The 144179-nt window shown below is 40.5% G+C and overlaps 5 protein-coding genes and 1 long non-coding RNA gene across 10 annotated transcripts in view; 4 read left to right on the top strand and 2 right to left on the bottom strand.

Moving 5' to 3' along the window:
• Positions 1-18900, top strand: part of Scgn (secretagogin, EF-hand calcium binding protein) — a 36792-nt gene extending 17892 nt beyond the window's left edge. Inside the window, exons 7-11 of the mRNA XM_005403346.1 lie at positions 6870-6925; positions 8711-8756; positions 8993-9052; positions 10483-10551; positions 18337-18900. Of these exons, the coding sequence (XP_005403403.1) occupies positions 6870-6925; positions 8711-8756; positions 8993-9052; positions 10483-10551; positions 18337-18465 (360 nt within the window). The 3' untranslated portion in view covers positions 18466-18900. The remainder of the gene's footprint in view (positions 1-6869; positions 6926-8710; positions 8757-8992; positions 9053-10482; positions 10552-18336) is intronic.
• An 8115-nt stretch (positions 18901-27015) lies between these two features.
• LOC106146526 lies at positions 27016-28061 on the top strand. The gene is made up of 3 exons (XR_001231005.1): positions 27016-27088; positions 27216-27381; positions 27883-28061. It is a non-coding gene; the product is annotated as an uncharacterized LOC106146526 (long non-coding RNA).
• Positions 28062-52623: 24562 nt separating this feature from the next.
• LOC102003136 (histone H2A type 1-A) lies at positions 52624-53110 on the bottom strand. Its single transcript, XM_005403345.2, has one exon. It carries the CDS (start codon positions 53082-53084, stop codon positions 52689-52691), a length of 396 nt encoding a protein of 131 aa, XP_005403402.1. The 5' UTR covers positions 53085-53110; the 3' UTR covers positions 52624-52688.
• Positions 53111-53303: 193 nt separating this feature from the next.
• Positions 53304-57085, top strand: LOC102030314 (histone H2B type 1-A). Its single transcript, XM_005403343.2, has 2 exons — positions 53304-53769; positions 55564-57085. Exons 1-2 carry the CDS (start codon positions 53390-53392, stop codon positions 55571-55573), a joined length of 390 nt encoding a protein of 129 aa, XP_005403400.1. The 5' UTR covers positions 53304-53389; the 3' UTR covers positions 55574-57085.
• An 8624-nt stretch (positions 57086-65709) lies between these two features.
• Slc17a4 (solute carrier family 17, member 4) lies at positions 65710-104591 on the top strand. Of its 2 annotated transcripts, none has more exons than XM_013503755.1 (12): positions 65710-65740; positions 89217-89340; positions 92241-92443; positions 92999-93232; positions 93319-93406; positions 93842-93928; positions 96141-96259; positions 96379-96540; positions 98518-98650; positions 98731-98878; positions 99711-99801; positions 101117-104591. In XM_013503755.1, the coding sequence occupies exons 1-12, from the start codon at positions 65723-65725 to the stop codon at positions 101255-101257; spliced, it is 1548 nt and encodes a 515-aa protein (XP_013359209.1). In that variant the 5' UTR covers positions 65710-65722; the 3' UTR covers positions 101258-104591. The 2 variants fall into 2 exon arrangements, with proteins under 2 accessions (XP_013359209.1, XP_005403399.1); XM_005403342.1 differs by lacking the exon at positions 65710-65740 and adding an exon at positions 83344-83423.
• Positions 104592-115342: 10751 nt separating this feature from the next.
• Positions 115343-142519, bottom strand: Slc17a1 (solute carrier family 17 (organic anion transporter), member 1). Of its 4 annotated transcripts, XM_005403339.1 has the most exons (13): positions 142400-142519; positions 139278-139351; positions 131153-131319; positions 129620-129853; positions 129449-129536; positions 129003-129089; positions 125668-125786; positions 125401-125565; positions 124242-124374; positions 124003-124150; positions 118344-118434; positions 116857-116993; positions 115343-116145 (listed from the first exon to the last, which is right to left on the bottom strand). In XM_005403339.1, exons 2-12 carry the CDS (start codon positions 139303-139305, stop codon positions 116859-116861), a joined length of 1395 nt encoding a protein of 464 aa, XP_005403396.1. In that variant the 5' UTR covers positions 139306-139351; positions 142400-142519; the 3' UTR covers positions 115343-116145; positions 116857-116858. The 4 variants fall into 4 exon arrangements, with proteins under 4 accessions (XP_005403396.1, XP_005403398.1, XP_013359211.1 ...); XM_005403341.2 differs by lacking the exon at positions 129620-129853; XM_013503757.1 differs by lacking the exons at positions 139278-139351; positions 142400-142519 and adding an exon at positions 131936-131972.
• Between the last annotated feature and the right edge of the window lie 1660 nt (positions 142520-144179).

The following is a 144179-nucleotide window of genomic DNA, read 5'->3' as shown; positions in this document are numbered from 1 at the left end:
AGCAGTATTAACCCACCAAGTTTCAGCAGGACACTATGAAGTGATTTCTCCTCTAAGAAATAATCTGAAGCACATTAAAAATCCACAAGTTACACACCAGCATGGTGCTAGTTTCTTTTCAGACATCATGCATGCATTTTTTCTCACTTTTCAAACTGCATGATGACATTGTTCATCAAGCACTTTTACTGCCTTATTCAGCAAATACTTTGATCTTTATAAACCAACCTTGGTTAGCAGAAGGCAGCCAGCCACCACATGAAGTTCTGTTGTTCAAGTGAAACAGCCTTGTGCTTAGCGCTCCACGTCACAGGACCTTCTGGAGGTGCACTCCTGTTTCACCTGGGTTTGCAAAGCACCTGCCACCCAACTATGGGTAAACTAACTGACACCTTTGTTAAAAGTATATGTATAACAGTGCCTGGCACAATTAGCTAATATCTTTTTCAAACAGTAAATGTAAACGGAAGTTTTTTAGCTCCCCCCCCAGCTGCTCTGGAGGTTTTGATCCAAAGACTGGGAGAGCGCCATGCAGCAGGAATAAATTACTCTGCATTGAACACGCCAGAACGTGTCTCACAAGAGGCTTGCTCCCTAATTCAACAGCTCTTGCAGGTCAACCCTCTGGATGCCTGGGTGCTGAGCATATTTTTAAATATCAATTTAGCAGAATATTAACACTGACTGTTACTATGTCAGTTTCATTCACTTATAAAGCATGCACTACACAGAACAAGTAGCTTTGCATTATGCATCTTTAGCTTATTTTCAGTATCTTCAGCAGCATTAAGCCCTTTGACTTTGAAGTAAGTCTTCTCCTTACCTCCTACTAATAATACTAAACTATTTTCTGATTGCTTAGTATATTGTAGGTATATTTTTTTCCCTTCTTTTCTTCATCTGGTTCTTGCTCATCCTTCAAGATTCAGTTAGATATTGTCTTGCCTTGAAAAGTTTCCAACACCTTCTCCCATAGTGAGTCCCAGGACCCCTTCTCCAGGTTCCTGTGGTGCCTGTCACCATCTTGATGCCATAGTCATTCATTTAACTCCTTCCCCCAAATATTCATTAAATACTTACCATGCCGCAGGCACTATTCAAGTCCCTGGAGATTCAACAGGGAGCAAAACTGGCAAAGGAGAGACTGACAGCACACAATACATGTAATCAATAATAAATGATGTTGCATGATAGAAAGTAAGAAGTGCTGTGGAGAAAATGGAGCTGTAGAGCCTGCTGGGGATGTCTGAGTTTCAGGGCAGCTGTGGTGGGGGCTGGGGAGAAGGTGTAGTTTCCAACAGGGTATGCCAGAAAGGCAAGAGGTGAGGAAGGACTAGGGTAGAGCTAGGCCAGAGGGTGGACACGTCTGAGAGATTTTGGAGCAGGGAGAACCAGTGCAGCTGGAGCAGAGTGAGCAAGGATGAGACAACCAGCATCCAGACCATGTAGGGCCTTCAGGCACTTGTGGGAACTTGCAGCTCAGTCTGGGTAAGATAGGGGTTGCTAGAGGATCTGAAGCAGAGGATCTCACCATCTGGCGGCTGTGTTGAGAAAAGCTTGGAGTGGAATGGACAAGGATGAAATCAAGAAGACCCATAAGGCGCCCTTGCTGCCACCCAGGTGAGAGAGGTTGGCAGAGGGACAGCCAGGTTGGGATAGAGAAATTTTTAGGAAGGAATCAACAGGATTTGCTGATACAACAGGTAAGCCTGGGATGGCACTGACACAATCTGTGTGGGTATGGTGCCGGGCCTTCGTGAGGCAAAGAGCATTTTCTCAAAGTATGCCTGACCAACAAATGGGCCAGGCACACAGTAGGCTATTTAATGCAAATTAACCTGAATTTTTCATTCTTGTCTAACACTGAGCTATGACTAAACCATGGCAGAACCTTTTCCTGAACCCCCGTTACAGCTCTTGCTCCCCTGGTTGGCCTGGTGGGTTGCAGATTGTACATCTCACCTTTTTAAACACACTTTCCCCAAGCAGCGCCTTAATTCTCAAATTCCTTTTTTCTTTTCCCTTAAAGCAGACTCTCCAAGGTAGAGCCGGAAAGGGTACCTGGCAGTGCTGGCTTGAGTCCACATGATATTCTACTTTCATGAAACAGCAGCCAGCACATATTCTACTACTGAGTACTTTAATCATAATAATTGTGCTCACTTTATACCAAGCCAATTTTGAAGCATTTTCAAACATCTCACTTGATTCATACCAAATCTCTCTACCAAATGAAACATCTGAGGATTATAGATCTTAACTGGTCAAATATGGCAAGGAGTGGAGTGGAAATTCACAACTGGATCTGCCTCTAAAGCCTATATTTTCAACTGCAGCATTTATGTCTACATGTTGGAATTTTGTAGTGTTACATAGAAATTTTTTCAAAGGGAGAGAGCAAGGCTATATGGATAGACCAAGCAGTGATGACAATCCTAGGATGAAAGTCGAGAATCAGGTAAGAATAAATCGAATGAGGGAACCTGGATTGTCTGAATATCTTTAAATGTAAGATGATAAATGAACCACAATGAGATTTATTACCCAGAAAAAAAAGATTTTTCTTAGCATGAAGCCTAATAATCCAAACAATTGACATCTTAGTAAACACCAAGCAAAAAACAAAGTAATGAAAGGCAACGGGAAATGAGAAGCAACACAGTTGTCCTGGAGAAGAGACGAACCACCGTTCAATCGAGGAAGGGAGGAGAGAGAGGTGGATGGAGCCTGCATACAACCCTAAAGGCTCTCATTCAGACAGCCTCTCATCAAAGGTGGGGAGCCGAGGAGGAGGCTGAGAGCTCAGAAAGTCAGTGCAGTCCCTGGCTCATAGGAACTGATGAGGGCTACATCAGCTTGGAACCTCGAGTTGGCAGAGCTGTTCTCTTCATAACTTCCAGGCTAAAATTGCCAGCTCACAGCATCTTATAGAAGGATGCCCAGAGCTCAAGAAAACCTGCAATGCCTAAGTCTGGATGACATATAGCTTAGATCCATTAATCTAGAGTTCTGAGACACACCTCAGGGGGATGAGGGAGATTTTGTCCACTGGCTGAAACATTACTATTATTCCATGCCTGTTTCATTGCTAAAACTGCACAGCTCTTCTGCTCATGTGTGCTGCAGTTAAATACTCATTTTGGTTTGAAATCACCCCCTAGCACTAGAGCCATAACTGATAAAACTCTCCTGGACTAGCCCCTTGTATCATCTTTATGCATTAAGGTAATTGCTAAGGAAGGCTGGTAAGTCTCTGCTCAAAGATCTGAGTTTGCTCAGAAGACAAAATGAGTTTGATGAGATTTTGACCAATTTTTTTCATTCTTCTCAAAGTTGTAGAGAAGGCCTTACTTTCCAATGAACAGATTTTAGAACAGAACTACTGATTTTTTAAAGGACTTCTTACGTTTTCCTAGAGACCTTTGAACGTATTAATTTTTAGAAATCACCTTCTTAAAAATGACTTGGGGGCTGGGAATTTAGCTCAGCGGCACAGTGCCTGCCCGGCAAGTGCAGGGTTGTGAGTTAGATCCCCAGACCGGGAAAAAAAAGAAAATGACTTGTGTACCCTGAACTCTAAGTGATTCACCATGGATGAAATCACATTACTGCTCCTTTAATGACTTTTTATTGAGCAAGGAACACAGTCGTGGTAACACAGCAGTAAAGCTTGGCTTCTAAGGTTTAGCATAAAATGCTTAAGAAATGGGACCTACTAAATGAATTCAAATTGACCTGAATAATGTTTGACACATTTGAAAACTGTCTGAAGCATGATTAACGAATGAGTCACGGCAAACAGTGAATCAGAGCGAGAAGCTGAGGTCTGCCCACCTTGTCTTATCCTGATTCCTAATCAATGTTCTGGAAAAGGAAGGAAATGAAACATTGTGATAGTGAAGGAGGATGTGCTGCCAGCAGTGGACAGGGGATGAGTAGCTGTCCGGATAGAACATTATTAGATAATGTTTAGTTTGGTAAATGTAAGCTAATATCACTAGGAGATGTTAAGTTCATGTACCAAACAATAGCACAGAACTTGAAATATCGTAAAGCAACAAATTAAAACCTGATGCTTTGGTGGACAAAGGGAATTATATGTGGTGAAGCTGGCCCCACCCGGTGCCCTGGTCTTGGCTCTTCTCCTTTATGCCTGGATTAAAGCAGCCAGCCTCTGGCTTGCTTCCTTCCCAACTCAAGACATGGACTTCTGAGGCAGGCCAGCCTGAGAAAGGTTGGGGCTTGGTCCTATGCTATCTTCTCTTCCCATGTCTACCTTTGCTCCTCTTGGGATCTAAACTGTCACTTGGTTTTAAGTACTAGCTAAAGACTGACAATGGTCTGTGTCCTTGGCTCAGACCATTTCTTTGGGCTCCTTGAGAGTGCTTGGATGTGTATCACCATGTCAAGATGTACAGTATCTCAAACTTAGCACATCCAAATTGAAATCCTGAACTTCAGTCACAAACCTGCTCCACTGGGGTGAACTTGATCTGCCAAATTTTTCAAGGCAAAAGTCTTGAAAGCACCTTTAATGCCTATTTCTCCATCACTCCATCTTTAATCAACCAATCCTCCTGGCTACTATATTAGTTGGTTTTCTGTTACTAAACAAAATATTGCCTTTTTAGTAAAAAATAGCAGCTAAGAATTCTTTCCAAGAATATTGTTAAATGAACAAAGCAAATTGCAAAACAGTGGATAGGTCATGGTCCTATTGGCAACAAATGGTAGGTAGTGTATGCATGCATACACTTTAGAAAGTTTTGGAAAGATACACAAGATTCTTTGAGTGGCCGCTACCTCTAGGATAGGTAAGGGAGGGACATTGTACTTTTCCTACTGCATATATGTATATTTTTCACTTCTGTTGTATGTCCTACTCTAATGATCAATTACCACTTGTTTAAGAACTTCACAAATTGCTTCTTCTATCACTAGAAATAGTTGTGTTTTGGGTCTGTTGTTTGAGAAACTATCAACTGAAGAGAAGTAACTACTAATCTAGTAATGAGTTTAGATACATTTACATTTCACAATACCTATTATGTCTGTCAAACTTTGAAAAGTTATGAAGAAACTTATTAACCAGTCCAAGGAGAGTGCTTGCTAACTCAATCCCTAAGATGTATCTTGCCTGAGAAGGAATTATCAGTCACAAAATTTTAAGTAGTTTGTCAGTAACATGTTGTACTCCATTTCTAGGCACACTGATAGCACTTTCATTAGTTAACATTCTCATTACTGGGACACAATACTTGACACTCACAATTTAAAATAGGAGAGGTTTCATTTAGCTCATGATTTCAGGGGATCCAGTCCATGGTCATCTGGTTCCAAGGCAGAAACACTGTGTTGGAAGGAGTGGTAGAATAAAGTTGCTTAGTTCATAGAGGATGGAATGAGGGCAGTGGAGCACCACCAGAGAGGAAGGGGCCAGGGACTAGACACAGACCCTAAGGCTATACCTTCATAACCTATCCAATCACATCCATAAGTGTGCTCCACCAGTCCCCTGGCAGCTCCCAAGCCAATCAAATTGATGCAGTAAAGCTGTCACAGCACCTACTTACAATTCCTATTGGAAAAAATGGGATCTGAGCATGAGCCTGGGAAAGCAGCAGTAGAGGAGACAATGGTGGGTGAGAGCCTCACCATCTTGCAGCGGCCACCCTACAGAAGGGAACCCCAGCCCCAATTGTCACAGCTCTCCAGGGATAAATTAGTGCCAAGAGGAGGGAAAACACTAAGGCTTATGTTTCTTTTAACCCGACAAATGTTGAGTGGCAAGCTGTTGTCTCAGTTACTTGGGGCATATCAGAGACAAAACAAAGATCCTGTCTAACACTTACCAGCATTTCATCTGCATCCTGTCTGTGACCCTGGACACATCGCCACACCTTTGTGCTCCTGTCCTCAGCTGCCCAGTGGGAGAAGAAGTAGGCCTGTTGGTAAGGTGCCTGGTGAACTGTAGGTGCCAATGGAACACCTGCCTCAAATCCCACGCAGGCAGTAGATGGGGCTGGGTGTAGTGTTTGTGTTCAAGGGACACAGTTGGACATGTAATATGTCCAAATGTCTAAAAATATAACCTGTGCCTTAAGAGATTTTATAATATACGTGTTTGGTGCCAGTGTTTGGGGAGAACAGGCTTTCAAACTCACTTCAAATATAAACTGATTTGGAGAGGGAAAAGCATAGAAGACTAGTGTATTTTTAAGGCAAAAATCTGTTAGATATATTTTCAGATCATTTTGCTGCCTTTTCCCTATGAAGCTTCCTTATATAGATATGTTTAGAGATATTCTGCAGTCTTAAAATGTTGTGACGTCACCCAATTCACTTACATTCCAACTCAGCTATGAAAATAAGTACATCTCCTTGATCGAGCCTAAAACAATCTGCTCTTCCCAATTTGTGCTTAGCACAGACATTTTTAACTTCGAGTATTGTCTTGTGTAAGCAATGTCTGATCTGATCATGTAATCAGGCTCTTTGCGCAATGCTAAGTTTTTTGGGAGGAGAAAGTGAGCTAAATGGGATGAGAAGCTCCAGATAGTAGCTACTTTGTTACTCTCAATCCCAGGGTGAAGACTACATGGAGTAGGTCCCAGCCAACTCTGGATTCTTATGTAACATGAGCAAGAAATGATCTTGTGCTGTGCTAAGCCATGGGATTTAGGGTGCTTTGTTATTATGACCATTCTAACACAGAAGCTAAGGTGCAATTCATTTTGTAGAAAGTACTAATTTCCAGTTAAGGCAAATGTGTAATTAGAAGGGTAAAAATAAAGAAGGGCTGTAATAACTTTCAGAATGAGTTTCTGTTATAAGTATTTCTTGCCACTGCTTTTCTTTCTGCATTTCAGATGAAAATCTTTGACAAAAATAAAGATGGTCGGTTGGATCTCAATGACCTGGCAAGGTGAGTGGCAAAGACATCATGGATCTGGAAACATCTTTCCAAGGGTTTGAGGAGAGAAAGGCATGTCTTTTCAAACCAGAGATCAGGTCTCCTCTGGAGTCCCAAAGACTAGGTGCATATTATCAAGTTAACTGCACTGGGTCTGAGTCTTTTGGGCTAACAGATTCCTTTGTGAGGATAATGAAAACTTTTGCTTCCCAAATACACAAAACACAAAATTTTCATAGTTTCATGGATGGGTCATAAGCAGATTCTGAACCTCCAACATCAGACATTCCTGGTCTCACATTAGGATTTCTGTGATAAAACACATTGTGACTCTATTGCTGGCTTCAGGAACATCAAGCAGTTAGTTCAGAACTGAGCCTGACTCCAGCTCAGTGCTCTCTGGCCTTTCAGCGCTGGAGAAGGCATCAAGTGCCAAAGAGCAGTGGAGAAGGAGGAGGAGAGGATAAGATCCAGTGAGGCCCAGTGTGCAAAAATGCTTCTGTGAGTCTGGTGTGAGATGTGATTGGATGTCACCTTGTGTATCAGTCCACTTTTTATTGCTATAATAAAATACCAAGAGTAGACTCCCTTATAAAGAAAAAAGAGCTATTTAGCTCACTGTTATGGAGGCTGGAAAACCAAACAGCATAGCAAAACAAGTACTGGCAAGGAACCCTTTGGCTGTATCACATCATGGATGAATCTCGGTGTCTGTGTGTCTCCTTCTCACTATAAACCCACTGGGATTCATCATGGGGCCTTATCAAGTCCAATCACTTACCAAAGCACTACCTCTAAACAGCACAACTGAATTAAGATTCCACCCCCTTAATTCTGTTAACCTAGGTTTTGAGATTAAATGCCTGCCTGAGGGCTGGGGATATAGGTCAGTGGCACAAGCGCCTGCTTAGCAAGCGGGAGGTTGTGAGTTCGATTCCTGGTACCAAAACAAACAAACAAACAAACAAAAAGTCCTGCCTGAGTTCAGGGGTGGATGAGCTGAGGGGCATCCTGATTTCAACCATAGCTGCATTCTTGTCAAGGCTGACTGGCCCCATACAACATGCCGAAAGGAAAAATTCTGAGCAGGTGTTCAAATTTGGAACCAATGGGTCCAAACTCCATGGATATAACTATAACCCTACGGGAGAGCAATTGTCAATCCAGGTGCCTCAGATCAGGCTAGGTTGCAATTGTGAATTGGATGGTGACAGGACTTGGGGTGGCAGCAGGTGTAGCTGAGGGAGGGGTATCTCAAGGACCAAGGGTATGTTTTCAATGACAAGGAGTTAATGTGACCACGTCACAGCAGGTGTAAGTTATGTCTGGTAGCAGATACTGTCTGCTCTGGCTGAGTGTTTTCTTGGCAGCTACCTATGCCAGGTTTTGAGGGGTATGTATGAAGACGGACACACCAGGAAGAATCACTCCTTATTAATGACCATGACATTGATGCTAGCACACAGATGGACTTCTAGCCATGCTTCCTAGGAGCTGTGAGGCACCTGGTGTGTCCTGCACAGCTACTTTTCCCAGGATTTGATCTTGGCCACTCTAATGATGAAGAGACCAGCTATAAAGAGATGAAAGTGCTTCTCCTAGAGGTGCTCTGTGAAAACCTTTCTCCATTAATCTGTTTTTATGCTGTAGGAGATCCTATATTTCAAGCAGCTATACTGTTCTCCAGGGTAATATGGAAGCTACCCATTCTTCCCACAGATGCTATGAATTTACTTGTAAGCAAGAGCTGATAGATTGTCATGTAGATTTTATTATTATTTTTTTTTTCCTATTTAGGATTTTGGCTCTTCAGGAAAACTTCCTTCTCCAGTTTAAAATGGATGTAAGTAGTGACATTCCTCTAGATGGGTTTATATCATTTTGGGTTTATTGAAGATTTGGGAAGGAGGAAAGAAAGGAAGATATCCATTGTCTTCCTCATAACTAATTTAGAGACCAACAAGGTTCAGAATGGAACCCGGGGGTCTTAAGGTTCATTGACTCTGTTTATAAAAGTTGCCCAAGCCCTTGGAAGAAGTGTACAGTGCAGGATTGACAGAACATGTTCTCCACACACAGGCCAGTTCTACTGAAGAAAGGAAGAGGGACTTTGAGAAGATCTTTGCCCACTATGATATTGTAAGTGTGTCTCTTTGTGCTTTGCTGGCTGCCATCACACAGGCAGCCTCCTTGTCATCCCACTCACAGGTGAAGAGCAATCTCACATAGGCGTTGCCAGGTCAAGCCACCCTCACCTTCTCTAGATAATTTCTGAGAACTAAGTGAAAATGAACAAAGAAAAATTTATATTAGAGAAAGAAAAAAGTCACAATAAAATTTTTTCTCCTTGTATTAAAACTAAGAAAAAATTTTTCCTTCTTATAGGACTGAAACCTATTTATAATAGTACTATGCTCAAAAACAAAAACAGAAAATCCCCAAATCCAACCCAAACAAACGGAGGCAAAGCCATACTTATTTGGCGTAATATTAAAAATATTTCTCTGTAGATCAGGTATTCAGTCATTCTTTAGGGGAGAGAAAATAATAATTGTAAAGCATCAAATATGACAGAGATTGCATTTCTTGAGAACAAGGTGATAAAAAAGAAAAGCCAAGCAGAAAGTTAGGAAAGATCCAAGAAACAGTTTCCTGAAGTTGATCAGTCTAAATATCTGTCCTATTCTGAACAGAGAAGGGTATCACCGGAGAAAGGCAGCACTGTGTATTGGCTCTGTGACCAACTCCCCAGCTGTGAATTATGGCTCACTAGCCAGGTGACCTGGGTAGGTCCCTACATCTCTGTAGTGTCCCTGTGCTTTGTTTTTCTTGTCTTTATCATTAGGCTGGGAAAGATAGCTATAATAGCTTCCTAATGGAATTGTGCCAAGAATTAAAGAACTCATGTTTATAAAATTGTACAAGTGCCTGGCCTTTAGTAAGTACTGTACAAGTGTTTGTAATATAAACTATGAGAACAGAAATTTTAAAATAATATGCTAAAGGTTCAATGTGAAGACAATAAATAAATTTAGAGAAGAAACTGCAATATTTTTGCATGTATTGAATGTTTTTAGACTTTTGTGTTTGAATGGATTATAAAATAGGCAGAAAAAAAATAAAGGGCCTTGTCTACAGACCCAATGATCATCCTAATATACTTCTGCAGTATAGTCTCTCAATTTAAAGTCTACTTTTAATAGTCACCAATCATTTATTAAGTCATAAAAAGAATTTACATATACTAATTTCTCCTTGAAAGGATCAAAATAATGCACGATTAACAACTTACCTTCATGGAAGAGTGATATGAGGGAAGGAAAGTCAGCCCTTGTCATATTAACTCTATTTTCAAGAGCCAAGGAGCTCATGACTGCTGTTTCTTGTTTGGTCACATGGAATTACCTACAATTAATTCTTTGAACTGGCGTAGAGCTTTTGCATTCTGCATGGAGGACCTGTGTTGCAGCGTGCCCTGTGTAAGTGAGCCTGCAGTTCTAAAAGAACACTGATTTGGTGGAGTTGCCTAGCAAAGGATATTCTGGTGATTGGATCTTTTTATCTTTCAGAGCAAAACCGGAGCCCTAGAAGGCCCAGAAGTGGATGGGTTTGTCAAAGACATGATGGAGCTGGTCCAGGTGATTTCTGGGGCTGAGTAGATTATTTCCACCATGGGCTGGGGTCCCTGTTTCAATGGATTCCATTTTTATTTGTGGGAACCAGTGAGGCTGCAGGTTAATGCCAGAGAAAAATGCTACAATGTGGTCTGTTTAAGACCTTTGAGATTCTGTGCAACCCAACAAATCTCCCTTGCTTTCCTAAGACAGTTTGAATTACACAGTCACCGGAGAAGCACATTGTCATCATTGAAAAGTCACTACCAAAATGGTGTGATGCCACTTTACATCTTATTGTTTTATTTTTCATCTCCAAAAAGTCCTTCTGATTTGGTTGTGGGAATAATTAAAATTTTAAATTTAATTTCATGTAACAAATCTCATATTTGAGGTTCTAATTTTTTTTCACTAGGGGCTTTCTTAACATCTCCCAGAGGATACTTAAAATGTTGCCATAGTTGGGGATGAAGCAATTTAAGTTATATTTATATCTCATGGCTGTTTTATGTTGGGGAGACTATATATTTCCTGAGATCCTCCAGAACTGTATGGACTGAGTGCACAATCTGGTTAGACAGATCATTTCCAACCTCTCCCTTGCCATGGGGTCTGTTTATACAATGAATTTAATACTTTGTACGGTTTTCTTGTGCCCTAGTCTGTCCAGACAACAACAAATTAGACTACCAGTTATGCACTGTTTTTGAGTTCCTGAATTTTATGCAAATCTGATGGAAACTCTGTAGTCATGCCACACAAAGAAAGTTCAGCTATCAATTTTTGCATAAATCTTCAGGATGGTTCATGTGCAGTGAATGAGTAGACACAAACAAAATTCTTTCTGAGGACTAATCAGGGTGATGGAACCATCTTCTGTGACTCTACCTTGTGCTATTTGCATCTTAACTGTACCCTTGATTTGGTTTTCTCACCTTCGTTTTTGCTTCTGTTGGAGATGCCGCAGCCTTTGGCAAAGCCAGAATAACTAATAGATATTTGTGTAGTGTTTCCTTTTCACTGATTGCTAATGAAAATCCCATTTTAGTCATTGTCTATTTAATGCCAGAATGACTTTTTAAAATAGGTACTAAGCAGTTATCTGTGGGGATATTAAAGATGCACGGCAGAAGGACTTGCTAAACTGCAGTTAATTTGTTTTTAATGCGATGAATGGGCTGGGGAGGCTGCTAAGAAGAGCTGCCTGGCCTCTGCCCAACAGAGCCAGGCCCCAGATGCTTTAGTGTAAGTCTGAGGCTTTCAGATGCTTGCAGGCCCCAGGCAGAGAGTCTCCCCCTGTGCCTCCTCAAGTTCTGCACACACACCTGAGCAGCCAGTGCAGACGCCCAGCCGGGTGAACAATCAGTTAATGGGTCCTCCTTCTTAGCTATTCCTTTTCTGCAGTTCCACCTTAAATCTGTGAAATTTTTCCCAACTTGAGATGTTGTTGTTCCTGACAAACTTTTCTGGCATCCCCCCTGCCAGGCTACGGGAGGCAGCTGGGCAGCTGACCAGCTGGACTCTGGCTGCATTGAAATCTGTCATAGACACAGAACTTGGAACAGAGGCTTCTAAAGGCTGTCATGGGATCCGTGTCTGATCCTTCTTTCCTTTATGACCCCATTGTTCTCTTTTGCTTTTCTTCCTTTTCCATGAAAAGAATGGATTGGAGACATTTTTGTAGATGAGAGAGAATAAAACAGAGGACATGGTTTTGGAGTTGACAGAACTGAAATTTAATTCCAGATCAAGTTCTTCAACCTCTCTGGACCTTGAATCCTTGCCCATAAAATGGGCACAGTGGTATGTGCTTCTCTAGGTCGTATGATGACTAGGATTAATAGACACAATCACAGTTACAGTACTGTTTCACAAAAAGAGTCTTTTTTATTGTATCAAACCAAAGTAGCTGTAATCTTTAAAGTCTATTTCTCAGCTTGAGAACAGTTTAGATTTGAGAGGGAGGAAGGAACCAGTAGCTCAGTGCACATCTCTGCCATTCTAGTGGCTAATCCTTTCTGAAATAATAATATAAAGAAAATATACTCAAAAGAGCTCCTAAGAGATGGACATGATTGTGCCAGATGGTGATGAACTTACCTACTTTAGAAGTCCTCATTTGAAAACATTTGCTTTCTTTTATGATTATAAAAGTAGTGCTGCGTGTTGCAGAGAAATATTGAAAATAAAGGAAGACAAGTCACAAAGGAGAATTTAGATTCAGAATCCAGGTTGTAGACTGACCACTCTGGATTCTAGGCTTGGATTTACCACCAAGAGGCACTGTGACCCTGGATGAGTCATTCGACATTTTCAAACTTCAGTTTCTTACTCTGGAGATGGGAGTTGTCATAAATCCCATTTCCGTTAAGGTGTCAGGATGATTTCAGGGTGAAATCTGCATACTTTCCTTAATATTGCTCCTCTTCACTAATGATTAGCCATAATAATAAGCTATTACCAAGAACTCAATAAATATTAGTGATTGTGACTGTATCACAAGTTAGTCTGTAAGCTAACATAGTTCCTTTACACTTTAGTGACCATGATTTCTGCCATTTCTGTATGACTTTTCCAAAAGAAAGCTTGGATATCTATATCCAGTATAATTTTGCTGGCTTCCCTTTTAAAAATCATCACTTTTGGATCTGGATAACCTTCATCATTTTCAACAATCCTGCCTTTCAGTTAGCACTGAGTTTGGCAAAAGTTTCCAAAGGTTGACAGGAGAACATGGAACTGAAATCCAAATCAGCGATGAGACCTTATTCAATCACACTACAGAGAAAGGAAACACTCTAGACCGCTCAAAGAGAACTGCTAGAAGCAGAGGTCAGCCTGGCTTTCTGACATGAGTCACGGCCATGGGAAATGAGGAGCACCTCACTGATGCCCCGGACTTCGGATTTCTGGGGGGCTGCAGGGAAAGCAAAAGGGGCCTCTGTCTGTGAGTCCCGGCCAGTCCAAGGCCTGAGTCAGACTGTGCTCAGTAAACAAAAGCAGTTTACGGGGCTCCCCAGATGATTTGCTGAACCAAAAGAAAATGTACATAGGAGTTGATGGTAACAGTTCTCCTCTGAAGTCAGACAGCTGAAGCTGCAAACCTGTACTGTGTCTTTTTTAACTTTTACTGGACCTTTCTTAGTGTTTCAGGTTTCTTGAAAAATTTTATCCTATAACTTGAAGGTGATAGTAAAGAGATGAACATAAGTTGAATCTGATGTTCTTAAGATTTTTTAAAATTTTCTTTTTATAAGAAAGGGCTATGAGACAAATAAACAACTAATGTCTAGGGCTGGGGATTTAGCTTAGCAGCACAGCACCTGCTTGGCAAGTGTGAGGTAGTGAGTTCAATTCCCGGTACCGGGAAAAAAACCAACAAAAAACAACTAATATCTAGAATTTATTTTAAAAACCAACCATCAGAGCATGCCATGGAGTCAGCAGGGAGCTGGCCCAATTTCTGAGTTTGTGGTCCTGGGTCAGGTTTCTTGATTGCAGTAATAACCCAGAAGGAAGCCTGTTTCCTACCTTTTAAATTCTTTAAACAGCCATGTTTTATGCATCAGTCAACTTTTCATTAATAAGATTATTTGCTTACCAAGACATCTTATTTCCCACCACGGGGAAATAGTACCTAAGTCTGTGCTCTGGTAGTCTGATGAAATTGCAAGTTATTACAGACATAATTTTTTTAAAAATCACTTTATTGAGATACAGTTGACATTCAAAAAGCTCTAGATATTGAATGCCTGGCGATAAGTACACATCACCATCAGGGATGCAAAGTTATCTTTCAGCTGCAAATTTTCCCCAGGCCTCTTACTTTTGGTTTCTGTTTTGCTTTTTCTTTTGTGGTAAGACCAGTTAACATAGCATCTACTCTATGTAAAATTTTAAAATTAGTAAAATTTTAAGACTACAATGCAGCATTGTATGATATTTTACATAAGTTTTTGTTTGTTTTGGTACTGGGGATTGAACCCAGGGTCTCTGCACTACGCTATATCTGCAGCCCTTTCTTTTTGGTTTTCATTTTGAGACATAGTCTTGCAAAATAGTTAAATTCACCTAAATTGCTGAATTTCAGGGTGGGCTGAAACTTGTAATTCTCCTGCCTCAGCCTCCGAGAGTGCTGGGATTACAGGTATAGGCTACCAAGTCCAGCTTGCACAAGCTTTTGAAGGGCTTTTGGCCCATTTAGCACAGCATAACAATGGACACAAGAATCCACAGCTGAAATTAGAAAGTATAAATGCAAGAAATTCAAGATCTCCCAGGGAGAACTGCAAACATTAGAAGTCAAATAAACATGCAGCCGGAGATGACCCAGATGTGTGACCTAGATAATGAGAGCGTCCCACCCCAGGCCTCCCTAAAGTTCTCTCTTCTTGATAGACACCATCTGCTTTCTCTGCTGTTGGCAGAAGGATGGCTGGCAGAAGGGGACAATAACTACCCCAGAGGCTCTGATCTAACACGTGCCCTCAAAGCCAGCCGTAGCACACATGTTGCTTTTTTCTTTTGTTTTTTTGAGACAGGGTCTCACTATGTAGCTCAGGCTGGCCTCCAATTTGTGGCAATCCTCCTGCCTCAGCCTCCTGAATGCTGGGATGATAGGTATGTGTCACCATGGCCAACTTACTTTTTAAATTTTAAAAATTACACATACATACATCATATAAAAATTATTCTCATCATAGAAAAAAGGAAAAAAGAAACAGGGAAATCCCTACAGTCCACCAGACTCACTGTGAAGTGATTTTTCTCTCATGCGCATTTTGTACCTGGCTGAGACTGTACCAAACTACCGTTTCCTAGTAGCAGCTGTACAGTGCCGGCCTCAAATCTCCCTGTGGACACATCGCCATGCAGGGCCAGTCACTGAGGCTGCTTCCTGTGTCTGACTGAAAATAGCATTGCGCGTAAATCTCTTTCTGTACTTGGCCTATCACTAAGTGAAGGGATTTGCACATGTTAAAATTCCCACCACCCAGATCTGAGCAAGCTTTGAAGAGGAGGTGTGTGACCAAGTCCCTCTTTGATCCTCTCCTCCACCCTGGCTTCTCCTCCCTTCACTACCCAGAAAGCTCCTGGCTTCATTTTGGCCCACGCTGGTTGATCAGGGTAGACAGCAGCCTGGGCTACACACTCGTGCTTCTCACCTTGATGCTGGTACTTAACATGCTGCTCTCCCTCAGGTGATAGATGGCTTCCCAGAAGGGACGGGTGGAAGGAGGGGGCCTTGAGGTCCCAAGTGCACCTCTAACGAGGCCCGTGGGTGCCTGGGCATGGGCAGCAGGTAGACAGCAGCACAGCTGTGGAGGGTCTTTCTAGAACTCCCCGGGAGAAGGTGCTGTTGCCTGTGCCACCGTGCTTCTGCACACTTCACAGCTCTCTGCACCTCCACTGCGTGAACAAAGATGCAGTGAAGGACTCCCATCTTGTTATTCTATGGCAGTGCAGGTGACAATCAGAAGAACCACGGGGCAGGCCTGGCCCTGGGGGATTTATAATCAGTGTTTCGGTTTTCCTTATCTGAGGAGAGCCAAGGCATGTGGGTAGGGGAGACTGATGATAAGAGGGCAGGGTCACTCATTAATGCCATGGACAGGGACGAGGCCCAGTTCCCAGGATGCAATGGGACGGATGAGCGGGTGTCAGTTATCCCAGATGTACCCCATCCTTCCCCGTTAGATGGATGAGAATGTAATTATTTGTGCATACGAGAGGCTACCATACAGTGTAGCCTGCCTGCCAGAATCTGTATCCTGGTCCTGGTATGGGACAGCTGTGTGCCAATGGGAAGTTGATTCCTTTTTCTGTGCTTTAGTTTACTCATCTATAAATTAAGGTTGAAAGTAGATAGAACCTTCTGTGGCTGCTCTAAAGATTAAGTTAATAGGTACAGAGCCTTTAGGTCAGGGCCCCACGCGCACTTATCTTGGGGGCTTGTTATTAAGACCAAAGCCCTAATGACTCAGTGATTCATTTAGCTTTGAGCGGTGGTGTTCAGTTTTCATAGTGAGTCACCCAGCATTAAAAACATAACATAAAGCCCAAAGGAACTTCCCTTCCATCCTGACTCCCTACCCTACCCTCACCTCTGCCATTTGTACTCCCAAAATGTTTCTTACTTATTTGAAAGTAATTACTTTGACAGCAAACAAAGCCTAGTATTCTTCAATTAAGGTAAAAAAAAAAAAAAAAGCTCAGAGTAGTTTGAATGAGGTACATACATTGGCAAATTGATTCATGCTACTGTGTAGATGTGACCACCACTGAGTCTCTTCTAAGAGAGTAAGGATTGACATCCCGGGAGGGGGGTGTACCCCTTACTGGAGAAAAGTTATAGCAGCAAGTTATCCAAACTGCCTCACCTTGCAACTTTTTAACAAATGAGCTCTTCACATAAGGTTGCAGAGTACAACTTGCTATTTTCAAGACCCCAGCCACATCTCCCTGGCCACGCTGCACCTGCCTGGTGTTGACACCTAGCACTCCATCCTTTGTGAGCTTAAGGATTAGAACCTGCTGGCAGTGTGTTACAGCTTGGCTCTGCAGCGTGATCATCCGGGAACCGTGCACAGAGGAGGGGAATGGACCAGCTCATCTTTTTGTCCAAACCCTTTCACCTCTGGATGTGTCCGGGAACCCTCCCCAATCTGGTGTGCCGTCTGCTCCCACTTTCGGCTGCTCTTGTTGGCAAAACCTATTATAAGGGACAGATTTGGTGTCCTTCATTTCCCAGTTGCAAATGCAAATTATCAGGTCTCAGTATGGCTGACTAATTGTGAAGTTTTTTTTTTTCTTCCCTCTACTGAGGATTTTTCAGAGGTTTCTTTGGAGGTGAGGGATCTATGGGAACTGGGCTGGGGTGTATGGAGCCCATCTCAGAGCCCCTGCACTAGACTCCTGCAGGCAGCTGTGTTCTGCCCACTCATAAAGCCGTGCCAGGCATCAAGGGCCTTGACAAGCTGACTGGCTGGGTTTTACTTTATAGTTTAGATCGACACCTGTAGCTGCAGGAGGCCAGCCTTCCTCCAGGTGGGAAACAGTGGAATGATCACTTAATTGGTGTCAGGAGTCTTGGAATAAAAAGTGCTGCCCCGTCTCTCCAGCTCGGCAGTTTGCTTAAGCTCTCCCTGGGCCTGGGTCCCAAGCTGTAAAAAGAGGTTTCATTATTTACCTCCCTGGGTTACTGGGAAGATTAAGTGAGAGCTCCCGGGGGGGGGGGGGGGGAGAACCAATTAGTTCAAGCCTTGCTAACTGTGACAGCCTTTATTTGGGCTTACTGTCTTTTCTAGCTCACATGCAACACAATTCCTTCTTAACTCCTAATGTTTCCCTTAGTATAAATCCTAGGTCCCTAACTCAGCAACACAACGTTTTAGTTAGATATTCATGCTGTACACCCCCTTTTAATTGGAGGCAAAGAAACACCCCGCAGGGAGTTAATGAATGAATGTATCTTCTTTCATTGATGCAGGCAAGGGAGACTTTGTATTGCTAGCATGGTTCTCTACTTGGAGAAAAATGTCTTTATTTTGGGCTAATAAGACAGGCAGTCTGTGAGAACTACAGGGAAGTGATATGGAAATACTGGTAGAAGTCTTTTTTTTTTTTTGCCTGAAGGGATAAGCTAAGAAATGAAGCTCTTGGCACAGGAGCTGCCCTTAGTAACATTGGGTGGGGAGGGGAGGTGGGATGGGTAACGACGAAGGTAGGGCACCCTATAAGTTTAGCGGGCAGTAAAGGGTGGGGCTGCCACTGCCTGACCTGCTGACAGGGTCCTGTTGTCATCTTCAGCCCAGCATCAGCGGAGTGGACCTTGACAAGTTCCGGGGGATCCTTCTGCGTCACTGCGATGTGAACAAGGATGGGAAAATTCAGAAGTCGGAGCTGGCTCTGTGTCTCGGGCTGAAAATCAGTCCCTGATCTTCACATGCTGTGCCACTTGCCCTTGCCTTGTCTCTGTGCTCTTGCTATTGGAATTGTTTCTGTGCTTTGTTGTTTGGGATCTGGTGGGCAAACTATCTCACTGTAGACTGGTGTTCTTGGGGGAGGCGAGGGACCCTAAAATCCTTTCCAATGGCAGGCGTGGTCCTGCCTCACTGAAACCCCCAAGCAGCGGCTGGCTGTGTCCTTCTCCCCTTGACCCTGGGCTTTCCTGTGCCCTGCACAGACTAAGTGACCTGTTAGAATGGCTCTGTTCTTCCCTTCCCACCAGGCAGCAGGGGCAGCTTGGTCCATCCATCCTCACTCTTCTCGTGGGCTTTCTGCTGAGTCCGAGTGGTATGTGGCATCTGTGGCAGTTCTGTAACTCCCGCAAGTAGATTGTTTTGTGAAAATAAATCTGCAGTTGAAAACAAAGATGTACTAGCAGTTTGCTTTTGTGATCTCTGAGATGTTCTCCCTGATGGTGTGAGAGAAAAACACGCTAACTTGGAGTGGGTAGAGGGTGAGAGTGAGGGGGCACTGTCCTTCAGGGCTCCTAAAGTAACCCAGGGGACAGGGTGGAGGTAGGAGTGGCCAGTGACCCTTTTTTATTGGTTGGGGAGAGCAGAACACTCATCATGGACCAGGTTTTGTTCTTAAGAGCATGGATAACAACCTGGCCAGGCAGCAAGGACTACGGAAGAAATGTGGGGAGAACATCACCCAGATAACCCAAAAATCTGCCCCCCACGCCACCCTTCCTCCTCTATCCACATCCTCTGGAGAATCTGGCAGCACTGAAGCTTCTCCTGAGCCTCCACACGCCTACCGTGGATGGCTCTGCATGCTCCTGGTCCGCTGAGCACCCCTGCTGACTTCTCCCCGGCGACTCTAACTTGGTCCCTGTGACCAGGAATTGCTTCCTCCTGTGGAAGAGGGCCTGGGAGATTGATGAGGAGTGGCCTCACTGCACTGTCCTGACACTTCATTCTCCATAAGTCCCTATCCTGTTTCAGACCATGCAGGAACATTACACTTCCGGAAGTATGCTAGATGATTCAGAAAAGTCATTGATTAGGAGCTGTTCCCAGCCCAGGGATTCCACCCTTCAAGGGGAACCCCTGATAGGCAACCCCTGAGCCTACTCTGACTCTCATCTGCTCCAAGCATTAAGTACTCGCTGTGAGCCAGGTATGTCTCAGCGCTTTCCATACCCTAAGCAGTTTACTCCTCAGCAAATCCTCATGATGTAGGTACTGTCATGACACCCATCCTCAGATGAAGAAACTGAGGTAGACAGAAGCTAAACACACCCATTATCATACCTCCCAGAAGTAGTGTCTGGGATTCCATGCTTCTGATGCCCACATTCATTATAGCCCGTTTTCCTGGACCTTTTCAGAAAACCTTAGTCCTCCTCACAGTCTGACTTCCTGTGGGATCCACGAAGCCCCTAGTAGAGCATTTCTCTGCATCTGTGTCTTCCATCCCAACCGCACTTCACAGGAAGCCACGAAGCAGACAAACACACAGCGGCCTCTCAGAGTGCCGCCTTCCTTCCAAGGAGCCATGTTCACTTTCAGAGTTGAAACTGGCTGACTCCACAGCAAAGTCCCCCATCTCCAGGATGTTACATTCCTCTGCAGAGCATTAACTCCTCCTCTTACTCAGTTTTGTTGTATAATAACAGAAGACCTTTTCTGTGGTTGGATTTATTTTGTTTTTATTGGAACACTCTGATTTTTGTGTTGAGAAATCCTACTCTATATATTACAAAGCATTCTCTCCTACTTCTTTCTTTTTAAACTTTTTAAAATTTGCCATTTTATCCATTTCATCTGTCTGCACGTCCATTCCTCACCTGCAAAGTAAGATCCCTGACACGCAGTGAAAAGAATGCTATATGCTGCGGCTGTGAGCACGCTTCTTGGCAACCACCATTCAAATGCACGGTAGCGTTGGATCAGTGAAAATATTTTCTTGACTTATTTTTCTTTGTGATATGAAATTACTCTTTTATTTACTCATAAAGACAGCAACAGTGTTCATGACCCAGGAGGATAATGGGCAAAACCTTCGATGATACTCACATCTTTCCATTCATTTATTACTCACAAAATCACCTGAAAATATATTTACATTTTTCTTTTTTTTTGGCCTTTTTTTTTTTTTGTCTTTTTGAGACAGTGTCTTGCTATGCAGATCAGACTGGCCTTGAGCTCACTTTGTAGTCCAGGCTGGTCTCGAACTCGCAATGATCCTCCTGCCTCAGCCTCCCGAGTGCTGTTATTACAGGCATACACCACCATGACTGGATACATTTTTCTTTTTAAATGAAAAATCAGTGACTATAAGAGGATATTTAATGATTATATTCACACTTTCAATGTTCACATTTAGACTTTTCATGTTTCAATAACTACTCGTTAGTCTTTCAGTTTTTGTTAATTACATTAAATCGATTATTAAATATTTTTATGTTAATGTATCTGGCATGATTCATCATATTCAATTTTTTAATGTGCATATTTAAAATTTTATCCATTAAATATTATTGTGCTAGTGTACAACTTAATTAAATAAACTCTGAATCACTTAAAATGAGATATGCATTGAGCAACTCATACTAACCCAAAACAACAAACCAGAGACCTATATCTAGGTCTCTCCCAGCGGGAGCAGCCTGATTTTTTGCATGAGGAAATAATGATGCTACTGAGGCAGAGCTGAGGTAATTGTTTTCACAGGAGCACCCTTTCTCAGGAATTGTAACTTGTACCTCACAGAATTCCTTTAATCACTGTATTCATTAATTTATTAGAGCTTTAAATGATAAATCCCATTTTTTATACTCCAGATTATGGAAAAGAAAACATTTCTTATTTATTCTCATGCCCACCATGATCCATGGCTTGCCCATCACCTGCTTATATATGACCAGGAAAACCCATGGTAGTGAAAATATGGTGCGTTACTCTCACTTCTACTTCATTACTTTGAATCATCAGGATCCTCACTGAGACCAGTCACTTTGCTGTGATGGGTGTCTGCACGGCAGGTGTTAGAAATCAACCACCTGTGTTCTTTTCTACCTCCTGTGGCTCATGAGGATCACAGGCTTTATCACATGTGTGACTTTTCCTATTTTCAAGATACTTACGTGTTTAATAAATGCAACATACTTGCGCTTTTCTGTGTGACTAGTATATAGCATGACAAATGTACAAGGCGCTGCCGCTGTGGTCTTACACACAGAAGTGTGCACAGCTCATTTCCGATGCCCACCCCCAGGAGAATCTTATTTTGTCCACTCCAGCCTCTTTCATGCAGAATGAGAGTGTTACAGCAATGTTAGTTCACTAGAGGCAAAGGAAATGAGTGGCACCCAGAGAAATGGAGGACACCAAACTTTATGACGCTCCCAGAAGAGTTCAGCACCCCAAGGTCTGAGCCCCAAGCCTGGGTTAGGTGAGCTGTTTTATAGGACTTGTGGCTGGTAAGGTATGCAAGCTAAGTTACAGAGGCAGAACAAAGGCAATTACTCAAAGGTGACAGGTTTACAACTTTACACATCTAGCTGGCCTCTGCCAGCTGGAGAGGGAGATAACAGGATATAGTGAAGCTGCTTGATGTTATCACACCAAGGTGCAGCCGGTACGGGAAAGGGAAGCAAGGAGTGGGGTGCAGTCAGGGAATGTTCTTCTTGAAGGTTAGTTTTCCCTAACAAGAGTAGATAGTAGACAGAGAACTTCAGGAGTGAAGAAGCCCATCTGCACTGGAGAGCACTGAGTCACAAAGCAGGGCAGATCCACAAGGGGAGACGAGAAGGGGAAAGGAAGTAACGCTGTGGGCTGGGACAAGAGGAGAGTGTGGGAAGGTCTGGAAAGAGGGGGGGAGAACCTAGGCAGCGATGTGTGAGAATTACAATGGGAGAACGATGAGGATGTGGGATTTTAAGAAAGTTCATTGAATTGTATTATTGATATCCCTCCTGTGATGTTTTGAAATACTTCAATACTAAGTTTTTTTCAGTTGTTAGATTTGAGTTCCCCCCATCACTGTGCAGGAGAGGCGAAGTTTCAGTGTGTAACTCTGGGTTGTACCTAGCAAGGCCACTTGATGCGTATAGGTTCTGCTTCTGTGAGGGGCTGGAAGTTGCCCACTGACAGACCCAGCAGTGTGGTGAAAGTGGCCTTGAACTTGAGGCCTGAAATCTTGAATGTGAGTCCCAGCGTAGGCCATTTTGTCTTGGACAAAGTCACTTGACCTTCCTGGGATTATATTTCTTCTGCATAAATGAATGGCTAGGCTTTTGATTTCTAAGGTTCCTTCCAACTCTGTCCACATTCTTGATTACAAATCATGCTGAAAGACTGATAATCTAATGAATCATCTTCAGGTGATCATACTGATACTGGAATCTGCTCTTGTTATCCTTTGAGAATTGTGCTCTCCTTCAGAGCAACAGATAATCTTTCTGAAATACAGGTCAGTAGGAAAGAGTTAAGGGTACATAGAAGATGCACTCTTGAGTTCCCGACATCGAGCAGCGTAAATGACTGCTACTTCTGGTTTCTGTGTGTTTTTTTGTTTCAGTTCTTTAGAAAAGGAACAAGAGTTTCAGATCGGAAGAAAACTATGGAAGACAGCATATTTCTCAATCACCTGATGGAGCAGAAATTGAGTAGAGAAATGTGGTCAGTCTGAATGGGCTGGCTACGTGGGAGACTCCTAGTACAAACCATCCTTGCTAAAGTACCTCATAAACCAGAGTGGCTCTGCTCCAAGCTATTACCCTCACCTGCAGGACCCCAGCTGGGAAATGGGTTATATCAACTAACACTGCCATATAACAACCCCAGGAGCGTAATGCTAAGTGTTGATTGCTCACATGTTCTTTGGGGGACAAAGGAGATCATTCTTGGGTGTTGGCTATGGTAAGTATTAGCTGTATCATGAGACAGTTCCATAAAGGTCTACTAGTGTTCTGAAGTTCTAAAGGAAAAGAGCCAGGAAATGCCTGTGTTTTAATTAAACTGTCCTCTAGAACATGAAAAAGTTAGGGTATGTAGAAAAATCCTTTATAGTTTTGAGTTTTTCTAAGGTAGAATTAGAACACAATTTTGTAGTTCCACTCACCAAAAAAAGTAAGGAAGAAAGACAATTACTTACTTGAGAACATGGAGACAGACTGTTTCAATATTTTTCCTGTTCTCTTTTGCTCCCTGTCTCTCACTTATGGTTGTTTGTACAACAACAAATTGTCATTAATGCAAACATTAGCAGAGCTGCTGGCAGCAACATCATGGAAAATCTGCTCTGATGGAAGAGGAAGTGAGTGTTTTCCTTCTGTATTTTAATTACAGAGATTATTATTTAAAATTACTTGCTAATAACTGTAACTCCAGACAAAGCTTTTATGAGCTGAAATGTCTCCTGAGGCCTGTGAGTACTTGGGCAAAATTAGGCTATTTAGATGAAACAAATGAATTCAGTGATAAACAGCGCTAGGGTACTTCAGGTCCTAAAGAACATGTAGTAGAAAAAAAGCCACTACAATGAGACCTCTCAGAACCTGGAATCAGAATACATGGTTACATTCTTGAGCTCTGTGCTGTATGCTTTCTCACATCTGTCTAGATTCATGCACAGGCTGTTTGAACATCAGTTTTCTCATCTATTAAATGGAAGTGATATTTCACCAATGGTCAGTAAGGAGATTGTGTGATTGGATGAGCTAATGTGTATGAAAATATTTTTCTAGATTGCAATGCTTATGCAAACAGTAGGTAGTGGAGGTAGTAGTAGGGGAAGGGAGAAGAGTAGTTTTGATTTTTCATCTTAAGTTCAGTACTAAAGCCTCAAACACTGTGATCCCTGGTGCCATTCCTGCTCCCCAAGCCCCTTAAGAATGCTCCCTGAAACAAGCCAGTCGTCCTTCATGGGTCTGTGCGCCAAACACCTATATTGCCAAGTCCTGACTTTATATACTTATTGTCACTCAGGATTGCTTGCTTGCATTTAATTCATTTCTCTTTTAACCCCGGCCCTCATTTTTAAATTTGAAAGAATAGAAAATCTTTCCAGCTTCCCTGCTAGGCCTGCATTTAACCTAAGAATCCTGGAATGGGAAATCTTAACCTTGCCCCTGGCTCCAAGCATCAGGCAAGAGCTGTCTAGCTGAAATAGCAACTGAATTCTGAATGAAGGATGCTGCTGAGAAAGAGGCACTATTATTATTTCTATTTTAAATATTAGAAAATTTGGATTCAGGGAGGGTAATTAAACGGTACCAGGTCTTTTAGCTACTAAATGACTAAGCAAGATACAAATTCATTTATAAAACAGAGATAATGTTTCCCTTCTACAATATCTTAGAACTTTTAACTTGTGAACATAAGGTGTCCTCTCCTTTAGGTTTCAGCCCAGGGCTCAAGCGAGCTTTGACACAAAGCTTGACAACTGTGCAGATTGTGTGTTGAGCACTTCATGCCAGCCAGGGCAGAATCTAAGAGCCCATAAAAAATAAATTCAGTAATTGAGAAAAGCACTACTTTCATGCAGTATTTAAATAAATCACAATGCACAAAAACTCATATTTTAAAAAGTAATAGCATGGTAAAAGTGGGATCAGTATAACTGACTTTTGCCTCAAACTCCAATGGGTTTGTCTTTGTGCCTTAAAATTTCAATTTGGGGAGAAAAGTTTGTATTTTCCAGTTTCTTTCTTTTTATCATCAAATGTCCAATTTTATGTCCCTGTTGTCCCAGGGAAAGTAAATGGCCCTGGGCTAAGTGCCTGCCAGTCTTTTCTCTTTCAAAAGCCTATGAATTTAGGCCCTCTCTGGAGGAGATGCGGAAGAGAGAAGAGCATTTGGGGGAAAGAGCAGAGGGTCTTGGAGAAGCAGAAGGGCAAGCTGGGCTCCTCATTTCCAAGAAAGTGAGCAGGCGAGAAAAACAAAACATTTTCCCTGAGTAGGAACAGGAAAGAAAGTTCTGTGGGTTTCAGAACATTGGATTAGAGCTGGGTTCATGGCAGGACTCCAAGAAAACAGCAAAATCTTGGAGAGGAGAGTTCCATGAGTCACGGTCTCATCAGAGCTGTTTGTGTCCCAAGCAGAGCTAAGAAGTGGACAGGCAGCAGACTCAAACACTGTCATTATCATCGCACCACTGTCTTCCTTTTTGGTAAAAAATATCCTAACTCATTCTCATGTGCAGCCATCACACTTAAGTGATTTGAAGGATGGTTAGTAAGCTAAGAAGCTCCATTTTATGTCTTAATTTCCTTCCTCTGTCAAAACTTGTCCCCCATTTTCACCTAGCCATTGAAGCAAACTATTCCCCTTATATTTCTTGGAGTACAGATGGTAGAGAAACAGAGAGAGAATGCTGTGCACAAGGAGGAGGAGAAGCGGGAACAGCATTCTGGAAACCGCAGCCTGGAACACGCTCTGTGTCTTCTGTATAAACCTGTGTCACTCTGAGTCAGTGATGATTACTACGTGCATGAGCCCAGTGATCTGTAGCAAGCGCTAATATTGCTAATGACATCGCTTTGCTGAGCGATTATCTGAAAGACATTCTTAGCTGCTCCCCCAGATTATAGCATTTGTGTAACTCCAAATTAAATCAGAGGTGGAAACAGCAGCACTGTTCAGTCAGAAAGAGCTGTGGAAGCAGGCAGTCTGCAATTAGCTCAAGCACACTGTCACCAGGGGGCTGGCAGGCTGGTTCACATGCTGTAAGGCTGAGGATGACCTTTAACAGATGTGGATTCTCAATATAAAATCCCAGAGCATAGAGCCGATAATGAAGGAAGCTTTGTAGCTGGCTGCTTCCTCTTTCTATCTCTGTATTTTTGGGCTTCTATACGTCTTGGTTGAGATCTCCAAAGGAACCAAACCAGGCAGCTCCTAGTGTGCAGTTGGGCTTGGCTATCCCAGGGGTCTTGTCAACTGAAAGCACCCACTTTTGCTGGCCGCATGAACATTTTCTGGATATTTTGCTTTTTATTTCATGCTTTGCCTAATATTTTATACAGCATGGCCTTCCAGACCCAAATCTCTTCTGATAACAGAGATCCAGGTAACCTGAGGAGCAGGTGACCTCAGGACAGAAGACCTTGTTTCCAGGACTGGGCTGTTTGATGCAATGCCTTGAGCTGCTCACTCACCTGCCCATGTCCTGCCCTGCTAGCAAGACCAAGAAAGAACTTGTTTTTATGAGGCCTGACCTTTGAATACTAGGGTGCTCAAGTTCATGGAGATCTTAAATGGCTCTCTGCTGGTGACAGATTTTTTTCTTTGCAGATTCACAACCAATTTCAGGCATAATCAAAAAGGAATGGCAGAAGAGAAAACTATCCCAGTTACAGCCTAAGGGCTGTTGGAAATAGTGGGTTTATCTCTTCCCCAATGACTCCTTTCATTGAGATATGGTGGCTGGAAAGAAGGCCTGGATGGAAAAGAAGAACTGAGACTTGCGTCAGTGTCCAGCAATAAGCTGGTTTCTTTTCCTCTGTAGTCATGATTACCCAGAGTTCCTCCATGGAGATGACAGTCTGGCCTGAAGTAGAAGGCAGAGAATGTTCCAGGGCCCTTCTGTCTTATTGAACCAGCTGGTAAGAGGAGTCTGATCTCTGGGATCTCTGTCTGGGAGGGTTGTGCGTGAGGTGTGGGGGCATGGGGTGTGGGGTGTGGGGGTGTAGGGGTGTGTGTCTGACTTCCAGTGGTTACTTTTGCACTTAGGGTATGGCTCAGGAGGCCTTTTATTGTGACAGTCCCTCTTAAGGTGGCGTGGCTTTCTGCAGCAGCAGCAGATGAGTTTATTCATCAAGCCCTTTTTGGAGCCCCGAGAATCAGACTTAAGACTGCAACCACAGCAGCAATGACCTAAATAAGATCACATTCTGAGGTACTAGAGATTAGAACTTCAACATATGAATTTTAAGTGGACACAAACCTGTTAACAGTCCTCTTGGGAAACTCCTCTTTGTCGCCTGACCTGAGTAGTTGGAAGCTTAGTGTATGCGATGACTCAGTCCTTCAGTTCAGTGTGTGTGTGTGTGTGTGTGTGTGTGTACGTGTGTTGATTCCCTGTTTTACCATTTCTCTGTTCTTGTACTTCTTACACACATGTGTGAGGAGAAACAGAAAGGACGGGTGTAGTGGACTGATAACTGGTCGTCAACTTATAACCCCTAGTTGAACTGAGTAAGCGTGGTGCTGGGTGTGGGAGGCCCACCTGGGGACTGTTGCCAGCAGCATAAGAGGCAGAACTGGAGAAGAATAGAGGCTGTTGGGAGCTGAGAGAGGCTGTTGGGAGCTGGTAGAAGCTGTAAGGAGCTGTTGGTTGTTTTGGAAGAGCTCATTGTGCAGGCTTTCCTGATGAACTTGGCTGTTTTCATCCTCCAAGGAGCTCGGGACCTCGTTGACACTGAGAATGGCTTTGGTTAACTTTGGGGGAGCTCTGGTCCTCACTTTGAGCAACACTTCCATGCTCCAGAGCAGAAGATGGTGTATTGCCATTCTCCTGGAGAAGCTTGCTATGTTGGCTTCCCTGATGGGAACTTGGCCGTCTTGATCATCAGAGGAGCTCGGGACCTCACTGTTGCTGAGGATGGCTGTGGTACCATTCGGGGGAGCTCTGGTTCTTCTGAGCATCACTTCCTGGCTCCAGTGCATATCCCTCAACCTGCTAGCACAGATCCTTCATCCCTTTGGCACAGACTTCCTAGATTCCACCACTGACCTTTGGGCCTTCTCAGCACAGATCTGTGAAACAGGCCTGCATGAGATATTGTTATGGACTCTGGGCCTCCAGGTGGACTAATGGGAGGCATTGTTATGAGCTCTAGGTCTTCAGCTGGACTCACGCAAGACATTGCTCTGGGAACTAGATCCTTACCTGGATTCCTTGGTCTTAGTGTGTGGACAGATTTCCTGTACTCTCTTGTATATCATTCTTTAGGTGACTATTATAAATAATCATATAAAATATGTGTCCTGTATTATATTGTTCTGTGTTGGAAAATATCCCCCAAACCAACACAAGGGGGACCAGTTGCCAGCATAGCTGATAGCTACTCCTTGGGGAAAACAGGGACTTGAACTCAGCTTCGCTTTTGGCAAAGGGTGAAATAGTAAATATTTTCATCTTTGTGGGCCATAGACTATGTCAGTGCAGCACAAAAGCAGGCAGGGACAACATGTAAACAAATGCATTCAGCTGTTTCAATAAAATTTTGTTGATAAAAACAGGTGGCTAGCCAGAAGCAGCCTGCGGATCACAGACTGATGACACATTGTATATTACATTGTGCTATGTTACTCATATTACAGAGGAAACATACAAACAGAGAAAATAGTGACAAAAAGGAGAGCCTTTGTAAAGAAAGTTTATACATGTGTTTTTTGTGCTATTTTTGTAAATTTCCTGTAAGGGTAAAGTGATTTCTTCCTCTCCCCCAAGAAAACCTAGATGAGTCCAAAATAATAAAATAAATTATAATGATATCCAACATTTAAAAACAATTTTGAGACAGGATCTCATTTTGTAGTTCAGGCCTGGCCTTGAACTCACTATGTAGCCTAAGCTGGTAACCCTCTTGCCTCAGCCTCCCAAGTGCTGCTGATACAGAGGAAAGAAACACCCAACCTGCGAGATGTCTGGTATGAGTTCGTGATCTCTAAAATCGAAGAATGAATTTTAGGAACAACAGAGGTTAAAAGCAGAATGTATTTATTGAGGGAAAGAAAGCTTCTGTCAGAGGGAGAGGCAGAAGAGGTCCTAAATGGGTTGCCAGGGACTCTGCCTCTTCTAGGCATTTTATAGAGCAAAACCACAAAGTGAGGCGGGTCCAAGGTGGGAAATTGGAAGGTGCGCATGAGGTGGGACAAAACTATGGTCAGCCAATAAGGTTATGAGTATAATTGCTCAAGTAAAATTGATTAAATCAGGATCAAACTGGGAAGTGGGTGTGAATACAGACAGAACAGGGCTTTTCCTGTAGGGGTTTGGGTTAGTTGCTTTACCTAACGGTCAATACCTCTTTAAAATATCAATCCCTGATGTTTATCCTTAGGAAATACGTGGGCGCATTTGTTTTATCTTTTGTCTTGAGGTCTGGCCCACAGAGGAGCGATCTCTCTCCCACGGTTGTAAGGCATCTCATCTTCCGCACTGGCTCCTTCAAGGGCCCAGCCCTGTCTGACTGCCTATAATATTTTATCTAACTTAGTTGCCTATAACGCGGGTACTACAGGACTGTGCCACCACAGCTAGCAATCTAAGTGCTTTTGGAAGAAATGGGGCATCATTCAGCCTTTGCAGAAATCTGGGCAGGCTTTCCTAAAGAGGTGATTTCAGGCTGAACATGAAAGGGTGAGTAGGAGGTAGCAGGAAGTATCCATCTGGCTCTAGTTGGGAACCAATGCCGCACTAACTACAGTCACATTTAGTAGAGGCAGCAGATGGTGACAGTCAAGTCTATCTCTGATGTGCTTCTCACATGCTGCCATTCATGGGATTATGAACAATACCCAGTACTGTTCTTGTGTGTGCTGAGCAAGTTGGTTTACCACCACGGTACACCCCCAGCCATTATGCATTCAGTTTTTACTTTCACAATATATTTTTAAACAATTTTAAGACAAATTTTGGGTAAGGGATATGCTTGTATTATTTTCCAAACGCATTTATACTAAGGGATCTGTTGGACAGTTTTCTGTTTTATACTTTGTTAGAACATTCATGAACATTAGTGCAACGGGGGCATTTAATTTCCTGGGGTCATTTAAAGGCATGAAACCCCAGGCACTCATTCCTGTAATTACAGCCCAAGATGGGGGGTCTACTGTGGCCACAAGGCTGGACCAAGCTCGCTGTGCAGGGAGAAACTGAAGCTGGGTCCCTTCAGAGCCCACCTGTTACAACCCAGGCTCTTCCTGCCCTCAGGTTACCACGAGCATAGCTCCAACTGGGTTCCTCAAATGCAGTGAGGAAAAGGCTCAGGCATCTCCCTTTGGATGGATCACGTCAGTAAGAAGAGTGCCTGACTCCCATCCAAAGTGGAGCTGCAGGGTGAGGAATTCCAAGTGGTCTCACCCTTTCAGAGGAACAATCCTTTGTAATCCTTTCTCCTGGAAACCCTCCAGGGAAGTTGACACAGCAGAAACCTTGAGAAACATAAGGTACAACTGCCTGTCACTTGAGTGATTAGCAGGAAGCTGGATGTTTTATAGTACTAAGCAGAAAGAGCTTAAGCCCAAGAGCAGGGCGTGGGTGTAAAGTCAAATTGTTTCCTCACTTCCCTTCTCTTTAGAAAAGCTGTGCTTAAATTTCCTCAGCGCCTTTCCTTTCAGCACCTTCAGTCATTTGGTACCTATTTTGTGGTGAGGAGGCCCACAGGTGTAGAGCTGGGTGGGGAGAGGCTGCTGGGCTGGGCCAAGGCTCTGGAGAAGAGAGGAAAGTCAAGAGGAAGGAAGAAGCCGGGCATGGCAACACATGCACTTGGGAGGCTGAGACAGGAGGATCTTTGTGAGTTTGAGACCAGGCTGGGCTACAAAGTGAGCTCAAGGCCAGCCTGAGCCTGTCTCAAAAAGTCTAAAAAAAAAAAAGTGAGGAAGGAAGGAAGTGGCAAAAGGTGAGTGCTCTGCTTGTGGAGTGCTGCTCAGCCTAAGTCTGCCTTCTGGAAGAAAGGGTTCTTCACACCCTTATCCCTTCTCCCTCTCTGGGGCCAGCCTGGCAGCTGTTTGCAGGCAGATTATCAGTTCATTGTGGCTTCCCCTTTCAGGAAATTTTGAGCCAGCCACAGAAGCTGAACCAGAAAAGGGAACTAAATAAAAATTCCCATCAGAGATTGCAGAAAACCATTAACTTCATTTTAGACATGAAGCCCCCAGACTCACATTGTCAGCACTGGAAAGAATGCACTCCAACAGCAAGCAAGAGATCTTGACAAGGCAAAGTTTAAAGTTCTACACAATTATCATAGACATCTAAGTTAGGTAGAAGAATAGGCAGTCACGCGGGGCTGGGCCCTCGAAGCACTCAGTGCAGAAGATAAAACATTACAACTGTGGCTGGAGGCACATTTGTTGAAGGCCTGGCCTCAAGATAAGATGGAATGACTAGGCCTACCTACCTCTCTGAGGGATAAACTATGTACTATAATCAGTATCACCTGGCCCAATAAAATCTAGACACCAGTCACCTGAGGGGTGACCAGGCCCTCCTGACTCATCTCTTCCAAAAAGGGCCCTGTTCTTCCCAGGCACGCTCGCTAGACTCGCTTCCCCACTGGATGAACACCTCAGCAGCTGTACTTGTAATCTCACCGGTTGGTCAGTTTTGTTCCATGTTGTACTCATCTCAGGATTTTGTTCCCACCTCCTGATTTTGCTCCTTAAAGCTTCCTTAGAGGTGGATTTGTTGGCAACCCCTTTTCCAGATCCCCTTGTCTCTTTCAGAAGCTGTCTCTCCCTCAGAAAAATTTCAGACTCTTAATCTCCATTGTTGTTCCTTTGACTTCACTCTTCCATTTTGGGGAACATGGACTCAGCATACCTGCGCCTAGCAGGTTGGGGGTTACATTTATTCCCCCTCTGTCATTGGGGGGTTCTGTGTCAGAAGGGCTGGAGTGCACTTAGATGTGAGGCAGCAGCCACCAAGTAGCAGGGGAGGCGGGATTTTTTAAGCCCTCAGGCAGCTGTCCTTTAAATTCATTTGCTGAATTCAGAGGCTACAACCTATTGCAGTTGAGCTTAAGCAGGGCAAGGGGAGGATGCAAAGGGCTGCTGAGGGGAAGGAAGCTCGGGAGGGAGAAGGTAGGGGAGAAAAAGTCCTTGGCTACTGATAGCTATCTTAGTCTGTAGCTGCATTTCCAGAATTTAAGCTGAGCAGGCATTTCCCATAATTTCCGTTGTGTTCTGGAGCGGCTGCCTAGGGTGGACCAGAGTGTAAAATGGAGGCACTCCTATTTATATCCATTTATTATAGATGGCTAAGTTAGGTAGAAATATTAAAGGCAGTCAGACAGTCCTGGACCTTTGTGAGGTCAATGCAGAAGACAACTGTGGCTGGAGGCACATTCACTGAAGGCCAGACTTTAGGAAAAAGAGGAACTACTCACCCATAAACTTCCCCTAGGGAGGAACAGCAGTGATTGCCATTGTAAGTAGGCATCAATCACCTTGGGTGGGGGTCCAAAACTCCTTAACTCATTCCTTCCAGGGAAGTCCTTGTCTATTCCATATGTTCTTGCTGCATGACTTGCTTCCTATTTGATCTCCATTTTCAAAATTACCCAAGTGACTATACTTGTAATTTTATTGGTTGATCATAATTTTTATCCTACCTCACACTCATCCTATGATTTTTCCATTGGATCAATATTACCTACGTGACTATACGTGTAGTTTTATTGATTGATTATAGTTTTGTCCCACTTTAAACCTGCCTCACCTGATAGCTTTGCTCAATACACACCCTTGAGAAGCTGGAATTAATTGGATAAACCACTTTTTGGGCCCCTTTCTGTCCCTCTCAGACAGAAGCTTTCTTTCTCTCAATAAATTCTTCCCACTCAACCTCCATTGTTCCTAGAATTCATTCCTCGATTTTAGAGAACACAAAATTGGTATTTTGGACATCTAGCAGGCTGGGAGTTATATCTCCCCTATACCACTTAGATAGAAAAGCCAGGGCCACAGTTTCTCATGGACACAAGGATTCACAATGGAAAGGAAGAGAAACTTTCTGAAGAGAAAGAGAAAAAAGAGGACAGCTTGTCTAGAAAAGGGAAGACAAGGAATGAAGGGGTTAGCTAGGATGAAACCAAATATGCTGGGAATTAGTATGACCCAAAGAGTAATATTTTCCAAAAAGTCATAAATTTAGTAAATGCAATGAAATTTGATGTTTTTGAGAATTTACATATGTACCACCAGGAGAATAACTCGCCCCAAGGACAAGAGTTGAGGGGAAAGCTCTCATCTAATGAGATGCCACACAGAGCTCAAGAGGAGGCCTGTTTTGCTAATACTCTTACTAATATGAACAAAAAGAGGGTGAAAATGACACATTTGAGTAAAAAGGAGTATGAAATTCATGGTCTTGTATTTGTAATCTGCATGTCAAAATAAAACTTTAAAAGTTAGATGTTTTCCCTTTAGAGACAAGAGGCTTCTGCAAACTTCCTCAGGCCTAGGGCCTAAACTAGGTCTCAGCACCTCTCAGCTCAGACTATCACAGTGAGCAGATGCTGGCACCAAAAGGTCAAAGTCCAGCGTCATTTCCTCAGGGAAGTGAGGGTTGGGTGGGCCCAGGATGCAGTCTGACAGGCCAGACGTGTCCACTGCTTTTTATACTCCTCCCTCCTCACTGTTCTTTCTATCAAAGAGCCTACAACACCTGTAGACTTGAGACAGTGATCCAGGTGATGAGGTCCCTCCATCTTCTCTGAGCCAGCTTTGCATGAATCCTTATTTCTTCAGAATAAATGGGCCCCTCTGATTCGGTCAGTGCTGAGCAAACAAAGCTGAGCATATGGATCTAAGTGATTGGTAACAAGAACTCAATAAATTTGTAGACAAACCTGACTACTTGGTCTGCAAATATTATTTTCCTTGATTTGGAATTGAATTTTTGCAGTTTAAGAAGAAAATTGACATCATTCTGAGACATGTACCAGAATGTTTACAGAGGAAAGAACAGGAGACCTGGGATTGGATTTACTCCAAAATAATTCAGGTAGAACTACAGAGGAAGCAAGTTCAGCCAGGAGTTCCTCCTACGGAACCTGGGGTGCATGTATAAGAGGGAGGGTGGTTGAATACTCATTTTTCCACATTTTTTTTTATAAAAACAAGTTATTTTATAGAAAGAAAGGAAAAGGAAGGCCAGGCATGGTGGTGCAACTGTAATCCTGTAATCCCAGCACTCCGGAGGCTAAGGCAGGATTGTTATGAGTTCAAGGCCAGCCTGGGGCTACATAAGTGAGTTCAAAGCCAGCCTATGTGACACTGACTCAAAAAACCAAACAATTTTTTAAAAAGGAAAGAGAAAAAAGTGTACTTATTAACACAGAAATCTCATTTCTAATAATCTTCCCTGAGGGCAGAAAACTCAATACCTATTATAAAAGTTTTTGCAGGACTAGTTATAATACCTAAGTTCTCCATTGTAAGGAAATGGCTAAATAACAGTAAAATAAATGCAATTTATATAATGTAAGCATTAGAATATAATGCTTTCAAAAACTGTGTAATGAAATTTCAATATGCATATAAAGTAACAGAATTTTGTAAGATACAAAATTGGATAAGCAGGATGATCCCATTTTCTTTTTCTTCTTTCTTTTATGCTAGGGTTTGAGACCAGGTTCTTGTGTCTGATAAATATGTACTATACCATTGAGCTACTACGCCTTCAGCCCAATTCCAATTTTACTTATACCATGTGTGTGTCAGTATCTGGATAGGGGAAGATGGAGGAAATATTCACCAAAATGTTAAAAGTAGGTGCCATAGTTTGAACACATAGCCCAGAGTCCATGGGTGGGAAGTTGATGTCTTGGCCAGAGGTATCGGAAGGTTGGGCCCATTAGAGGGGTTTAGTTCATGTTAAGAGCATCAGTGCTGTTGTGTAGCATGGGGTCTTTCCCCTGTGCCTCTGGCAAATGTGCATGTGCTCTGTTTGTCTTCCCCCTTCCTGCAAGTGAGGGCACGGCAAGAGGAGCCTTGCCAGATGCCAGCACCTTGACTTTGGACCTCCAGCCTTGAGAACTGTGAGGAACAAGCTTCTGTCCTTTATGAGTTACCATCTCCACAGTGTTCTGTTATAACAGCACCATCTGGAATAAGGAAGTGGGTACACTTGGTAGGAATCTGCACGATTTTTATGTTTCCTTTAAAGTTCTTCCTCATTCCTGTTAAACATTTGGTAAAGACCATGACTATTTTATGGACAATGGAAAAACAGCCAGATTTGGTGTTGAGGCAGAAGGGTTGCAAATTCAATTCCAGCCTGGACAATTTAGTGGCGCAGGGAGACCCTGTCTCAAAACAAAAAATAAAAAAAATTTTAAAAGTCTGTGCATGTAGCTCATTGTGAAAGCCCTGGGTTTCTGCAAAAACCAAAACCGAACCAAAACAAAACAAAACCAAACCAAAAAAACAAAGAAAGCCCATGACAGTGTATCCAGGAGAGAGCCTTATGATGTAACTGGATGCTGAGGGGTCTGTGTGGTGTTGGAAAGCCTGACCACTGGTTTGTACTAGAAATCTTTGCCTTGGCTTGGTCCACACCAAGTGGTGAGTGCTGTCCAGACTGCTGGAGGCTCTGGGTTTTACCCCCAGCACCACAAAGATAAATGAAACCCCTGCCTCTGGCTGAAATGTATAAGGAAACATGTGCTAAGGATGTCTTTTCTCCCCCTTAGGTGCATCTTAAAACTCTCCAATGTAGAAGATGGAGGATCAGCAAGTGCTTTGTGTCAATTTGAGGTCAGGTGACTCCTGTGGTAGGCTGAATTATTCCCCTCTACACACACACACATACACACACACACACACACACACACACACACGCCCCCTTCCATGCCCTAGTCTCAAGTTATGTAAACATGTTACCTCATTTGGCAAAATGGTCACTGTAGGTAAGATTAAGTCAAGGATTTGAGATGGGAATAATATTCTGTATTATTCTAATCAAATGGGCACTGAGAGGAGGAAGAGGTGAACTAGGAGTTAGAAAGATGCAGTGTTCAGACACAGCCTGCCGTTGTTGGCTGGGAAGAGGGAAGAAAGGGGCTTCGAGCCAAGGTGTGTAAGGCTCTGCAAGCTTCTGAGAATGGCCTTTAGTTCACAGTCAACAGGAGGCAGGGGCCCTAGACCTACCTCTGCCAGGGACTCAGCTCCGCGTGCCACTGGGATGGGCAAGGAATGGATCATCCCTGGAGCTTCCAGGAGGAGCACAGCCCTCCCATTACCTTGCTTTTGGTCCAAGGTGACCTGTGTCAGACTTGTGATCTGTGCAGCTGGAAGATACAAGTTTATGTCATTAGAACCCCTAGCTTTGTGGCAATTGGTCATGGGGGCAATAGAAAGCTAGTAGAACTTCCTTTCCTTCCCTTTGAGCTTCCACAATATCCCAGGATCATCTCCACTGGCAAGGAAGGCTCTTTGCTTTTGGGGAAGGTTTATTTTGAAGCATGAGGAAAGTCTCAGGCTTGAATGAAGCCAGCCTCCAAGTGAGCAAAGAATGATAATTCAGGGGAGAAAACATCTGTCAGGATGTCTCTTGGCTGAGGTGGACTTTGGACAGCAGCTGTCAGGATCCCCCTTTTCCTCTAGAGTAAGGTTGGCTTGAATTTAAGCCAGGCAGCAGGACTGAATTTGGGCCAATCACAGGTTTGGTGCTGCTCTACATGAGCAGCATTTATGTCCTGTTCCTCCATTAATCTAGGAGGGCTCCCTGTGGGGTGCTGGTGCACCAGGTCTGGTCTCAGTAAATCCTCCTTCTGGCAGTGGTGAGTGGTGGCTGGTGACAAGTGGCAATGAAGGGAGATGATTTCTCTATGACTGGTGAGAGCAGAAAAAGGTGCTAAGAACTCCAGATCATGGTCAAAAGTTAAGCCTTGGCTGTTGAGCTGATAGGGGTGACATAGAGCCCCAGAGCTGTAACTCAGGCACTGAGAGGGTCTGGCACTGATGACCTGGAGATGCTAGCAGAGCTGCACTTAGCTGGTTTGTGATTTCCACCCAAATCTAGTGAAAGAGTCATCAACTGGTTGGCAGTAGACACAGTTACCAGTTTTTGGTATTAACACTCTTGGGTCCCCTTTCATAGTGTCCCATGGCTGGATTACATTAGGCTTACTGTATTTATTTATTTATTTATTTATTTTTGAGAAAGGATCTCACTATGCAGTTCAGGTTGGATTTGAATTTACTCTGTAACCCAGACTGGCCTCAGACTCCTGGAAATTCTCCTGCTTCAACCTCCCAGGTACTGGAATCACAGGTGTGCACCATCACACCTGTCTCTAGATTAGGTTTAAGAGACATGTAGCTACTTGAGTTGCTTGTTTTGCAGAAGTTTGCTGCATGCTGTAAGCAGCCCCACAGAGGCTCAGATAAGAGCCAGGACCTCCTGCCAATGGTCAGTAAATGAGTTTGGAAGCAGGCTACCAGCCAGGAAGGTCCTGAACCAACTGCAGCCCAGGGAGTGTAACAGCAGCCTCACTTGAGACCTTCAGCCAAATCCACTCAGAAAAGATGATTTTGAAATCCATGACATGATAAACATTTGTAAGTAACTAAGTTTTGATTAATCTGTTATAAACTCCAAGCCACTAAATTTTGTGGTAGCTGCTTACAGAACCCATAGAAAATTCCATATGAGACAGTAAATGCTTAAAAAGATGATGTATATACTGTATAAGGTATTGCTTCTCAAGGCTAAGGGTCAGGAGAGTGCATTTATAAGATACACTGTTCCCTGAGAAAGTACCTGCCAAGAAGACCTGAAATTCAGCCCTAGTTCTTTTAAGCAGGCTGTGTTGGACCAAGGCGGTGGTCCACTTTTGCCTTATTTTCCCAAGGATGCACTGTAGCAGTAGTCTAGGGGAAAGAAACTTCCACCCTACTAGATACCCAAAATGCCAAGTTCATGTTCTGTAAAATCAGGGAATGAATTCTAGGAACAATGGAGGTTAAGAGCAGGAAGAATTTATTGAGAGAAAGAAAGCTTCTGTCTGAGAGGGACAGAGGGGACCTGGAAAGTGGGTTCACTGACCCCGCTTCTTAAGGGTGTTTATTGAGCAAAGCCATGAGGTGGGGTGAATTCAAGGTGTGACAGAACTATAACCAGTCAATAAGATTACAAGTGTAGTTGCTTAGGTAATATTGATCCAATGGAAAATCACAGGATGGGTGTAAGGTGGGATAAAAACTATGGTCAACCAATAAAATTACAACAAGGGTAGTCGCTTGGGTAATATTGATTAAGTGGAGATCAAATGGGAAGGAAGTAATGTAGCAAGAGCATATGGGATGGACAAAGATTTTCCTGGAAGGAGAGAGTTAAGGAGGTTTGGCCCTCACCCCAAGGTGATTGATGTTTATTTAGAATATTAATTACTGCTGTTCATCCCTAGGAGAAGTATATGGATGAGTAATCCCTTTTTTCTCTTGAAGCCTGGCCTTCAGTGAATGAGTTTCCAGCCACAGTTGTCTTCTGGGCTGACCTTTTGCAGGCTCAGTCCTGTCTGACTGCCTACAGCATTTCTGAATAGCCTAGCTATCAATAACAGCAGTGTTGGTGAAGGTATGGCATGTGTGCCACAGTGGGTTATCTGTTATTGCTGAAAGCTCTACAAGGCCTGCCATCACTACTCTATGAGTTAATTAGTAGAAGTTCTTGTCCAGGTGGTTCTTGCCTACTTTGATCTCTCTTCCAGTCTACAGAGCTGTCCTTTTTAGACAGAGACTGGGAGAGTAAATTATCAGAGGTCAGATGTGGGTGAGAGTGCTGACCCGTGGTCTGGCCATATCCTGCAGTCATTACAAACAGCATTGCCCTCTGTCTCAGCCCACTCAGGCTACCATATAGCAAAATAACATAGATTTAAACAATGGAAGCTTATTTGTCAAGTTTTGGAGGCTGGAATTGCAAGGTTGGGGGAGGGAGAAGGGGAAGTGGCAGAGGGGAAGAACGAACATTAATTCTCTGGTGCCTCCTAATATAAAGGTCTTAATCTCATCGTGAGAACTCCACATTCCCAAACACATCTAAACCTAATTACCTCCCTGAAACCCATCAAATCCATACTCTCTTACATGAAGGGTCAGGGCTTTCAATGTAGGAATTTAGTGTGTGTGTGAGTGTGTGTGTGTGTGTGTGTGTGTGTGTGCATGTGTGTGTGTGCATGCGTGCACGCACGCTGCGTGGCCCACTGAGCTGCCTCACTCTTTCTCAGCTGATGTCCTGGATTACCTGCACTCTCCCAGATGGCTTTCATGAACAAATCTGCTATGGGAATTCTCCGTCTCAAATCTGAGTCTGTGGGCCCTGGGCAATACTAGACCAGGACTACAAGCTGCTACTATCTCATGGAAATGATCTCCTCTGCCTTAGGAGTACATCTACCCCGAGTCCTCAACCTTTAAAACTTTCCTTGTGTCTTAGGTATGGCTCCTATGCTTGACTATGCAGAAAACTTCCAGTCATTTTATGTGAGAGAAAATTGCCAGGAATGTGCGCTTAATAAAAGACTCAGCAGATGATCTGTAGATCATAGGTTGAGAAACACTACTGGTGACCATGTGTGTGGACAACATCTGTCTGAGGCTTTGTGACTGCCTGCATTCAGAGTCAGACAAACTGCTCATGCCAAGCTTTATCTGCTTCACCAGGAAGAGTGAGACTCAGAGGTACCAGTCTCCTAACCCACTTCCAAGGGCATCTGTGTGACCTCCTCTGTGTATCTAGAAGGACTATCTCTAACTAATTTTTTATTATGAAAAATTTCAGCATTCTTCCATATATTTACATTCATTTGTTCATAAGTTATATACAATTAGGTCCATAGGCCCATTACAAAATTCACACAAAAGATGGAATGTATGAAGACAAAAATTAAACAAATAGATACAATAGTTCTTTGTGTTTCTGTGGTGATCGTTTAGCTTGTTCCAGTTTGGTTCTTGGGTTTCAAGTGTTGCCTTCACAGTGTGGCTTGCAGTCCTGCAAACTGTCACTGGTCTGCAACCAGATAAGCACAGTGTCTTGGTTACTTTTCTTTTGTTGCTGAGACAAAATACCCAGTGTTCAAAATTAAGGAAGGAAAGGTTTATTTAGCTCACAGTCTATGGAGGTTTCAGTCCATGCTCGGCTGGCTCCAAGGCAGAGTGGCACATGGCAGAGGGCAAACCGTTCATGGTGGCAAACATAGCAAAAGGGAGGAATGGCGGGAAGCAGCCTCTTTCTCTCCCTTACATATGCAAACTATCTGCCCGAGGGCAGACAGAGCACTCACACCCATAATCCCAGCATTGGATCATGGGTCAATCATAAACTCTAAAAGCCCACCCCATAACTGTATGAGATTTTGGAGGGACATGCAGACACAAACCATAACACATGGACTCTCAAAATCACCTCTGTGGCATATTCCATGAATGTGTTCAGCTTCTGTGACTCCCTTATTTTCCCCTAAATTGTGTTGGTTCCTTTCCTATTTATTGAAATGTATTTTTTTATCTGTTGAATAAGAAGCTAGAACTTGTATTTTGTGTTTCTTTTTATTTCATGTTCCTAGTCATTTACTTTTATTATATTTGACAAAAGTTAACCCACAACAGATTGGATATTAAAAAAGAAAAAGGTGGTCTCTTCCAGGAGATAGCAGCTTGGGAAGCTCTTGTTTAAATGCAGTCAGACATCTGTTAGTCAGCTCTGTGCCTGGAGCATGGAGAGTGGGATGTCTTTTTTTTTTTTTTTTTTTGTCTTTTTGAGACAGGGTCTCATTATGCAGCTCAGGCTGATTTTGAACTCATTTTGTAGCCCAGGCTGGCCTCGAACTTGCAGTGATCCTCCTGCCTCAGCCTCCCGAGTGATGGGATTACAGGCATGTGCAACCACGCCCAGCTGGGATATCTTTTAAAACATTCCATATTTCCTGGAAATTCTGATTTACCTAGAAGATACCTACATAGAATCAGAGGTCTTCTGCCTTGGGGTCCCCTTCCTGTCAATACCTCAGCACCCAGAACTCCAGAACTCTTGACAGAATAGCAAAACAGCAGTGAAGGGCACAGAGGAAGTCTGTGACATCTGCTGACTTCACGCAACTGCCGGGCAGCAGGTCTCACAGCCCATGTGGCTTCAGGCTCTGTACCTTCTCATACATCCCAGGCGAAACCTTTGACTGCCCTCTGCAGAGCTGGGTGACTCTCCTGTTGAGAGAAGGGCGGCTTTCCCTCTCGTCACCCAAGAGGCTGTGTGTCTGCCGGAGCATTTTGTGTCCCGGATAGTACCTTCTACACCAGAAAAAGCCAAGGTTTGAAACAAAATACATCCCCAGACAAGTGTGAGGATAAAAGCAACCCTTCACTTCGTCCCAGCCTGCAAACTGTTCCTGTGCTGGCCCAGAGGAGCAGCCAATGAAAACACATGGTGCTGGTGTCTCCCCTGCCCTGCCGCTCTGCTTGTCTTAGCCAAGATGTGGAAAACGTATAGAGTGTCGCCTGCAGTCCCCACCCAGATCTCAGTCAATGTTTCAAAGGTGTGGTGGCCTCTCCCTCCATTCTCCAGCTCCTGCTGGGGACACAGGTCTTACTCAAGTGATGGAGATGTGAACATGAAGGGAAAGTGCCTTCTAGTCCAAATTTATTCCAAGTTCTTTTTAAGACACAAAGTTGTATAAAATTGCTGGACACCTCTTCCTAGAGAAACAAACATTGCTGGTCATTTGCTGTGGGAAGAATAGGTCAGATTTCAGGGTGATCTTTCCTCTGCAGTATGGGCTCTGCAGAGCGGATCAGACATTCAGCCCTTCTCACGATGCTTTCCATGATTTATGTCTTAAACAATAGACAGGAGATTTGCTATGGAGCAGGTACTTGATAAATGTATGTTTTTCTGCTTGTACCTGTCAATTTAAGGCCACATAGTTTGGGACAGAACTACTGGGAAAAGGTGATTATGATTTATATTTGCAATGCAATAAACATTAAAATCTGCATAAACTTCATGGGGGATTCTTCCTTCCATGCTACAGATGAGGAAAGAAACTTCAGATGTCAAGAAACTTTCTTAGGCCCTCAGGTAGGGGGGCAGAGCCAGGACTCAAGCCCAGGGGGCAGAAGTGGCTATTCTGTGCTCAAGGAGACCTACAGAAGACTCCCAGTCACTGGGGGAGAGAACATGCTGGGGGCCAGGAGGTCAGAGTTGTTGCACAGACCCATTCTGTAGGAAATTACTGAGTCCCTGTAACCTCAGCATCTGTGAGCACTAGCTGACACTTCAGAGCAAATGGGGACTCTGGACTGCTCCACTATCATGTGGCTGTCGCAGGATATTCAGGACTCCTTTTTTCTGTTAGCATCACAGAACAGAGACGATGTACATGATTCTCTTGCAGACCAGGCTCACCAAGCACCTGCCACACCAGCTTCAGCATTTTAGGCTGCATTTTCTTACCTGTCTGTGTCCGGGAGACAGGACACTCACAAATGCAAGTTACAGGAATCAGGCTTATTATTCAAAGGTGGGCATCAGGGTACAGAAGAAGTCTAGTATTTAAGCCAAACCAGTCCCCTGAGGCTCAGGGAAGCCGCCAGAGCACAGATTCATCTATATACACCTCACTTGGACTGCAGCTAAGGACTCCACTGCATCAAGGCATTTGGGTTAAAAGTAGGGGTCCTAGACTGCGGCAGTCCCAGTGATTTCTGTGCCCATAGAAGGCAAAAGTATCCATCAGTGCACTGTCTGTTCAAGCATTTGTAGGTGTTCTATAATTGATGCTTACTTAATCATTATTCTTATTTTATATCTTTCCCAGTTCACAGAAAGGCTGAAGTCTGAATGTACATTTTACATTCTGGTTTCTGTTTTCCCCTCAGGCCTATTAAGTGAAGCATTCACAATTTGACTGCACATTTTCTCCAGTGTCATTTCAAAGATGCATAAAAAGTTGGGTACATTTTCATATGGAATGTCATCCGGGCTCCCTCTGGTGTCAGCTGTGATTATAGCTGATGCTAAAGGACCTTACATGTGACTACATTTCAAATTAATAAGGTTTTAGTATCCTTACAAAACATGGTTTTAGTATCCGGGCATGACGGCACATGCCTGTAATCACAGCAGGAAGATCAATCAGAGTTTGAGGCCAGGCTGGTCTGAAAAGTGAGCTCAAGGCCAACCTGAAGTGCATAGCAAATAACAACAAAAAAGATGGCTTTAAAAGTTTAACTGCATTGTGAAGTTATTTTATTCCAATTTTACAAATATTCTACAAAAAGCTAACATAATGTTTTATAATATTTCAGAAGAATTAATATTATTTTTTTTCTTTAAATTATTTTTTAATGGGGTCAGTTTATAAGATAGGACTAACTGGCAAACACACACACCCACACCCACCCACACACACACACACACACAAACACACACAGGTTAACCCTGTAATATGGCAGGGCTGCACCTACCAACTAAGCAAATCTTTATTGAAATAACACCAAACTTTGTAGGGAAAAAATAAAACAGATATACTCTTATGCTTTGTTGATGGCCTTTTGAGGCAACCATTTGGAAGAATAATTTTATGATCTGAGAAAAAGCCACTCTTTGACCTAGTCATCTTATATCTAGAAATGGTGTAAGTCAATACTTTGGAAGGAGAAGAAAGAAATTTATATGCAGATATTCATTTCAGCATTGACTGTAAAACTGAAATATTTTAAGCAGCCTCAGTGGTCAGAAGGGGAGGGACGTGACGTATTTAACGTAATCACAGTGCATCTGCTGTAGAACAGTGATGGTGAAGGTGGACTCTGGGATCACGCTATCTGAATCGGAATGCTTGGCTCCAGGGATAATTGTGACCACAAATGAATTTAATAATTTGTTACAGGGGAACGGGCCAATGACAGCCAGGGTTCTTGTGTATGAGGAAGGAATGGCCAAGCATACACCCAGTAGTAGGTAGTAAGTAGCCATGTTTATTGAAGACCATGTGAAGTTGTTCTCAGTGAAAATCCTGCCAACAAAGGTATAATACAGACCAACAAAGATGGTGGGAGACAGAAAAGCATTGCAAATAGCTCCAAGTATGTACAAAGGTAGCAATAACAAAAAGTAGGGCAGATAACTCAGGCTTTCAGAATTGAAAGGCCAGATACCTCTGCTGTAGTTGCCTCACATGTACCTCTAGATGTGATTGACAGGAATGATTGCCAGAGTGCTGGGCCACCTTGGCAGCTCTTAATGTGCACGGCCATCCCAGGATTCCCTGTGATCTCAGTTGTATTTATGAGGTAACCTGGGATGAAGTGGGAGCAGGGTAAAGGTGGCCTGAAATGTAAGGTGAGGAGCTATAACATCTGCTCTTGCCTGGAGCATCAACACAATCCTGAGCCTTTGTGATTTTATTTTCTACTTCTCTTAAGACAATGGATGCAGGAATAACCAGAGGGTACTGTTTAGAATTAAGTGGAAAGAAGAGTGACTCACTTAGCTCTGTTGTTTCTGATTGTAGTATATTCATTTGTAAAACAGAAGCCAACTAAGCCATTTTGTGCTACTGTGTTGAAATAACTAAGCCTGTGTGCTTCATGAGGAAAAGAGGTTTATTTTGACTCCCCACTCTGGACGTACAAAACCGGGTCCACAGTTGGTGGTGGCTTTCCTGCAGGCAGAGTCCCATGGTGGCGTCATGTGGCCAGACAGGGAGCACATATAAATGTCTCTTCTGGTCAATTTCCTTCTCATTAGGAAGTTACCAGAGCTCAGTTCTGAGGGGTGGACCCTGAGATTTTATCTAATCTTTACCTCCTCAAGGCCTAAGGCCTCCAAGCATACAATTGGATTAAGTTTCCACCAGTTAATTGCTTCACAGTAGGGGTTCAGTTTCAATACACAAGCCCTTGAGGGATGTATTCAAACCTATGCAAACCATAACACTACCTAGAGGATCACTTTGGAAGATTAAACAAAATGTGATGTATAAAGTACTTCCAACAGTATGTGGCACGAAGTAATTGTTCAATAAAAGTCTTGTAGATGGCCCATTATACAGCTATTAAAATAAGAATTCTAAAAAGACATAATCAGAGAAAAAAATCTAATGATACATTTTTAAGGAATCACAGTGTGAAATAGAAAACATTCCATATGCGTAAAGGCTAATCGAAAACGTACAAAAATACAAATAAATTTGTGAAAATGGCATAAGCTTGGATTCCCTCTCAGTTTTCTATACTGTTACTATTTTAATAACATACTAAAATAAATACTAAAATACTCAATAAAATACTAAAACATTAGAACCTGGGCACCAGAACAAAAATGTACTCATTAATGAATTTTACAGCACTGTACCAGGGTGAACAATTAAGACAATATAAGAATGTTTGTAGTTCAGTAAAAGAGAGATAAAAATAAACAGCTTCTATTGGAAAATGTTGAAAGCTGAAAGTTTATTCAGGATGAACAATATAGAGACTTAAATGCCCCAAGGGTGAGAGAAATAGTCAAAGAAAGCTTCCCAAAAGATAAAATGTCTAATAATCTCAAAAAACCTATAGAAATGAACCAACTGAACGAGGTTTCCAGGGAATGTATTCAAGTAGGAAAAAGGTGAATTGAAGCAAAATGGTCTTAATAAAGGGCAAGTAAATGGAAAGGATGACAAGGAGCCTGAGCCTGTTAGGAGCGGGGGGCAGTGGTGTAGGCAGGGACCAGAGCCCACAACCAGTGAAGTTATGGCAGCCGAGCTTTGCCCTGAGCACTAGGGCTAGCAATTGAGGGATAGTGACGAAAGAAAGGGTTAGCAAGTGGTGAGATGACACCGGGTACTGAAGACCCAATTCCAAGGGAACATGTGAGGAGTGGGAGGGAGGAGCCAGGGCTCTGTGACAGCAGGGTCTTTTTAGTTTGTTTGTTTGTTTTTCTTCCAGTGCCAGGAATCGAACCCACAACCTTGCGCTTGCCAGGCAAGTGCTGTGCCACTGAGCTAAACCCCCAGCCCAGTCAGCAGGGTCTTATCTGATAATTTTTCAGCACTGTCTCTCGAAAGCTGGAACAGTGCATCATGAAGCAAATACTGCAGAAGGAAAGCACTGTAAAACTGTTTGTTTCAGCATTGTTCAGAATGGTGAAATCATGCATAGCGAAACTATGCTTGGCAGAGTGTGTGCCGTCCATATCTGTGGGACAAATCATGGATTATGAGTCTGGAGGTACAGGTCATGAGCTCACAAGTCTCATTTGGACTTTTACGCATGTGGATGGTAATTACTGGTGTAACTGAAGATGGTCACCCAGTAAAGTTATATGGAATAAGAGAAGCATTAAATAAATGGTGCTGGAAAAACTGGCTCTCTATGTGCTGAAGACTAAAACTAGACTCATGTCTATCACCATGTACTAAACTGAAGTCAAAAAGGATCAAAGGTGTAAATATTAAAACAGAAACACTGAATCTACTGGGAGAGAAAGTAGGTAGCAATCTTGAAATCATAGGGGTAGGTAGAGAGTTCCTGAACAAAACCCAGACTGCATGGGAAGTACTTCAAAGAATCAACAACTGGGATCTCCTCAGATTAAAATGTTTTTGCATAGAAAAAAAATCACCAACAGAATGAAGAGACAATCTACAGAGTAGGAAAAAATTATAGTCAATTGTCCTTCAAAGAACTTCTGTCTAGAACATATAAAGAATTGAAAAAATCAGACCCCCCAAATTCAAAGACCCAATTAAAAATGGGCATCTGAGATGAATACACACTTCCCAGTAAGGAAATACAAATGGAAAATAAATATATGAAAAAATGTTCAACATCACTGGTCATTTGAGAGATGCAAATTAAAACAACATTGAGATTCCATCTCACCATAGAAAATGGCTATCATCAAGAAATCAACCAATGCTGGAGGGACTGTGGGGAGAAAGGAACCCTTCTCCACTGTTGTGGGACTGATGCAACCACTGTGGAAATCAGTGTGGAGATTCCCCAAAAAACTAGGATTAGAGGTCCCATTCAACCCAGCTATTCTCCTTCTAGGCATCTTCCTAGAAGAATGAAAAACATTATACCACAGAGATACAGTATGTATGCACCTATGTTTACTGCAGCACAATTTGTGATAGCTAAATCTTGAAACAACACAATACTGATCAACTGAGGAAGGGATAAAATTGGTGTGGTAATTTTATACAATGGAGTTCTACTACAGCCATAAAAAAGATAAACTTCTCACAGGTAAGTGGATGCAACTTGAGACCATACTCATAAGTGAAATAAATCAACTCACATGTGTAAACATCATATTGTCTCCCTGGTGTGAGAAACTGAAAGAGTAAATAAGGTCTAAAATGTACAAAAGATATTGTGAAATGGGAAGAAATTGTTCAGAAAGAAAAACTAACTAGGATGAGTGAATGGGGAAAGGACAGTAGGGTAAAGGGAAAAGATGGAAGTTAGTTATACTATTAGTGTCTCTTACTTCCTTAAAAAGGAAAGTTTGTGCTGATTTAGATTGGAGAAACTTTTACACTCGTATATTGTACCCTAAGCAACTACCTTAAAGACAACAACATGTAACACATTAGTTATTGTTGTTCTATTATTCTGCTATGAAATTTTGTTTTACCTTTCTTCCATAAAATAAAAAAAGGCTTTAAAGTGTATAAGGCCAGGAGTTGTACACCAAAAAAGGAAAGCACTTGAACCAAAAAGTATCAGAAAGATTAGAAAGAATGGTGCCGTGAACAAATTTTTGAGTTAGAAAATAGCCAGAAGGGTCACATAAGGATAGGAAAGAGGTAACTAGTTAGCGACTGGTAATCTTAATAAGAGCGGTTTTAGAGCAGTTAAGGGTTAAGATGTGAAAACAGGGGCTGGGGATTTAGCTCAGCGGCAAAAGCGCCTGCCTGGCAAGCGCAAGGTCTTGAGTTCGGTTCCTGGTACCGGAGAAAAACCAAAAAAAAAAAAAAAAGATGTGAAAACATATTCCAGGTTTTTCCTGTCAGTTATGCCTGTATCTTTACTAGACTAATGAATATCATGAACTTGGTTCCTTTTTTTCTTTTTTTTTTTTTTTGAGACAAGAGTTTTGCTATGTAGACCAAGATGGCTTTGAACTCATGGAGATCCTCCTTTCTCAGCCTCCCAAGTGCTGGTATTACAGGCATGTGCCAACACACCTGGCTTTAGTTCCAGTCTTGAAGATTATTATTTTTGTATATCTACCCCATTAAGATTATTGTCCCTTCGCATTCCTTCCTTCCTTTCTTCCTCCATTACTTAATGTTCATCAAAAAGTGTCAGGCATTATGCTACGTAGAAGCCACATTTTATTCAAGTTTTTATCCCCATAATTTATTGAGCAAGATATATATGTATTTAACTTTGTAAAATGCAAAGAGAGCTTGCTTATGTCTGAATCTGCATTTTATAGCCTTTTAGAAAGTTATTTTAAAAAATATATTAGAGGTACAAACACAAAAGTTATAAAACACTGTATTCATTAGACTGTCCCTAATGGCTCATGTAATACATTAGACTGAATCATAACTTCCCTTGTGTACATAGAAATGCTGGCGTCCTTACCATACACCACAAGGTTTGCATTGGAAGCATTTCTTATGTCCGGCAGTAGTCCCTGATCCAGGAGTAATATAGTACCAGATACAGCTAGACCAAGCTGAGTCACTCGTCAGAATTATTCAAAGTGGAAATAAGAAACAGGTTGTGATTCTCCAGTGACTTACACCATGGGTATAAAACTGCTATGTTACTAACAGGCCACTTTGTGACTTACAAAATGAAATGCATTTTATAAGAACATGTAGCAAGCTAGATGCTAATTAAATACATTAGAAGAGCAGAATAGACAGAGTCGGGACAGGCAGTGGTACAGGGGGGACAGAGACTAAAGAACAGAGACAGAGACAAAGCCTGAGACAACCAGAAAGACAAAGAGGCAGAGGGTTAAGGCTTTGGTACTAAGGGATGGATTTTGCAATAGTGTGTTTTTAATGTCCAAATATGAGGTTTGGTAAAAATTATGGTGAAAGCTTAATTTAAAACAATTATTTACAGTAAAAGACACTTTGCCATTAATTCTCAAAATATATCTCTTCGCTTAGAACACACTGATCCTGCTGTTTGGTTCTGGAAGTCCTCTTTCATGAGTGTCTTTAGTTGGGTTGTCATGGCTGTTTTAATATCCTGAATTAATTCAAAACATTTATCTTTTATAGTCATTTTGACTTTGGGAAGAGCCAGAAGTAGCATGGTACTAGATTCAGTTAATAAGATGGATGAGGGTACAGTGTTAATGTTTTTATGAGATTGTCTTTCCATGGGACAGCCGTGGGTGGCAGCATTCACTGTATTTTTTATCATACCTTGTAAAGACACTCATGAAAGATGACTTCTAGAATTGCTTCATGAAATGGCAAAAATGATGGGGTAAGTGTGTTGGAGGGAGGGGAAGTATTTTCAAAGGAATGAATAGCAGCATGTCTTTTACTGTAATACATTTAAATGTAAACATTCACTATACAATTTTGATCACCCCTCATATGTGGTAGGGATAGTTATCTTTTGCCAAGGGAGATTTTTAAAAAAATATACATTATAATAATGATTGTGTCCATATTTGATATATTTCCACAATGATTGTTTTTTCTAGATAAAACTATATATAGTATTTGGGTGTTAACACAGTGAAGACTAGTACATCTTCCTACAGAATATTTCTTTTTAACTCAAACAATGACTTCACTAAATTATTTTTTCATTAAATAGTATCTTTACTGCTAGTACTCCAAAACAAATGTTAGAGCAGTAATTTTACAGGGAATGTATTTTTTTTCATTCCTTCTCTTCTAAATGTTCTGGATCATTAATTTTTAAGTGTATATTTTGTAAACAGGATACAGTTGTGTTTTGTTTCCGGTCAACTATTGCCTTTTTTAATGGCAAATTTAATCCATTTACCTTCCTTTTTTCTACTTTAAACGTTTGACTAGATGCAATTATATATGTCCATGGGGCCCAATGTGATATTTTGATACATAATGAAAATGCATTGATCAAATCAAGATATTAGCATTTCCCCTCTTTTATTTTGAAATGTATAATAAATTACTCTAAACAGTACTCACCAGTTTTCCTTAATTTTGATACCTGATTTATTTAGAATCACATCTAATATTTCATTTTGCATTCTAATCTGCCATGTCTTTCCTTTTGTGATTTCCTGCATTCTATTGGATTAATTGATTTTCTAATTGTTAAATTTATGTGGCTACATTTAATATCATAAAATATATACCCAAAGTAAGAAAATATGACCAATTAATGATACCTATCTTTGTAGAAACAATACAAGGATATTAGAATTGGTATAATTTCTTTCATCTTCTATAATTACTGTCTCATGTTTTCTAACAATTTTTTAAAATACTCCCAATTACTTTTTACAGCTAGTATATTTATTTAGATTAATTTACACTTCTACCTGTCTTTTTGTAACATTATTACTTCTCACGTATCAATCTCCTTATTTCAATGTATATTTTATTGGTGGTTGTTTCAGGAAGCATCTATGAGTCATAAAGCTTCCCAATCTTTCCTCAATAATTTTTTCACTCTTATACAAAACAAAAGTGTATCTGAGTATAGTTTTACATTGGGAGTTATCCTGGGCATGGTGGCAAACACCTATAATCCCAGCACTGAGAAGGCTGAGCCAGGAGGATTGCTGTGAGTTTGAGGCCAGCCTGGGGTACATAAGGGAGTTCAAGGCCAACTTACCCTACATAACAAGACCCTGTTTCAAAACAAAAAACAAAAAGAAAACACCACCTCCCAAAAATTGGGAGTTATTTTTGCCTCAGAACTTTGAAGATATTATTCTATTGTTCTACGATGCCTATGGATGTTGATGAGCAATCCATGATTTTGTAGAGGCAGCAAATCTTCACCCCTACTCTCTTAGGGTTTTTTGGTTGGTCCTGAGAATTAAACTGACATAAGACAGATGCACAGAAAGGAAGCCTACAAGTTTCCTGCATACTTTACCTGGTATGAGAGCCTTCATAAGGAAATGAAGACCCAAAGACTGTTAAGAGTGGAACATTTATACAGGGAATTGGTCTGAGTAGTAAACTGAAAATGTGACAGTCCTCACTAAATGGCAATGTGCCTTTCAATTTCTGTGTTCATGGTGCAAACAGATCAACTATTTTGCCTTCTTTTAGCAGTTAGCACCTTTGAAATATTAAGGGAGCTCAACAAGCTGTTGCTTGGAGTGACAGTTGTGCAGGGCGGTGTGCTGCCTAGCATCCAGGTCGTGTTGTTGCCCAAGAAGACCGAGAGCCAAATTGTAAATTTCAAAATTGTAAATTCAAATTATAAATTTCAAAATTGTAAATTTCAAATAATTATGATAGGCCTGTCACAGTCGCACACTAAGACACTAGTATTTTTTTTTTTTTCTGGTACCGAGAATCAAACTCACGACCTTGCTCTTGCCAGGCAGGTGCTGTGCCGCTGAGTTAAATCCCCAGCCCTGGCACTAGTATTTCACAGTCACACAATAGGCTTCTTTTTATCTTGTTCAATAACTTAATCCTGTTATTCTTTACTTTGTATGAATATCAGATGCTCACATATGCTCTGTTACACAAGGACTTACAAAAAATTTTCAGATTTAACTTGCTTTGTGACTTTTGGTTTCCTTCTATGTTACCTTACCATACTGAAACTATGGTGTTGGGAAGAAAGTCCTTTCTAGAACATACTTTTGGACAGCCATGAGCCTTGCCAAACTGCCATAGGATTGCCCGAGCTGAGTTAAAAGCTTCGGGGTGATGTATTCTTGTGATCCCATCAATGTGTTACTGTTTAATTCAGTGAAGTAAACTAAGATAGGATTACTTTCACACTGCCTCCAAAACCACAGGTTATCAATGCTGCAGTAATTTAAGCTGTTTTCTCCCAAACACTCAAAAATGTGAACTAAAAGTGGCATTGTAGCCAGTAAGGGCTTGGTATGTTTCCACTATGACAGCAGTCAGCTAGGGGTGGAGACATCCTGATCCCAGCATGATTCCAAGTTGGGTAACAGCAGTTTTGCAGTGTTGTCGCTGGGGATGAACCATACCTCAGCACAAAGGCTAAGTTCAATCTCCAGCACACCCCAAACCAAAAAAATTCTAAAGCAGGTCTACACTGGCAGGAGTCCTAAGTCCACAAGTGTATGGAGACTTTTCACAACACCTGAGACTTAGGGACCAATAACTGGTTTCTAGACACAAGTTCTTAAAAACTAAAATGAATTTTAGCTATCTACTTCTGCAGGTTTACACAACTATTAGCCTTTGTAGCCTGTGCACAGCCTTCTTTCTGTAAATAGTGGGTGGCCCTGAAAAGGGCCTTTTGTGTGGTCTTTCTTCCTGCTTTGGTGACTCGCAGGGATCACTTGCACTGAGACTTGTGGTGGTGGCTCTCGGTCTTCTTGGGCAGCAGCACGGCCTGGATGTTGGGCAGCACGCCACCTTGTGCGATCGTCACTCCACCCAACAGCTTGTTGAGCTCCTCATCGTTGCGGATGGCCAGCTGCAGGTGGCGCGGGATGATGCGCGTCTTCTTGTTGTCGCGGGAAGCGTTGCCCGCCAGCTCCAGGATCTCGGCCGTCAGGTACTCGAGCACTGCCGCCAGGTACACCGGGGCTCCAGCGCCGATGCGCTCCGCATAGTTGCCCTGTCGGAGCAGGCGGTATATACGACCCACAGGAAACTGTAAGCCAGCTCTGGAAGAGCGAGACCTGGCCTTAGCACGGGCCTTGCCACCCTGCTTTGCGCGTCCAGACATTCCTCTACAGACGACGAAAAGGAAGATGTGAGCTCAAACAACCGTTAAGGGGCTTATTTATAGTCTGATGGCAGGCTGTGATTTGCCAGCTGGATGACGGTTTAGCCAATCAGAAAAACCTTACTGGAATCACCTCATTTACATACTGGTCATTTCCGTTATCCAATCAGATGGTGGGTAGCCATACTCATTTGAATGCCACACCTATAAATACCGCTCTTGCCAGCTCCTAACGGCTTTTGTTGAGTTGGCTTTGCCTTTCTTCACAACCTGGAGTTGAATGTTGTAGAGCTGTTCACTTAGCAATGCCGGAGTTAACTTCAAAAGTTGCCACAATTTCCAAGAAGGGATTCAAGAAGGCTGTCATTAAGACTCAGAAGAAGGAAGGGAAGAAGCGCAAGAAATCCCGAAAAGAAAGCTATTCCATTTATATCTACAAGGTGCTAAAGCAGGTTCATCCAGACACGGGCATCTCCTCCAAGGCTATGAGCATCATGAATTCCTTTGTCTCTGACGTATTTGAACGTGTATCCAGCGAGGCGTCGCGCCTGGCGCACTACAACAAGCGCTCGACCATCTCGTCACGGGAGATCCAGACGGCCGTGCGGCTGCTGTTGCCCGGGGAGCTGGCCAAGCACGCCGTGTCCGAGGGCACCAAGGCCGTCACCAAGTACACCAGCTCCAAGTGAGACGTCTACCTGACCTTACCTCCAAAACAAAGGCTCTTTTAAGAGCCACTTACGCTTTCTGAAGGAAGAGACTGTATGCTTGTTACTTGATAAACCAGACAGGTCTTTAATTTCAATAGCAATTTGCTCATGTTGATTAATTTCCCCAGTGCGTGCAGGCTTCTCGTTAGGAGATTAATCCAGTGTGTCTCCAACAGTATGATCCTAACACTGAGAATGCTCAGGGCTGAGGATGTAGCTCTGGTACAGTGCTTGCCTAGAGTGTGAGAGACCCTGGCTCACATCTAGAGCACAACCATAAATTTAGTCTGTTGATTGGTTAGCCAACTTGTTGGGTTCCAAAAACAAAAAGATAGGGTTTTCACACTTCAATTCCAACCTGTTCTGAAAACAACTGTCGAGAGCCTGGAGAAATGTACAGATGGTACCCTGAGCTCTGCGACTGAAATCCCAGGTAGCCTGAACCATGGGGAACTTTATCCCCTCCATACACCAGTCAATATAAATAGGGAGAAAATTAGCCTTAATGCTCCTGGGTCAGACTTCTCTAAGGCCTTCCCAGGTCTACAGCTGTCTGCCCCTTTGACTCAGTTACCCAATGAAGGGTTTGACTTAGCAAGAGATGACCTGGAAATGGTGAAACTCGGCTCTCCACAGCGTTCATCAATAGAAAACACCCATTCAGAGCTAGGATTACACCAAGGGCTCTCTGAAGTGCTTCACTGGAGATGAGTTTTCACTAAAAGTGTGACAGTTAGCAAATCCATACACTACTGAACCAGTGTAGTTATCTATTCTGCTTGCTTCATAATCAATTGTAAAAGAAAATGGCTTCGACAAAGTGAGCGCAAGTTCAGCCTGAACTGTGTAGTGAGACCCTGTTTCAAAAAGACAAAAAACAAAACAAACAACAGAAAAAGAAAATGGCTTAAAGTAGAATAAACACACTTGACAAACCTCGAGCTTCTCACTCTTAAACAACAAAGCTTGCGATCTTCGCCAGGAAAGTCTTATTCACTGCTGGTGTATTTGGAGACGGTCTGAGTGCCCTCAGACAGCACGTGTGTGGCCAGGTTCCCTGGCAGGAGCAGCCACGTGGCTGTCTGGCGCTCCCAGAGTTGCATTCAAAGGTATCAAAGACAAAAGGACTCACAAAGCTCAAGGCCTTGGAAGAGATTTGGAATTGGGTTACACTTGCTGCCGTACCTAGATGTGAACATCCCTCTTGGTGGCCTGTCCTGTGCTTACTCACACCTCTTTCTTCTGCTCTTAATGACCACCTTCTAGAAGCCTTTTTGGTGCAGTTTTGTGTAAGCCTGGTATTGCAAAAGAACATTCAAAATGTTCAAACTGTGTTGACTCAAGGGGAGGTCTATTGGTTTATTGAAAGGAACAGTTCATGCTTAATTTTTTTTGACCAATTTTACATGCTTATATCTGGTAATCTGCACAACTACTTTGAAGACAACAATATGCTATATAGCAAGCACTGTTGAATTCCTATCATCTTGTATTTTGAAATTCTGTATCATTTCTAATTTTTTAAATTATTTTTTATTCTCTTCAAAATAGAAAAATGGAGGTGTGGTAGTTATAGGACGGTATGCAAATGATTTTTTTTTTAAAAAAAATCAGTATGTGATTGGATACCAGCTTGTATATAAATGAGGTGAAACCTGTAAGGTTTTCTGATTGGATGGATGGCTATGTAATCAGATGAGCCACAATCTGCACCAAGGCTGTAAATAGGCCAGGAAACCGCCGTAACGGTAATTTTTTTCTTACAACAGAATCTTCTGAGCTGTTTCAGCGTGGAAGGGCGTGGGCTAAGCGCTCATCTCCTTGGTTCCCAACCGCCCGCTGAGTCCACCTCCAACTCCGCAAGGGCCTCTCAGTACCTAGGATCTTGGCATCATATCTAGTCGGAGACGCGGCTGGCAGACTCAGCCATCCCATGTCATCTTTCTTGAAGCAGTTGTCCAAACCATTACAAGCCCGTGTTGGGGTGCAGCGTATTCAAGGCTTTGGATCCAGGATGCGCTGCTGGCCCGATACTGGCTGTCGCCACCGCCAACACCAGCGCTGAACTCTTCGCATGTTACTCAGACCATCGAGCGGCTGGAGCTGCTTGGAGGGGGAAGAGAGCTGCATTTACTGAAGGATTACAGAGTGATTCCCCAGCACAAGTTTAACTGACTGCAGCTTTCTCAAAGGAGCAGGATCCAGAACTTGCCCTTCTGTTTACAGAGGCTTTCATTTCAGTACTCAGTAATGCTGACACGGGAATTTAGGATCCTGGGTGGAACTGTGTCAGAACCCAGTTAGGGGTAATGAAACAGCCCTGCTAGCTGAATCCTGGCGGTGGAGACGCCAGCATCCTTAGGAATTGAGCACATGTCAGGGGGTGGTTGTGACCCCCTGAGAATGAAGATATGAAATCCCATGTTGGGACTTCTTTGGGTAGAGGGTACCCCTAGCACATCTAGCCATCTATCCCTAATTAAAGTGAGGGTAGAGTTAGATTAAGTGGTTGAATTAGAAATAAAGAAAAATGACTTGTAAACTCTAATGCTTACAGGACATTATTAAGAACCACACAAATCTCCATTTTGCTGCAAGCTTTCTCGAGTATCTTTCAGCAAGGTACTTCTAAAGTCTCTAAGAGGTTTGCACTCCTTAAAGTCTATAAAGCATGCCTTGTTAACAAACCAAGATGCAAATCTTTGATAGATTACATGAAACACTTAGAAAATGCCTGAAAAACCTGATGTCATGAAAAGTGATAAATGATAGGGCTAATACAACATACCAAAACTTGAGCTTTCTATCACTACCTACTCAGGAGTTTCAGACACTGCATTCTACCACTGAAAATACTGGTTCTACTACTGAAAGTTGATTCTACCACTGAATATGAGGCAAAATATTTGTTGATTTTTAGCACTCCTTGTTAGTAAACACCTACAGAAGTACCTGAGAACAACAAAGCAGCAAATATAAAATTTCTATCCAAAATCAAAAGTGCCCAAATTCTTCAAACACTGCAAAACAAAGGAGTCTTCACATTTGTATCAAGCTTGCAAGAATCTGTTTAAAATTTGCAGTTAAAAATTACCTTCTTAACAATGCTTATGTCCTCAAAATTATCCCCAAGAATTGAATACACATGAGAACTGTTTGTTGGAAATTATTAAACCTCTTGGAAACTTAGGGATGGAAAATAAATTTAGGAATTGTTTGAAAAGTATAAAGGCATAGTTTTAAAGAATGTATGTTGAGCTGGGCGTGGTGTCCCACACCTGTAAACTCAGCACTGGGAAGACTGAGACAGGAGGATCATTGTGAGTTCAAGTTCGAGATAAGCCTGGGCTACAAAGTGAGTTCAAGGCCAGGTTGAACTGCATAGCGAGACCCTGTCTCAAAAAAGACAAAAAAAAAAAAAAAAAAAAAAAAAAAAAAAAAAAAAAAATCTATGTTAATATATTTGAAACTATTGATGAAATGTAACAGTCTCTGAAACAGTAATATAAATAACTGGAAATAAACCTATGAAGCAGTGAGGACTAAGAAGTATGGAGAAAAATGTTGGAGTCATCAGTGACCTAACACTCGAGCTTCAGGTCTCCATGAGTGTTTCCTCTTAGACCTTTAGAGAATGGATAAATCAATAGCTAATGAACCTCATTCATATTTTGTAGAAATACGATAAAACCCAAATGAAGAAAACATGCTATTAAGTGTGAAACAGTCTGAATTATGAATAAGACTCTACAAACCTTCCTTTAAATGTAAACAACCAATCCTGGAAAGCCCACTGAAAGGTTAGCGAGGATGGAGTGGGGATGCAGCTCAGTATTACAGCGCCTGGCCAGCATGCACAAGGCCTGTGGTTGGATCCCCAGCATAACAAAATTAATAAAAGTTTTAGAAAAGGTAACAGTGGCAAGCTAGGATCCATCTAACAATACAAGATTGCTTGAATTTTAAGTAAAGTGCAAACTTAATTCACTTCACAAAAGTTAGAAGAAAAATTAATCTCATGTTAAACTGAGTAGATGTTTAAGAAGACACTTGATGATATATTTACTTGGGTAATTTTTTTTTCTTAGTGGAGTACTAGTAGTATTTTTAGTGGACTTTCCCCCACCACTAATATTTAATATTATTATAGGTATTAAATAAAAATATTTATTTTTTTGAAGCACTACAGAAGAGTAATAAAGTCAGATGCAAGCAATCCCTTCAGAGGAATGCGCCACAGCTAACTGTGAAATGATATTGGAAATCATCTCTCTTCTCAGAGCAATCCACACTTTCTGAGAAGGAGCTGTTCTCAAGTTTCAGTGAGTCAGATTGAATGTAATAATTGCAGTTGCTTAAAAGTGTTGGTGTTTATCTTTCTAACTTTATACAAATTGTATTAGATGAGAAGACAATAAGTTAAATAAAGTGGAACTTTATTGGTGAGTGTTGGCTGATTTTCATTTATAAATTTTGAAAAGCAGTATTCTGAAATTGGACTGTGGAGAAAAGGCAATTAAAGATGAATGAAAGTAAGAATAAGCAAGGGCAAACAAGGCTTAGTTTAAAGCCCTGATAGGGAAATGTGTATCTGATTATTCTCTAAAGTGAGTGAATGAAGAGCGGATGGATTAAAGGACCAATCTTGCTCTAACATGGTCTGTTGGGCAAAACACCAAAGGAGGGAGCTGCCTTGCTCCTCTGAGAAATGCACTGGAAACATCCAATGTGGGAACTCCACCAACAATTAACATGCACAAGCTATGCAGCAGAGTTAAGAGGTTTTAAAAGTTTTATTTTTGCTAAAACAAACAAATTAAGAAAACCCTTTTTCTATATTATTACATCATGCTCAAATACACATAGACAACCAATGGCTAAAGCACATGTTCAAAAACAATATACCAGTGTGGAAGGATTCTGAGGTTGTTCTGTTCTGAGATTGTTCTGAAAAGTGATTCTACCACTGAATATGAGGCAAAATATGTGTTGTTCTGTTCTGTTCTGTTGATTGTTCTGTTCTGTTTTTCTCCAGGGCAGGGCACTCAGCATGCAGGGTTACCAGTAAAGCAACTATACTTGTTGGGTGCTCAGTGGCTCAAAGCCTAGGAATGCTCTCCAAGCTAAGCCAGTAAAATCTTCCCTGGTATTTTCAGACCTAGAGATTGAAGGGACATGTTACAGGGGTGCTGGGCAATTCAAAGACTTGAGAAAAATAGTCCTGAGCTGCCAGTCACTGAATCTCTAGCTCTTGAAGTAAATGAAAATGAAATTGAAGTCAGAAATTAGAAGTTTTGTGGCTGCTGAAATAGAAGGGCTAGGGGATGGCTCCATGTCTCAGGCTCCACTGTCTGAGGGCTCTTCCTGTCCCAACAGCTTTCTTTCTGTTCTAAGCTTTATTGCAAGAGTACCTTTAATGCCACCTCACTTTTTACTTGTTCTATTTCAATTCATTTCTTTGATTTATAAGCACATCTGTCTGACAAATCAGTCCTGACTTTCAACTTGTCACAACTGAAACCCCACCCAGCACCAGGATCAATTGAATGTGTTGGCCTTTAATCCTGCTCCTTCCTCCTGTACTCCTTTAGGAGACGTTAGATGGCCTCATTCTTTATCAGGGTGATCCACAGGGACAAGTGGAGAATAAGGAAGAGCATGAAATGAAGCTAAGGAATGGTGTTTTTTTATTTCTTCCAATATAATAAAACAAAAACAAATTCAGAGCCAAACAAGAGGGTATGGCTGATCCTTTGGGAAAATTTACAGATCATCAGAACTCCCTGATTCCCTTTATGGAGACATCCATCCAAACCTTTCCTTGGGAGCTAAGAATCTGCAGGAGAGCCCTGAGATGGCAGATGTGTTGCTCAGTTTCTTCTGTTGTCCCATGATTCTTCTGAAAGCCTGAGGCGTCTAATCTAGACCATGTTTAACTAGATTTGCCTGCAATTCCTACTGTGTAGAAATAAAGTTAACATCCTGTGGTCTTTTCCACCTATACGGTCCAACTAAACTCACTGGAATTAATCCACAGTAATATGATGACATCCAAATAACGTAATGCTGGGAGTAAAAGCTAAGCTTGCTGCTTTCTACTGAAATATGCCAATATCATTAGATCATTGAAAATTTCCCCCTTAGAAAATATGATCGCAAAATTAGAGATTTTCTGAGTGAGTCTCCTTGCTCCCTGATGCCAAGAGAAATATAAGTTCTACATTTCTTAAGAAGTTTCATTTCTTTTCTTTTCTTTTTTTCTGTCTTTTTGAGACAGGGTCTTTCTATGCAGTTCAGGCTGGCCTTGAACTCAACTTGTAGCCCAGGCTGGTCTCGAACTCACAACGATCCTCCTACCTTAGCCTCCCAGGTTCTGGGATTACAGGCAAGTGCCACAATACACAGCTAAGAAGTTTCGTTTCTAACACCTGTCTTCCAATTCCCTTGATCATAACCATTCAGGTTCTAATTGGATCAGGTAGGTATCTAAATTCTTGGTGGGGTAATTCCAGGTCTTGTATAATCTTAAGGGCCCATCATAAAACCAGTGATAAGTGTCCTTATATGACACAGAAGACACACAGAAGGGAAGGCAATAGTAAGATGAATGGAGGAATTTGAGTGACGTAGCTATAAGCCAAGGAATGCAAAAGATTCCTGGCATCTATCAGAACTAAGCTAGAGGTTCAGGTCAAAGTCTTCCTCAGGGTAGTTAGAAGGAACTAATTCTGATAACACCTTGATTTTGAACTTCAGACAGTTGAGATACAACTGACATGGGGCAAATATCTAGCATACATGCAGAATGTTCAAATGTAAACATTAAAATATTCTATTAAAATGGACAAAAGCTGTAAAGGGACATTTCATTAAAAGATACACACACACACACACACACACACACATACACACACACACACCCATTGAAAGATGTTATATGTATCATGTAGAAATGCAAATCAAAACCACAGTGAAATATCACTTCACATTTATTTGAACACCTAAACTCCAAAACACAGACACCACCAAGTGCTGGTGAGGATGTGAGAAGAACTCATTCCCTGCTGGTGTGAATACTGAATCATGCAGCCACTTTGGAAGGCAGTTTGACAGTTTCCTATAATGCTAAACACTGTTACTACATCTTCTAGCAATTTTGCTCTTAGGTATTTATGCAAATGAGCTGAATACATATATCCACACAAAACCTGTATGTAAATGTTTATAGCAGCTTTATGCATAATTGCCCAAATTAGGAGTAATCAAGATGTTTTTCAGTAGGGGAATGAATAAATAAATCATGCTTCATCCATACAAATGGAGTATTATGCAGAGATTTAAAAAACAAAGCACTAAGAAACAAAAAGGCATGAGGGAAGCTTAAATACACATTGCTGAGTAAAACAAGTGAGTCTGAACAGACTACAGTATATATTATGTGAGTCCAACAATATGACATTCTGGAAAAGGCAAAACTAGCTGTTGGAGGAAGCTGAAGGAGTAGTAGGAGGGGTGTAATAGAACTACTACAGGAAGTTCACGGGAATTACCATGAATCAAAACTAGACAAAGGTAACACAAGACAACTTGAAGATAATGTCAGATGGAGAGTAAGTGCAAAATTCCTAAGCAGAATGTAAAATTGAATAAAGCATTTTATTAAGGAAAATACACTGTGAAAGTACACAGTTTATTCTTGGAATGCTAATATATTAAAGCCTTAAAATCCATCCACCCACTCATTAAACAGGGGTTACTAAGCACAAATACTTCACAGGCTTTGCTCTTAGCAACGGTAAATTAGTGGCATGTTCGATAATTTTGTGAGAAGTTTATGGACTAAAATCTGAATAAAAGAAGCAAACATAAATTTAGGAAATCATAAGTGCTAATACAAAGCTGTTGCTATAACATCTATATGTATGACACTTCCTGAGAGCTACTGGGTTGAAAGCCTGGTTCTGACTGGGGGGAAAGGCGTGTGAGAAAGTTCTCCCGGAAGAGGAATGTTTAAACCAAGTCTAGAGGAAGGTGTCACCAAATGTCATACAGGGAAAGGGCAAGACTCCTCAGGGAGAGAGAAGACAGTCATCAAAGCCAAGCTGTGCCCAGGGATGGTTTCTCTGAGCAATCAAGATTAATCTCATATGACCAGAGAGTATGGGCGTGCGGAGCAAGATATGACTGGGTACGTTAGTTCACACAGCCTTTGGGTGGCATGCAGAGGAGACTGGAACTGCTAATCCAAAGGGCAGACACCGAAGGGTTCTGTGTGTAGGAGTGAAATAGCTGTGTGAGTACGTGAGAAAAAGGTGGCATCAATGTGTACGGACTGCAGGAGGAGGTGGTGGAGTTTGCAGAAACATGCCTATCCCGTTTACTCCACCTAGAGCATAGAATTACTGTATCCTCATCTTCTACAGTCAGCTGTGTTCTGGAACTGGTTCTGGTGAGTGCAAACCTCCTTAGATGAGCCAGTTGCTAAAATTTCAGGAATTTTGCGACTGTTTATTGAATACCACCATTTAAAAAAAAAATTGAATTGTGTAGAAGTAGAATTAAGTAAATTAAATCTCCAACAGTGAAAACAGTCATCGCTTTCTCATTGTTTGCCAGCATTTTACTGTTTCTGATCGGTGCTCTTCAGGATATCCTATGAATTCCCTCTGCTTGCTGGTGTGCTATTCTGCATGCAGCGGTGGTAACAAATCAGCCTGGAGGACCCATTATACCATGGAAGTCAACACTTTAAAGTAGGAGATTTTTATTGTCTTGTTGATTGTCTGAACTTCAGAAAATCTTGGATAAAATGTTAACAGTGCAGATTAAACCTAAAAGTGTGACCTATCTGTAGCTACTACATGGTGAATAGTCCAAAATAATAGGGAAATTGTATTTCTGTCTTCAAAAACTGTGACAGTATCTGACTCAACAAAGAAGTTGTGCATGGAATTGACATCTGAGCAAAGTTCAGATTTATTTTACTTGGTGAAATTTTTTTAAATTTTAAAGATAAAAGAACTAAACATATTAACAAACACGCATACATTTACAAAGTAACAGGAAAACTATACAAGCAATACAGAATTTCAGACAAGGTGATGGGAAATTAACAACGGTTGCTGTATTACATATTGATATCGTCAAATGGTTACTCAGATAAACAAATATAGGCATGTAAGAGTGATCAAACAATGAAATATTAACTGTTCCTTTCAATAAAGCAATAGAAATCAGTAGTACAACTATCTTAGCTATCCTATATATACTATATACATTTTTTCTCTTCTTTCTTTCTTTTCTCTTTTCCCTCATCTCAGTTGTTCTTTCCTTTTGAGCCGTTTCCTTCCCTTTCACATGGTGAAATGTTTTAAAAAGAAAAGAACCAACATTGGTTAGTTTCGTACTCAGTCAATACGTATATGACTTCTATAATGAAACAGTAACTACTTTGTTACTAGCAGTCTGACTTTGTGACACGGTTGGCAATAAAATTATTATAATAGTTGGTTTTATCAATTATCTTCAAACTACAGGTCTAAGTTGAAAACCAAGGAAACATTGTAGCCTTAAATTTAGTTTTGAAATCGTATAAAGCAATATTTAACAGAAAAATTTACATTCAAGTGGTGTCCTGAATTTTTATTAAAAAACGTATGCGTATGTGTGTTTTGTGGGTGTTATTTTTCTGTGAAAGTCAACTGTTAAACATTTACTTACACATCATTACGTATGAACTACACATTTCAGAGAGGCACCAAATGAGAGACACTTTTTGGTGGGGGGTTGTTCCTGGGAATCAAACTCAGGACCTTGCACTTGCCAGGCACACACTGTGCCACTGAGCTATATCCTGGCCCAGAGACAGTTAATTTAAAAAAAATTATTTATTTATTTTTTTATCCATACATGTTTGCCGTACATAATGACTACGTTTGTCGTGGGGAGTTTGGACATGTACACAACACATCTTAGTTCTCTTTTGTCCCCTTCCCCTTCAGGGAAGACTCATTCTTTTCATGGTCTCCCTTTATATCTTTCCCCCAACCCTGTTCTCGTCAACTCTTATTTCCCTTCTCATTTGACAAGCTATATTTCCATTTATTTCCTTGGACTTCAAAAGAAGACAGAATCAAAGGGATACTTTAAACTTTGCTCAGTCTGTGGTCTCCAATCGCAGCTCGTTTCCTGCATGGTGAAAGGAGAGGTCGTGGGAAGAACAAGTCTTCCCTGCAGTAAAGAAAACAGAGAGGAGGGAAAACGCGTTCCATCATTTCATTACAGATTCTCCAGGAGGTGTTTTCTCAGATTTCAGGTCCTTTTATCTCAGACTTGTGGGGTAATAAACATGTGGCTAAAAACAAATTCCCTGGCTTCTTTCCAGCAGGAACGGACCCAATACTCACCGTACTCTGGTTTATGTGTAGTAATGCACAGCTAAAAGGTTGAGGGACCAAAACTATGGGAACAGTGTCAGGACCTTTGTTATTGTCTATTTAAAGTTCCTCCTTTCTTTGAAACACGTATTTGACTGTATTTGGTCTATAAATTCAGATAATAAATTCTTAGAGGTTTTCTAGAGAAAGTATTACTATAGAAAATTGCTTTAGAAGTCTTTTAAAGGCATACTTGGAAATAAATTCACATGCTTGAATTGAGCGAAGACAGAGAAGTTCACTCATGTGAACAGATTTTGCAGTTCTTAACAATATATAGAATTAACTGTAACCAATTTGGAGAACTTGAGTGTTTATTACATTTGCAAAGAATTTGGTAAAATGCCTCATGTCTTGTCAAAGTAATAGTATGATTCACAACCAGCAGCATCTAGATAAGGAAACCATAGTTAATCACAGATGTTGGTAACTTCATTGCTTGAAAAAAAATCTTTGGTTTTTGATGATCTTTAAGCCAATTACTTGCAGCTCAACTTCCAGAGGACTGCCTCCTAGGGCTGCTATCCTGAAGGGAATAATGATGCTATCCTGAAGGCATGATCCCAATTCAAAAGCATATGTAGAAGTGGTTCACTAAGTCAGTTGATACTGATAAAGCATTATATTCATAAAGACAGTTACTAAATATCCACTAAAGATGTTAGCTATAGATTCTTTAAAGTTAAAAACTATAGTAAATGGGAAATAACTGGGTAAATCCTGAAAATTATTGGATATATCCCCCCAATAAAACCAAGCACCCTAAGTTCTTTGGTGAAATAGTGTCATTAGAATCAGGAACCTGCTCCCCAAAAGTTCTTATGTCTTATCGTGGAATATGATATTAGAAAAAAAAAATTCCTAAGCCTAGATTGAACAGTGATCAATTCCATCCTTTTGTTGATTTGTTTTTTTTGCTTGTTTGTTTGTTTTTCTTTCAGTACCGGGAATCGAACTCACGACCTTGCACTTGCCAGGTGGGTGCTGTGCCACTGAGCTAAATCCCCAGCCCCAAGTCTATCCTTTTGGACGGCTTAATAGTACATCTTCTGTGGCAGCTAACTTATACAATGGCATACCATTCCATACCCTTCCCCCAGAATTTTGTAAACCTCTCACATTATATCAGGATTGAGTTGCATGGCCAGTGGAATACAATATGGCAGAAGTTTTGGTTACAATGTGATTTGTCACTTTGGAGATTAAGTTATAGTTGGTAATGTAGCATCTTTCAGTCACAAAGTAGGAAACAGAGTCAACATAAAAATTAAGTGATTCACCAGGAATAGACTTTCAATAAAAAGAGATTTATTACCAAGGTATTTTATGATTGTTATTTTTAATTTTTTTATTTTTTGTGTCTTTGAGACAGGGTCTCGCTATGCAGCTCACGCTGGGCTTGAGCTCCCTTTGTAGCCCAGGCTGGCCTCAAACTTGCAACGATCCTCCTGCCTCAGCCTCCTGAGTGTTGGGATTACAGGTGTGCACCACTATGCCCAGCTTTATCAAGGTATTTTATTTATTTATTTATTTATTTTTGGTTTTTGGTTGTTCTCTGGTACCGGGAACCGAACTCACGACCTTGGGCTTGCCAGGCAGGCGCTTTTGCCGCTGAGCTAAATCCCCAGCCCCTTATCAAGGTATTTTAAAAGAACATTTTTTTTTGAGACAGGGTCTCATTGTGTAGTCCAGGCTGGCCTTGAACTCACTGTATAGCCCAGGCTGACCCCCAACTTGCAGTGATCCTTCTGCCTCAGCCTGCTGAGTGCTGGGATTACAGGGGAGCACCACCTTTGATTCTAATGACAAAGACCTTTCAAAGCAATTCACCAGAAATACCACCAAAGATGATCACAGGATGCTTATGGCTGTAGTGGATGCTGGTATCTAAGTGGATCTACTTAAGCACTGTTGAAGGTAAGCACAGTGAAGGTAAGCACAATGGAGCCAGCATGTTTCTGGAGAATGTTATTACCCTTCTTGGTTAGGACATTCATGCAGCTATGCAAGGGTGAAGGAGTAAAGTGCAATTGTTCTAGCACTGTGATGACACTGCTCTCAAGAAAGGAGAATAAGCATCTGGTTCAGAGTTGATGCTGGGAAAAGTCTCATATTAAGGCTCCTATTTCAATGATAGAAGAGCAAGACTTAAATGCTGTTTGGATTCAAAGGAATAGAAGGAGATCTATAAAATTGTAGCTTTTAGTTCAAGCAAATAACATCACACCTCCAAGGCTGCACAGATTCTTCAAGTATCTTCTGTCCACAGATATCCTTCCAGAAACCTAGTGGTTTTTGGATGGAATGTTTGTGTCTCCTTCCAGTTCAGGTATTGAGGTCTTAACTACCCATGTGATGGAATTTATATGTGAGAACCTTGGGGCAGTAACTAAGTCACAAGGAGGGTAGGCCTGTGATCACAATTACTGCCCCTCAACAGCAGACAGTACAGCATGCTCCCACAGTTGTTCCCAAAGGAAGAAACCACAGAGAAGACAGCTGCCTGCAAACTGGAAGTGGCTTTTCACCAAGCACCAATCTGCTGGTTCTTGGTCTTGAACTCCTAGGCTCCAGAATTTTGAGATATAATTTCTGTAGTTCAACCCAACCCATCTCTAGCTGCGCCAGCTGACTACACTACCTAGGATATACTGATATTGGAAAATCTAAAATACAGGATTTATGATACTCTGTTAAAAGGTTCAAAAGGTGTGTTAAATTTAAAACTTGCTAAAAGGGCATGTATATATTTTTATTACTTGTTTTACATGAAAAATGTTTAATAACAAAGAATATGTGGATCAAATATATATCAATGTAAAGCCTAATACATTAGATGGTGAAATGTAAGTACCACTCCCAGGATAGTGAGGAGAGTAAAAGGGAAGTGTGTGTGTGTGTGTGTGTGCATAAGTGCTCATTAAAAACTTTTTTCTCAGAAAGAAACAGAAAAATTCTAGAAATTTGGAGAGAAAACTGAACAGATACATTAAACAAAAATACTTTTCATTTCTACTTATATAGGAAGTACAACTGTATGAAAAAACATAATGAAGATAATATGCTCAAACTTGTTCAGAGAGGCCTCTCCCGATGATAAATATTTGATAACTTCAGACAGTATATTGAATAATTAGCACACAAAGATCAACTGTGGTCCAAATTTGAAGCAGCACACCTTTGTAAAGCAATGCCGCCGGTATGCAGGATATGCAGGATGCCTATACTTGTATCAGTTGATTCATCTACGCATCTATTTGAACAGGAAAAGTTAAAAATTATTAACTTGAACAGTTTATAGATGTTGGCTACTGAGCAGAAAAGATAATGCTGAGGAAAAAAGGAATAGAGAGGAGGAGCCCCTGCCCCTTGCACTGAAGTAGAGCCAGGGACTGAGCCCCAGCCCCTGAGGGGAGCTGGGCACCCATGGGGACTTTCCTGTGACTCATGCACAGAGAGCCATCTCTGTGGCTCTGCCCCTGCAGACTTGCTGGACATCAGCCTCTGTGGGGTGCAGGGGCTGGTCCCAGGGGTATCTGCTGGAGGAACTTTCCTACCAGCCTCCAGGGAGGATGGGGCCAGCAAGCTGTGGGCTACTCGTGCTGCTGACTGAGCACCAGCTCTGCAAAAGCCAAGCCAGGCCCACTGTGGAGAGTTGGACCTGCAAGCTGGGGAGGCCTCGGGTCTTGCTGAACCACCTCCCACCTCTAGGGACCACTCCAAGGTGCAGAGGCAAAAACATGTTTCCTCTCATGGTTTCTCTCTAGTGCCCCCTTCACATAAAGTTTGAGTGCCAGATGGCTCAGCTAAAATCTTAACAGGTGTGGGATCACTGTCATAGAGCAGGTAAAAGGTTAAGTTTTAAACCAAGAGGTCATAAAATGGATTATAGGGTGTGGCTGGTGCTCTGAGGTCACATCCAGGGAGCACTGCTGCCATTCAGCCATCACCTTGTCAGGGAGGTGAAATACCTAATCACCCTCACCTCTTCTTTGCTGTTCTCTTCTCGCTTTTTAATGTTGCTCAAGATTCAACATTCATTAAATAAGCCTACTTCAAAGGCCATCCTACACAGCAGAATTGGAAGCAATGCCCTAACATGTGTGTTACAGAAAGCCATCCTCTGCCGCACACCAGACCTAAGTCAGTGCTACACCAGTCAGTCCAAACACTGAGCCTCATGTGCACAACGCCAGGAGCATGAAAATTACTGGTTATGTTTGCCAGTCTAATTGAGACTGCCTAAAACTCTCAGCTCCATTATTCACAAAAAATTAAAGTTTTCACAGGAGAATGTGTCTTTCTCATCACTACCACTTAATGCTAGGAAACTGCCAAGACAGGTAAACTAGGAAAAAAAAAATCCATGCACTGGTTCAGGGTAACAAGAAAGCTTTTCACTCTCTCCTCTAATCTAAGTGGTTAAAAATTCTTCCAATAAAATTAATGAGTGCCTGGTGCATAGTTTAGTTTCAGATTAAAATTTATACTATTTCCATAATGTAGAAAGACCCAAGCTATGCCACATACACAAAGTGGTCTCAAACTGGTGTTATTTAAGAGAAGCAAATATAATATCTCCCTAGGGAAATAATCCCTCAATCACTGGCAAGTTTCCCAGAAGTAAAGCTCCTTAAAGCTAAGCTCACAGTCAGATTTATACACTAACCCTGGAAGAGTCAGGAGAACACCACTGGATCACATAACCTTCCCCAGAACTCCAGATAACAAAAGAGAATAAGACATTATAGAAATTAAGAAGATAGAACCAGAAAAGAACACCAATAAACTATTTGTAAAGACCAGGCAGAACTGGGGAAAGGGAAGAGGCGGCAAATAAGACATAAGGAAAAATGGAGTCCTTGAAAACAAAACTCAATAAAAATGAGTTCACAATTGCATCACACACTGCTGGATTCTTGAACTATAAGGAATAGTTTAAACAAATAGAATTGTATTTCTCCCAACTTACAGGCAGCTCAAAACTGGTATAATCATTCAACAAAACTAGAGAGGGGGCATTCTTCTCCTTTCCTTTTGCACATATGCGATAGACTATATTATTTTTCACAGATATTTCCAGTTTTCCTTAGAGGAAGGCTTGTACTCTGGCCACACTAATGCACATGTGGGTCATGTGACTTGCTTGATAAGTGCAATTTGAGCAGAAACAATACGTGTAATTTCCAGCCATAAGTATTCCCACTTTCCTCTGACTTGGAGAGGGCGATGTTTCAGATTGAGGCTGCGTATCTGCCTGATCCCCCCATGAGGATGATAGGGAACACAGCTGCTGCTGGCTTGTGTTAGACCTGTGCCATGAAAATCTCCTATTCAACATAGTTCTGGAAGCATCAGCCAGAGCAATTAGACAAGAGAGAGAAATAAAAGGAATAAGGATAGGAAAGGAAGAAGTGAAATTCTCACTATTTGCAGATGACCTGATACTGTATATGGAAGACCCCAAAAATTCCACCAGAAGCCTCCTTGAATTAATTAACAAATTCAGTAGTGTAGCTGGATGCAAAGTCAACACTCAGAAATTAATAGCATCCCTATACACAAACAACAAACAGACTGCGACAGAAATTAAGGAAACCATACCTTTCACAATAGCATTCAAGAAATTTAAATATTTAGGAATCAATCTAACAAAAGAAGTAATATATATATATGTGCTGCCGAAGCGAGCACTAACAAAAGAAGTAAAAGACCTATTCAGTGAAAACTACAGTACTCTGAAAAAAGAGATCAAAGAGGATTTCTGCAAATGGAAGCAGAAAATAAAACTAGGCTGTATGCCCCTAATGAAGCTTTTCATTCATTACCACAGTATAACTTCACACTTCTTAACCAAGACAGAAGTTAATTCCAGACATAGTATATGGTATTACCATAAATTTAAAAACAAAATGTTAAACTTTGTTATTTTTGCTGCTGGTTTCAGGATTAGGATGGGGTCAATAAAGTGTAATTTGAGTTTAGGAGAACAGTAGACCCCAATTTGCATTAGTGAAACATTTAGAATATTTAAGAAATATGTAGGTAGTTTCCCTAGATCTTATTAGTTTTGGTAAAAGTCTGGGCAAAGTTAATTTAAAATGCTTATTTACTATTGGCTATTTTTCACAAAGCACTACAAAAAATACACATAATCTTAAAGAGTAATTTGTGAGTGAGGAAATTAAAAGCAACTTTTCTCAAGATGAGTAGTAGGTATTACTGTTGGCACAGGTAATCAAATATATTAGAAACTGGTTAAGGTTTCAAGTGACATATAACCCAGATAAAGGAGGCTGTGACTGACCAAGGACTAAAATATTGCTCGGGCCCTGACTTTTTCTGTTGTCAGCACCAGGCTGAGAAATCTGCTCACTCTGCTCAGACTCTTTAAATACGGCCACTGAGGGTGATGGAATGGAAGAGTTGCCCAAAAGGGGGAGCGGAGAGCCATGCAGAGTAATGTTTTGAGAATTACTCATTGTATTTTCCACTCCAGAGTAGGGAGACCTTGACACAGATTCCCACATGACTTCATATTTCCAATAGCACAGATTTGATCCCTTTTCCTTGAGGAATTTCCTCCAAGTGGTGCCTCTGGGCCCAACCTACTCCCATTCCTCAGAGTCACTCGAGTTAGCTGTTGCTACCCTGAGAGATACAGTTCCACAGGATGTTCAGGAAAAGTGGTTTGAACATCTAACCCCAACTGTTTCACAAGCTATACAATAGTTCCTGGCAAATGTTTTTAAATAGTTGCACTATTTTGTTTTCTGATATGTGGGTAATAATAGTTCTGGTCTCAGATGGTTGTTTGGAGGATTCAATGAGTTTATAAAATACTTAAGCAGAGCCATCTTGAATGCTATATAAATGCTATATCTTGTTATATTTTCTCTGTTTATGAACAGTGACAATCCTTGCACAAACTTAAACTCAACTGTACAAATGCAGCTTCAGGCAAACCCTAGCATGCTCAATAGTAGGTCAAAGTTATCTAGAGATTTAAATACAAATAGACATTGCCAAAGCTCTCTTTTTATAGAGACTATAACAATTTGCATAGTCATTGTATTAGTCATCTTGGGCTGCTGTGACAAAATGCCATAGAGTAAGTGGTTTAAACAACAGAAGTTTATTTTTATATAAATCTGGAGGCTGGGATCTCCAAGGTCAAGGATTGGTAGGGTTTATTTTCTGGTGAGTGCTCTTCCTGGTTTGCAAATGACTGTGTTGTATTCTAGCTATATCTTTCCATGACACAGGGAGAAGGTTGTAGAGATGGGAGGAAGGTAGAGAGAAGAGGGAGAGAGGGAGGGAGAGAAAGAGAGACAGAGAAAGAGAGAGAGGGTGAGGGTAATGGTTGATACACTGTGTCAACTTGAGAAATTTAGAAGCTTAACTTAGTGACTCAGCAGAGGGCCAAGGTCCTCACTTTGCAAACATTCTGAGCCTGTGCAAGAGGAGAGCAGAGAGATGGTGTGAGTGCCACAGCCATCCAAGGGCAGCTAGCCTGCATACAGTGTAAGGGAGCAAAAGAAGTTTGTGCTTTCCCCTTTTGCTCTTGTTGCTTTTGTTGTTTTCTTCCACCTTGATCTGTTGCCCTCTGTGCCACGCCACTCTGCCTTGCAGCCGGCTGATTATGGAGTGAAACCCTCACAAACTGGAAGCAAGTATTACCCTGATACCAAAACCAGAGAAAGATCCAACCAAAAAAGAGAACTAGAGGGCAATCTCCATAATGAACACAGATACATAAATCCTCAATGAGATACTGGCAAGAGAACACAGCAAATAATCAGGAAGATTATATATGATGACCAAATGAGCTTTATCCTAAGGATGCAGGGATGATTCAACATATGTAAATCAATACATATGTTGTTATACAACATATTAACAGAGCCAAGAAAAAATTATATGATCATCTCAATAGATGCAGAAAAAGCAGTTGAAAAGGCAAAAGATTTAGGAAGAGGAAAAAAATATGTATATGTATACACAGGATAGCTAGGGTAATTGTACCACTAATATTAGTTGGTTTATTGAAAGGAACTGTTAATGTGTAATTGTTTGATCAATTTTGCATGCCTACATTTGGTCATATGTGCAACCATTCTGAAGATGATTTTATGCAATATAACAATCATTGTTAATATCCTATCACCATGTTTTGAAATTCTGTATCATTTTATTGTTCTCCATACTGTTTTATGTATTTGTTTTTGTTATTTTGTTTTTTTAAATGGAAAACAAAATTTATACGTATATACAAAGATAGCTGGGAAAGTGTATTGCTGATGTCTGTGGTTTATTGAAAGAAAGAGTCAAGGCTTAAAATTCAATTTTTTCTTGACCAATTTTCCATGGTTGAATCTGGTAATCCAAGTGACTGATCTGAGAACAGCAATATACAGTATAAGAACCATTGTTGAACTACCACCATCTTGTGTAGGGAAGCTCTGCATTATTTCCAATGTTGTTTTTCTCATTATTTGCTACTGTCTTTTATTGTTTGATCAATCTTACATTCTTATGTCTGGTGGACTGGGCAAGTTCACTGAAGATAGCAGTAGGTAATGTAACAACCATTGTTAATTTCTATCATTTTGTTTTGAGGTCATGTATTGTTTTTGTGTTGCTTTGATTTTGTCTTCATTGTTGTTTTGTCAGTTTTTTAAATTTTTAAAATAAAAAACCCTCCAAAAGAAGAAAAAGCAGTTGATGAAGTCCAACACCCATTCATAATAAAAGTCCTATAGAAAATTGGATTAGATGGTCTTTATCTCAATCTAATAAAAGCCATCTATGATAAACCATGGTCAGCATCATACTAAATGGACAAACACTGAAAGCTTTCATTGAAAACTACAGTACTCTGAAAAAGGAGATTGAAAAGAATAACAGAAAATAGAAAGATATCCTTTATTCTTGGATAGAATCAGTATAATGAAAGTGGCTATACTTTTAAAATTGTCATACAGATTTCATGCAACCCCAATCATAATACCAATAGTATATCTCACAGAATTAGAGAAACCACTCCTAAAATTCATTTTGAACCAGAAGAGACCTAGAATAGCAAAAGCAATTCTAAGCAACAAAACAATGCAAGGGGTATCACAACCCTGACTTGAAATTATACTACAAAGCTCCTCTAATAAATATAGCATGGTACTGGCAAAAAAAATACCTCAAAATCCCCCAACCAAAAAAGCAGACCTGAGTATCAATTGGACAGATTAGAGAATGCAGAAACAACTTCAGACATACTCAGCCACCTTATCTTTGACAAAGGAGCTAAATACATTCACTGGAAGAAAGATAGCCTCTTTAATAAATGGTGCTGGAAAAACTGGCTTTCCACATGCTGAAAATTAAAACTAGACCCGTATCTTTCATTATATACTAAACTAAAATTAAAATGGATCAGAGATCTAAATATTAAAACAAAAACACTAAATCTGCTGGAAGACAGAATAGGTAGAACTCTTGAAGATATTGGTGTAAGCAAAGACTTTATAAACAAAATCCCAATTACATAGGAACTATCCCAAAGAATCAACAAGTGGGATATAATCTTATTAAAAAGATTTGCACAACAAAAGAAATCATTAACAGAGCAAAGAGACTACCCACAGAGTGGGAAAAAAACTTTTGCAAGCTGTTCCTCAAAGGACTAATATCTAGAATATATAAAGTACTCAAAAAAATTAGACCTCCCAAATTTAAAAGTCCAATCCAAAAATGAGCATCATTTCTCAGATGAAGTAGAAATGGTAAACAAACATATGAAAAAATGTTCAACATCACTGTTCATTCAAGAAATGAAATTTAAAGCAATGCTGAGATTTCATCTGACTCCAGAAAAAAATGGCTATATTTAAGAAATCAAACAATAACAAATGCTGGTGGGGCTGTGGGGAAAAAGGAAACCTTCTCCACTGTTGGTGGGGTATCGACTGGTGCAACCACTGTAGAACTCATTGTGGTGATTCCTAAAAAAACTAAAACTAGAGGTTCCCTTTGACTCAGCTATACCCCTTCTTGGTATCTTCCCAAAAGAATTAACAGCATCTTATCACAGCAATATACGCACACCATGTTTATAGCAGCATAGTTTGTGATAAATCTTGGAAATAGCCCAAATGGCCATCAATCACTGAATGTCTTTAAGATGTGTGTATTTTTTTTTTTTTTTTAATACACGAGGGAGTTTTACTTTGCCTTCTATAAAGAAGGATAAGCTGGAGATATTTTAGCTAAATGGATGCACCTTGAGGCCATACCTTTAACTGAAATAAATCAGACACGCGTGTAAACACAACCTTCTCTGGTGTGAGAAACTGAAAGTGTAAATAAGGACCAAAATGTATAATAGAAAGAATGTTCAGATGAGAAGGGGAAGAGAGAGGGGGAGGGGTAAAGGAAGGACAAGGGAAAAAAAAGACTAGAAGGAAAAAATGGGAAAAAGCTTTTGTAAATGAGATAGAGGGGGCTGAAGGGAGGGGAGAGGGATGGGAAAAATGAAGCAAGATATACCATGTACAGGCACAAATTCCATATGAGAAATGTTATTATTATATATATTTAAAATGTAAAATGAAAAAGAAAAATAAGACAATTCATATAACAGTTGTGTATGTTACCAGAATTTTTTTCTTTTTCTTTTGTTGGAATAGAATTTCTCTATTTTAACTGTGCTTAAAAAAAAAGAGTAGAAAAAACAGTATGGTTCACCTTTTCTGTCTTTCCTGTGCTTTGTGGCCTTCATGACAAGTGTAGTTTCCAGTTTATTCAAAAAGTTTTTCTCACCTTTGTAGTGATTTCAGAAATAAACAATGGCTCATTGTCACTTGAAATAGAGTTTAGCAGTCCAAACCTGGGAGCAAGTCTTTAAGCAGAAATTTAATTACTTCTGTTGCTTTTTCAGTTCTAGTAGAGTATGCCTCTACTCACCCAGAGAAAGTGTCTACAAGTACTAATGAAAACTCTTTTTTTTTTTGGTACCAGGAATTGAACTCAGGACTTTGTGCTTGCCAAGCAAGGCACTGTGCCGCTGAGCTATATCCCCAGCCCTAATAAAAACTTAAAATGAAAAAAAAAATCAAATGTGCTTTACTCTATACATTAAAACTGCCTTAAACCCAACTAATTTTAGATATTTATTTCTGAGTGTGGGGCTTGTGAGTTAATTCACCAATTTGTGGACATGAAAATGATACTTTGAGTTTTTAAAAAATATTTTAAGTTTTAGAACATTTTTACTAAAATATAGAGATTCCACAGAGAGTTATCATATACCATCATCCAGTTACCCCTATTTTTCAAATTTTACATTAGTATGGTGTATTTGTTACAATTAATGAGTAACTAACTATATATTATCATTAATTAAAGACCTTCATTTAGATTTCCTTAGTTTTACCTAATACCTTCTTTTCCTTCCAGGATCCAACTAGGATATCATATTTAGTCATCATTTCTCTTTCAACTGCTCCATAGGCTCCACCATGACAATTTTTCAGACTTTCCTTGTTTTTGATGATTTTGACAGTTTTGAGGAACATTAGTCGGGTATTTTGTAGAATGGGGCTCAGTTGGGATTTATCTTCGATTTTTCCCTTGATTAGATGGGATTATTGTGCAGTGGAGGGCCTGAGGTTTTGGGTTTTCTTTTCATACTCTTGTTTGGCAGATACATTGCAACACCTGTCAGACTGGAAGTTAATTTCTTAAAGATTGGTGGAACCTCAACATTGAGCGGAGGGACAGTGGTTTGTCTTTCTGGGAGAGGATGTCAATGGACGTGGGCCATTGTATGTTGCAGTTCCCACCTCCTGGGAGTGGTAGTGCAAAGTGCCACCACTGGTATTGCCTCTTGCCAAGCGGCTGCCAGCCTGGGTGATTGCACTGCTACTAATGTGGGTTGAAGTAACCTGGTGTTTTCATCAGAAATGGTGCTGCTGTCTTGCATATTATGAACCACTAAGCACCTGTCTGCAGTAGTTCTTTCACTACAAGAGGAAGGGTTTCATTCCACCATTCCAAGCAATTCGGCGATGCCACTACAGGGCGTGGCAGGGCTTTTCTCATGTTCAGGAATAGCTGCTATGTTGGGCTTACTTGCATTCCAAAGTATGGAACTGGTTGCAATATTTTCTTGCCCTTGACAGCTCTTGCAAATTTCTGGGAGGGAAGTTTGTCTTCACTGAGGTCACTATCTGTGGTGCTGGTCTGACTCTTTTTCAGATGGGACAGAGCTGAAGAAATAGTTGGTCCAGCATGGTCAGTGTACAATCTCTGAGTCTTGCTGCAAGACAAGCCAGCCCACACTTCTCGGCCAAGAATCTGGCCAGTGCCTTTGCTGAGGCCACTGTGTGGCTACACCTTGGCAAGTGAAAGTCTCTGTGAATTTCTTTTTCTGAGAATCCTATGGCAGTCTTCACATTTGTTCTTTTCTAGTCGGTGAAGTTTAGGTCCTGTTCAATGAATGGTTGCTCATTTCCCTTACGCCCTTCATTATCCACTTGTCCTTCATGATCTGAGCTAGATGGCCATATTTCTTTGGGTTTATGACCAGGAACTGCTTCGGAAACTGTTTAGTCTGTGGATAGGCAGAAAGGGGCAATGTATCTCCCTGTGAACATCTCTCACTTGCTTTAGATTTCTTCTGCCAAAGGAGAGTGACCCACTGCCCAGAGTATACAAACCTACAGCCAGCCTCCACACATCAATTTCTGACCCCTGGTCCTCCTTCCCCAGGGGGAACACTTGTGGTTGCATGTGCAGACTGTCACAGTATGTGTCAGTTTCTTGCCCAGTTTCAGTGCTCAATCCAAAACCTGCTATTTTAATGTTCATAACCTCATCTAACAATATTTTCTTGGTATGAGGCTGAGGCAGGAGGATTGCTGCATGTTCAAGACCAGCCTGCACTACAAAGTGAACTCAAGGCCAACTTGAACTGCATAGTGAGACCCTGTCTCAAAAAGACAAAAAAAATTTTTTTCTTGGTGTTTAGTATCTGTGTACTATCCCATTATCATAGCAATATTTTACTGTAGACAGGATCTGTCTAAATTTAGCTCTTGCTTCTTTTTCACCCATTTTTCCATGGGTAACCAAATAGTCATACATTCACCATCTTTTACATATTCCATTACTAAACAGAATGCTTTCTCAGTTTTGATAATTACAAACAACAGAACTGTATTTGGATGATTTAAAATCCTCATTATTTTTACTTCTCTGTGCAGTTCTGAAGTCTGAATGTACTAATAGAGTTTTATCAGTTATTCTTATGACCACCTCAGTACCCATGATAACCTGGCTGGCTAATTTGTCTTTTGCATAGTTCCCCTTGAGAAGTGTTTTCAACTGTCTGTATTTTCCTATTTGAATTTCTTCTTTGAGGTGGGCGTGGTGGCACTCACCTGTAATCCCAGCACTTGGGAGGCTGAGGCAGGAGGATCCTTGCCAGTTGGAGATCAGTCTTTGTTAGCCAGAGTTACAAAGTGAGCTCAAGGTCAACCTGAACTGCATAGTGAGACCATGTCTCAAAAAGACAAAAAACAAATTTCATCTCTGACACAGGAAGCCACTGATTTTCTGAGCACTCCAGAGTGCCTTGTTTTTGAGGTGTCTTCTTGTAGCCTGTCTCCATGTGAGGGGTGGAACATATCTGTCAGTTTCCTGATCACTATCTTAGATGTCTAAATGGTAGTCTTCTTTGGATGTTTTAAGAGAATAATGATAAATGTCTAAATCTACTCTAACTAGCAAAACAAATATCTAAGAAATAAGAAATATAATATAATAAATAATAAAATAATAAATATATCTTGCTATCACTGGCAGGATTAGGGTGGGGAAGGGAAGGGAAGTGGAGGGCAGGAGAGGGAAGGGAAGGAATGAATAGAGAAAGAAAGAGTTGGAAGTAGAAAGGGGAAAGTAGGTCCACAAGCAGCCATAAAATCCTTCTACAGGAAAAGATGCTTGCCTGGTTTAATTTATCCATCTGGGTAAGTCTAAGCATTGAAGGTAAATGAGTAGTCTCCTTATTTCTAGGATACTCATTCTAGAATCTACCACTGTGTATTCCATCATGAGTGTGTTGATGACATAAAGAGATGGGGGAGGGGGAGTGAGAAGGGAAGGTAAAGGACTGGGGGAGAGAGGAGATGGGAAAGAAGAATTAGGTGTGTTATATATATGTACCAATTCTCTCTGTTATGAATGTAATCACTTTGTGCTGTTAAAGTGTACCAATACAAACAAAAAGAAATGTTTTTCAAGGATGTTCATATAAAATCCTGGGATCAAAACTTTAGGTTCAGTACACACAAATTTCTTATTAAATTACTGTGAGAATTTTGACATTTAAGGATACAATAGTGTGTTAGCTAGACTTCTTAGGTGGCAAGCAACAGTAAAAACTCTGGCTAATCTTAGTTACTTTTCTCTCTCTGAGACAAAATATCCAGCACCCAAGGTTAAAGGAGGAAAACTTTACTTTGGCTCATAGTTTGTAGAGGTTTCAGTCCATAATCAGCTAGCTTCAAGGCAGGGTGGCACATGGCAGAGGGGCAACCACTAGTTGTGGTGGAAAATATCAAAAGCAACAAGAGAGGAGTGAAGTATCAAACATCTTCCCACCCCTTATACTGAATGCAGGGTGCTTGCCTTATGGTGGCATAACCTCCAATCCCAGCACTATACTATAAACCAATCACAAACTCTAGATTCAGCCACCTCCAAAAAGCCACCCCCCATGACTGCATCAGGGTTTTGGGGGACACAAACCATAACACATAGAAAAGAATTTATTGTCATAGATTGCCCAGTTCAAAATCAAGAAAGATCTTTGAAAATAAAAGGTACTTGGGTAGTACTGGGATTCTTTATCACCAGCAACTAAATTCAATCTCTTTGAAACATAAATGGACTAAATAACATATCACCTTTTAATTCTCCCACATTACTTTTTTGTTTTGGTACAGGGAATCAAACTCAGGACCTTGTGCTTGCTAGGAAGGCGTTTGTGTCACTGAGCTATATCTCTGACCCACCTTACGTTACTTTTTATGATATTGTAAGACAGACATTCTAATGTGCCTGCTCTTTGGTTGGGAGATGATGAGACACTTTGACAACACCAGGGAGAAATAAATGATATAGGGTAGAGATAATTCCTAAAGTAAGAGAGAGATGTTATTACCAGGAGAGGAGTGGCTGTGGAGGAAGACTGTCAATAGAGATCAGTTGCTGAAAAGCAGACTGGAAGGTTTCTATTGGATGTCAGTGTGTTGTACCTTGGATAAAGTTTCCCAAGCACAGACTAACTGAAAACAGGGTTAATTCCTTTAATACAGAGTGTGTAACATTTAAAGGGGAAAAAAAAGACTCAGGCAAGAGGCACAACACTGGTGATTGTAAAGAGATGCAAAAGAAGTTTTTAAGAAGATTAAAACTAGATTCTTAAAGGTAGATGTTTTATGAAAGAAGTGTGGAGATAATGTTGGAAGGTTAGGTTGGGGCAGTTTGTGGAAGAACCAGTTGAGGAATGAATTTCCTTATTCCAGTAGAGGTTATAAACTCTTGGTCTTTATTGGCAGGCATGTGTAGTGGAGGGATTGTAGAGAAGGAAATGGGAAGAATATTAGGTAATTAGAGGATGTAGATGAGTGGAGTGAGTGATCAGCAGTAGGTCAGAACTGACCCTGAGATTTCAAGGCAAGACAAAATCTGGAGAGGGAAGGATGACACTGGGCCACAAGGAAGACAGCTCAGTCCTGGATGAAATGACTGAGAGACAAGAGAAAAAGTGGGACAAAGATCTAGATAAAGATCTAGATTCATAGGACATGAGATATGTGGCGAATATCTCAGTTCATTTTGTGCTTCTATAACAAAATGCCTGAGCCTAGGTAATTTATAAAGAGCAGAACTTGACTTCTCACAAGTCTGGAGGGTGAAAGTTGGTTTTATAAGACACAAATATTCAAACCAACATTTCATTCTAGAGACAATGGCTATTCTTAAGAAATAATACATGCTGGCAAGGCTTTAGAGATAAAGGAACCCTTCTTCATTGGGGTGGGAGTTTAAACTGATATGATTTCTATGGAAAACAGTTTTGGTGATTCCTCAAAAAATTAAAAATAGAAATTGCATTTGACCCAGCTATTCTCCTTTTAGGCATCTTCCCCACGGAGTTAAAAATGTCATACCACAGTGATATATGCATACACGTTTATAGCAGCATAATACATAATAGCTAAATAACTTAAATAACCATTAACCAATGAATGGATAAAGAAAATGTGGTATATATAAATAATGGAGTACTATACTGTTGTAAAGAAAGATAAACTTGAACATTTGTAGGAAAATTGATGCACCTTAAGGCCATAACATTAAGTGAAGTAAATCAGATATACAAGCTTGATTATTACATGGTTTCCTTTATATTAAAAAGTTAATGTATAAAAAAGTATGAAACAAAAGACACAATAGCAAAAAAAGAAAAAAGTTATTATATTGTAAGCATGTTTATTCTGTCAGTTTCTAGTTTCACTCCAATCTGGTGTAAAAACTCACTGTGGGATTTCAATTTGTTTGGATATATGAAGCTCCTATTGTTGCTAGGAACATGTTCTATTTTGAATAAAAATAAAATAAATCCCCAGAATAGGAAAAGCTATGAAGATAGAGAGTAATTCAGTCATGGTCTAGACTTATTGGGGAGGGATTGGGAGAGGCAGCTAATAGGTAGAGTGTCTTGTTCTGGGATAACAAAAATGATCTAAATTTGATTGTGGTCACAGTTGTACAACTCTGTCAATATACTAAAATCTCTGGAACTGTATGTTTTAAGTTTATAAACTATATAGTGTGGAAGTTTCAGTTTAATAAAGCCATTATTAAAAAAAAGAAGGGGAAAGGAGGGAGAAAAAGTGGAAGGAATGACAGCTGAGAAGCATCCTGGAAGCCAAGGATGGCAGGAAACACTGGCTTAGTGACATCAAATGGTACTATGTAGAAAAGGACATTGGATGGGATCTTCAGGAGGTTTTTGGTGACTCCCGGGTAGCAGCTAAATTGCAATGGTCAGAGGAGGATGGACAGAGCAGATGCAGGGACTCAACGTTTGACAATAAAAAAAAAGAGCAAGTCAGGCTAGTACTGGAAACAGGCAGAGAGAATTGTTTGGGGATAAAGGAGAACCAGTTTGGGACTTTTCATGGGTTTCAGGTAACATCAGGAAAACTGGGGAGATTTAGAGATGAGAGAGAATGAGAATCACTAGTGGAGTAAGAGAAGAGACCAAGGGTGTTGTTTGAGGAACAGTGGGATCAGGAAGGGGGCCTGGAATGCAGCAGGAAGGGGCTGAGATTCACAGGGACTGGACGTGAGCAATCTCGTACATCCCAATCTTGAATTTTCCAGTCTCGATCTTCTCAGTAGATTGAGGGTAAAGCCATCTGCTGAGAGTAACACTGGAGCTTCCGAGGCTTAAAGAAAATACAAAAAATTTGAAATATCTGCTGTGAGTTACTGTTGCAATAATTACTGTCTGAATGATGGGAAATAATATCTTTTCTTAATTCTAGGGATCTCTCAGTATTGTGCCCAAATTATTGATTTTCCCATCCCCTGGGAAGAGTTTGGGAAACTTTTAAAGATGCAAGTAAGAAGATATTTGCATTTTAAATATTCTGTCTGTTACGTAGAGATGGAGTAAGAAATGGAGAAAACAATGAAATCCTAGTGATAAATGACACGGGTGGGGACCGAGGAAATGAAAGATAATGGTCTATGGAAAAAACCTGCAGGGGGCGCTGAGTGAACCCGCTGGAGGAGCGGACGTAGAGTAGGAGGGAAAGTAGAGGCCCACTGACGTGGGAAGATCTAACTGGGGAGCTGGTGGCACAACCACCCAAAATGTGGGAGCCTCTGCCAAGAGGGGGCCGGCAGAAGACTCCAGGGTCCTGCTGGTCCACCTGAGGACCGAGACTCCTGCTGGATCCTCCAGGAGAGATGAAGGCAGCTGAAGAGAAAAAGTTCAGAGCTCACAGCAAGGGTCAGCAGGGCCCACTTCCTCCAAAGGAAGGACAGGCAAGGAAAGGAGACCAACCGGACCATTTTAGAAGTGAGTTTGAAAGACAAGTGTTAGAGCAGAGTTGCAACACCAGACATCTTCAGAGAAAAGATGAGGATTCAGCAAGAGGTATGGAGGGGGCCACTCATAAGATCCAAGAAAACACAGGTCTTAATGGTGTGTAGTAATCCAGAGAAACAAGGACTGAACAGGAGCAGGTGATGTAAGCTGCTGGGCCCTGACAGATAAGGCCAGAGAAGTGACCACCAGGTCTGCCAGCAGGGACCTTCCCAAGAGCTGTCTCCTCACCAGCAGGCTCAGGAGAAAGTTGAAGTGAGGGAACAGAATGTGAGCGAGCGTGTCTGAAATGCTTTGCTGCAATGAGTAGAGAATCAGGCTGCAAATAGTGCCAGAAAACTGAGTGGCCTTTGGGAGACAGTTGTAATAACCAGCAAACCCAAAACTATTCAAGTCCGCTAGAATGAAGGCGGCTCTCCTCCGTGGAAAACTCAGTTTTATCAATCAGGGGAGTGGAGGAAAAGGGATCAAAAGAGACAAGATCTATCTCCATTTCCATGAAGACTATAATAATTCTAAGACCCCAGAAGCAACAGTGCTGTAAATGAGGTGTGCAGGGTGGCCAGGTCCTTAAAAGGGATATGAAGCCTGGCTCCACTACTACTGGTGACAGTGAATTTTAATTTGGGAGCTGTGATAAACCTATATGCACTGGTCCTCACAGCAGGAGTATTCAGAGCTTTAGAGCAGGCAGAGATGACATTTGAACTCTTTACATCTCTGCGCCTTTAGTGACTGGTGGCTCTAGAGGAGCAAAAGGATCCAGGAACATGGAAGAGATTTCAGCTGAACTCGGAGCAGGAGGAAAATACAATGATCTTGACCTGCTTATCAAGTAAACAATAAAAGCAGAGTTACAAATTAAACCACTGCGCCAATAAAGTTCTCCCAGTTGGTGAAATAAGGCTAAAGGTTCTGAGTAATCATTTACACCCAGGGGATTAGACAACTGGAAAAAACTGAGAGAAATGAATTCGAAAAGAATGAGGAACCTGCATGCTACCTCCCTCAGGTTAGCTTTCCAACTTTTATTCCTTCATACTCTGCTTCTGCAAGGTGGGAATGGTTCTTTCTCTCTGTGGTAGTGGTTTAATTTGCTGCTTGGAGGTAAGAGGTTGTGGTGGTAAAACAACGTCTGTGACATAATTCTGCAAAGGGAGAGGGGATGGTGCTGTTTTTTTCCCAACAGAAACCAGAACCCTAAAAATAAAGGTAATAAAATTCTCCAAAAGGATAGCTGGAGGTAAGAGACAGAGATAGGGATAAAGATAGATGAGAGAGAGAGAGACAGAGACAGAGAGAGAGTTATTTGAAGCATCTGAAAGCAAACAAGCAATGTTAAGCTTCACTTTTAAGTGTTTTACAGGAAGCAGACAGTCTGCAGCATAAGATCCATATATTGGGCTTGTTTTGGGGGATATATTAATTTTTCAAAATTTTTTCATCAGTCTTGTGGTGAGACAATAATTGCAAATACTGAATTCTTACAAGTAAGATTTTTATCAGATCTGAAAGGTCAGATGAATCAAAACAGACAAAGCCCTTTTCAATTAATTTATGTGTAGGGAAAAGCAGCATCAATGAGATCACACATGGATGGCTTTGGGAAGTGGTTCATGAGTGAAGAATTTGGGAATTTGGGGCAGTGGAGTGTTTCTCTCTCTCTCTCTCTCTCTCTCTCTCTCTCTCTCTCTCTCTCTCGTTTGCTTTTGTTTTGAGAAAGGGTCTTGCTATGTAGCCCAGGCTAGCCCCAAACTCATGGTGTTCTTCCTGCCTCAGCCTCCCAGGTGTTGGGAGTGTAGGTGTGCTGTGCCACCACTACCAGGGACAGCAGATCTTTATTTGGGAGCTGTGAAAAACATCTATGCACTGGTCCTCACAAGGAGACTTCAGAGCTGAGTGCAGGCAGAGGTGATCTTTGAGCTGTTTACATCTCTGTGCCTTTAGTGATTGGTGTCTCCAGAGAACAGGACCCCTGATCATCAAAAGGGAGCACACAAAACAGTTTAGGCAAGAAAATTTCATTAGACTGCCTGGTCCAGTGTCTTTGCTGGCTCTTCCTGATCTACTTGGTCCTAAAAAAATTAGATTGGGCTGTTGGCTTCCAAAAGCACAGTTCTACCTGGGCCTTCTGTCCCAAGCTATGGAAGCAGAGACAGAAAGCCTGCTTGGCAATCCTCCCTCAGGATCCCACGGTTATCTCACACCCATGCGTTTGGAGCAAAACTTGCTTTGCCTGTGGCAGCTGGCCCTTCTCCACTCTTTTCCCATCTCTACCGAGCACAGCGCCAATTCGTGCTTTAGCTTGAGCCATCAATCTTGATGTCGCAGATGCCCCTTTTTCTCATCTCCTTGCCACCAAAATACATTTTCTAAGTGACCTTTTCAACTCCAGCCAACCCCACTGAGCTTCCATCAACACTTGGCCCAGGTGAAGAGGGCAGCTTCTTTCTGTCTCTTGGTTCTTGCTCTTGTCCCTTGCAGGGCAAGCACTACACCTCTGCGAAATCTCTCCAGTCCCCTCACCGCAGAGTCCTAAAGGAGACGCTGCCCTGCTGATTGCTCCCAGAGCCTCTCTTAACATGCACCTCCTTGCTCCTTCTGCACTGTTTGGGGCAGATCACCTGGAACAGCACCTCACCCTTGCTGGTTCCTTTGCTGGCCTCATCTCATCCAGCTGCGCTTCCTATTGGCCTTGAGATGGAACTGTTTCATGAGCCCAGGGCTGGTTTCTCAGTTAGACCAGGCAGTGGAGCTGCCCTCTCACAGCACTGGCTACTCAGTCACTGTCACTGCTGCTGTGCCAGTTTTACTGATTTCCTTTCATTTTGTGCTCCTACCGGCACGCACCGCTCCCAGCGGCATGTCTCAGCATGCAATCCCCAGCTACGGCTCCATCCTGCCTTCTCCCTCTATGGCCAATTCCACCGCTCCCAGGAACTTCTGCAAAGCCAGCAGTGCGGGTCACCAGGAAGACTGGTGGGAGCTTCTCTCACTGTAAATTCAGGGAGGGCGCACTGAGCCCTTCAGTGGAGCAGGGTAAAGACCTGTGGAGCTGGACAGTCCATTCACAGACTCAACACACCTTCGGTGTCAGTGAACTAGGCATCAGTTCACTAGAAGCGTCTGTATGGCTAAAGGGAAGACTGTTCCTCTGAAAGCTGTGTTTTGGATTCTTGTGATTGATAGGTTGTCTGCCATTCAACTAACTGCCTGAGGTGTGGACAGGAATGATAAGCACTTTACTTTTATTTTTAAAGCCGAAGGTCCATCCCTTCATTTTACATTTTCATGGAATTTGGGTGAATGTGTGACAATACCAGACACCTTGTCTACAGGAATTCTCTCTCTGTTTCTTCATCTCCACCTCTCCTCGTGGCCCCTTGCTTCTTAAGTCTTAATGTGGTCTCCCCCGTACTCTGACATTGGGGCAACATTAACTGTTTTCTTCTCAGAATAGTGTGTTCAGTCAAGAGGGAGTCAAAAGAGTCCTATTTTAACACACACACACACACACACACACACACACACACTCTGAACACAATAAGAACCAAAGATTTCCACACCAAAGATTTTGTGACAGATTTTTATTGCTATTTTTTTCAATTTTGTGTGCATGTATTTATTTTTCTTTTGGCAGTTCTGGAGTTTGAACCCATGATTCTCACTGAGCTACTTCCCCAGACCTTTTAAATGTTTTATTTTGAAACAGGGTCTTGCCCAGTTGCTAAGTTGTCCAGGCAGGGCTCAAACTCATGATCCTCTTACCTCAGACTCCTAGAGTGCTGGGATTATAGGTATGATATACTATATCCCATACTATATAGGTCTAATATACTATACCCATCTCATTTTTTAAAAAAATCACAGCAATGATTCACAAATACATTATTGTTGTAACACATTTAAACATGAAAGATAAGTGACCACTCCTGCCCTCCCCGCTCAATAGAGATGACAGGTCTTACAGGTTTAATTTTTCTTTTCATTGTTTTTTTGTTCACTCATACATGTATGTGTACACATAAAATATATAATGTAGTATATGTATCTATGTTGGTTTTATTTAGTCATCTTACACTTACTGTTGTACAACTTGCTTTTTTACCTGATACATCTTTTTAATCTTTATGTCCTTTCATATAAAGATGCAATTTGTTCTTTTGATGGCTGCTTGATATTTCAGAAAACGTAAGCACTTTAACTATGCAAATACTAGCACTTGTTATTTTGCTCCTGATCTTTTACTTTGTAAGCACTGCTGTGAAGATATGTCATGCACACTGAGCTGCATGGTTGTGATTTGGTAAGAACCAACTCTTTGGTTCTTACTGTCTTTAGAGTGTGTGTGTGTGTGTGTGTGTGTGTGTGTTAAAATAAGACTCTTTTGACTCCCTCTTTGACACACTATTCTGAGAAGAAAACAGTTAATGTTGCCCCAGTGTCAGAGTATGAGGGGGACCACATTAAGACTTAAGAAGGAAGAGGCCACTGAGGAGAGGTGGAGATGAAGAAACAGAGAGAGTTTGTAAATAGTGCTGTCTAATGCCCATTGTACCAAGCTGATGCAGTCCCAAGCGGAGGTGCAGGAACACCCTACAATCAACAGCAAACTTCCCCCCAAGCTTGCCTAAACACGGTGATAACAATTTTCCCCCAGTCCTGGGGTTGAATGTAGGGCCTTCATACTGAGCTACAGTCCCAACCCTTTTATATTGTATTTTGAAGTAGGATCTCACTAAGTTGTTAAATTGTTCAGGATTAATTTGAACTTGCAATCTCCTGCCTCTGCCTCCCAGAGTGCTGTGATTACAGGTGTGCATCACCACACCTGGCTTGGTGATAACGATCTTTCAGGATATTTATGAAAGTTGATAAATGAGAAATAATGAGATCTTGTTTTTTTCATTTCCATGTCCACGGGCACATTTTTCTCAAGCATGTTTTTCATCTACATTTATATGTTGTTCTGATTTACCATTTGCCTATAGCTTATCATTTTAAAAAATTACTTTGGAGTTTTAAAATGCCACTCATTTTCTAATTAATTTCTTTCCATCCATCAGGGAGCTTTTACGCTAATATTATAAGTATTTTTTGTATTTTGAAGTCTCCTTATGGTAAGCCTAGATGTAAGTTTGAGTTCATCGCTCTGGTTTGAGACTCTGTGATTCCTAAGTCTGAGAAGTCTTGCATTGCATGTATTCTGGAAAATTCCTACTCATCATTTCTTACAGTATTGCTTCTCGGCTGAGAGTCAAACCGCTATGATGCAGCTCTGGGGGGCCAATGCAGGAGGACAGCAAGTTCAAATCCTGCCTGGGCAACTTAGTGATTGATCAAGACTCTCCTGCAAAATTGAAAAAAAAAAGATAGGGATAAAGCTCAGTGAATGTGAAGGCCCTGGGCTCAGTCTCCAGTACTGGAAAAAAAAAAGCCTCTCCTCAATTCTCTTTATTTTCTGCTCATGGAGGTTCTATTTAACTGAGCTTTTCTACTGCATTTTCCAGGTCTATAACTTTGCTGTCATTCCTCATTATCTCCCTGGTGTCTTTTGGCTCAATCTGCTCATCACTGTATTTCATTGCTCTGTGTTTTGCATTAACTATGTCCAGTTACTTAGATTCAAATTTCAATAACTAAATTTTTCTATTGCATTTCAAGCAGTTTCTTGACATGCTGTTTTTTGGTATCTTACATTATAGAGTCCAGATTTTATTTAATTATTTTAAATGTGCCTCCCTGAATGTCTTTCTTCTATTTTGGCAAGTTCCTCGCAATCTAATTTATGTGCTGAGTCTGAGGCCTTGCTTTAGGAGGGGAGTCAGTTCTTTGAATGTTTACGGTCTTGGCTCTTGAGCTCGTATTACATGGAGCTTCATCCATAGTAATTCTGTGTGATCTGAGTTAAGCAAATCGGCCTGGCTCTATTTTTCAGCTGAGACTGAGTTCCCAGACAAAGGAAACAGTGTGAATCTCAACTCTCCATAATATCACTATAAATTTTCAGAACTTTCAGAGGAGTCTTCTTATTTTCAAGCTCCAGCTCAAGACAATGCAAAAAGTGTCACCACCTGACCTGGAAAAGGGGAGGGCCTCTCTGGCTAAGTTTTGGACCCCTGCGTGGCCTCTGACTGTATGCTAGGATCTCCTTTATGGTCTCCTTCCTGGTATAGTCCAGGCTTCACCTTCACCTCCAGGGCTGTAGGTCCCCTGGTCCTGTATCCTTGGAATGAATGTTTCCTCCATGCCTCATGTACATTGTCACCGAAGAGTCCAAAGGGTCCATGCAACTCTGACTTTTCCTTATATCCTGGGGGCATCTCTTACTATACCTGGTGCTAGGTATTTAATAAGATGTTTGCCATGTTTTATTCAGCCTATTTAGGTGTTTTTGAGAGATCATTTTTGTCAGGTAACTTAACTCATTGGAATCCTCCAGATGAAATTTCAAAGGAGGTGATCAATTGTCATGTCCTGTTGGTAGTAATATCAGCATAAGCACCTGGGAGCATGAAACTAGAAAGAATCCTACAATGCATCCACGCAATCCAGGCCAGATTTCTCATTTCAGAGGCAGATGCTTAGACCCAAGCTATCTGAGACTTTTCCAAACCCACAGGGTTTAGCAGCGATGCAGCTGATATGGCAAATCCAGTGTACTGCACCTAGTCCAGTACTTTCTTTTTTTTTTTTTTTAGTCCAGTACTTTCTTACTGAATGACATTTCCTCTTAATTCTTGGAAGGACGTAAGATACAGGACACATCTCTTTACAGGTGCTTTGAACTCTTTTATGTCCATAGGTAAAGGCCAGTCCTGGGGAGGAGAGCACCGCCATGGCTACTGGGGCAGACTTTAAGGCTGCAGGGGAAAATATCCCCAATGATGGCGACTCCCACCTCGCTGAGGAGCGATCTTGCAGGAAAGGTAAATCGTGCACAGAGACCTGGATGTGGGAAAGGGTGGTATCTGTGACACTTCCTCGTCCCTGCTGTTCCTCTGCAACATTCCTTTTGGTCAGGCCAATTGCCAAGAATTCTACATAGCTGTAGAGCACACTTAATCCTTATTACTTTATTTCTCACAAGAAATATTGAAGGACAGGAATTACAATATTATTTGGAGATGAAAATGATTCAGAGGAGATTCTAAATAGGAAACATGGAAATTATGTCTGATTCTAAAGTCGTATTAGATCTCTCTGCCAAAACTAAACCCAGACCCAACTCAGAAAGAACAGACTTTCTTTTTCTACCATATCATAGAAAAATACCCTTCCTTGTTCTCTCATCTATGTTATAACTTAGTGTTTTTCTATAACGTGCAGTAAGGATCACCTTGGAGTGCTGTTTCACCCTTAACTATTTATAACTGTCATCCCTTAATTCTCCTAAGGATATAAGCTGTTCATGAAATAATGCCTTTTAAAAATAAAATGCTAAGATGGAATTTTTTGTGCTACATACACCTTAGCTAGTTTGTCTCTTAAGAAGTAAACGTATCTTCAAGAAAAGTGGGTTTTCCTAATCTTCTCCACCATGGAAGAAATCAGGAGATGTGCATATTAATGCTCATCCTACAATTCACCACTTGATCCAAAATAAATATAGTACTGTTCCAGTGGTACTAGCTTATGATCTCATCCATCTGTACAAGTATTTCAGAGTCATTTGACAAAGTCTACTACATGTATTCTTATTTTTCACTCTCTCTCTCTCTGAGCTTTTTTATGTATAGAATTGTATCAAGGTGCAGAATGCCATACAGTGTAGGAGCACCGGGCAGAAGCCAGACTGCTTGAGTTTGCAATCCTGACTCTGCCATGTCTAAGCTATGTGACTTTAGGCAAATTTACCTGAACTCCCCATACCTCAAGTCTTGCATCTGTAAAAATGGGGGAGGTAATAACAACAGCCAACTTACATGACCGCCACAAGGATTAAATTATTTCTACAAATAAATAAAATCATTTATTATTTGAACTAAAACTATAAAAAATGTCAAATTATCAAATAATTTTAGTTGAAATAATATAAGAAATAATTTAAAATGTAATTAATCATTTAATAATTATTAAACATAATTTTTAAATTATTAAATTAGTTCAACTGATAAATGCATAGAATGACACCTCACACAGAGTAGAAATAAGAACTATTGATTTAAGCATCCAATTTACTGAGCCTACAACTTTAAAGAAAGAATGTAGAATGAAATAAAAAATGTAAAAATAATGTGCATTCAAATAAAAAAATAGAAAAATGACACAGAAACATTGAAAAATATATAATATATCAATTAGGGGGAAATGTAGATAAAGTAAATATTTTCTAGGAGTTATAATCCATAACTTATTTTAGCCATATGTGATTTCATGTTGTCTCCTATTTTTTCATGGTTACTTGTATCTAACCTCTGCATGATTACTCCTAAGAGTAGATTGCTTCTTATTGCCTTGAATAGATCTTTATTAAAGAAGCAGCTCTTGTATATAATTGATAAGCTCAATTCCTTCATGATTTGAGTATCTATTATTTTCTACATTTAAATTGTCTATTTCATTCTGCATACTTTCCTTAAAGTTGTAGACTGAGTGAACTGGATGCTTAAATCACCCGTTTTCATTTTATGTATAATCTGCACCCTTCCCCTCTCCACATCTATTATTAGGGTCCACTATCTTGCTGTTCCTTTACATTTTTCATGACTTTTCAGTTTCTGATTCCATGTCACTGACTTAATTTTCTAGTAATAAAACGTCTCTGGAACTAACTGAAAGTTTCACATTGGTGTAGAAAAAAAGTCTTGAATACATGAGTGGAAGGAATTACTCTAATTGTGACCATTTTTCTGAATTCAATCTGCCACATTAATGTGATGTGACTAAAATTCCAATGTACATTTTGTGGATGGAAGTCAGGTACTGCCAGAGTTTGGTTCTCCCAGAGTTAGACTAAAGCAGTAGTGGCAAACCTATGGCATGTATACTGCAGTGGGAAGTTTGTTAGCACTGAAAGCTCGAAAATGTTTGCCATCACAGGACTAAAGTGAGGACCCGTCAACTTCCAGAATGTAAGAGGAGCATCATTACACCAGAGTGCACAGGGCTGGCCACTTGAAATGCATCAGCTCCTGGGAGGAGACTGGAAACTGGGAATTATCAGGGTGGGAGGGCAGTGATCCTGCATTACCTCTGGGGTTTCTCTGCAGGGGTAGCCTATCAACCCTTCCAGCTGCTGTCAAACAATGTTAGGTGGTTTGATAAAGAGGTGTGCTCCCAAGGAATATAGATTTATTTTGTGTAAGCCTAGATTACAGAATTGTGACAAAGTTTAAACACACCTATTTCTACTGTAGCCTATCTTTTGAGCTTCATCTCCTTCCAGGCCCCAAACAAGTGGTGCACCCACATCCCTCAGTTATATAGGACACTTACAGATACCTTAGGTGCCCAAGCAAGACACCTGGGAGTCACTTCCAGCAGTTTCCTTTTGTTCATTCTCCACGTTCAGTCAGTCACTGCTTGCAGCCAGTTCTTTCTCTGAAGTGATTTCTTTCCATTCCCACTCTCACCTGCCCGTTCCAGAACCCTGAAAAGCTCTTCCCTAGTGATTGCTCTCCCAGCTTCATATATTCTTCCATTCTCTGCTTAAGCAATGCTTCTAAGGGAGCTATCTCTCCCTCCATTTCTTGTGGGGGGGTCCTCCAGGTACCTACAGGGTAGTGTCTGCATCACTAACAGACATCAGTCTTCTCCCTTTTCCAGTCTTAGGAAGGACAGGAGGAAAGCATCCTGCCGATAAGACTTTTTGTGCCTTCTCCCTCAGGCTTTTGCACAGTCCGACATGGGCTGGCCATCATTTTGCAGCTCTGTAACTTTTCAATCTACACCCAACAAATGAATCTGAGCATCGCCATTACAGCTATGGTGAACCACACAGAGGCCAGCCAGCCCAACTCCTCCACAGAGCAGCCCTTTGTGGATGCCCAGGGCAACTGGAATGAAACCTTAAAGGAAGCAAAGGCACTGGTAAGTTTAATGAGATGCCAGGCACTTTCTTTGATTCAAATCCTTTGATGTGAAGGGTTACCTTATACAAGACTGAGATTCATTTATCCAGCACATATCTGTTGCTCATACACTATGTGCCAGGTAACAGCACAAGAGCACAGTATACATCTAGAATATTTTATATCTGCTTGATGTCTATGAGTGTAGACAGGGACCGAGTTAGAGTGAAGGAGACGGTCTTTACCATTTAGCGGACATAAATTCTCCTCTGGCAATGATGACAATCAACACAAAAGAAGTTACATAGATTTATGTTTATTTTCTCTTCCTTTTTTAGATAATTTTTATGGCCTTGCTTATGGTGCTTCTTTCTTGATAAGCTTGGTATCTTCGCAGACTCTCATATTTTCATGGCTCAGCTAATTGGGTCAGAGTGACAGGAAAGAATGTGTGGGGCACATACCTTTTTTTGTTAATGAAATTGGTATATTAAAGAATTGGAAAAAGGAAAAGGGAAAATAATAGTCCACTTCCTCACCAAAGATAAACAGTGAGGTTCTTTTCACTGTCCAGGCCCCTGTTTATAACTGGAGTCCTGAAATCCAGGGAGTCCTCCTCAGCTGCCTCAACTATGGCTCATTCCTGGCTCTGATCCCCACTGGCTATGTGGCTGGGATATTTGGAGCCAAGTATGTGGTTGGCTTTGGCTTGTTTGTTTCCTCAGTCCTGACGCTCTTCTTTCCACTGGCGGCTGATGTTGGAGTGGCCTTGCTCATTGTCTTCCGGGTCATCCAAGGCATTGCCCAGGTATGAAGTGTTTTCAAGTGCAAATGAAATATAGGTTCCACAGTGATCTCCTATATCTAAGAATGGAAATATTCCCCCCCCCCCAGGTTATGGTATTAACAGGTCAATACTCAATTTGGGTCAAATGGGCTCCCCCACTGGAAAGGAGTCAACTCACCACCATTGCTGGGTCAGGTAACTGATATCTTAATCTCATCTTTACATACCCTTTCGATGACTACTCTGAAGAGAGTTAAGACCTTGCACCACAATTACTCTGTCTTCCTTGCTTAAAGGTACTACCTTGCATTCCTGATCAGAACTGAATGCTAACTATGCCCAAACATTCTTGTGTTTTATGTCTATTTATTTCCTTTTAGCCTCAGAACATTTTTATCTATACATATGTATATATATATAATTATTTCAATTTCACATGCAGTTGGAGACACGAATAAACTAGTAATTGCCCAAGATCACACAACTACTAAGTGAAGAAGCAGGACTTGCCCTAGGTAGTCTGGATTAAAGCTCATTCCTTCAATCACTGTGTATCTGAGCTTTGTAGGAAGCACACAGAGTCCCAGGACTGGCCCTCTTACAAGGAACATTCTTGCATCTTTTGTTTAGGGTCAATGCTGGGGACCTTCATTGTTCTCCTTGTTGGTGGTCTCCTCTGCCAGACCATAGGATGGCCTTATATCTTTTATATATTTGGTGAGTTTGTGCTTTCCAAATCTTAGTATTTTATTTTATGACAAAGTATGCTTGGCATGATTTCTGTGATACAACTTATCTATGGTTAACCAATCCTTAATAGATATAGATGTTTACATAGCTAAAGTTGATGAGGTTCAAAGTTAATCATGTTGTGAACCTTCTTGGTTATAAAACAGTGTTTAAGTGTTAATAGCACGAGTGTGCAGCTAGGATAATTTGTGAATTTAAGGGTATCATATTTCTTCCTGCTTCTAAATGGAACCTACAGAATCCTAGGGTAATTTCTTTCATAAATTGTTGAAAATGTTATCATGGGATGATGTATTTTTACTCATGTTCATTTAATTAATACATTACAAAATTCTTCTGTTATTACAATGGAGTATTACTCAGCTATAAAGAAAGATAATCTCAAGGCTTTTATAAGTAAATGGATGCAATTAGAGACCATGCTAATAGGTGAAATAAATCAGAACCACATGTATAACCATCATACTGTCTCCCTAGTATAAGAATCTGAAAGAGTAAATAAAGTCTGAAAGGTACAGTAGATATTGTGAAAGGGAAAGAAACTGGTCAAAAGGAAACAACAACTGGGATAAGGGAAAGGAGAAAAGAAAGAAAGAAGGAAGGAGAAAAATTCTATTATTACAACAGGCAGAAAATTATGTGAATATGACCTAAGCATAGATAAAATACTATTTAGAGAGGAGAATCAACCATAGAGTCTGCAGAACAGGGCAGACTGTAAGAGCTCAGTTGTGGACACAATACTCAGAAAGATGCTGCAGAAAGGTGCCAAAGACATAGAATGTTCCAGAAACAATATTTTACTATCTTTCAATTTTACCTTTGTTGAGCTCTGGTTGGGATTTGCCCAGGTGATGTCAATGCCAAGGTGATGTAATATTTGTATGTTTGTCTGATTTTTGAAACATTTTCTGAAATTCCACCTGCAAATTGCGATTCCTTAGTATATGTTCCACTAACTAGGCTTTATGTTAGAAGAGATTCAACTTAGATTGAAGCCCTCTATAAATTCAGATCAATATATTCACTCCTCAAAAATTTGTGAAGATTGATTACTGTAGCATATCAGCCTTCAAAGGTTGTCATGAAAACATCAAAAGGGTACATTACAAAAATTGTTAAAAAATGAGAGAGACTTGCTGTGCTTTTGGTTATGAGAAATGTTAGGTAGCATATACAAAACAGGAACACACTAAATAGCTGCTGAATCAGTATTAAGATTCTCCACTGCCATGTGCACCATTGCTACTGTTTGTACCTATCCCTCTGCACTTCACTGAATTCATGTGTAACAAAAGTGTGTTTTTGGATTCTGTAGTCTCAACATTTAGCAATATGTCTGGTACATAATGTTCATGTGAGAAAATATGTAAATGACAAGCTAGTCAAATACAGAGAATCCTTAAGATTTTCTTAAAATGCTAAAAAGGAAATTTTAAAATGAGCCATGTTGCCATTTATTACTGATAATGTTGAGTTCCTGACTAATGCTTATCTTAGAAGAAATTTCTTTGCTGAGGATTAATTTCATTTCATGTCCAGAAATTGTCTGATTAGTCAACTGCACACAAAATATACTGCTGCCAACTCTTAACTGCTTTAGAAAGATTCGGAATATACGCAGAAAGGGTTAAGAAGAAAGGAACTTCGCAGGAGCATGACAGGAAAGATGCTGGTTGGTACTTGAATAATGAGGGTGTATTCAATCATGGAGTGAACACACTAATAACTTGTAAAAATGCCTTGTAGCCTTGAGATGACAGAGCATTTCAAAACCTCTCCAAACTAGGTGGTTTAGAAGAGTCATTTTATTGTCAGAGGTCTTTGGGAAAGCTGGGTGGCTCTGCTATATGTCTGTCTTCTCCCTTGGTTAATGGACAAGCTGGAGCAAATTCCCCCATGACAATGGCAAGATCGCAGAAGACAAGTCAGGAAAAAGCAGTGCTTCTTACTGCCTGGGCTCAAGACGTCCCTATGCCATTGGTAAAAATGAGAAACATGGCCAAGATCAAAGTCAGATGGGGACAAGGGCCCTGATTTTTGATGGGCCCTGGAAGGATACTCATGCAGAGAGGGGTTTAGTGTTGGCATCACTTTGTCAACCGCAAGATTATCTGGGCACAGAGACAAAATGAAAGGAAAACTCCAACCCAGTGCCAGCCGGGAATTCTTTGTCTAGGTGGAATTGGCTGTGCCTGCTGCCTTCTCTGGTTTCCTCTGGTCTATAATGACCCTGGGAGTCATCCCTTCATCAGTACCAGTGAGAAGAGGTTCATTGTGCGCTCATTGTCTCAGCAGGTACATCAAGGGACTTCCCTGCCATTTCCTTGTGTATGTCTGGGTTGTGTAGAGCTGAGAGTGTGGTAGCAGAGTCCTTGCTTTCTGATGGGGGCATGTTGGCATGTGCTTTCTTCCAGGACTGTTCTCCTGGCTGGTCTCTTCCAATTAAAGCTATGATCAAATGTCTACCACTTTGGGCCATTATAGTCTCCTATTTCTGTGAATACTGGCTTTTCAATATCATAATGGCATACACGCCCACTTATATCAGCTCTGTACTTCAAGCCAGCCCCAAAGATGTAAGTACAGAAAAAGCTCATTCTGCTATGTTTGACTGCATCATTATATAATCGTCTGTCTTTCCCATGGTCACAAAACAGGGGATTAGACCAAGGACCACAGACAGGAAATACAGCCGGGTTAATCTGGATTCTGATCTACCTCAGTGTGGTTTACGGCTAATTGGTATGGTTTTTAAGAGACTTATGTGAAAATTTTGTGCTTGATTCCAATTAAAATTGGCAAACAAAACAATCTGTCTGCAACATAAACTGCAAAGCCTTAGGAAAACAAATTCTGTGCTGGAAAACAGGTGACAGGGAAGCATAAACAACATATGCTGAAATTAACAACTATTAATAGGGCATAAACTCCTAAGTAGTTATGTGAAATATCTGTAGACTTTAGAAAATATTTTGTTCCAGCATCATGTTTCCAGCTCTCTGGATTAGCTCCAAATGAGCAGATGCTCCGACTGGCTAATAGGAGCCTCTCAATTCCCACCCACTGGAGGGAGGTCTTGCAGTGGTGAAGAGTATCATGTGTTATAGCCTACTGGTGACAGTTCACAGGCCCTTGATGACCCTGTACTGAAAGGGCAGCCTTCTCATACTTAGGGTGTTTGTGAGTGGCCAGGGGAGAGGTGACCCGCTCAGTGGGTGTCAGGGTCTAGGGAATACTCACGCAAGCAGGCAAAGGGACTGCAGGCCCGGGGACCAGACAACTCAGGAAGGAGTGACTCCCAGTCCTCTCAAAGAGGGGTGCTGGAAGCAGGTAGTGTAACCAAGGATCAGAGGGCAGGAAAGCCAGGCAAGTGGGAATGATACAACTCTGGTGTGAGGCTGAGTGGGGAGGCCAAGGGTGAAGAGGGGAAGAGGGGAGAACAAAGAGAAAGACAAGTGAGAGTGACAGCAGAGCTTCACCTTCTGAGAAGTCAAGACCTGAGCTCCCTCACTCTCAGATACTCCCTATTAGTCAGGGGCCTTGACAGTCTTGGCTTACTCACCTGTCAAACGAGCTGTCTGGATGAAGTGAAAGCTAAGTGCTTTCTGTTATTTGGATTATGTTCAACAAAACATGATGCCCTTCTTTCATTTGCTTGACTGAGGTCAGGTTGATAACAAGGTTCAATATTTTAAAAACCATATAAAAATTTACAACTAACATTTTCACATTATAAATTCATACAAAGAGTAAAAAATTCTTAGTCCTATTCTTGTTCCTAATCTATTCTGTTGCACAGACCCTCTCCATAGACTGTATGTGACATATATTCTTCTATAATTTATATACTAGAGGTTTTTTTTTTTTCCATTTAATATACTGTGGGAATCTTCTTCTACCACTACATGAAAACCTTTCTGAGCAATATTTGGGTTGTTTCCAATCTCTGAGCAGTGGAAACATGGTTCATTTGTCAGGTGTTTATGCCACTGTGCATACCAGATTGTGAAATCAAAGGGTAAACACACTCCGAACTTCTATACTTACTGTCAGTTGCTTTCCCTAGGGCACCAATGGGATTTGTGGGAATGTGATTCCCCAGTGTCATCACTGGACAGGTCAAAAAACATTTCCAGTTTTGTAAATTTGACCCTTGAAAAGTAATGTCCACTGGAGTTTTATTTTGCATTTGTTACAGTATGAGTGAGGTTGGGCAACTTTTAACATGATTAGAGTCAACTTGTTTTTCTGTAACTTGTTTATATTGTTTATTTTTCTGCTGGGTTTTGGTCTTTTTAATATCTATGTCAAGATGATCCTTCTATGAAAGGAAAGCCCTTTAAACTTTTTAATTGTTTGTTTTTCAAACTGACACAAATGCGTATTTTGAGGAGGCACTAAACTTATATCGGCTCATTGCAGTAAGATGGCAAGGACATTAAAAATGGGGTGTGTGCAGAGAAGGGCCGCAAGTGAGGGCAGTCCCCTGAGGGTCCATCGGTGTCTTGCTGGGTGCAGAGGGTGCATGTGCTCACCTCGGCTCCAATCCTCAGAGTGGGATCCTCTCGGCCCTGCCCTTCGTTGTTGGTTGCATCTGCATTGTCCTTGGAGGCCTATTGGCAGATTTTCTTCTCTCCAGAAAAATCCTCAGACTCGTCACCATCAGGAAAGTCTTCACTGCCATAGGTAATGGCCCAGCAGGAGGCAGGGTGGGTGTGGGTGGCACATAGAACCTCCTAATTCTTGTTTTCGTCCTTCTGCCACAGGAGTTTTCTTCTCATGTATGTTTCTGGTACCTCTGCCTTGGGTCAGATCCAGCCAAGGCGCCACCATGACCTTCTTGGTTCTGTCTGCTGCCTCCAGCAGCTTCTGTGAATCAGGAGCCCTTATTAACTTCTTGGATATCGCTCCTCGGTAAGGACCACGTTGCCTCATTTGCACAAAGCCTCAGTTCAGGTGCAGTAACCTTAAGCCTGCTCTGATGTGCAAGTCAAATGTGGCATGGGTCACACGCCACGGGCAACATTCCCCTTAGTTTTACATCCAAAGAACTCTTCGAAGCTACCCTGAGCTGTCACCTATGGTTATGCAAACAAGAACATTCTGTGGCCATGCTGACAGCTCCACTGAAGGACACGGACAAATCCCTCTGTGTTATGGGGTGCAGCAGCCACTCCGGCTTCATCCTTGAAAGGATCGTGAGACCCCGCAGAGTAGGCCCATGTACGGCTCTCATAAAGTGAAAGGACACTGCAGCACAGGAGAAATAGCTATTGCTGACATAGGAAACACCACAGGTGACCGAGACTTCCCGACTCATCTTCTAGGGTTCTGGGAATCAACAGGACCCACTTATCTCCAAGCTTCATAGGAGATATGTTGCCTTCAGGGAGTCAGTCTCCGTTTCAGTGAAGACTGTTGTATATATAAGGTGGCAACTTTTGTATTCCAAAACGAGTCTAGAGGATCAGGTTCAATAGCAAGAACCAAGAAAATATCTAAACCACATGCAAATCACCAGTCTTCACATTTCACATAAATGATGTTGACAAGCCAGCATAGGTCACCTCTTGGAAGTCTCAGACCCCAGCAGAGGATTTTACAAACAATTAATCAACACTTTTTATTCAGGCTGAGCACAGTTCCAGGTGTCCCCAAAACTAAGCACAGACTTACAGCGAACCAACTGAGATGAACCCTTTAACATGAGGGTGTCCTCTCTCCCCTATCGTTCCCCCTCTCTCAGGTATGCTGGCTTCCTCAAGGGACTATTGCAGGTCTTTTCACACATAGCTGGAGCCATCTCTCCCACTGTAACTGGAGTTCTCATCAGTCAGGTAAGGTCAAATGTTCTGATGAATATTCATAAGAGAAACCTAGAGAGGTTATCAGGAGAAGTCAGATTAAGGGTATTTTTGTTCCCTTCTCAATGTGGCTAGACGCATAACTCGTGAATCTCAAGCGCTCAACACACCCTTATCCCCAGCCTAAGCTCAGCATTGTGCAAGGAAATTACCACCTGCCTGGGGTGTGGACTGAAGGAGAATGTTCTAGGTTATCAGTTTATGCATTGCAAAGTCTTGTGAAATGAGATTCTTATGCCAACAACCAAAATTTCCAGTAATATTCATGGTTTGTCTGAGACTGAGGGATTTCTTAGGATGTGTGTCTTTCAGTGTTAAAACCTAGAATGTTCTGGGCAAACCAAGATGAGTGTCCACCCCACATAGGAACCCAGAAAATGTTTGCAGAATGTATGAGCAACATACCAAGTGAGTGACAGAGTGAGAAACAATCTGCACCTCCCAGGAATGCTCAAGCTAGGCATAGCAGAGGTATTTTCACATTTGTGCAGCCTTCCTTCCTGGATTCATTTAAAGTAGTCACAATAAACACATACACAATAAACATGCTGCCAGAGAGTCTTACTGGTGCAGACTTTCCATGAAGAAAAATGTCTGATACATTCACATGAATATCTTCTTAAATGCTCCTATGGTTTTCTACCAGTAAGTTAGGAAAATGAGTGAGAACAACGGAGTCTTTTTGGAAGCAAATCCCTACTTACTTCTGAGCCTTCAGCTCCCTTCTAGCCACTGACTAACACACTGGCAGGAAATAGTACTTAAGGTGGAAATTCTCAAACTGACATTGCAGTCCTGCCATTGGTTGATTGGTTGACACATTCTTTCATTTTTTTTCAATATGTATTGAACATTGGTGTGTACCATGCATTAAGTAAATAAAACAAAAGTCCCTCCACTTGTGAAATTTATATTGTAAGAAAGAAACAGACAAAAAACTAAGGAACTAGGCAAAATATGATACATTTGGTGGTGGTAAGTTCTTTTTTTTTTTTTTTTTTTTGGTGGTGGTAAGTTCTAAGAGAATCTGCAGCTGGGTATATCACAGAAGGGGGAATTTCAGCTTAACATAGTGGTCAAGGATGGACTCATGGGAAAGGCAACATTTAAGCAAGGGCAGGAGAAAGGAGGAAGGGAGCTGACCATTGTCACTTGGAGGACATCCGGGGTCCCAGGAAGCTGGGGCAGAGGTGCGGGAGACCAGCAAGACATAGAACCCCATTCTTTGTGAACCAGGCAGGGATGAAAACTAGGTGACCACTACTAACTTGAAATTTCCTGTTTCTAGGGTTCAGATTCAGAGGCTGGATGGAGAAATGTGTTCTTGATTGCAGCTGCTATTGATATAGTGGGACTGATCTTCTACCTCATTTTTGCCAAAGCAGAAGTGCAAGACTGGGCAAAGGATCAGGCACTCACCCACCTCTGAGCCCATGGAGTGCTGTGTGAGGTCCCAACATTTGCTAGTTCCCTATTTTCCACACAGCCTTACCCTTTTGGGTCTGCTTGACTGATTTGCCATTTAATTGCAATTGGCTTTGTTTCCAGTGTCTTCTCAGAAACCTTGACTATCTAATATGGAAGGTTTTAGCAAGATTGGAATTTTTTTATAGGAGAAAAAAGGCTCATTATTTAATATGAGAAGTATATGCATATATGCATGAATTTCTCAATGTCTTCTATGCTTCTCACTGTTTTGCTGAAAAAAGCATCAAGTATAGGAGGACATTTTTCTCACTAAAGTGGAAGAGAAAGCAGGACCATGGCAGTGAGGCTGAGAATTACCAGGAAAGTGGGAACCAAACACCAGAAGATGAACCCAAGAGCTTCCATCAAAAGAAAGGCAGAGGCTATGGGAAGCAGTGTCCCCAACCTCAAGTCTGGGGCCAGGAGGCCCTGCTCCAAAGCTAAGTGGCTCTCACATGCCTGAGGAGGAGAATAGGGCACTGCAGGCTATGTGTGCTTCCCTGAACAGTGACAAGAAGGACAATAAAGAGTGAACCCACCAGGACAAGAGGAGTGAACTCTCCTCCAACTAATGCACGTGGGGCAGTTGACTTCACCTTTCCCAGACAACTCACCTAGCCAGGTGCTAGCTTTGGGCCAGTACCTTCCTTACCTGCACTGTGCAGCACTCCCCAGAGTTGGCTTTTCCAGTGATGGCTTCTTCCTGGCTATCTGACCTCTGCCCTACATCTACCTGGCGGACCCGTGCAGATGCATCAGTGAGTGAACTGTCCAGTTCTCTCTTGTCTCCATGAACCTTTCTTCAGGGGATCACTCTTGTCTCTGCTTCTCTGATTCTTGGGGTCTTTCCCACCATTCATGGGCCTCATTCAGTGTTCACTCCAGTAGCCTAAAATACCTCTGGAAATGTACACACTACTTGACCCCACTGCAAATGTCCAGAGAGTGCACAGCGTGCATCTGCTTTTGTTAAGGTCCACATGGGCAGCTGAGGGTCCATGAAGGAGAATGAAAATGTGAACATTAAATGAATATCACTGAATACATTTTTACTCCTAAGCGCATGGCAGAAAGAGAAATCATACATAGCTTGAAGAAGCTCAACATCTCAGGAGGAAAGACCCCTTTATTCAGAGTATCCTACCATGGGCTGTGTAATGACAGCTGTGGAGAGCAGCAGAATGGGGTATGGCATGCTGGAGGAGCAGGCGCGCTAACTGGAGTGTGAGCAGGGCCACTGCTCTGAAGTGCAGTAACTGGTGCAGGAGGGGAAGAAGGTGAACGTTCTAGGAAGGAGGCACAGCAAAAGCAAAGGTTTGGTGGCAGAAAAGAGCAACCACGAGCGTCCAGAGAGCAGAGAATTAGAGAAGCAGGGCTTGTGAGAAGTTGTAGAAGTGTTAAAGTCAAAATCACACAAGGGACCATGTGCCCAGTGAAGGAAAGGTCATAAACAGGGTTTTGTTTTTCATAAGTTACTCTCAGGGACTGGGATGGAGTAAGGGGATGCAGTACAGCGCAGAAAAGCGTGATGGCCACTGGCATGAGGGGCAGGATGCAGTGCGGGGGGAGCGAGCTACTTGTTTTCGGAGTCAAACCTGACAAGGCTCTAATACTGAGAGCAGAAGACACCTAGAGTGAGACTTGGGTTTTGTTTGCTGCTCGGTCCATGGGTGTCCCTCTCAGGAAGTTAGCAGCCACACCCTAGTGAAGATCATAAGAAGGAAAATGGCCACATGAGTCTGGACTTTACTTGTGAGCTCTGGATTCCAGTGATAAATTTAGGAATCATCTAGATGGAGATTGCGATGAACATTTTTAGTATGAGTGAGATTGTCTAAGGGAGAAAATGGCATAAAGAAGCAAAGCCTGAAAGTTTGAGAACGAGTTTTCAAGGACTCTAGTATTTAATGGTGAGCTGGAGGGATATTGGAGAAGGAAGGAAGAAAGGAAGGAAAGAAGAAAGGAAGAAATAAGGAAGGAAAGGAGGGTGGGAGGAAGGGAGGGAGAAAGGGAAGGAAGGAGGGAAACGTAGAAGGAAAAGTAAGAGAGCATGATATTAAGATAGGGAAAGAAAGCGAGAATGTGTTTCCAAAAGGAGCGCATACTCACTGCTGTTGAGTCTGCACATCAGGCCAGATGAGCCGTGAGTAGAAAACAGAAAGCAGAGCGCTGCTGGGAAGTCTAGGTGTGGAGGCCGAAAAGAGATGAGAAAGTAGCTGCAGAAGGGCACCGGATAAGGAAGAGTTTCAACATGCATGTTTCAGACTGATGAAGGGAATGAGTGGTGGCAGAAAGCTGCATGTGGAGAAGAACAAAGCCTAAATGAATGGGAAGTTCCCGAGAAGGACACAGGCAGGGCGCATTGGGACCTGAGGCCCAGTTAGGAGGGGGACGGCAGAGGGAATGGGGACAGCTTCTGCCTTTTCACCGACCATTCAAGGTCAGGTCCAGGTCCACCAGCAGACCGTCTTGCCTATTTCTGAGCAGTTATTCCCCTCTTTTCCTTCCCTGACTCTTATTCCTTTCTCATCTGTCACCTTCAGTTGCTTTTGCAAACAAGCTTGATTTCTCCCTACGCCTCCCAACGAGATTGGGATTAACATTTTTAGCATGAATGAGATTGTTTTTCCTCCAAATAAGCCATCCTGAAAGTACAGAAAGCTAAGATTTCCCACCAGTCTGCCCATCAGCAATGAGGGGGAGTGAAGGCTGAGCATTGGGGAAAAGGTCTTTCACGATGTGTTAGAATAAAATTTTAACATATGCTTGTTTATTGGGTTATTTAACAATCATTTATAAATAACTGATACAAAGAGGAAGGCAGACATAAATAAACCCATTTTTTTTTTAAACTGAGACCTGTAACATGTTTCAAACAACACGTGCTATAAAGAGAAGCAGATAGCCTGTGCAGTGAATGTGTATTGAACATTGGTGTGCACCACGCATTAAGTAAATAAAATAAAAGTCCCTCCACTTGTGAAGATGGAGATGGCCCCGGGATTCTCTGTTCCACCTTCTTCCTGGCACTGGTGACTGCCCTGCAGCCCGGCCTCCTGTGCAGGTCCCTTGTCCTTTCATTGAGGAGGTCACTCCCAGGCTCTCCAGGTGTTCCACTTTACAAAGAATTTTGCACAGAAAGAAAAGAAATGTATCAAAATGTCATTGGTGAGTCTTTATTGAAAGAGCATAGAAAGTATTTTTAACATTTCAAAGGGATGGTCTAGTCTATTCCTCTCAACTGTCTTTCTGCTCTGTGAGAGGTTACCCTAAGTGTTTTTTACTTTTTTTGACATAAAAATAAATATGACTGTCTGATGCAAGATTGTCATTCTTTCTTTATTCTCTGACTGCTGATCACAACTACAACCCTCTTCGGCTGGAAGTAGCCAGAATGGTCTTTGCCCCTTGCCCCCTCATGGCAGTTAGGAGTACTTCTTCAGCAGGGGCAATATTATAGATAGCTAAATTAGGTAGAAATATTGGAGGCAGTCAGACAGGGCTAGGCCCTTGAGAGGTCAATGCAGAAGAAAACTGTGGCTGGAGACGCATGCACTGAAGGCAGGCTTTAAGAAAAAGAACACTTACTCACCCATATAGTTCCCCTAAGGATGAACAGCAGTGGTTAATATTCTAAATAGGCATCAATCACCTTGGGGTGAGGACCAAATCTCCTTAATCCACCCTTTCCAGGAAAGTCCTAGTCTGCCCATGTGTGCTTGCTTCATGACTTGTTTCCCCATTTTATCCCCATTTAATCAGTAGTACCCAGGCACCTATACTTGTTGTATACTTATTGGTTAACCATAGTTTTTTCCCACCTCATGCCATCCTATGATTTACCATTGAATTGATACTAGCTAAGATTACTACATTTGTAATCTTATTGATTGGTTATAGTTCTGTCCCACCTTAAGCCTGCCTCACCTTGTGGCTTTGCTCAATAAAACACCTGTAAGAAGCAGGGTTGGTGGGCAACCCACTTTCCTGGCCCACTTCTGTCCCTCTCAGACAGAAACTTTCTTTCTCTCAATAAATTCTCCCTGCCCTTAAAAAAAAATTTACATGTTACAGACTTTTTGGGATATTCCCATGGAAATAGCTACTAACTGCCTAATACCTTTCTATAAACACTCAGATGTGTTTCTACATGTTAGTTGGGCATAGCATTCCTTTAATTTAGGTCATCATGATGAATTTTACTGAGGGAGGTGACCCACTGTTGAGAGAAAATTAGACACCTCTCACCCAAACTGACCTGGTTAAAGTGCACATAATCCATCAGAAGAAAGAAAGGCATCTCTTGTGTTCTCTCTTTTCTGAGGTGCCCTATATTCAGCAAAATCCATTACAGAAATGTATGGTGAATAATTCTTTAACAGCCCACACAGTAATTTTATACTGGAAACTGGTGTAGTGAGCAAGACACAACAGATGTAAAATTCCAAAGCGAAGTAGAAGGGTGCCTTCCAGACACTACCATTACCTGATGAAGAGCCAGTCATACAGCTCTCAAATAGAGCAGGGTACATAAGAGTGATGCTTAGGAGAGTGGGGATGGATAAAGGCTTTGTAAGAATTTTAAGTGTACATTTTCTTCTCAAGGCCAGGAAAGCCAAAGATGTCTGCTCTTCCCATTTCCATTCAACACTGTGCTACTGGTTCTAAGCAGGACAGTTAGATAAGAAAAAAGATAACATCCAGATTAGAAACAGAATTAAAGTAATCTGGATTCATGGGTGACAAAATCTTTTATATATAACCTCTAAGAATATTTAAAAGAGTTATTAGAACTAATAAGCAAGTTTAACAAAGCGGCAGAGCACAAGCTCGATATAAAAAATCAACTGTATTCATAAACACTTGTAGTAGGCAATCCAAATATTAGAACAAGAAAAATTCTACTAGCATAAAAACTAAATACTTATGAATAAATTCAGTAAAAGAAGTAAAAAACGTATACTCTGAAACTGTGCAATACTGTTGCAAAAAAGAATATGTCTTAGTTTCCTGAGGCTGCTATAACAAAATGTCATTACCTTACACCATTTATAAAAACTCAAAATGAAATACCTAAATATAAGAGCTAAAGTTTAGAAGAAAGCTTAGGAGTAAATCTTTGTGACTTTGAGTTTGGCAATGGTTTCTTTTTCTTTTTTTTTTTTTCAGATTCACTTATTTATTATATAAGCTTTTACCAGGTTAATTATCATAAACAAGGATTAACAGCCAGACTAACCAGCAAAAACATATAGACCACATAAAACAATTCTACTAAAAGGTATACTTTTAGATATTCTGGCCATGTTGGATTACAGTATCTTTTTTCCCTCTCTGGTCAAGGTTTCTTAGGTACATCAAATGGATATGAAATAAAATAAAGCATAAATAAATTGGATTCCATAAAAATTAAAAACTTGCCAAGCATGGTGGTACATGCCTATAATCCCAGCACTCGGGAGGCTGAGGCAGGAGGATCGCTGAGAGTTTGAGGCCAACCTGGGCTACAAAGTGAGTTCAAGGCCAGCCTCAACTGCATAGTGAGATCTTGTCTCAAAAGGACAAAAAATAAAAATAAAAAATAGTAAAAAATTAAAAATTTGTGTGCATTAAAGAAACACAGAGACAACTACAGAACAGAAGAAAGTATTTGCAAATCATGTATCTGATAAGGAGCTAGGGTATGCAATATGTAAAAAACTCCAGACTCAAAAACAAAAAGACAGCCTAAATAAAAATGTGCAAAAGCTCTAAATAGACATACTAACAGTGTCATTTTCTGAAGAGCTATGACATTTGATTTTGCATGTGCAAAACCCTAATCACTTATTTCCAATCACCTTTCTCTACACCTTAGACCACTCCCAATATCCAAACCCTGTCCTTGGAGAAATATGAGACTTAGGTCATTCCCTCCATATTTGATTGCCTTGAACATGACCTCTTTCTCTTTTGCAAAACTCATTGTTTCAGTGATTTGAACATTGTTTGGTAGGCAAAATAGGCCTGGTTCAGTTTGGTAATATAATAGAAATCTATAAATGAACTAAGAACACTAAAAAGAAACCATGAATAGTCTAGATTCTAGGCTAGAAGGAAGTATCTATGTGCTCACACTTTATTTTCATTCCAGCTTGGTATGGGCTCATATCTCTTGGATAACTGGGTTGACAAACCCAGTTTAAAAAGCCAACAGGAGATTAAACTACTATCATAGTTCCAAGTTTCTTCTCTGTCCTTGGGCCCTAGCACTGTGGTGTGTCAGGAAGAAGCCACAGGTTTCGGAAGTAACTGAGCTGACTTATAGGTACAACAATGAGGGACCCTTCCCTACTCCTACAAAGGTGTCCATGTAGCTTCCTGGAATGTCGGAGCTGTAGAGTCTATTTCTCTTTACCCAAACACTTACCTACATCTACTGATGGTAAAATCCATTTAGAGCAAGTACGATATCACATACAAACACTTAAGCTAATTTAAGAACATGAGATTATTATTTTATTTATATAATCTCTAATCAAGTTAAGATTTACATCTTCATTATATAAGCCACTGAAAAGCCTTACTCCAGCGCAAGAGATATTCTGACAACAACAGGATCCACAAGTTCTCATAGTGTTTCAGTAAAAGACAGTGGATTTCATCCTCCCACACAGCAACAGTGACATAGACAAGCACACAGCATGAAGTCGTATGCTGGGATCTGAATGATGTAGTTGCTGTTATTATGTCTCAAGACCTCAGAGTGCAGCAACTGCCAAGGCCAGCATTCAATTCATTGACTTCTATGTCAGTTGGCATCTCACAAGGATTTCACACCAGACAGATTTTGCTCCTTCCCAGCAAGAAGTTCAACCTTAGGCTTCCTGAGGGGCCCCTCCTCTGGTTTTCTTTCTATCTTTCTGACCATTGTCTTTTTTTGTTTTTTTTCTTTTTGTACCAGGAATTGAACTCAGGACCTTGCACTTGCCAGGCAAGTGCTGTGCCACTGAGCTGTATCCCTGGCCCATGGCCACTGTCTTGTTTTCTTTTGTTTATACCTCCTCTATCAGCTCTCTAAATGTTGGACTGTCCTAGGGCTCTGTAGCTGGGTCCTCCTCTTTGTGTGCAGACTTTTTCACTAGGTATCTCAACTACATGCTGATTTTCCCAAAACAATTATCTCCTACTTGGAGCTCTCAAATGTGTTCTAAACTTATATACTTACCTGTCTCCTAGATACTCTTATTGCAGGAAAAACCCAAGAGTGAAAGGAAAATGCTCCACACCAAGAAGGAGTTTGGAAGGCAACCTTCATGTAATGCTAGTGGGCTGATAGGAACTAGTTCTAAATCATCAGCCCCATCTTGGGGTTAAACAATCACTTATGTAGGCTGTTAGAAGGAAGTACAAAAGGCAGATAACAGGATATTCTACAATTGGCTACATATTGTTTTGTCATATATTGCTAGTCAGACTTATTCTAAGCAAGTTATTTAGGGGTTACTATTGTATAACAGAGAGGTCAGGGCTAGGGTGAGCAGGGAGAATCAATCATTGTCTAAGACTGAGCTGGGGTCCATCTCTAAATGAAAAGCCTCAAAACAAGCTAACAAGCTACATGACCTGATGAGTTACATTTATCCTACAAGCTGAAGTTAGTGCTATCACCAAGGCTAGCTGGGGTTTGTTACTTTCTAATTAGGGGAACTGGCTGGTTTGTTTTGGTCTGTCCTTCAATCTTATGTCCAATTATTAGTTTTAAAATTGCCCTTTCACTCTCATAAGACTTCCACTTAGCATCTTTAACTCAACATGTATAAAACCCCACTCCAGTCTCCCACCCTGACAAATTTTCCAGTCTCAGTAATGAACATCCTTTTCTTTTTTTCTGTTTTCACTTTTTTTTCACTAAAGCCAATATCTTGGTTCCATCCTTGATTTTCTCTGCCATACCTGCCCAGCTCTACCTCCAGGGGGCACTGGAATCTGGTTGCTCCTTTCTGTCTCCTCTGCCTGCATCTTAGCCTCTACCCTCCACATTTCTCACTTGAACTTTCAAAACAGCCTTTATCTTGGTCTCTGTGCCTCTACTCACCGCCATGGAGTCCTTTCTCTAAATGTGGCCAGAGTACCTTCATGAAACATTAATCAGGCAAATCACTTCCTTCTTCAAATGTATGCAATAGCTTTGATTGTAAAGAACTGAATTAAACCAAGCTCTTACCTTAACCTGCCAGCCCTACATGATCTGGAATGTAACCACTTCCAAATCTCTCTCCTTCCTCTCTTCTTTGCTCCCTCCCTTCCTCCCTCCTTTCTTTCTTTCTTTCTTTCTTTCTTTCTTTCTTTCTTTCTTTCTTTCTTTCTTTCTTTCTTTTTCCTCTTTCTTCTTTTACCAGCTACATTTCCTTTATTCACCCTTCTAGGTGTAACCAAACTTGCTCCAAACTCAAATTCCTTTCCTTGATTATTTTTGTATAAGTACTGCACGCTAACCGATACTGTGCTACTGGAGCTCCACCTTGATTATTTTTGAAGCTTCACAAACTCCCCTAGATTTTCATGTAGTCCTCATCACTGGAGTGTCAGCACAAGTGTTCTCTTCTGACCTCCAACAAAGCAGCTGAACACTCTATCACATCATTCCGGTTCATATATACCAGTGTCTAGAATTATCTCAACTTTTAAAATGTTCACCTCCTCCCACCAAACTGTAAAGCTCTTTTAGGCAGAAGACCTGATGCTGTTGGTCACTGCTCTGTTTTGACAACTAAAAATAGTTAAAATATTTACTTCCTACCTGACTGGCTACTGGAAAGAAGAGGTTCTTAATTTGGGCTATGTGAACTTATATAGAAAAAAAGAAAAACCATATCTTCATTTCCCTAAGCTCTGAGTGAAATCTAACACTTCCTCCCATTACAAAGGTAGGCCGTGAGTGTAGTGCTAATGACTTCTATATCAATAGAAATAAATCACTGATTTTTCTTATGACATCACAACTGTTACCAATATCTCCAAATATATTGTTCTCTACAATACTACTTTGCAAGTGGCACTTTAAAGAAGCATATGTTAAATGTGTTTTGTAATATTTTTTTTTCCTCTCTCTTTTTTTTTTTTTTTCCCTGATACCTGGAATTGAACTCATGACCTTGCACTTGCCAGGCAGGCGCTGTGCCACTGAGCTAAATCCCCAGTTCCTTTTTTAATAATTTTGAAACATGAACAGAGGCAAATCTTCTCTTTTCCTCTGGAGCAGAGGCACTGTGTTCCCACAGACAGCCTTTGGTCCCTCTCGCTAAGGGTGACCTGGGACACGTGGCCCCAAGGTCTTCCCCTGATCTCTGTGGTAACCGCCTCAGCCATCCTGTAGACCATGTCCCTCAGCAGACCTGAAGGAAGCCAGAGCTAACAGTGACACCCTCCTGCTGCTGGGACAGGTGCTGCAGGCTCTGAGAAGTGGGATGAGACAGGCTTGGCCCCTGCTGTCATCCCCCAGTCTCCAAACCTCAAGGAGCCATGATCGACGCTACTTCCCTCCTGGAGCCTCCTTGGAAGCTGTGGTACTCATGACTTCCACTCTGACCATTTTTGAAGGAAGCGCAGCTGCTATCAATCAAGCAGTAGTTTCTGTGCAGTCCCCTGCACTGTCACCATGGCTGTGGTGTCCTAAAGCTCCATTGTCTGGCAGTTATCTGCCTTGGCCACAGCACACTTCAGATGGGAACTTATCTAAGATGACTCTGCCCAGCAGCCACTGCAGGTGATTACTCTGAAACTCAGGTGACCCTGCCCCCTCTGCCATGGCTTTAATCATTCCCAAATAGGTCCACAAAATGCAGGAGACTGTGCAAACATAGCCCCTCCTCCATAGGAGCAGCAGTCCCTCATGCTACTTGGCTTAGTCCTCAAAAGGAGCTCCAGAGCAGCAAAGAGCCAAGAGCCGCAGTGGCCCATGGAGACCTTCACAGACCTGTGGGACCTGTACAAGACCCCCAGAAAGGCAGCATAAGCGGCTGCAGAGCTCCAGAGAGCTGTGAGGGGACCATGAGCTCTGGCTGCTGAGGACATAATAGAGGCAGCTGCAGCTGACAAAAGCTGTAACACTAAGAGATATAACACTAAAGACTAAGAGGTGCTGGCCCTCAAACCTTGTGGCTGTAGCACTAAAGGCCAGGAGCCACTGGCATTCAAAGCTCATAGGCTCTAACATCAAGAGGGCTGCACTTTACCAATTCATAATTTCTGCTTGAATTCAACATAAGAAGTCCCTCACACCACTGATTGATGACATCTTGACAACCATTTCAGCATAACGTTAATATCTTAAGAGCCTCTGCCTTATTTTGAGTCCACTACAAGAAAAGAAGTCGAGAAACTGCTAAAAGTGAAAGTCCATAGACAGAATGCATGCCCTTTTCCTGAGCTATTTTCCTTGGAATCCACTGAAATACACTTAAAAAAAAAAGAAAATTATAAATGTAGGGAACTATGTTATTTCAAAACCAACACTAAATCCAAAGTTACTGGTAACCTGTTGTCCTGTCAACTATCCTACTTGCCTGCAAGAGTTAAATCCTATATGCTGATAATCACATGCTCCAAGCTGCTGACCAATGAGTCACCACATACTTGCCAAGGAAACTCCAGGCCAGCTCAATGTGGTTGGGATGCCATGCTGACATTCCTGACCACGCTGGGCTTGAGACAGTTGCATTATAATGATGAAAACACACCAGCTATGCCAAGACAGGTCTGACTATACCCAAATTAGGGAAGAAAAGAGACAGCATCCCAGTTTCTGGAACTCATCCTATTCCATGAGCAGGTCTGATGACAGCATGTACCACATCCCTCATAGCCATTCCTAATGAAACTCTACACCTCACATCTGCTGGAGAGAAGACACCATTAGAGTGCAAGCTTCTCTTCTTCATTCATGGGCCACTGAGTATAATTTCCTTCCTTCTCCTTGGACTGTTCAGTTGCTTGCCAATAGTGTTGAGTAGGAAAGGGAACTTCAGATTTATTAACCCAAGGATCATTTGTAAAATTAAAAATACTAAGGATCACTCGAAAAAGGGACAATGGAAGTCCACACACAGATGCTTCCCACACTCATGAAGTTGGTATGGGAAGAGAGGTAGAAGCACTGCAGTGGCAGTGCCACTCCGCCAGGGCAGCTGGGAGCCCAGGGACCTGCGGCCCTGGGTCCCTGGGTCTAATAGTAATGACCTCTAGGTTAGAGGAGAAACCCAGAGCCAGGATTCCACTGTAGCTTATTTTCTGCCAACTTATGACAGAAAATTATAAAGTGACCATCCCTATAAGGAGTGGGATTGAGTGTGATAGGAAAAATACTGCAGATCCAGCAGCCCCAGAGAAACAGCTTGCTGAAGACACAACCATAAGTGCAACAACAACAACAAAAAACTAAAGACAAAACAAAAATCTCTGCATGATTTCACATCGCAGCAGCCTCCCAGAGTTCCTCCTGAATGTATTGTTATGTTAAAGGGAAAAGAAAGCAGAATAATAATAGTGCATGTAAAAGGAAAATATGAACATATTTTGAAGGTTTAGAGTATGTGTACAGTCAAAATTTAAAATATTCTATAAACTTTCCAAATTTCCAGAGGCAGAAAAGGGGGTATATGGAGCAAAAGGGCCTCAAATTAAGGAGGAATAACTAAGTGTAGTGGCACATGCATGTAATCCCAGTACTCTAAGAGACTGAGGCAGGAGAGTCACAAATTTGAGCCCAGCTTGAGTAACTTGGCAAGTCAGTAAGACTCTGTCAGAAAGAAAGGAAGAAAGAAAGAAAGAGAGAAAGACCAGCAAGCTAGGGTTGTAGCTCAGTGCCAAAATCCTGAGTTCAATTCCCAGTTTTTGAAAAAAGATTCTTCTCTAAGGGAATACAAATTAAAACTAAAGAAAATTATATATATATAATGATGAATGGAGTTAGATTAAACACATCTACATAAAAGTGGGTGAGGTAATGAAACTCATTTATATACCCTTGGAGAAAACACATTAAATAACACGATTCAGGTAGTAAAATTTTAAAGTTATGTAAATAGTACAGAAAATCTGGAACATACACACACATGCGCATGGGAACACATGCCTTGAGATTGTCATATTAACATTAGCAAATAAAGAGTAAAAATCTTAAGAGGAAAACAACTGATAAGTTTGCAAAATCACAATATCTTTCCAATTAAGTTGTACTTGCCTCAATCTTTTGTACAACTATAGACCAGAATATTAAAAAATAACTGCTTAGATATAACAAGAGGTGAACAGAAGTAACAAAAATGGAAGCCATTCATAAACCTTCAGTATTTAATGGGTCAAATGCTATAAATACAAACAAGAGAGAAGACTGAGCAAAATAATGAGAATGTTCTGAAAACTGAGGGTCCCCCTTGGCCAGCGAGACGTTTCCTGGAGTTGCTCTGGGATCTTCACAAGGACAATCAGTAATTTCTACACTCAGATACTCAGACAAGCTCCCACATGTTTAGCTGCTGGTTATAGTCCACTCACTTAAACAAAATTTAGTACCTAATACATGCTGATAACATGCTTAATTCCACACCCCAGTGTCGTCTTAAGGAGCAATGTTGATTACGTATGCATCCTGGTGAAGTTTAGCACCCGCACCATTACGGAAATGCTAAGTAGTGGCAATACTAAGTAAATTTTGTTTTGGATGATACTGATGATACAGATTTCCCTGAAAGTGTCATTTCTTTCAACAAGTGTGTTTTTAAGATGAAGAATCTAATTCTACATGAATCATTTAGCTGGGGAACTTATACATTCATTTCTGGTTTTTATAGCTTTCCAGGCTATGCACTTGGATTTTCTAGGTAAACAATCACTGTCCATTCCCAATGGTAATTTTATCCTTTTGTCCAAAGTGAATTCTTCACCTCCTTTTCTTTCAACTCCTCCCTCTTCTGTGAGAGCCTTACTGGTTATTGCATGAAGTAAAAAAAACCCTTAAGCTGGAAACAGCTGCTAAGTTTGCAAAATCAAAATACAAGGAAATGCTAGTCATGTATTGACCAGTTACATAAACCCTACTGCCTGTGCTGCTAGGGACAGCTCAGGACTCCTGCAGAGGGCTTGGTTTTCACCCCTCAGCCCCAGTGAACTCAAGAGCTCTGTTCTGCCCTGATGTCAGCTCCCCTTGCTCCCCTCTCAGGCACCCTGTGTGCTTCAGCTTCAGTCTTCCCAAACAACAACAACAAAACCCTCTGTGGATCCTGCACCATTTCTGTGTTGTCCTTTAGAGGCATGTTAATCCTGGCTGTCTGTGTCTCTTCAATTTGTGTTTTCTTTTCTTTTCTTTCTTTCTTTCTTTCTTTCTTTCTTTCTTTCTTTCTTTCTTTCTTTCTTTCTTTCTTTCTTTCTTTCTTCTTTCTTTCTTTCTTTCTTTCTTTCTTTCTTCTTTTCTTTTCTTTCTTCTTTCTTTCTTTCTTTCTTTCTTTCTTTCTTTCTTTCTCTTTCTTTTTCCTTTCTTTCCTTCCTTCCTTCCTTCCTTCCTTCCTTCCTACTTCTGTCCCTCTCTCCCTTCCTCCTTCCTTCTTTCCTTCCTTCCTTCCTTTCTTCCTTCCTCTTTCCTTCCTCTCTTTCTTTCTATAAACAAAAGAGGCAACAGAAAATTGTACAAAACAAATATTTGGCCCAATGATTTATTATTAGGTAACCATTCTTAATCCCTGTACTGGGACATGAGAAATGGAATATTGCTAGAACCCCAGAAATTTCCATGTGGTCCTTTCCTTCCCCCCAAAGTAAAGACTAGCCTGATGTTTATAATAATCTCTTCTCTATGTCTCTATACATTTATCACCCACATGTATATCATGACATATGTATATCATCACATGTTCATTGTAGCACAACTCATATAGTCAAGATGTAGCACCAGCCTTTGTGCTCATCAGTGTGAATGGATAAAGACAATGTGGCATAGGGCTGGGGATTTAGCTCAGCTACAAAAGTGCCTACCTGGCAAGTGCAAGGTCATGAGTTCGGTTCCTGGTACTGGAGAAAAACAAACAAACAAAAAAAGACAATGTGGCATATATACACAGTGGAGTACTATTCAGCCATGAAGAAGAACAGAATTATGTCATTTGAAGGAAAGTGGGTGAAACTGGAGAAAATTATGTTAAGTGGAATAAGCCACAGTCAGAAAAACAAGATCTCATGTTTTCCCTAATATGTGGAATCTAAATAGAGAAAAAATGATATGAAAGCAGCATGAAAACTTATTAGGCAAGAGGAAAGGGATGAGGGGGTGGGGGTAAGGAAAAGTAATGGGGGCATTATTTTGATCAAAATACACTAAATGCATGTATAAAATATCACTTTGAAATCCAATATTTTGTGAAATTAATATGCTCCAATGAAAATATAGTTTAAAAAATTTGATGTTTTTAAAGTTTTTTTAATCTTGAGAGTCCTCTTCCATTCTTTATAATTTATTTGTTAAAGATCTGAGTCTTTTGACCTATAAAATCTCCCATAGTTTAAAAAATTTGATGTTTTTAAAGTTTTTTTAATCTTGAGAGTCCTCTTCCATTCTTTACAATTTATTTGTTAAAGATCTGAGTCTTTTGACCTATAAAATCTCCCTGATTTTGACGACATCCTTGCATTTTAATGTATTCTCTGTTCTCAGTACCTAGTTAACATGGCTGTTTCTAGACGCTTGATCAGATTTGGCTCATTTTCTTAACAAGGCGGTAGTGCATGGCTCCTGAGGAGGCACACAGTGTCTTCATGCCTTTCTTTCTGTGAGCTTAACAGCGATTGCCATTCAACACCTGGAATGATCCTTTAATTCTGTGGAAAAGTAATGGGGGCATTATTTTGATCAAAATACATTAAATGCATGTATAAAATATCACTCATCATGTATAAAATACTTATCATGTATAAAATTCCACATCTATCAGTGCTTCTGCCTGCATTAGCTGATAAGGAGACATTTCCCCTGCTATTTATTGACCACCAATAGAGTTCATAGATGAAACACACAGTATCAAATTCCACTGTACTCACTCTCATGGACACTTTGTCTCCATCAGTCATTTGAAAACCATTTTCAGGATTACTTGAAGGTATTTCTTGCTTTACCCACTACTAAAATTTTAATCCTTGTATAATTTCACCCCTTCAAGCACTTGCTAATGGTACTCACTCCTGTACTTTTCACTTCTTCTCAAGACACATTTGCCAACTACTATCCCCCTTGAATGAAGGCTTTCCCCATTCTCCCTTGCAAACTTCTTCTCTTTCTCACCTGCTAAATTTAGAGAAACCCAGGCTCCCAAATTTGTATCTCTAGCCCTGACATCACCTCTCAGTTCCTGAGCAGTATGTCCCCTGGGTGGCCTTCATTTCTGTGCTGATGTCTAATAGTTTCAGATTTAATGTAGCTGATCCTCTTTTCTCCCCTAAACTGGCACCTGTTCTCTATGATGCCTTTCATCTTTAACCTCTCTTTCTGCATTCACAGTTCCAAAAACTGTTCTTAACTTGATCACTTCTCACCTTCAAAGTCGGGTGTCTTGGATTTCTTTAGCCCAATCCTGAATTTCTGCTTTAGCAAATATAAGGTAGAAAATTAGAGTTATCACACTAATGGATGACATCAAGAAGTAGATTTTATACCAAGAAGTTTCTGGATCCTGAAAGGTAAAAATGCAAAAAAGTTGTCAATTAATGATATTGTTTCTGTGTTTTGTAGCATTTAAATTTATAGTATCAAAAATAATATAAACTCAATGCAAGTCACTTAAACATGGAAAAAGACTCAGAAGTAACCAAAGGAATCATTATTTCACTCTACAAAAGTAATTGTTTTATCTTACTACAATATATTCCATTTTCACCAGATGTTAAGTTTAATACATCAGTTTCTTGTAGAGCCTAATTAACTGATTCATCTATTTCTATTCTGACATATTACTTCAAAGCTTTGTGCATTTCTAAAAGTATGTTATGTAAACAATATAATGTTATATCACATATGCATGTGATATAACATTACTAGGTAGGTAGAGAAAGAACACATGATTTTATATACTTATTGGCAAATTTAACATATTTCCATGTATCTTAATTATTGCTTTAAGATTTAGTACTCTCATATTCATTCCTATTTCCCAGGGGGGTGTTCTTATACCACTGAGAGCCAACATCCCAGCTTTTGTTCCCTGACAGCCTTTTGGTTATTCTCGGCTTTTAGTGAACACACGTCAGTTGTATAAAGACCTCTTCTCTTTCCACAAAAATAACTTAGAATTTTCATTGGAATTGCATGGAATTTTCAGATCATTCAGAATGATTGGAAAACATTCTACAATTTTTAGTCTTTTAACATATGAAGTCTTCTGAGTACCTTTGACTACATCCCATTAAAAATATTAAATCTATTTCTTTTTACACTCATATATTCATATACTTGTGCTTTATCTCACTAGGTAAGACATAGTGCAAAGTTTAACATAAACAGTGATAGTTGCATCTTTTTCCTATTTCCCAACTCAAAAAGAAAATTTCTCCAATTGCCCAAACATGCATAATATTTACTGCAGGAATTTTGTAGCTACTCTTGAATCCTGTGAATGTACAGCTCATTTTTGAGTCAGTTGAATTTCCTGGATATAGTCCCATCTTGTCCTAACCTAGACTCTAAACTCTTAGGTATTGTCCTGGTGGCCCTCTGAAGTTGTGAGACACTTGCTCAACTTCCCATTTTTCATCTGCTTGCTTCAGAGGGACTTATAAGAGAAAAGTCACTTCTGTTCCAATGATTAGCATTCTAAGTTTTCAGCATAATTGACATACAATGAGAATGAAATTGTATTACCTATAGATTTGGAGGGATGAGTGATTTAACCAAATTTATTTTTATATGGCCTAAAAACTCATACTTATTTCTTGCTAGCATCTTCTTCACAAGTTTTCACATACATATCACTTTTTACTCTGTACAAATTATAAAAGAAAAATATACATGTCTGTTTGTTCCTTACCTCATTAAGGATTAATCCACTGACAGTTGAAGAAAGTATGCCTCCTATCATTCCAATTAAAGATGTAGTTCCTCTAAGAAATCCATAATATCTAGAAAAGAAGAGGAATATGCAGATGTACAGTAGGACAAATGCTGCAGGAAAATCCAACTTAATTAAGTGAGATTTAAGGGAGATTACTGATTTCATGAAGTCATCATTCCTATTTCTCAAATTCCACCAAATGACAGAAAACGTATGTTGATAAAAGCAACTTTCTGGTTGCACTATGAAGTCAGAAAGATTGATATTAAGAGCAAAGAATATAAAAATATTAAGAAAATGAGGCTACATTCGGGTGAAAACCAACAGAATCGAGAAAGAAAGACAACTGAGAAATTCTGAAGGTGATATGTATTGGTAATGGGAATTGGTTTTAGATTAATAAAAATAGAGTAGAATTCTCTGGGTAGTAGACCTGTAGTCCCAGAACTGTGACCCCAGGAACTGTACCCAATACCTAGGCCAGGTAATGAGAAGTCTATTTACAAGCAATATGATTGGCTAATCCTTAACAGTCAAGCCAACTTTAGCAGGAAGAGAGCTGACAAAGCAGGAAAGCCAAGGGAGTAGCAGATACAAAGGGGCCATTTCCATCAGACTTGAACAAAGGAGAACTTTGGGGGAGCAGAGCTGGTTTCTAATTGAGACATGAACCTCATGCTGAGAAGAGCAAAATCTTCCCTCTACCCCAGCTTGTTGCCTAGGAGAGAAATAAACTTCTGTTGTACCTCACACTTTTGTTTTGTAGTCTCCTTGTTACGGCAGCTTAGCTTTGTTCACTAACTAATACATTGCTAAGATGTTTAGGGAAAAACCTGTATTTGTATTTGCTTTTAATTATTTAAGAAAAAGTGACAATAAATGAACTGGGCATCGAATTCCGGAATCAAGGCTGGACAAACAATTTAAGCATGATAAAAATGGTTTAAAACAGATAGTAATGAAATTCAAAGGAAGTAGATGTCATAAAATTAAGAACAAGATTTTTGAAAACTAAAAAAGGATATACATTTAATGAAGTGTTATCAAGAAAGAAATCACAAAAAGATTTTAAGTAAAAGAGAGTGTAAAAACAAATTTAGAAGGGCTTATTTTTTTTTTTTTTCACTGTCACAGGGCATGAAAGCTGCTATATAAGCAGCATTCCTCAGCCATCTCTTGGGTTTTGGTCTAGGAGAGCCCCTCCTGTGTACTGAACCCCTGTGCTGATCCACAGGCCCTGTTAAATTAAAACTTGCATTGGTGTTCTTGTAAAATAGTAATAATGATGACAAGAATAAGGATAATAACAGATACAAAGGTATACTCATATAGTTGAAATTTAAGATGACTTGTCTGAGTACAGAAAAATTAATTACTTGAGAAGTAGAAAATTTGAATAATCTAATTATACCAAAGACATGAAAAAAGTGTTCAAATGATAGCAGGCAGAAAATAGACAACAATTTTAAAATGAAGCCCTAAAGAAGACCTCATTATGAGTGTTTTTCACCTCCACAAAAAGAATATGTGTGTCTGTCTATCTGCTATCATCTTTCTATTGTATCTATCTATCTATCTAATCTAGTGATGTTGGGGATTGAACTCAGGACCTTCACACTGAGTGAGATACTCAAATTTCTAGTTTTTATTTTAGATAAAATCTCACTAAATTGATAGGTTGTCCATGCTGAGCTCAAACTCATGATCCTTCTGCCTCAGCCTCTCAGATCACTGGGATGACCGTTGTGACACCATGCCCAACTTCTTCTTTTCTTTATACTGTGGCATTTTGGAGGTTGTGGTTGATCTGAGAGACACAAGAAAGCTCTTTTCTTAAATATTCTTACATATACCAGGTGCGTAGATTCAAGGTCATGAGTAGTTGTGTTTGTGCTGACTAATATTAAAGCATAATGGATAAGCTACTAGTTTTTTGTTAAAGGCGTGTAATATTTGATAGTTAAATTGTATCTAGATGTACTGTGACCTCTGAAGTCAGTGTTGATTTTTTTTTCTGAGTCTTGGAGGTCAATGTTACATTTATTTTTGGTTCCGATTGCAGAATTTTATCTCATATACCCTAAAGAAAAAAAAAAAAAACCAGTCCATATGTTGAACAACAATGTGAAAATAAGGCACAGAATATTCATTAGAAATCTTGTAACACCATGTTTGAACAAATGAAAGGTGCTGAGAAATCTACAGGTGCACATGAATGTTTTACCTTTGAAACTACTATTTCAAATACAAACTGAAGAAAATTCTAGTGAAAACACACATGTGGCTTCTCTGACAAGCAAAAAAAAAGGCAAAAGCTGTGTTAGGTGCTCTCATCCAAAAGGAGGTGCTTATCAAAATATTTTTGCAAGTGTTGTTGAAAGTATCTGTGGCTTTAACATAGCAATATTGTTTGTGATGACTGTTAAAAATTTTGCAGACCAGGAGTGGTGGCATACACCTGTACTCCCAGCACTCAGAACTCTGAGGCAGGAGGATTTCTGCAAGTCTGAGGCCAGTATGGTCTACAAAGTGAGTTCAAGATCAGCCTAAACTGCTTAGTGCAACCCTGTCTCAGAAAGGCAAAAAACATTTTGGCAAAGTCAATTATTAAAAATTTTGGTTAAAGACATTTTTGGTTGTATTTTTTAGCAATATCCATTTTCCATTATCTGAAAGGAAAAAAAATCTGCATTGTTTATATTTTTGTTTAATAGCTTCTAGATTATAACTAAAAGATCATGTCTTTTATTATATGAAAATAATAAATGAAAATTTGTAGTATTTTGAATTTTTCTGCATTTCAGCACTCACTAGTAATAAGTGCATCTCTCAGATACACATGACTTCCACTGTAATATTTTTGACTGCAACTTCTTAAAGACCTATCTGTGCTGCTTCCACCAGTAGCACTTGATTTACCTGTTTGTAGTTTATGAGAATGGACTTGTGTTGGAGGTGATTTTCCTCTGGTATTGGCTTCTTTCTCTCAACATTCTCTGTGTCAAATTCAGTCATGATGGGCACAGATACTCCTAATATATACATTTTTGTGATTTATTTGAATGCACTAAAATTTGTTCTTTTCATATTTGGTCACCATGACCATGAGATCATTTGCTTATGGTCCTTAGAAAGACATAATCTTAAAACATGTCCTAATTTAGTATATGTTCCTTTGTATATGTGTCATGCACAATTTCTTTTTATTTAATTTTTAATAAGCCCCCTTTATGTTTTACTATCCTTCCATGGTCATGGGAAGATTATAACATAATGGACCTTGATAAGGTTAATCATTTGTGAATGTGCCTACAATAATAGTAGTGGAGTAGCTAACTGCAATACAGTGTTTTCTGTATGTCAAGTATTACTCTAAGTATTTGTCATACATTAGTTTCTTTAATACTTTTAATAACTCTGTGAGGAAAGCATTCCCTTGTTGCTCCTATTTTATAGATGAGGAACTGAGCACAGAGAAGGTAAATAATCTATTAAATTAAGTAGCCATGGTGATACTAAAGCTAACATGCTGCCTTTAAAATATGTACTTATTAAATTATACTTCTTTACAGATAACAGGTACAAAAATCATTAGGTGCATAATAAATTGATATTTATGTCTGACATATATTTCTTCAGAAATTTTGGCCTTCTGGCTATCAATTTCAAAATAGTTATAATCTGAGAAGCTCTGAGATCTTGCATTCAAAGTAAGAAGATATTTTTCAAAAGCCTACCTGCTCCCAACACACTATCTGAAGCAAAAAACAATATAACAATCCCACTTGTAAGAGCTGTAGAAAGTACTTATGAATAAATTTAAGAGACAAAAGACATTATAAACTATGAAACACTGATGAAAGAAACCAAAGAAGACAAATAAATGGGAAAATATCTCATGTTCATGAAAAGGGTGAATTAATATCATTAAAATGTCTATACTGACTGACATGATCTACAGATTCAAGGAAAACCTTATCAAAATTATAATGCTATTTTTCACAGAAATAGAAAAACACTCCCTAAATTCATATGAAGTCAAAATGGACCTCAAATATCCAAAGCAGTCTTGAGCAAAAGAACAAAGCTAGAGGTACCACACTACTTGTCTTCAGAATAGAGTAAAAGGTGTAGTAATCATATACAGAAGGTACTGACAGAAAAACACATTGATCAGACATCCCAGAAATAAATCCAAATATTTATAAGGGGTTGACTTCTGATAAAATTCTTGAGGAAATAACTGGGGGAAATGGTTAACAAGTGGTGTTAGGGCAAATCAATATCCATGTGAAGAAGAAAGTAGAAGTTTATCCTTATCTCATACTACATTGAAAAATTAACCCAAAATAATTTAAAGACTATTTAAGACTTGAAACTGCAAAGCCAGTCAATGGAAGCAATGGAGAAAATTTCTGTGACACTGGTTTGGGAAATCATTTTTTGAACATGACCAAAAATAATATACAGGAAAAGCAAAAGTAGACATGCAGAATTATATAAAAGTAAAAAGCTTCTGGACAGTCAAGGAAACAATCAATAGAATGAAGACAGAATTTATGCCAGGGGAGAAAAATACTTGCAAACCCTACATTTGACAAGAGATTAATGCCCAAAATATTTAAGGAGCTCAAACAACTCAATATCAAGAATACAAAAAATTTATTAGAAATGGGCAAAGGACCCAAACAGACATTTTTCAAATGAAGGCATACAAGTGGACAACAGGCATATGAAAAATGCTCATCCTTGTTAATTATCAGGGAAATGCAAATTAAAAATACAATGAGAGATTACCTCACACCCTAGAGAGGATATTAGCACAAAGATAAGAGAGAAGTGTGTTGAGGATGCCTCTCTTTGAGGACATGAAGAAAAGGGAAGAGTTGCACATTGTTGGTGGGAATGTAAACTAGTGTGGTCATTATAGAAAGCAGTGTGGAAGTTTCTTGAAACATTGAAAATAGAACCACCATATGATTGAGCACTCTCGCTGCTGGGTGTATATCCAAAGGAAATAAAATCAGTATTTTGAAGAGATATCCGTATTCCTATGTTTATTGTGGCATTATTCACAATGGACAAGATATAGAAAAAAATTTAAGTATCTATCAGTGGGTGAATGGATAAAGAAAGTGTGGTATATATGCACAGTGAAATATCACTCAAGCTTTAAAAAGAAGGAAATCCTATCCTTTTGGGCAATACAGAAACACCTGGAGGCCATTATGTTAAGTAAAATAAGTCAGACACAAAAAGACAAATACTATGTAATCTCATAACCATCTGATATCTAAAAAAGTTGAACTCACAGAAATAGAGAAGAGAATGTTGGATACTAGAATCTGGGAGTGTCGATCAAAGGATACAAAATTTCAGCCAGAGATGAAGAATAACTTCAAGAGATCTGTTGTATAGCCTGATGATTATTATCATCCTTAGCCAGGCATTATATTCTTGACAATTATGTTGGGAGTAGATTTTAAGGGTTTTCACCACAAAAGTGATAAGTATACATATGTACATTTAACCTTCCCACAATGTATCAATATTTCTAAACATCATATTGTACACAATAAATAAATACAACTTTGATTTGTTAATTAAAAATACATGAATTTTAAGAAAACTCTACCTGGGGGCGATATCCAAGACATTTATGAATACTCCACTTAAAACAAAGGAGGATGTTGAATGAGCAAGTATCAGGAAGATAATGGCGCTATAAAAGTTGAAACTCAGGTAGAGCATGCACATATTGAACACTACAGGCAGGAACATTCCTGGGGAGGGATGCAGACAACATGGTTAGGTGCACACTGGAAATGGGGAGGACGCACCCACCATGTGTTGGAATGCCTGGCAGCTCCATACCTAGTATAGTGAAGAGTTTCCGGACAGAAATGGTGCTGAGAATATTTCTGGACAGGAGGAAGTCTCCCATGTAACCTCCTAGGATACCAATGATGTAGGAAAGCAGAAAGGGCAGGCTGGACAGAAGCCCATTCTGTGGAGGGAGAGACATTATTCTGAGAGTCCGTATGGTGGATGCAGGAGCTCTGATACATACAGTAATTGCTACCTTGGAATTCAGTATCTAAAATGTGTACTTTCATGCAGAAAATCATCAGCATACAGCACTAGGATTACTTCTGGGGCCACATTATCCAACATAAAGAGGAAAATAGTAATATTTGTCATAATCTGTCTGAGTTTTACTTTTAGGATCATGGGCCCTGAATTTGCCATATAATGTAGAAAAAACCTGTATTGGAATGGGAAGTGGTAGCCCCAGGGGAAATTATAAATATGATGACAATTATAGTATATGTATGGTGCCCACTCTATACTGGCTACTGTCAATCCTTGCAGCAACTCCATGGTTTCATGGAAGATAGGATTGAGTTCACAAGGGTTATTGAATCTTACTGTTATGCTGGCACTAGCCTAGGCCACTGATTCATTATGCACAACCCTTAAGTGGCAAGCCCAGATTGAATTTCTAAGAGAATCTTTTCTGATTATTTTATCAAATAACAGGAGGTTCCATGCATCAGTGATTCTCAAGTCAGATAAGCAATGAAGGTGTCACAGAAGACCCAAGTCATGGGTCATAGCCCATGTCCAAATCCAGTATCCAAATACATTGTCATACTCCAGGAGAGAGATGGATGAGTGTTGGATAAGATGCCAGGATTTGGCCATGTGACTTTCAGGAAGGCCCCCAGTCACCAAAGGAAATAATGATGTTGAATCTTTAGTTACGTATAGGGCAACCACATAGTGATGGGAGTTAAGGGAGGTGTGGTGACATGGGTTGCAGGCATATTGTTGGTGGGATGCCAGACACTATATTTATACCACTAGCTTTTATTCTGACTACTTTTCACAGAAATCAGAAACCATACATCTCCAGATAAACACCATAGATAACACCATAGAGAGGTAGGCAAGAGCTGAGACCAGGGTCATTAGAGACAGAGAAAGAGAGAGTCCTTCATAAAGTTATAGTAAGAACTTGTGATATACTAACCTCTTTTACATCAACATGAAGTACACTGTTGATAAATGTTGGGGTGTATGTAACTACAAAATTATTTGTCCAGAGAAGAGCAAAATTACAGAGGGAAATGGCCCAGAGTGGGAGGGACTGCAGCATAGCCTTGATGGGCAGAGTTGTCACACTACTTGAGCTGTCCTGAAAAATAATTGATTAGTCATTCTCAGATGACGACAAGCTAGAACTTCTTTTGTTTGGATCAGAATCTGGGAGATGCCAATACAGAGCACTGTGGTTTACCTGCTGGGCGAGGGATGATAGGATGTATTCTTTCTCTCTGATGCTTATATATGGGTGGTCCTTTGGGTCATCATAAAACAGAACGAACCAGAAAACACATAGGACACAGCCATAAACACCTATCAAAGAAGGACATGTTAGAATTGGAAGTTTCTGTCTGTAGAAGGTCTTTTAACCTATGACACTTTCCATTGTATCACTCTGTGAACCTAGATGTCCCCTGTTTGTTGAAACTTTGCAACAAAGCTCATACTTTGGACAGTCCTCCTTGTATCCAGAGCTGTTTTCTTACCAAAAAGATTTTACAGCGATAGTGGTAAGCCCTCTGGCTTCTCCTAATCAGCTAGCCTCTGCTTTTGTCCACTGGGCTGGGCCGTTCTGTCTTTAGCTTCTTATCTTTTCAGATTTGGAATGTGTTGCATCACCAGAGTAGGGGAGATCTAAGCCTGCTCAGAGCTTGACAGTTACCCAGTTTGAGGGCTCAGCCTTAGCTGTACTCTTGAGATACCATCGAGGCTTCAGGGATTATCCAAATCCTATAAATGTAAAATTCTTGTTTTTGAATTTTTTCATACTAATAACTTAATGATGGGGAATCTTCTATTAAGGTAGAGTATATAGTGCTTACCATTTAGTCTTCCCAAAATGCATTCATTCATCTGACAAATATTGTTAAAACACAATAATATCTACCATGTACTATGTTAGATCCTGAAGGCGGAGCAGTAAATAAAACAGACAAAAATCCTTGCCTTCATCAAGGTGACTTTCAAGTAGATGAGGAAGAGATGTTGTCTTATTTTACCTTCAAAAAATTTATATAATTATCTCTTTTGCACAATGAGAAAACTCGGAAAGATCAGATTATTTGCCCAGAGACACATGGTTAGTAAGCAGTAAGTGACCCCACACCGAAACTGTATTATCTAGTTGAGGAATACATCCTGGAGGATGAGGATGGGGTAGAGCTTGAAGTAAGGTAGAGGTTAGAGTGGTAAGGAAAGGAGCGAGAATCAGGAACACAAACAGAGAAGGAATGGCTAGAAGTATGAAGTCCAGGGCAGGGAGGGCATAGTCAGTGAGACTGAGACAAGAAAGAGTGGTCTGGGAGCTTATCAAGATCAGAAGGAAATGAGAGGAACCAAAGGCATCCTAACAGAAGTGAAGACTGGACATGACTGAAAAAGAATCAGTGAACTTGAAGAACAGTAATAGAAAGTTTCAAAACTGAATTGCTAAAACAGAAGCGTGAACCAGAACAGAATATCCAAGAACTATGGAACAATTACAAGACTACCAATGGTTTAATATGTATGTAAGGGAAATAACATAAGAAAAAAGACAGGAACAGAAGTACCACTTGAAGCAATAATTATTGAGAATTTCTCAAAATTAATGATAGACACCAAACTGCAGATAATGGAAGATATAGTGCAACAAAAAGGGTAAGTACCAAAAATTTTTACCTAAGCCTATCATATTCCACTTCAGCACTTATGAACTCCTTAATGACAGAACAGACATTGTCTTGTTCTTTAAAACAGTGTCTACACCAGCGATATGTTGCTGTACATTATGCTGAAGTAGGAATAGAATGTGAATGTTGAGGGTCATCCACCCAATTTGATCAGCAATTAACTATTGAAAAACTTGTCTTACACAAGACTAAAGCCTTTTGTCCCAGTAATTTCTGCAGATGTAGCTTAGTTTTATAATGCCAAACAATTCTGAATTTCTCTTGAAGAGCAAATTTTCTTTTCTCCAGGAGAGAGAGTCCCAGTTCTTTCAACCCCTTTTAAGACACGGTGTATGTGTCTCATCTCTACACTGACTACCTGTTATTACTGAAGACCAAAGTGGTGATTAACAGTGATGGATGTATTTGCACATTATGGCTCTGCCTTTTGTTCTTTGTATGAGGTGTATATTCTCTATGTGTTCTTCTAGGTCCACTCACCATACCTGTACACCCTGATTTGGCCATAAATGGCTGCTTTAATAAACATCAACAGGCTCCATGCCCTGCCTTTCTGTTTGATTTAGCCAACAGAAAGCCTGGGTAGCGATGAGAGGGAGAGAATTAGTGGGATTATGGTGTTGTTTCAAGCCCTAAATATCTCATTCCTAAAATTACCTCTTTCTATGTGTTTTTATTTCTTTAATGAAAAAATCATGTGTTCTACTGAGGCAGTCTGCTCTACCAGATTCCCTCCTAATGGACAATGGTAACTACTCCCTCCTTTGCCTCTGAGCGTGGGGATGGGACTAGCTTCAGTATCACTCCCCTTGCGTTACTGCTCTATCCCTGTAATTAACTACATCTTGTACCCATTTTTTAAACAATCACTTTGTAAATAAATCCTGAATTTACCTTAAATATGATTTTGGGCAATGGACATAGCCTCTATAAATGTCCTCACCTAACAAATGGACATAATCACAGTCATTCACTGTCCCTTCAACATATCTCAAACCAAGATGTTAAAGCCAAAAGTGGTTTTATAACTCATTTGGCAACTCCAATTCTTTATGGTTTTTGTGTGCTCCAATTTGTACAAAATTTATTTTTGACTTCAGAAATTAATGTGTTTTATCATAAAGCAGGGCCAAGATCATGATTAAGTATAAATATATACTTAAAATATGACTGTAATGATTGACACATTGTGTCAACTTGAGAATTGAGAAGTTTAGAAGCTTAACTTAGTGACTCAGCAGGTGATCAGGGTCCTCACTTTGTATATATCTAGAGTTTGTGAAACAGGAGGGCACAGAGATTGTGTGGGCAGATAGCCGGCATACAATACAAAGAAGAAAAAGAGATTTGCTTCACCCCACTTTTCCTCTTGTTGCTTTTGTGTCTTCTGCCACCTTGAACTGATGCCCCTGTGACATGCCACCCTACCTTGGAGCCAGCTGATTAGGGAATGAAACCTCCACAAACTGTGAGCTAAATAAACCTTTCCTTCCTTAATTTTGGGTGTCAGGTATTTTGTCCCTGCAATGAGAGAAAAGTAATCAAGACAATGATCTCTCAAAAATCTGAAAAGTTGATTATTCTGATTACCCCTTTCCTAAAGAGTTTCATATAAGATATGTGATACAACAACCTCCACATTACAGAGTTGTAAAAGTTAGGTACAAAATACATGTATAGTTCTAAGCATGACACCTGGTTTGTAATAAGAACTTCATGAAGGTTGACTTTTCTCTCTCTCAGTGGAATTTGTGATTTAAATACTAACTTGATATAAATTATTACATTGTTAGATTTTTATTAATTTTTTCTTCTTAAGTTCTGAATCATAAGTGGGAATTTATAGAAAAAGACTCACCAAAAATATAGAAGACCAAAGGCCAGCCCAGAAGATCACAGATCAATCCAGTCACAAGCAGGACAATGAAGGGTCCCAGCATAACCCCTAAGCAGAAGGGACAAAACGCATCGCTATGAAATTAATGCAGACATCTGAAAGTAGAGAGGAGGTAACTTCACTGTAGCAATGAACAATGTCTTGTGAAATAAATTGCACAGCTTAGCACTGACTTAACACTTATCAGAAGAAAGTAATAAAGTTTTGTTTTTCTAGCCTTTTTTTGTTGTTTGGGATAAAGTGACTTTTTTCTAAATAATTTCCTTCTTTTTAAAGCAAGAAAGCTGGAACTGATGGTTTGCAAAGCCCTCAACATTTCAAAACACATGTTTCTTATGGCCATAGGGAAGAACAGGATACAATAAGATGACAATAGAATTCAAACATTCTAGGTACTAAGTCCCTACCTGAGACACTTATAGAGGTGAGTCGCCCTCGTTCCAAAGGAGGAGCCCACCGGACCCATATGTGATGCTGGGCTGTTGCTATTGTTCCCTAAAATAAGAAAGATCCAGACATGTAATCCCTGATGCTTAGTGTGAATTTAAATCTTGTTCAGTTTCTATGTAGCATAATACCTGGGCCATTCCCTGGACTATTCGACACACAATGACCAAAGTTTCTCCAACCTGAGCAGCTGGTGGGATGCACAGAGTGAGAACAGAGCTGAGGAATAATCCACAGGCAACCATGTTCTTTATAGAGTATATTCCGGATAAGTATCCAATAGGAATTTGGACAATAACTATGCCATAGAAGATGGAACTTAAGATGATCCCTTGTATAGCAGGGCTCCAATTATAGACAGGGTTCTGAAAGAAAAGACACATACTGTAGACCCATGTAATATCTAGAGATCTGGGAAGTATGATCTTCTTGCTCAGTCATGAAAAGTAGCTTCCTGTCCCTAATACTTTTTGTTAAAGGGTCACACATATTCCCTTATGTTATTTTATATACATATTTACATTTTATCATTGAGGTCTTCAATTACAGATTGAATATCTCTTATCCAAAATGTTTGACACTAAAAGTGTTTTGGATTTCAATAAAGAAGTGTTTCAGATTTCAATACACCTAAATATGGAGGTGTACTTAATCACAAGACATGCTTATTTAGCACATTGCTGGCAAGGTAGATCAAGACTTGAGCTTCTGCTTTAAAACAGGGAGAGAGCAAAAGAACCACACCCTTTCTTCAGAGGGAGAACATACTTGGGGGGAATGAAACAGGGAGCTAAAAAGAGATGTGAGAAGAATGAACCGCAAGCCTTCAACAGTTGTGACTGGGCTTAGGTTTCATTTTCTGAGGTTGGGGTGTCATTTTCCTAACCTAATAAGAAGCACCCAACAGTAATCTAAGTAATGAGTTTCTGTAAAACATGATATTTATGAGGACAAGGAGGGCCTGTGGGAAAGTGAGAAGATTTCTCAGAATGAAGTTGGGCTGTGAAGAAGGAGGAGTGTGGGGAGGATTATGGCAAAAACAGTTCCACAGGAAGCCAGGGAAAAGCCAAGCCAGACAGGGAGTCAGAATGGTTCAGAGAAGGACATGATGGCCAATGCTGGGGCACCAGAGGCAGCAAACAAAGTCCTCGTTGGATTGGTGAGATTTTCTTGCCCAGGAATAAACTGTCCATACCTCTTTAATGAGTGTCTTTGTTCTGTTTGTTCTGCCAATTTTAGAGAAGTTACAATTAATGATGCATAATCCCTTTAGGCATCCTTCAAGGTCAGATTTTACTGTTTATAACTCCTTAGGTTGATCTCAACTTGGCTGAGACGTAGTCATTTTTGTGTATAGAAGCCCCTAGACCAAGAGTTCTTTTGGTAACCTCTTTGGATCCCCTCTCAGGTTCATGAATCAGAAGTTTTTTGCTTTAACTTTACAATAGAGGCTGCTTTCTGCTTTCATTCTATAATAAATACTTTCTCTCAGTCCTCTGTTGACTTTCTGCCTTGTAATTCTTCCTGGGTTGAGGGAATAACCCACCAGCCTGACAGTAGCATCTTCCTCATTATTATTGTTCTATCAATAATATTTAAGCTCTACACAAATTAGCACAGTAGGATTTTTGAAAATATGGCTATGGGCAATGTTTCTGACATACCATTATGTTGCCCGGATTCTCCCTTGAAGAGACATTGGTCAGACCCCATGTGTCATTCACCATCACCACCATCGTGAGGCTCAGGCACACACGCTGTGTCATGATTGCCCCGTTGCAGAAGTGCAGAAGCAGGGACACACCATAGCGAAGGGAACAGAAGCCTGGCACTGGGGAGTAGCACAGAAATTTCAATTATTAATTCAACTGAGATACAAATACACCTTAACTTCAGAAAGGGCCAGGCAGAAGTCCAGAACCCTAGATATTAAATTAAAATCTTATTGTACTAATGGTGTCTGAGAAATTAGCATATAAGAAGATGTGTGACTGACACAAAGATAATCCCAGTCACTTTAAAATACAATTCCAAATAAAATGTCCCAGAAAATTAAGCCATTCTGCCAAATAGATTAGCTCATGTCTGTGTAAAAGAGACCCTTAATAAATACCTCGGACTATCGTTGGAAGAAAGTTCCTTTAATAACAACAAAGACATCTCCTTTCAAAGAAACTGGCATATTTTCCAAATTTATAAGCATATTCTGGTTAAGGAAAAGAATGTGCTCAGAAGGAAGGAACAACTGGGATGAGGGAAAGGAGAAAAGAAAGAAAGAAGGATGTGAAAAAAATATATGCACAAGACAGGTAAGATAATTATATTACTAATTTCTATTGGTTTATTGGAAGGAACAGTTAATGCTTAATTTTTTTGATCAATTTTGCATGCCTATAGCTGGTAATCTGAACAACTACTTTGAAGGTAACAATATGCAATATACCAACCATTGCTGATTTCCTATCATCTTGTTTTGAAATTCTGTATCATTTCCAATGTTTTTTGAATTTGTATTCTCCTTTAAAAAAAAAAAAAAAAGGAATATTCTGGTTGAGAAACTCATATGTTCACTATGTAGAGACAAATGGCATTGAGAAAAATGTAATTACTTACTGAGTAGGATCAAGCAAAAATAATCAGTTCAGTATTGGGAGAAAAGCCAGGCAGATTCATCAGAAGAAAGTAGGGAGACCAGAAACATACTCTTCTATCATTAAGTATTTTTGAATATATATATTAGCGTAATTTAATGGAGAAAATAATGTCTGCTTCAATGAACTATATTTTACCAAAAATTTGCAAAAAACACTTGCACAGAAATGTTCATAACTGCTTTATTCAAAATAGCAAAATGGTTGGAAAGAATGAGCATATTGTGGTATATTAATCCAAAACATAACCCTCAGCATTAAAATTAAAATAGCACTGAGATTCCATCTTACTCAGAAAAAATGGCCAGCATCAAGAAATCTAATAATAAAAAGTGCTATTAATGGTGTGGGAAAAAAAAAAACAACAACCACTTCTCTACTGTTGATGGGAGTGTAAACTAGTATAACCACTATGGAAATTAGTATGGCTATTCCTCTAAAAATTAAAACTAGAAATTCTATTCAATCCAGCCATTCCCCTTCTAGGTAGCTTCCCCAAAGAGTTAAAAATAGTATGATAATATTACAGTGACACATGCATACCCATGTGTACAGCAGCACAATTCATATTAGCTACATCTTGGAAGCAGCCTATATGTTCATTAACAGGTGAAAGGATAAAGAAAATGTATTTCTACACAAAGGCGTACTACTCTGCCCTATATAAAGATAAACTTGAATTATTTGTAGAGAAGTGGATGTACTTTGAGAGACTATAATACTAAAATCAAATAATGAATGAGATGCACAAGCTTAAATATCACATGATTTCTTTTATATTAGGAACCCAAAATATAAATAAAGAGGAAAATAAAGACTAGATAATAGGAAGGAGGGAGATAGCTCTTTCTCAAAGAAAAGGGGATAAGAGATGAAGGAAGGGGAAGGAGAGGAGAGATAAGGGGATGCAAAAGGAATTTAGACATGTTCGGTACATGCACCAACTCTTCTCAAGGAGTGTGAGCATTATGTACTGCAAATATGTGCAGTAGTAATACAAATTTTTTGAAAAAGAAAGAACTATTTATATATTTGGCAATCAATGAATCTGAACAAAGATACTTGGCTGATAAAGTTGGGCACCAGTGACTGTCTCCTACAGCAATCAGTTTTTATGAAGTTCAAAAACAGGTAAAATTAGTCTACATGGCTCTTCCATCTCCAGAGTCAACAGTAAGAATCCCCCTTATGTTGTTGAATATAATATAATATAATATAATATAATATAATATAATATATAATCCCTCACACTTTTTGAATCTTTCTTACTGTTCCATCACTGACCTTTAGACTCAGATTTAAAGGGTTCATAGTTAGTTCAGTCTTGCTTGGGTTATGTCCCCATTTAAAATAACTGAATTGGGATAATAGAGACTTCTGGAATACTCTGTCACATGGCACCTAGTTTAGTGTTTGCCTAAATAACTGGAAGATGTTGTATGTGCTGCACTAGCATCCAGGAATCTTGTGGGGGAGTGGTCTTAGAATTCTGCCTATCTCATTCTATCCTCTGGTCTCTGGAGAGTTATGTTAACTCCATGTGCAGAACACATTCAAGCCATTCCAAGGTCCCCAAAACCCTCATCTTATTACAATATCACCTCAATCCCAAAACCTCACCAAAAGCTCAGTGCAATATCTAAAAATCTCTTCCTCTAAATCAAGTCTAGATAAGCCTGTTAGGAGTAAAGCAACATGTGACACCATTTTATGTATGGACTTGTGAAACTGAAGTGACTAGTTATACAACCCTAACACTTTCACCATATAACTATGGAAGCAGGAATGAGAGAAAGCTACAAACATTACAATTCCAAGAGGAGGAAAAGGAAGGGGAAAAGGGGTCACTGATTCCTAAAAATGTTGATGCTCAGCTAAATATCATTATTTTAATTGTACATATTTATGGAGTACAATATAATTCAACACATGTTATTGTGAAGAATGATCTTGGTTGTCAGCTTGACTGGATAGATTGGTGCCTAGAAAAATTGATAAAGCGTGCTTCTGGGTGAGTCTGGGAAGATCCAGTAGGCTGGGGACCAGATGGTATGACAGGTGAGAGATGAGGGAAGCTCATGACTACATACTTTGACCCTACTTGAACAGGAAGAGCTTTCGCTGTTGCTGCTACAAGTGCACATCACGCTCCACATTCTTTACCCTTTAAATGCAGCCTTGCAGCTACAACTCTGCAGGAGCCTTCCAGGCCTTCAGCCTCAGACTGGGGGCTGTGTCATGTGCTCTTCTTGTTTAGAGGCTTCCAGCTTCTTAGACAGTACAGCTTCCAGCTTCCCCAGCTCCCGGGGTTGCAATAAACCATGGGGGGACTACTCAACCTTGATCAGATAAGCCAGTCTAATCAGTCCCTTTTGATGCTCGTACATGTTCTATTGGTTCAGATCCTTTGGAGAGCTCTGACCAGTATATACATGTGGTGTGTATATGGTGGTGGGCACTTTCATTTACACAAACATCTTTAGAAATTGTTTAACTTATAGTAACTATTCATATTTATGAGCTACTGTGTGATATTTCCACACATGTGTACAATGCACAGTGATCATTTTCATCTCCTTATCATTACTTTGTGTTTACAGCCTTTGAGCTCCTGTCTTCCAGTTATTCATCAAATATGTGTTACATTATTGTGAACTATAGTTACCCTACCTTGCTATACAACATTAGAATTTACCGCCTCTAACTTGTGGCACAAAATGTTTGATTTTTGTTTGGAGGTCAGTCCTGTGGCTTTTGGCAGCACCTTCTGTGCTCATGGATCTACCCAAGAATACATCAAGGGCCAGAAATCTTAGGGACATCTTAGAGTTCTATGTCAAACATCCATTGTTCACCAGAATAGGCACCTGATCAGGGACCCAGGGGACAGGGAAATGCATCAGATAGCAGATAAAAGGAGATCTCTAGCTGTGTGCACACAGAAAAAATAGACTCCAGAAAAACCAAAGAGAAAAATAGGCTCCAGAGAAGCCAAAGAGAAAAATGGGCTCACTAGGGCCAAAGAGAAAAACAGTTCATTAGAGGCAAAAGAGCAAAACAGGCTCACAAGAAACAAAAGGGAGAGAGGTATATTGATTTTACCAGGTGTTGAACATGAGGCAAGCAGATTCTGAAGAACAGCAGATGTATACACAAACCCTCATTCTATTATTGATTCTTGTACTTACTTTTTTTGTAAACCTGGTTCAGGGAGTGTCTTGATGGTCATGCAATTATTTAGATGACCACAGAGGATTTGGCTCAGAGCACTATTTTAAAATTAAGCCTGGAGCAGAAACAAAATGGTGGAACAACAGCCTCTCCAGAGTTTAAACCCCCTAGCTTTACTCAATCAGAAGAGGAAGGAACTGCAAGCGACAAAAAAGAAATAGCTAAAGCATGTTTAAGTCTGGGGAATTATTTATTGTGGAAGGGAAATATTTTTATGTGTGCATGGATCAGGCTGTCCATGTAGCCAGCTCACTGCAGCACAGCACCACAGGAGGGAGGAGCATGGGCCTATCTGAGAGAGGACCCCGAGCTCAAGCCCTAGGTGATCTCAGCTAGGATGCCCCAGCCACCTATGCCTGCCTGCCAGCTACACCTATGGCCCCTTTCACCCCACGCTTGGCTTGGAGCCACGGGAGCCACAACAGCCCAAACTGGAGAACAGCCAGGGAACTAACTGCAGCCATGGCTACAGGGGTGGTAATGGCAAAGTCTCCCAGGGAGGGTGGCACTGGCAAAGATGTCCCTAAAGATGGAGCCCATCCGTGGCACTGAGGTGGGCGCTCACCCCCTCCCAGTCACTACCACTGAAGTGGAAGTGTCAGTGTTGGATGGTGAAGCCAAGTGACAGCAGTCCTCCCCTCAGGCTAATGAGCTGCCTCTACAGCCAGGGGAGCTCACCTACAGCTCTAGTGTGGTGGAATGAGAGCCTCAGCCAGAGGCAGGAGCAGAAAGTGGGAGCCCTGGGCACTCAAATGGAAGATCCACTCCCATTAACCTCTTTTCAGTACTTTTGTTTGTGGTGTGATGCACCACATTAAAACTACCACTATACACATTGGCCAAAAAGATCTTTTCCATTTATTTCACACTCTCCAATTTGTCATTTGGTCATGGCACATTTCCTGTTTGATTGATCATTTTTGTTCTTATTCCCAGTTGCTGGGGTGTCTCACTGAGGGAAACACTGCAATAGATAGATTGCTGTCCACTGTCATTGTTACTCCCTCAGATGCCATTTAACAGGTTTCTGCCTCCCATGCCACCTTCTATCAAAATGCTTCTGCCTTGCCCAAACAATTCCTTTTAACTCAGGAACAAGCTTGGCAAATTGTTAAACAATGTTCTTCATGCATAACATCTTCTCTCACTCACTATGGGAGTTAATTCCTGAAGGTTACACCCCAATCATCTCTGGCAAATGGATATTACTCACATTCCTGACTTGGCTCTTTACCCTGGGTGCATATTTCAGTGGATACTTCCTCAGGATTTATTTTTGCTTCTGCCCACACTGTTGAAGTGGCTAAACATGACATTGCTCATTGCCTGGATGCTTTTAGTACCCTTAGCTGCCCATGGGCACTTCAGACACTTAAGGCACTTAAGGCACAGCTTATATGAATGCTTTCTCCAAATGTTTTGTAAACCTTTTCACATTTCCCTTACCATAGGTACTCTTTATAATCCTCAATGAATGTGCTCACCATATACTCAAAATTCAAACACAAAAACAAAAGAGGAAATCCTTCCCTACAAAATTCACACCTCATAATAGACTTCACTTGGCACTGTATACTATTAATTTTTAAATACTACTATGGATAGGACTACTGCAGCAGAGAGACAATAAATCAGGTAAAGCAAAAGGGGCTGGAAAGGGTCCTTTGGAAAGATCTTCCTACTGGAAATTGGAAGAGATCCAGCCCACTACTCACTTTTGGTAAAGAGTGTGCTTTTGTTTTTCCAGAAAACACTGAAAAGACTATCTGGATGTGACACCATGCTGTCCAGCTGCTTCATTGACCCAGACCTGGAGAAGGCATAAGTTCCATCTCTCAAGAAGCTAATGCTTAGTCTTGTGGCAGTAATACCTCAGAAACTGCTCTATGGCTGATAGACAAAGATGGGGCTAGACCTGGCTGGGGTAAATTAAAGAAATTGACTCAGGATGCCCAGGAGATGGTAACCAAAATTTGGGTAAAGAAGTTCTGAGTAGGTGACAGAGTGTATGGAGACAACTGAGGTGGAGGCTATGTGAAAGAAAGAGACATGAAAATTGCCAATATACTGAAGACAAAATAAAATTCAAAATTATATACTGATTATAGATAAAAGATTTTGTTCCTTCCAAATTTTCTTATGAGACATCTGCCAATTGACCTACAAAAAATTCTGACTAGTATATTAATAATGACAAACTTCCAAAATTATAAAAGAGTTATTAGAATTTAATTTGGCCAACAAATATATTTGAGTGCACTATGATATTGTAAACTGATTTTCCATGTAGCTGTTTGTCTGTTTCTCAGCTGTTTTTGTTTGAGCTCAATAATTTTTTTCTTTTTCTTCTTTTCTTTCCTTTTTTTTGCATTTTTGGATTTTTGAAGCATTTGTCTGATATGCTTCCACTTGGGTTGCCAGCTAGTCAAAATAATGCTAAAATTTGTTGTGTAAGTGTAATGTATATCGTTGTTTATATATTATGATTTGAGAGTCTCTCATTGTTCAAAATAGTGTGTTCAATGTTGTGATTGGGTTTTCATAAATCATCAAAAGTTATTAAGCTAATTAAACAAAAATCCCTTAGGGTATGGAGCAACTATTGGACATGACTCACTCCAGTTGATGAATAAGGAAGCAGCTGCCTGGACAATTATCCTGTCCTTGTTCATTGATGAGAAGCCCCAGTAATTTCCATAGCCTCATGGGAAACAGCCACTGGTGGGCCCCTCCCTCCCTCCTTCTTCCTCCTTCTCACTCCTTCTCTTCCTTCTCCTTCTTTTTCTCCTCCTTCTTCTCCTTCCCCTTCCCCTTCTCCTCCTCTTCTTTCTTCCTTCCTTACTTCTTCTCCATCAGCAGAGTGGGGGCTTCATCTGGCCTCAGTTTTCGGTATTCTGAATCTTGTCCTTTTTGTCTCTATCCTCTCACTGTCTTCACCCTGTGAACTTCGAGAGCTGTGCAGGACATGGCAGAGAAGGGTCCATCCTCCTCCAGGGTTGCCCTTTCAAGTTTTGCTCATTTCTCCTCTTTGTTTCTTCAGGAAAACAATTAATGTCTAAATAAATCTTGAGTCAAAAAGGAGACTACAAGGGGACTCTAAGTTGCTTAGGACTAAGTAATAGTAAGAATACTGCACGTCAAACTCATGAAGTCCTAACCACAATGTATAACTCTAAACACATTTATCAGAGGATTGGGAACTCAAACCCTTGAAATCTTGGAACAAATAAACAAAAGCAAAGATCTAAAAGGAAGAAAATGCTAAGCATAAGACAGGTGTTAGTGATGTACATAGAAATAAAAGACATATAAACTTGAACATATGAAAGAGAAATTAAAAATGTAAAATGGTGCAACAATAAATATAAAATTGAATAGACTGCTAGCCTTTATATTAACAAAGGAATTGTATAATTCACTGTCTATCTCCTCCCCTTCTGTGATTTTGTCTAGCATAATATAGACAAAAGTCTTAGTAAAATAGTAGTAAATCTCTACTGTCCTGATCCCACCCTGTTTAGGTTCTCTCAGAATATATTGACTAAACATCCAATTACTGATAACCAAAGATGCAGGTTCAAAAACATCCATCTTGCCTTACTTCCTTTCACAGATTTAGTTGCTTCTCCTTGAGGATGGAACAAAATCAATGTACCCTTTCCTGATATTCTGCACCAAGCAATAAGATAGCAAGTGTACAAGAGCAGAAATAGTAGCTTAAATTGTCAACAGTAAGGGTGTATGGAATTTTTTATTTAAAGATTTTCAGAAATTTTCTTTCACCACTTTCCTGAAACATTTCTCAGACTCTCAGTGGGTTTCCACTAAAGAATTTTCTTCGTAGGATCTGTGGAGTTATATTTAAGAAGGAGAAAATCTGTAAGTAATAGGAAGAATAGAATGTTACCTTTCTTAGGAGGGAGCTGGTTCTCCATTTTTGGATGCTGCTTCTCTTCTACCGAAGAGCTTGTTCTCCATTCACTGTGGATAAAAAACACATGGAAATCAACACAACTCAGGGAAGAAACAGACCAGTGCCCCTGTAGTTCTGCTCTGAAAGGCACTCTGTTCCAGCATCTTCTTCATTATGGGCTTCTTTTTTAATGAGCTTTTTTGTTAATTAAAAATATACAGAAAACTTGAAACCTATAGACAGCAAACAAATGCCTACACAAAATTCTATGTCCAGTAAAAATACCCCTCAGTAAGGAAAGAAAACTGAAGACTTTCTTACACAAACAGGGAACGTATTGCCAGCAGACTTTACCCTCTCTTCAGGTGGGTGGAGATTGCTGTTGATGAGAAATTTGTATGTTCAAGGAGAAACAAAGAATGTTGGAAAAGGAATAAGTAAAGGTAAAACAAATTCTCTCTGCCTGTCTCTTACTAAGCTGTGAGATTACCTTTCCCCTCTTGAAGATAGGTAAATAATTCTCCATAGCCCTGAAAGACCCCATGTGGAGTCTCAGTTCTCTAAAAGAAACAGCTGGTACCCTCAAGTCTGAATATTGGGTTCCTACTAGTAGGAAGATCATCAAGGAGAAGGAATCAGAATGGAGACAGCCCCTTACAATCAGTTTCCAGTGCCACATAGATTGATCAGCCTAGACCCCAAGATCTGGCCTCCTCAGTTTATGTGACACCAGGTACGTGAAAGACACCCAAGTCTTGCAACTGGGTTTGTGAAGTACTTTTTAAAAATATCAACAACAAGGACAAAACCAAAACAATATGAAAACAATAAAAATGATACAGGATTTCAAAACAAAATAACAAAGATTAACAATGGTTGTTATATTACATATTGTTATTTTCAGTGAAGTTGCTCAGATTATCAAATGTAAGAATGCAAGATTGATCAAACCATTAAAGAGGATGAAAAGTAATAACAAGTAGAAACAATATAGAGCTTTACTAAACAAGATGATAGGAATTCAATAATGGTTGTTATGTTACATATTGTTGTCTTCAAATTAGTTGTTCAGATTACCACATAGGAGCATGTAAAATTGCTCAAGAAAAAAATTTAAACATTAACTATTCCTTTTAATAAACCATTAGATGTCAGCAGTACAATTATCACAACTATCATTGTATATATTCCCTTCCTTATTTCTTTCTTTTGTACTTTCCTTCATCTCCGTTGTCCCTTCCCTTTGAGCAATTTATTTCCCTTTCACAAGATCTATTGTACATTTTGGGTTTTATTTACTCCTTCTTGTTCTTACACTAGGGAGACAAAATGACGTTTGTACATACAGGTCTAATTTATTTGACTTATGAATATGGTCACTAGTTGCATCCATTTATCAATAAAAGTCTCAAGTTTATCTTTTTAATAGCTGAGTAATACTCCAGTGTATAAAAATACCACATCTTTTAAATCCATTTCTCTGATGATGGGCATTTGGGTTGCTTCCAAGATTTAGCTATGACAAATTGTGCTGCTATAAACATGGGGGCACATTTATTGCTGTGGTATGATATTTTCAGTTTTTTTCTGGAAAAATACCCAGAAAGGGAATAGCTGGGTTAAGTGGGACCTCTAATCCTAATTTTGTGAAGCATCTCCACACTGATTTCTACAGTGGTTTCACCTGTCCCCCACCAGCAGTGGTGAAGGCTAACCTTCCCTTTAAAAACAGACCTGAGTATTAGTGGAATAGATTAGAAGATGCAGACACAACTAAAAACATGCTCATCCACCTTAGCCTCTTTGCAAAAGGGGCCCAACATGTTCACTGGAAGAAAGATAGCCTCTTTAATAAATGGTGCTGGAAAAATTGGCTTTCCACATGATGGAGACTAAAACTAGACTCATATCTATAACCATGCACTAAACTAAAGTCAACATGGATCAAAGATGTAAATATTAAAACAGAAACACTAAATTTACTAGAAGAGTAAGTAGGTAGAAATATTGAAGACATAGAGGTAGGCAGAGAGTTCATGAACAAAAACCAAACTGCATGGGAAATACTTCAAAGAATCATTGACTTGGATCTCATCTTATTGAAAAGCTTTTGCACATCAAAAGAAATCACCAACAGAATAAAAAGAAAACTCATAAATTGGGAAAAAATTTCAGTCAACTGTCCCTCAGACAAAGTATTTGATCACTGAGTTTTCAGACAAAGGACTTCTATCTATCTAGAACATCTAAAGGATTAAAAAACTCAGGCCCCCAAATTCAATGGCCCAATCCAAAATGGGCATCTGAGATGAATACACACTTCTCAGATGAAGAAATACAAATGGCAAATAAATATATGAAAAAATGTTCAACATCATTGGTCAATTGAAAAATGCAAATTAAAACAACACTGAGATTTTATCTCACCCCAGAAAGAATGGCTATCATCAAGAAATCAACCAATAAAAAATGCAAAGTATTTTTGAATGAATCATCTATCAACCACCATTATCACACATTGGAACCTCTTTTGGGACCGCTGCTTATTTCAATACACACACACACACACACACACACACACACACATGCATACCACATACCATACATACCACAAAAATGAAAATCACACATATATACACACCACATGGTATAAACACATAGCGTGTGTTTGACACATACACACACTCAAACCAAACATACAAACATCACAATAATACCTATGCAATAATGTGTGTGTGAATCATGTAACCACACAGACAATACTCACATGCACACCATACACAGTGTGTCACATACATCACAGACACATGCATGGTTATGCTATACCACAGACACTCCACATCACTCATATGTAATGCCAGCATCATATAACACACATTTTTTCTCATGTCCTTCTTCACAACTGTTCAATTCACACTCCTTCCTGAAATGTGTTCCTTTTCTTTCCTGTGAAAAGCTTCAGAAGACAAGCATATTATTTTTCTCCAAAATTTCTCCATATTACTAAATACTTTAAAGAAGATCTCTGTCAGGGAAGGACCCGTAACACTGTCTGGAAAATTTAATTAGTAATTGACATCACTTAGAGGGCATCATATAAGAGGAAGAACACTAACCTGATTCAGTACAGAAGAGGGATTCCTTCTCTATTGAAGAAATTTTCACTCAACTTTATATAATGCTGAATTTTCTGAATTTGCTAGCATTTTCTGGTTATGTCCCATACCAAATACTTTGACCTCAACATGTCAAAGCCAAAGGTTTAATTTTTAACTTTCTTTCACCTTTGACTTCAATCTTCTGAGGAACATAACTCTTACAACTCATCCAGTGGTCTGGAAGGCTCCTTGGAATCTGCCAGCGCTGTCATGGCAGAATAGTCTCTCACCCTGCCAGGAAGTAGGATTTACTTTCCAAAAGTACTTCTAAGATTGGTCTGTTGAATGGCTGCATTCAATATTATTCTCAAAGGAATGCTATGGCTTTCTAAATGTTCTAGTAGTTTTATTCTCTCCCTCAGTCCCTCCTTCTTTCTTTTCCCCCTTTCCTCCTTCTTTGCTTCCTTGTCTCCCCTCCTTATTTACCCTCTTCTCTTCTCTTCTCTTCTCTTCTCTTCTCTTCTCTTCTCTTCTCTTCTCTTCTCTTCTCTTCCCTTCCCTTCCCTTCCCTTCCCTTCCCTTCCCTTCCCCTCCCCTCCCCTCCCCTCCTCTCCTCTCCTCTCTTCTCTTCTCTTCTCTTCTCTTCTCTTCTCTTCTCTTCGCTTCGCTTCTCTTCTTTTCTCTTCTCTTCTCTTCTCCTCCTTCACCTGCTCTCTCCTCTCTTATTCCCTTTTCTCCTTCACCTGGCCTCACATTTAGTCACCTCCTTTCTCAGTCCCCACTCAAGGGCTATGCCTATTTGACATTTGCTGCAGTCACAAAGGGCTACATCCATCATGGTGTGTCTTCCGAAAGGTGTGACCTCCCTCACAGTCTCTTCATTCACTGTACTGGATTCTCCTGGTTCAGCTGCCCGGCTGAAATAAATTAGGAGCCCTTTTACCCTACAACTCTCTGAAGATGACCTACTGACCATTTAGGGACACCTAAGCCCTGAATCAGTGATTTTTGTACTCTAGATTATTTACTACATATTTAAGCATTTTTATTGTTTTATTATGCTTTTCAAATGTCCATCAAATGTTTGGAACTTAACAGGCTGTTCCTGAATTGAACCAGTCATTTTTTCCCTAAGGAAATGTTTATCCTTTTGCCCAGGAGACTATAGTACTTTGTTGTTCAGTTGACTATTTGATCCTTCAGTCTAGTTTGAATTGTGTGCTCCAGGAACCTTGTGTTATCTGGCTTCTTTTGAATCACAACTGGCAATTTCTGGAAAAGGAGCCTTTTAATAATTAAAAGTCCAGTCAGCAGCTGCTCAATGTCCACTTTGGAAAAAACAGCACTCTCATCCGGTATTGGAGTCCCAGGTTCTCGGTACTGATTATGTATTCTGTTTACTCTATGAGACTGACATTGCTTCTTAAGGATTCTTCACCTGGCTTTTGTGTTTCATGTATTAAGGTTTTGAATTTAGTGGTTTTCACAAAATAAATTGGAAAATGTAAAGCATATAAAAAATGTAGAGCAGTCTAATATAACCAGCTTCAACAATTTTCAGTATTTGATCATTGAGTTTTCATATCTAATTTTTTTTGTATTATTTTATGAGACTGACACACTGCCTACTGCACTAAGGAGGCAGGTTTTTTTGTATTATTTTAAAGCAACTCTGAGACACAGTCATTTCTCTTATACAAATTCAGCATGGATACTTAGTTCATAAGGACTTTAAAAAACATTACTAACACACCACTAAAACATCTGGCAAATGATAATAATCCTTTAACATTTAACA

The sequence above is a fragment of the Chinchilla lanigera genome, unplaced genomic scaffold, assembly GCF_000276665.1.
Source record: "Chinchilla lanigera isolate Chin_1 unplaced genomic scaffold, ChiLan1.0 scaffold00082, whole genome shotgun sequence".
NCBI lineage: Eukaryota > Metazoa > Chordata > Mammalia > Rodentia > Chinchillidae > Chinchilla > Chinchilla lanigera.
Note: the sequence above shows the minus strand (reverse complement) of the source record. Positions and strands in the feature narration are given on the sequence as shown.

What these genes read in the sequence shown, in the direction of transcription:
- LOC102003136 (XM_005403345.2), bottom strand. Translation starts at nt 53,084, where the DNA reads ATGTCTGGACGCGCAAAGCAGGGTGGCAAGGCCCGTGCTAAGGCCAGG.
- LOC102030314 (XM_005403343.2), top strand. Translation starts at nt 53,390, where the DNA reads ATGCCGGAGTTAACTTCAAAAGTTGCCACAATTTCCAAGAAGGGATTC.
- Slc17a4 (XM_013503755.1), top strand. An exon ending in TGCGCTCATTGTCTCAGCAG is followed by an intron (nt 96,260 to 96,378) that starts GTACATCAAGGG and finishes GCTTTCTTCCAG; the next exon opens with GACTGTTCTCCTGGCTGGTC. An exon ending in TTCAAGCCAGCCCCAAAGAT is followed by an intron (nt 96,541 to 98,517) that starts GTAAGTACAGAA and finishes TCCAATCCTCAG; the next exon opens with AGTGGGATCCTCTCGGCCCT.
- Slc17a1 (XM_005403339.1), bottom strand. Translation starts at nt 139,305, where the DNA reads ATGGAGAACCAGCTCCCTCCTAAGAAAG. An exon ending in TATCATCCCTCGCCCAGCAG is followed by an intron (nt 125,566 to 125,667) that starts GTAAACCACAGT and finishes ATTATTTTTCAG; the next exon opens with GACAGCTCAAGTAGTGTGAC. An exon ending in GTCTTGGATATCGCCCCCAG is followed by an intron (nt 118,435 to 124,002) that starts GTAGAGTTTTCT and finishes CTTCTTTTCTAG; the next exon opens with ATATTATGGATTTCTTAGAG.